Source organism: Zalophus californianus, chromosome 1 (genome assembly GCF_009762305.2).
Source record: "Zalophus californianus isolate mZalCal1 chromosome 1, mZalCal1.pri.v2, whole genome shotgun sequence".
NCBI lineage: Eukaryota > Metazoa > Chordata > Mammalia > Carnivora > Otariidae > Zalophus > Zalophus californianus.
Genome location: NC_045595.1, coordinates 96,855,731 through 96,999,909, shown reverse-complemented (window position 1 = coordinate 96,999,909; position 144,179 = coordinate 96,855,731). Strand labels below are relative to the sequence as shown.

The 144,179-nt window shown below is 48.3% G+C and overlaps 2 protein-coding genes across 2 annotated transcripts; both read right to left on the bottom strand.

Annotated features, from left to right (window-relative positions):
* Positions 1 to 8,376: 8,376 nt before the first annotated feature.
* Positions 8,377 to 9,898, bottom strand: LOC118355980 (methylsterol monooxygenase 1-like). Its single transcript, XM_035721953.1, has one exon. The coding sequence runs from the start codon at positions 9,860 to 9,862 to the stop codon at positions 8,981 to 8,983; it is 882 nt and encodes a 293-aa protein (XP_035577846.1). The 5' UTR covers positions 9,863 to 9,898; the 3' UTR covers positions 8,377 to 8,980.
* Positions 9,899 to 38,934: 29,036 nt separating this feature from the next.
* Positions 38,935 to 115,128, bottom strand: SPSB4 (splA/ryanodine receptor domain and SOCS box containing 4). The gene is made up of 3 exons (XM_027585637.2): positions 114,561 to 115,128; positions 98,945 to 99,791; positions 38,935 to 40,380 (listed from the first exon to the last, which is right to left on the bottom strand). The coding sequence occupies exons 2-3, from the start codon at positions 99,636 to 99,638 to the stop codon at positions 40,253 to 40,255; spliced, it is 822 nt and encodes a 273-aa protein (XP_027441438.2). The 5' UTR covers positions 99,639 to 99,791; positions 114,561 to 115,128; the 3' UTR covers positions 38,935 to 40,252.
* Between the last annotated feature and the right edge of the window lie 29,051 nt (positions 115,129 to 144,179).

The window sequence follows — 144,179 nt, the reverse complement described above, 5'->3', positions numbered from 1 at the left end:
AGTGAATGACAGAGAGAGAGCATGAGCAGTGGGGAAGGGAAGACTCCCCATTGAGCAGGGAGCCAGATGGGGGACTTGATCCCAGGACTCTGGGATCATGACCTGAGCCAAAGGTGGACGCTTAACCAACTGAGCCATCCAGGTACCCCCAAAAGTACGTGTTTCTTTCTAGACCCTGTTACTCTGTTCCCTCTGCCCTAAAATTTTGATGTGTTCCCCAAGGTTAACTGCTTTGCCTTCTGCTCTATGTATCCTGAGTGAGTTCAAACATTTCTTTTTACCAAATCTGAATCCTGGTCCAACAAGATCTCTTAAGCTCGTGACTTATATGTCTGTTTTCCTTCTGGACTCACATATCCCAAAGGGCATAGAAATTCAGCCTGTCCTAAATCAAACTTTAAGGCAAGTACAATAGCAAGGCCTCCAGACTTTAAGATCTGATGAACGAAATCTCAGGGGATGTATCCTGGGCTAAGCAGAGTAGTCCAGAGAGACTACCCCTAATTTAGGGACATGAACCCACCTCAAGAAGCACGCAGCAGAGAAATTCTGGGGTTCAGAGAGAAAACTATGTTACTGTCCAAGGAGGAGAGTCCCTGGATAGAGGAGTTCTAGTAGCAGTCCTGCTACTAGAGAGGTACCTTAGTCCTGGAGTAGGAGACTGTTTTAGGATGTTCTGGTTCAGGGTCCATGGCTCCTAAACAGCTGAATGATTAAGACCTTCCCATCTTAGCATATTGACACATTCAGAACTTTCCTGACTCCAGATCAGGATCCCAGGGCTGTGAATATATGAATATACACCTTTTGGGAGAGGAGGTACATCAGCCTCCTATAAGTATGGTTAGTGTGAGCCGAACACTAAAAGACATCATTCTGAGTGGCCTGTGAGCCCCAGCTCAGGCCTGGATTCCCCAGGTTCTGAGGGCCCAGAGAAGCACTGTCCATTTTGTGTGGCATTAATGCCATCCAGTTGATCCATATTTGCACCAATTGTGCATGACCACTTTTGTGCTGTGATTTCTAGGACTTTTGGGTCTGGCATTTCCCTTATTTACTCACTGACACCAGAAAGTTCACTTTTAGGAGCCATCACTCCAATAGCTAAGGCTTTCTTGCTATTTAAATGCAGTCTGTAGATCAGTATACACTGATTCAATTTTGGAAAACTGTCTGGGAATACTTACCAAAGATGAACACCTACTCCATGATCCAGAAATTCCATTCCTAGGCATATACTCAAGAGAAATGAATGCGTACATCTGGCAAATAAATATATATGAATGTTCATCACCTTTTCCGTTATAGCCCCAAACTGAAAAAAAAAAAAAAGACAACTGTGCATCAATAGAAGAATGGATTTAAAAAACTGTGGAGAGAATGGCTAAAATTAACAATAGGGGAAACAACAGGTGTTGGTGAGGATGTGGAGAAAGGGGAACCCTCTTTACACTGCTGGTGGGAATGCCAACTGATACAGCCACTCTGGAAAACAATATGGCGTTTCCTCAGAAAGTTAAAAATAGAGCTACCATACAACCCAGCAATTGTACTACTAGGAATTTACCCAAAGGATACAAAAATACAGATTCAAAGGGGCACCTGCACTTCAGTGTTTATAGCAGCATTATCAACAATAGCCAAATTATGGATAGAGCCTGTGTCCATCGACTGATGAATGGATAAGGAAGATGTGGTGTGCATGTGTACACACACACACACACACACACACACACACACAGGAATATTACTCAGCCATCAAAAAGAATGAAATCTTGCCTTTTGCAGCAACGTGCGTGGTGCTAGAGGGTATTATGCTAAGCAAAATAAGTCAATCAGAGAAAGACAAATACCATACGATTTCACTCATTTGTGCAATTTAAGAAAGAAAACAGATGAACATATGGGAAGGGGGGAAAGGGAAAAAAGGAGAGAGAAACAAGCCACAAGAGACTCTTAACTGTAGAGAACAAACTGAGGGTTGACAGATGGAGGTGAGTGGGGGATGGGCTAGATGGGTGATGGGGATTAAAGAGGGCACTTGTTGTGATGAGCATCATGTGTTGTGTGTAAGTGATGAATCACTGAATTCTACTCTGAAACCAATATACATTATATGTTAACTAACTAGAATTTAAATAGAAATTTGGAAGAAAAAAATTCTGTAGGTAGAAAAAAAGTGGAAAAAAAAAAAGACAAAAAAGAACAAAGAGCCTCCCAAAAACCTGTGGATAGCCACACAATGGAATATTACACAGCAGTAAAGAGAAATAAAGTGCTGATGCAGGCAGCAACGTGGATGAATCTCACAGACACGCACTGAATTAAAGAAGTCAGGCACAAAAGGCTACATGCTGTATCATTCCATTCATATGAAGTTTAAGAACAGGCAAAACTAACAGCGATAGGGGTCACAGGAGAGGTGACCTCAGTGTAGAGATATCGACTGAGAAGGGGCACAAAGGAACCTTCTGGGGGCCAGATATAACTTTATCATGATCTGGTGGTGGCTACATGAGTATATTAGTGTGTAAAAATTCATTGGCTTGTACACTGAAAAGTAGTGCACTTTTGGCAATTTATTACAAGTCTCAATTTTTCAACATCGAAAAAGAAAAAAAAACAGGGAAAAATATAAAGAACATAGTCTTGAGCAGGGAGAGCAAGTGTGTTTAATATCTCACCTAGACTCTAATTGAGCTACATTTTTTGTATGGGGCCTGACAGTAAACACTTTGGGCTTTCTGGGCTGTACCATCTGTCGCAACTACGTCGCTTTGCCCTGGTAGCATGAAAGCAGTCACAGACAATAAATAAATGAATGGGGTGGTTGTGTTCTAATAAAACCTCATTTACAAAAGCAGGCAGTGGGTCGGATTTGGCCTGGTGGCCTGTGGTGTGTCCACCCCCGATCTAATCCACTGGTGGCGACTTCCCAGAGAAACTTTTGAGCAGTTGGAGGCCCCTTTGGAGGTCCCCGGGGAGACTGTAGCGATCCCTAGCTACGTCTGTCCTAAGAGAGGGACAGAGCAGTTACACAGCAGGGAGCAGTAGCCAGTCCCCCCGAATGAGCCCTTGCGAGGCCTCGTTTCATTGGGAAAAGAAACCCTTTGTCCTTCACCCTCTTACCAAAGGCCTCCTCCGCCATCTGCCTTCACGGTCTGGCCCCCGAGGCACTGCTCAGTGCCGCTGATGCTTCCCCCTCCATGCCTTCTAGCCCAGGTCTCCCTCTTCCCCATGCCACTCCCAACCACCTGTCATGAAATCCTCCCCTCCCCTGGGGGTTCTGCCGTGTAACCATGTCCTCCTCTCTCCCTGCTCAGAGCTGACTTGTGTTACCCTCCCAGGCACCTCCCTCTCATGGCCTTCCTCCTCATCCCAGGGATTCTGGTGCCTACGGGGCTGCCCGTCCATGCCCTAACCTCTAGGACCCTAGACAGCCATGCTTCCAGAATCTTCACCCGCCTTCTCCCTGAGCTGCTGGTTCCCATAGCTGCAGTGCACACCTCTCCATCACAGAGCCACAGGGGCCCTGGCCATTTGCATCTTAAATCCACACGTTGCCCACTCTAGACACAGCCCTTGCCGGTCTTGGCTCTCCCTCCCTCATTCTCACTGCGCCTCCTCATGAGATCGGGAAGCCTTTGTGTGACTTGGGCTTCTCCCTGTTAACCCCTCCAGGCTCCACTGCTCTTCATGCCAAGCTTTCCACCCTCTTGCGGTCACTTCAACCTCCTCGCCCCTCTGTCAAGCTCTCTTATCCAGCCCCTAAGCACCCCAGTTCCTAAGGAATCCTGTTGTCTGCCCCTCTGTGCCTGCCTCTGCGTGGCCTAGAGCTGTTGGAGAACATCTTACAGGCTCAGGCTGGGCAGAATATAACCTCGTGGACCTCAGCTCAGCTGGGTCCTCAATGCCACCGGGATTTCTTTCCCCAAAGTGCTACAGCAGATCTTTGCAAACCTGTCTGCGGGCTCCATCCTGTACCCCTCACTCCGCGGGTGACTTTGCCCCCACTGCTCAGAGGGGGCTCTTTCACTTCTCAAGTGTCCAAGGGAGATCCAGGTTCAGCTTAACCCCCTCCCCACATTCTCCCTAACAGTCAGTGCACATTTTTGGGGGCTCATATCCTCAGATCACTCTGGTCCTGAGTTCCTGCCTCAGGGGGCCTCCTCCCTGCCGTTGGCTCCAGGCCTACCCACATAAAACCACCCTTGGGAGCAAAACCCTTCCTCTTCCAGCTTGTGTCCAGTGCTTGGGGGCCTGCAAATTAACAGGAGAAAAGACAATGTTCATTTTCACACACGAAAGTGGAGTTCCCAATAATGGGAAAAACACAGAATAGCCTGAAGCAAAGGTTTATATATATCAACTTAACAAAAGAGGGGTTTTTAGGGCTTCGATGGGAGAGTTTGGGAGGTTATTGATGCTATTGGGAATGGGCAGTCTGTCTTTTTGGCAGCTGAATTTGCAGTAGACTCCCTCATAGGAAGATTAAGGACACCTGTATTTTGGGAGGCCCTGCTTTAGTCATAAGATTTCTTTCTGCATCTTCTGTACTCAAATGTTTTTACTGTATGTATGTATATATGTATGTATGTATGTATGTATGTATGTATGTATGTAGGCTCCACGCCCAGCCTGGAGCCCATGACGCAGGGCTTGAACTCACGACCCTGAGATCGAGATCTGAGCTGAGATCAAGCGTCGAATGCTTAACCAACTGAGCCGCCCAGGCACCTCTCAAATGTTTTTACTTTAAGATTTTATTTATTTATTTGACGGAGAGAGAGAGACAGCGAAAGAGGGAACACAAACAGGGGGAGTGGGAGAGGGAGAAGCAGGCTTCCTGCCGAGCAGGGAGCCCCATGTGGGGCTCGATCCCAGGACCCTGGGATCATGACCTGAGCCGAAGGCAGACGCTTAACGACCGAGCCACCCAGGCGCCCCTCAAATGTTTTTACTTTAAAATAATCTTTATACCAACTCTGGGAACCCCAGAGGGTCGCCACAGCACTCGGACAAAGCATTTGCAGGTATGGCAGATTTTACCAGCCATTTTGAGGACCAGTGGAATTTACGTCATAGAAAAGCAAACAGCCTAAGATTGCACATTGGAATTTCCTGCTGGGAAAAAGTCCCTCAGCGGCTTTTGCCAATTGGAAACCCACTCCCACGTGCAGCTCTTCCTGGCCCTGTTTTGCTCTATTCGCAGCCCAGCAACCATAACCTCCGCCTCACCTTCTCATTCAGAGCAAGGTAGCCCTCTCCTGCCCCTACACCTAGATTGCCCCAGGCCTCCCTTTACATTGCCGAAGGCTTGATCTATTCAGCTGAACAATGGGCACATCCCCTGAGCCCCTCAAGTCTCAATCACCCTCTTACCCACCAGTCTCTGCCAGGAGGAGGGGAAGTAGCGAAAATTACTTTCCCCTCTGATCTGAGAGTCTGGTGGTGGGAAGGAACCACCGTCTGCTTTTATTTAGAAAACCATTCTATTCCCTGTCACATCTGTGTTCCGTGTCCCCCAGTCCCCCAGCCCCCCGTGGGGAGGGGCCCTCCTTCCTAACAGCAAACCACTGAGTCTGGAATTCTCCCCTCCCGCCTTCTTGGGGCCTCACTCCTACTTTTCTCCTCTTTCTCGAGGTTTTAACTGCTTTCTCCACTGGCTTCTTCTTCCCATCTGCATTTAAATACTCTCAATTCTCTTTTAATCCTTGGGGGGAGGAGAAAAAAAAAACCCAAATCCTCTTTAAGTCTTTTCCTCCGTCTGCAACTGCTGCCCTGCCTTTTTCCTCTCATTCACCCCCACGATCTGGAAAAGTGATCCCTGCTCACAGTTCCAGCTCTTCCTGCCGGCTTCCTCCGGTGTCACCTCACTGAAACCTGCTCCGGTGCCATGTTGGGTCACCGCTTTGTAGTGAAATCCAGCTTCCGCTCCGAAGCCGCTGCGTCTCTAGGTCTGCATTGCATTTCATGCTGTGAGCCTGCCGTTCCCCTCCAGACCCTGCTCCTACTCGGGCCCCTCTAGCTCTGCTGACGTCCCTCCTGCCTCTTCAGCTGCTCCTCCTCAGGCTCTTCCTCACGCTCTGCCGCCCATCCCTGAACCAGTCCTTCTGCAGGACTCTGTCTGCAGGCACCTTCTCACTCTGTGTGCTGGGCCTGAGCAAGGTTGCAGTCAGTTACCACTGTTTCTTAAGCGACACCTCTCCCTGGAAAGTTCTGCACATCTTTGGGGTGATGATTATAGCAGGGACTGTCAATTTGCCTCCTTGAATCTGTTCTCCCCTTTTTACATGGTAGCAGATCCCTGTTATTTATTTATTTAGTAAAGATTTTATTTAATAATTTGACAGAGAGAGAGACAGCAAGAGAGGGAACCCAAGCAGGGGGAGTGGGAGAGGGAGAAGGAGGCTTCCCGCTGAGCAGGGAGCCCAATGCTGGGCTCGATCCCAGGACCCCGGGATCATGACCTGAGCCGAAGGCAGACGCTTAACGACTGAGCCACCCAGGTGCCCGCAGATCCCTGATATTTAGCTGGGTACATGGCTGTTCACCATAAAGAAGGTATCTTCCCGCCTCCGTTGCAGGTGGGTGTGGCCATGTGACTTGGTTCTGGCCAGTAGGCGTGAACATGTCATGGAGAACTTCTGAGAAGACTATTTAGAAGAAGCTCACTGAACTTGGGGTCACATCCTGTGTTCTTTTTCCCCCTTCCTCCTGTCCACTGACTGGAAGGAGCTGTAATGGCTGACTCCCCTGCCATCTTGGATCATGAGGCAATTTTAAGGATGGCAGTCCCATGTAGTGGGGCAAAAAGATGGGAGCAGTCTGGGTCCTGGAGAGCTTGGTAGAGCCTCAACGCCTGCCCTCGGTGCCCCCCTGGACTTCTTCTGGGGGAAGAAAAACATAAAAACATAAAACATACAAAACAGAGCACTGCTGTGTGTCTAAGCCACTGTTGAGTCTGTTGAGTCTGGGAGCTGAAATAAGCCCCAATACATCTCTTGACCTCCCAACGGATGTAGGAAATGTTGCAGTTTGGAGCCGACGGCCAAAAAAGAATTCTTGAGACGTCTTCGGTGCCAAAAGGTGGTTTTATTAAAGCCCAGGGACAGGACCCGTGGGCAGAAACAGCTGCACTGGCGTGGTGCTGGGTGACTGGTTGTATACTTTCAAGTTGGGAGAGGTCTAGGGATAGCATGAGTCTCTAAGGAATTTTGGAAGCAAGATTTCCAGGACCTTGAAGGGGCTAGCCATTATTAGGAAAATGTCATTTTTTTTTTAAAGATTTTATTTATTTATTCATGAGAGACAGAGGGGGAGAGGGGGAGAGGGAGGGAGAGAGAGAGAGAGAGAGAGAGAAGCAGAGGGAGAAGCAGGCTCCCAAGGAGCAGGGAGCCCGATGCGGGACTCGATCCCAGGACCCCGGGATCATGACCTGAGCCAAAGGCAGACGCTTAACCATCTGAGCCACCCAGGCGCCCAGGAAAATGTCATTTTTTAAAAAAGATTTTATTTATTTATTTGACAGAGAGAGAGACAGAGTGAGACAGGGAACACAAGCAGGGGGAGTGGGAGAGGGAGAAGCAGGCTTCCCGCGGAGCAGGGAGCCCGATGCGGGGCTCGATCCCAGGACCCTGGGATCACGACCTGAGCTGAAGGCAGACGCTCAACGACTGAGCCACCCAGGCGCCCTAGGAAAAGGCCATTTATTACTGTCTAGTAAAACCGTAGTCACGAGACTCTTCAGCTGTATATCAGTGGGCCATATGCTTGGGGGATGACTGCCAACATGTATCTTGGGGGGTAGAGATAAAGGAAGTTTCCAAAGGAACTTTTATTTGTTAAAGAAGACTTAGAGGATCCTGAAGGTCAGGATAATGTTGAGCTGAGATGGCCTTTTGCCCTCAGCAAAGTATTAACATCGAGGTCGCTGAGTCCCTAGAGGAATGTCACTCTGCCTGTTTCCAGGACTTGTCAATGGGCTGTAAGTAGAAAGGAAATTAAATTTTTTTCTTTGGCCTCTGTATCCCACATCACTGACCATTAAGAAGTTGGTGATCTTCTCCTGCCCACCTGCTCCTCCCCCTGAGTGTCCAACCACAGGTAAAGATGCACGCCTCCCTCCTGGTTTCTCCAGACCGGAAACCAGGGAGTCACTTTTTTTTTTTTTTTAATCAGACAAAAAAAATCACATTTATTTCAATAGTCCAAAGTGTAAATACAGCAAGTCAGTTCACGTTTCAAGATACAGCTTTAAGTATAATGAAAACTTGAAATACAAAAATGAAAGGGTAAATAGAAATAAAGCTCAATTTTTTAAAAAATTCAAGTAACCTGAAAACCTTTAGACTAAAATATTCCACTTATAACAATTCAGAAATGCCTTAATTTATACATACTAGTACAGTGCAATCCCAAAAGACTTCTCAAAGAAAGAGAATCACCCCAAACCGGTCAACTCAGGACAAGAGTGAAGTTCTTGGTACTGGCTATTCCTGATTCGGCAGCCTCACTCACTGTCAACTGATATGGCTCAACCCATGATACTTTGATGTTTAAGCAAATTCGAAAAAATGTTTAAAGTTCAATATGAGGCCAACACCCTACTAAGAGTTTCTGAAATGGCCACTATATATTTAAAAGATTTTAAAGACCAATTTCAACTTCAGGCCTATGGTATTACTAGGCGAAAGACAGAAATTAATACTTTTTCCATTACTTAAAACCTTTCTGTAAGGTTAGCAACATGGCCTTTACAACTTCCTCATGAAAATCGTACTTAAATATATACTTATTTCTACACATACAGAACTTTTATATAAAGTAGAAAAAGTTCCCACTAGGAAGATAATTAAAGGTTGTTAATGTTCTTTGTATCACTTAGCAGCCAAGACACGTTTATTTCTGCTCTGCAGAAGAAATGTTAGCTACTCGCTTCAATTCAGGAAAGTGTGTATGTTCAGGAAGGTTTAGATATTTATTCAGTCTTTTTCTCAATCTTCTTCATCTTTTCAATGTAGGCAATAAATTGAGAGTCTGTTCCAAAAATTCTATCCCACCATGTAAATGTTGAAGCATAGTTTCCGATGAAGTTCATGTGGTGGAAATCATGATGCCGAGAACCAGCATAGAAAGGGATCAGATTTAAAGGGTTGAGAGGAATGTCATAACCACTATGGACATCAATAGTTTCTATCAAACGAATAGTCACCCATGCCCAAAGGAGAATGACATGATCACATAAAAGCATGATTCCAATGAAAAATCCAGTTCCAAGAATCAGAGTTTCTAAGGGATGTGCATATTCAGCTTCCATTCCAAATGGAGCCTGAAACTCATGAAGAACTTTATGAATATATTTATATATTCTTTTGTGATGTAAGAGCCTATGCAGGAAATAGTGCCAGGTATCCTCAATCACTGCACAGCCGAAGCATCTTGCCAAAAGCAGATACCATCTTGGCATTCTTTCCCAATCATAAGGTATATTAAAATACTCTGTAAAATAATAAGTTCCACAGATCAAAGGAAGCTGGATACAAAAGTGATTAAAGAGAAGTACTTTAAAACATTTCCATTGGTTTTCCCATGTTTCTGGTTTATCCTTTTGAATTTTGTACTTTTTCATGTAAGGTATAAACTGAAACAAAAATCCAGGTAAACAGAACAAGAAATAAAGGACCTCATGAACTATCAAGGATCCCCATGTTGCAATCTGGAACTTTGTATAATTATTCAACATATAGTTCCAAGCATTTTTAAATGTTTCTTGTAGAGGGTTTTCAGGTAAAAGTGAATCTACATACTCCACAGCCAAGGATGCTGAACTAAAGATGCCGATACTTTCATTTGTTGCCATTTCTCAAATCTCTGCTGAAAGCCTTAGAATTCTGGACGACCCTGAGGGAACTGCGGGCCCCCGTCACCCAGACTCGGCCGGGTGCTGCAGCCTCGGAACCTCCAGGGAGTCACTTTTGACTGCCGAGTATCTCTGGGCACACACCCAGTGATGGAATCCTGTCATCCCTATCTCTTCACTGCATCTCAGGATCCATGCTCTGCCTCTAGGCCAGCATAAACCATCACCTCACAACCACCCACAGACCTGGGAGTCCCAGGGGGCTGGGAAACCGCCTAATGCCCCCAGTGAGGATCCTGGAGGCTAGGCCTCGCTTGCCTGAGACAAAGGGGAAATGGGGAGGTGAGGGTGCCTGGGGGCTGGATGGAAGGAAGAAGAGACTTGAAGGGACTCGAGGCCCCAGGGACAAGCCTTGGATGCCCCACTGTTTCCTCCAAGGCCAGCCAACTGGGATGGTGTCCTGGGCAAGGGAAGATCTGGGCCAGATCTCAACATTTGCTTTTTGGAACTGCTGCAGCCGTGCCTTCCCGGGGACTTCCCTTTTCCCCCAAAGCCATTTCCAGCCACTTCTTGGCGAGGCTTAGTTATCAACTCACAGTCTGTGTGTATGGAGCTCAGGTAAGTACAACCAGGGCCCCCAGGCATCCCTGGGCTTAGTCTTCCTTCCATTAAACTCCTGCTGTGGGCTTGGCATTGTGCTAGGAGCCTCCACCATCCTTTGGGGAGAGTTTTCATGCCTATTTTCTAGGCCGGACTCTGGAACTCAAAGAGGTAAAGTGATTGGCCCAGGGCTGCACAGATGAAAAAGAACGGGCCTGGGATTTGCCCTGGGTCTGACTCTGAATCCCTGCTCTTTCCTGCTCACCAGTACCCTTAAGCCTGGATAAATATCTCCATCACCTGCAGAGCTATTAAAAAGTCTGATTCTAGGGGCGCCTGGGTGGCTCAGTCGGCTAGTGTCCGACCCTTGATTTCCGCCCGGGGCATGGTCTTGGGGTCATGGGATCAAGCCCGAGTTGGGCTCCGAGCTCAGCACGGAGTCTGCTTGTCCCTCTCCCTCTGCTCCTCCCTCCCACTTGAGTTCTTGCTCTCTCTAAAATAAATACATTAAGAAAATCCTAAAAAGAAATAAAAGTTCTGATTCTAGGGTCAAACCGCAAAGATTCTCCCTCAGCTGTTCTGGGCTAGAGCGGGGGAGTTTGTTTTCCACAGGTGCCCCAAATTCCCAGATAATTCTGATGCTCAAGCAGGTCTAAGATTGGAGCTGCTTCAAGTCCTGCTGCCTCTGGGAGCCTGGAGCGGCAGCTCCCCGCCCCTGCCCACCCCCCCCCCCCCCCCCCCCCGCCCCTGCCCCGCTCCCGCCCTGTACAGCATGGAGGAGGGGCCGCTAGATGAGGCAGCTGCAGCCCTGCACAGGGGTCTGGCCGAGCATGAAAGAATCGCACCTGCAGTAGGCCCAGCAGAGCCTGCTGAGAAGTGCTGGTGCCAGGAGACAGCTGTTTCCACCTAATAATACCAGTTTCAGGGACTGTTGCTTTGACTTCTTTGTGCCTTTGACCAACCTAATTGTTCTCGCCCTTCACCTTGCACAGAGATGCCAAGTTTGGGCACAGCATCTGCCTATGTCAGTCTGTGTTCGAATATCTTCATGGGCTCCTCCCATTCCACGGAGTCCAGGTGAAGCTCCTGGCCCCAGGGTGGTCTAGCCTGACTTCTTGTTCCGGCTTCTCTCTGGCTGGTCTCCTTCACAGAGCCCCTGGACCCTTTGCTCGTGCTTCTCCTTTCTCCCCTTCCCTGATCTAGAACCAGCACCTCCATCCCCAAACTCTTCCTCACTCTCCAGATCCTATTCTAACTAAATATCCTTTCCTCCAGGGAGCCCCCCTTGATAGACCTGGTCCATAGTCTTCCTGGCCCCGCTAGAACATTTGCTGTTGCTCATGTCTTCTGCTCTGCTGTGTCCTGTGACCTCCACACATCTGTGTCCTAAGGACACAGCACAGGCTGCTTCTCAAGGTCATCGGCTGGGTCTTGAATGTCTTCTTGACTCCACATCTGCACTCCTGAGTCATGGCCCAAGCCCGGCATTGTCCTAACAAGTCCCTTTGCCCTTTCCTCCCCGCCCTCAGAACTGATCTGCCTTATGACCCTTTACTCCGCTAAGAAACCAATGACCCAGTTTGTAATAATCTAATCATGTGACTTCATTTTTCATTTTGTTAGGAGAGGAGCTAAATTTTATGCAGCATTGTCCCTGGCTAGGTGTCTTACCCCAGTTATCTCATTTATTACAAAAACCCCTTGAGGTAGGTGCATTAGTCATTTTACCATCGCGGAAACTAACGTTCAGGGAAGTTAAGCGATATGCTCAAGATCGCGCGGTGGGTGGGTGATGGAGCAGGACAGTGAGGTTCAGCCGGTGCGTTTTCAATCATTCCCTCAGCTCCTGGTAATCCCTTTCTTACTCTGCAGTGTTAACAATAGTCACCAGATGGTGTCTCGAGGCAGCTGCGGAGCCGGGCTCCCTTGTATGGACCCTTGACGGGAGGCCGAGACTGTGGTGCCCACCTTCACCACCAGGGGGCAGTCGGGGGAAAGAAATGGCACACAAGAGGCGACATAGCTCTAAATGGCTAGGGCACCCCGTTACCTTAGGGCTGTGGAAGGCCACCGCAGTGCACTGATTATTTTAGTTACGCTAAACATTACGGGTTCCAAAATATGTTATTGAAATCTTCCTTGCATATATCAAAGCACCCTAGATGAAGCAGAACTTTAATCTTTTTTGTTCACTTGAAGTCATCAGCATGATTGATAGAATGAACAGCATCCCCTCTGCAACCTCCAGGCTTGAGCAACAAAGAGAATCACCACCAAGTACCTCGTGCATGCAGATGCTTTACATGCTTTATCACGTTTTATCTTTACGTCTTTGAGAGGTTCTGAGAAAGGAAGTGATTTGCCCAAGTTTACAAGACTGCAATCCCAATCAAACCAACCTCAAAGTTTCTTAGCCTCTCTGAGCCTCAGTAGCCTCATCTGCTAAATGGACATAATGATAACAAGACTTATGACAGTGCCAAAAAGGATCATGCCCATGGAGTGGCACAGGTGGGAGCACTCAAGTATGTGAAGTACTAGATGCTAGGTACCCGCAGTCTGTCAGGGTGAAATCTAAAACTCATCCCCGAGGCCAGTCTCCCTGTGCAGCACCAACAGCATTATACATTCTGGTGGTGGGTATTTTCATATTTGACTTACGTGGAAAGACTGAGGCCCCCAAAGGGAAAAAGTCTTAGCTGAGCTTTCTGAACTGGCTGGTGTCCGTTGATTTTCATTGATTCACATACTTGACAAACATTTATCGAATACCTACTGTGATCAGGCCTCTGTCAGGCACAGGAAAACAGGGGTAACTCAGATATTTTCCCCTTATTTCAGGTGTTCACAGTCGAGGGAAAGGATGAGTGCCCCGATCAGGACTGTGTTCTCATTCCCCACTGCCTTCTGTGATGTCACCTCACCCATACATCCACTCACAGACCCACCTACCAACGCCCCCATTCATCTGCTCATCCATCCAACCATCCACCCACCTATCTACCCACATATTCATCCCCTCATCCATCCGCCCCTGTCTGCTCATCCGTCCATTATCCACCCACCCATCCTCCCCCTTATCAGTACATCCATCTAAAGAGTTGTTTAACCATCTTTCCTCTGGGTGAAGTCCCTTCCCTGTGTCCCCACAGTCATTCATGTTCCCTCTGTCACATCGCCTATCAGTCTGGTTGTAATGGTCTCTTCTCTTACCTGTATTCCCTTCTCAACGATGAGATCCCTGAGAACAGGAGACTGGCGTGTAAGAGACACTCAGCAAATGCTTGTTCAATAAAGCAGTGATGCCCAAAGTGGGAGATGGGCACCTCAGGGTTTGTGCAAGATGATCCACTGGAATGCAGGAGGACAATTTTAGAACTTCCATTTGCATTTATTTTTAAATTAAATAGGAACGTAGTTAATTATCTCTACATTGATCCTGATGCAGCTGGTGTATTAGACAATCCTGCATTGCTCCTAGCACAGGAGGCATCCGGAGAGGAGAACAGGAGCCCCCCATTGTGAATGGACTCCAGAGGCCCCCTCCCTCGTTTGCTGGCTTTCAAGCAATTGCAGATGTAGTACTTGAACTATAGGATATCCCCTGTTGCTAATTTTACAAAAGTGAGATTTTCAAATATCAGAGTCTTTGGTGTGACTTTGTAACAGGATGTCAAGTGACTAAAACTTTTGAATTCGTTGATGGTTAAATATGGTTAATACCATCCCCTGAATTTAAGATCAAATGGCAAAACTGGGTATTATATTTAGCAAAACAAGGGGATAAAACAAGAAAGAACACATGGGATCTAAGACCCAGGGGACCCCACAGCACAGCAGGGTGGAGGAGGTCCGGAACAGTTGATGGGCAGCAGGTCCAGAAAGCAGGCAGGTCAGATGAAGCTGATGGCTGAATGACTCAGAGGAAAACTACTTGTTAGCAGGCCTGATGTTTAGCCAAGATGTGCCAGTTGTAGTACTTCTGAATTGCTTGTTAAATAGCAACTAACATGAGCCACCCTTCTTCCACTGCCCGGTCGGAATCCAGAGTTGATGCTTGGCACGGGGCGGGGCTTCCAGTACCTGCCCTGTCCTTTGATGGCTAGTGCTTTGTCCATTTTGATTGCTCTCTGCTATGAATCATCCCCACATATTGAATTAAATTAGGTTGGTTTTTGATTAAATATTTTTAGTATAATTCTCTGCTTATTAGAATATCTGATATGATGGAAAGTTTGAAAGAAAACTAGGGTATGATATAGGCAAATGGGACAAAGAAAAGAAAGGCAAATAGAAACTCCTGAACAAACAAGACTTCCAAGAAAGCGTGCTTATAGTATGTTACCGTAATTGGCTGAGCCACCATCAATATTTGCCTAGTCATAATCGTGTAAACTCTGTTGCCTGATTTTCAATTTTTAGATTCAGCCTGTAAACAACAGAAACCCTACGTGTAGCTGTGAAATGGAACACCAGTCCTGAAAACATAAAGTAAAGCTGACCAGCATTAGGAGGAAGGAATAGGGAGAGAAATTAATATCTTCAACCGACTAACGGAGAGTCAGAATACACCGTGGAGGGCTGGTGGGCCTAAGAGTAGACATATAAAGGTAGCATTTATGCTTACGAAGACATCCAAATGAGGAATGCATATGATAATCTAAATTCAGGTTAACTAGGAAGGTCACAGATAATGCCTAAAATCGATAAGTCTAGAAAGTATATTAAAGTCATACTGTCTCGAAGAGGTTTGGGAAGATGGCAGAGTAAGCTCACATCTTCCCACGTTTACAACTAGATATCACTCATATCTGAGTAAATAAACTGGAGAGCAATCTAAAGACTGGCGGACAAACTCCACAACTAAATGTAGAGAAGAGAATCATACTTTCTGGAGATATGGAATGAATGCCCAGCAAAAGTACCTGACAGAGATCAGAATGGCCCCACTGGGAACAGGTGGGAGGGGTGGCTGGGCTTCCCTTCCAAGCTCTTCTGTGCTCCTTGACATTTTATCAACCATGTGCATCTGCTAAAAACTTAAAACCAGCAAAAGGAGCTTTTTTGTGATTAAAGTGGATGAAGTGGGAACAACTTGAAAGCAGTCCCTTAAGTGGTGGTTCTTGAAATTTAAAATTTGTTGACAGACATGCTTTTCTTAGAAATCTGTTGTGATTCAGACTCTAAAAAACCTCCCCTCTCTCCCCTGTTGGATCTCATCAGGTGAGGTCTGAGAAAGGTGACCAGGTGTGGTCCCAAAGCCGGAAAGCTGCTGCTGAGTTCAGAAGGGGATCGAGGCTCCTTCTCTGGATGGGGCATGTGTGCTGACGTGGGGGCGGCAGGTCAGGAACCAGACCACATCCCAGACAGGAGCTCAGCAATCCGGGGGCCCCACAGCTCCCGCACAGCCCTAGCTGGGATGTAGGCCTGGGGAACCCTGGGGAACCCTGGGGAAGGGTCATTCTTGCTCCATGAGTAAGAACCCAGGGCTACCTGTGTGCTAGATGAGCTGCCCCCAGCCCCTGGGCCATTCTGAAGTCCTAGCATCCCTCCCTGAGGACAGATGGAGACAGCAGTTGGCAGGCAGACACGCACACAGGTGGACAAAGACTGTCCATCGGTTGGCGGGTGGGCAGGGCCCAGGAAGGGAAGCCCGACCCTTTTCTCCTCCCTTCTGCCCCAATCTGAAGAGCTGAGGATACCAGTCTGCAGGGTCCCCTCCTGCCCCTCCTCCTACTCCCCTTCCTGCCCACTGCAGACCCCACACAGATCCCCAGATTCTTCCCACTTTGAGCAGGGCCCCTAATTCCAAAATAATACACCACTACTCCTCAGTCAAACCCAAACTCTCAAGGTCTTGCTCCTCCCTGACCTGGACCCTTGCTGCTCAAAGGGTGGTTCTTGGGCCAGCAGTAACACGCATCACCAGGGAGCTTACTGGAAATGCAGAATCTTGGGTTCCACTCCAGACTCCCTGCATCAGAACCTGCATTTTTAAGAAAACCCCGAAGAGGGGGCACCTGGGTGGCTCAGTCAGTTGAGGGTCCAACTCTTGGTTTCAGCTCAGGTCATGAACTCATGGGTGGCAAGATCAAGCCCCACATCAGGCTGTGTTCAGCAGGGAGTCTGCTTGAGGAATCTCTCCCTCTGCCCCTCCCCCCAACTCACACACGCTTGCTCGCTTTCTCTATCTAAAATAAATATATCTTAAAAGAAAAGAAAGAAAGAAAACCCCCAAGTGATTCACATGCACATTAACATTGAGAAGCCGAGAGTTAGAATACACTATCTGATAAGTCAACTGACCCTATTACTACTAGCTGACATTTAAAAAATCCTTCCTATGATGCAGGCTGCGTGCTAAGACTTCACATGTCTTGCCTTATTTAACTTTCACACAACTTGACAAGGTAGGGACTCAATTGAGCCCATTTTACAGATGAAGAAGCTAAAGTACAGAGAGATCAATCGACTTGCCCAAGATTACTGGGACTGACCTGGGATTGGAAGCCAGGCAATCCAACTCCAGAAAACTCTTAGGTCTCAAGACTGAGGTTAATAATGATGTTATCCGTCTGGGGAGGGTTTGTGCTTATTCTAAAAGGTCTTAGAAAAACATTCAAGCAGGAGAAGCTGTCCAGGAGCTGGGCAGGGCTGAGGACAGGGTGGGAAGGGATGTGGATTCAAGAACCACTGTTTCAGAGGGTGACTTGGAGCAAGTCACTTAGCCTCATCTGTGGAATGAGAATGAGAATGATGGTTTCTGCCACTCAGGGTTAGTCGATTATTCAATGAGAAGGTATGCACATCCTTTTACTAACAGTGAGCATTGGACATTAGTTGCTCCTCGAGTTCGAGGCCAGTACCAGATGCTGGGATGTAGAAATCGGGAGATGACGCTCCACCCTCTGAGAGTTCAGAGCCCAGGGGGAAATGGATTTACAACAATACAGCATGTCTGTTACTCCAGGGAAGCATGGGGGTTATGGGAGCCACAGGAGAGATGTACAATCCCCTCTGTGCAAAAGGAAATGCTTCCCTAGAGGAGGTGACCCCTGGGTTGAGTTCTGAAGTTAGGCCGGTGGAGGAGCATGATCTAGATGAAGGGAGAGGCATACTGCCAAGGCTGGAATGGCAGTTGGCACACAACACCATCCAGCAGCCGGAGGGCGAGGGGCGTGGGGAAGGCAGTCCACAGCCCACAGCGCAGGGCAGGCCAAGGCCAGGGCATAGGTCAGAGAGCAAAGGTGCCTTACTTGCCCCTCCCAGATGGTTTGCTCCAGGCCTTCCCCCACCACCTGCTTCCTCTGAATTCTCATTGTCTCTCTTGGCGTCCAGGCTCTTTCTGACTGAGGCTTTACTGTCTTCACTGACACACAATTGCTCTCTCCTCTCCCTGCTGCTGGGTTTGGAGACCCAGTTTTTGGGCTAACACCTCAGACCCCCACAATTCTGCTTCCCAGCTTCCTCCTCAGACCTGACCCAGGTCTTGGGAAAATGGCACCCTCCTGGTTGCCACCAGTACGCATACTGGCTTTGTGCCTCTGCCTCTGGGCAGACACAGCCCTGTGCTGGGGTCACAGATAAGCAAGGGGAGTGCTGACAGCCTTCAGCCTCACTCACCTCTCAGGTACCTTTGTGCAGTGCTCAACCTGCACAACCATATGGTTGATGCTTAAGAACTCGCCCTGTTCTCTGCTCAGGCTGGGGGTGCCTTGGGAGCAAAGATACTATCATACTCATCTCTGATACCCAGTGTCCAGGAACAGGGCTTGCCACTCAGTGGGATGAATGGATGGCCTCACACTCATATCTTCCAGCTCAACTGCCAGGGTTAGGGAAAAGAGATGCACTGCATAACCTACCTGGTGGGACAAGGCTAAACTTGTTTCAGTCTCTAGCTCCCTCCCGCTTGGGCTCAGAGCAACTTGACTACGCCATTTCTGTTGTCCAGTGGGACCCAGTCTCAGCAAAGTACCTGAGGGCAGAGGTAGGAGTGGGGCCTTCTAGGCTCTTCTACCCAATGGAAGATCTGCTCCCCACAGCCAAGGAGGGATAAGGGACAGGCATGGCCATCGGGGAGTGATAGCCAGGGTGGGGAGATATTAGATTCATCATGAGAACATATAATGAATAATTCAAACCTGCTGATCATTTCAAGCTATGTTCAAGCTTCCCAGACTCCACCAGTGAGTGTGTCCACTGAGCTCCCGCCGGGGGCCCCTGGGAGTCTGGGGTGAGCCTGAGCCACCTGCTACAAGCTCGAAGTCTCTTTGAAATTACCTGTTTCATCTTAAAAATTCATGAGAATTTTGCACTCTAGTTCTGGGCTTGTTTTAATGTAACATCGTGTGTGAAATTACTTTCTGTGGGTAAAACAGAAGTTGCAGAGAGATGCCTGAGTTTCTCTGTGACTTTGCATTCTGTTGGCGCCGTCTTGGTCTTGGTGAGGAGACAGCTCTTCTGTTGTTTTTCCTGCCCTGCCTCCATTCCTTTCTGCCTCCAGTGGCTCAGTTTCCCTTTGGGGGAACCACCCTGCTCATCCTCCCTCTACAGTCAGACTCTGCCCTCTGTCACAGGGGTGGGCCCATAACTTAGGTTACATTCTTCTGAGCACAGTGAGTGCTTTGGGAGTGGATGTGTGGCCCAGGGTGCACCAATGAGCATCACCCTGGGGACTTCGGCTGCTGCTGTTGGGACAGAGAAGGCCTATTTCAGTTGGGATGGCTAAATTGCTGTGAGACAGCCTGGAAGCTTCGAGCCACCTAGTAGAGAAAAGCTGCCTGGGAAGGAACCAACCCAAAGGAAAGCAGAACTGAAACATGGAAAGAGGCCAGATCTCAGTGGGCCATGTAAGTCCCTGGATCTAGCTATACCTGAAGCCATGTCATTTTTTGGTGAAACTGGTTTGCATTAGGGTTCTTTCACTTGTAAATAAGAGTTCTGAGTAATTCAACCAGTGGGAACATGCTTCAGTTTAGAGGCCAGGCCTATTGGAAAGAATCTCAGAGCTTTGGCATGGGAGCCAGAAGACTGGATTTGGGTCCTAGCTTTCCCACAAACTTGCTAAGTGATTTTAAGGGTTGAATTAGATCATCTCCAGGGGTTCTTCCAACTCTAAGATCCTCTGCCTAAAAAATTTTGTAGAGATTTAATGAAAGGCAAATTTACCAGAGGCTTGGGGTAGGATTCATGGGCTGTGTATCTGGAGATTCTGACTCTGTCAGGGTGGGGCTTACAAGTCTGTATTTTTAATGCAATGTCCAGGTGGTTTTGATACACAGCCAGGTTTGGAAACCACTCAGATTCTTGAATTCTTTTTCCTGAGGCAGCCATTTAAAGATTTGTCCAACAAGGACTTATCGAGCACCTACTATGCACCAGTGACACCTTCTTCTGACAATGACCTTCTTGTTGGGCAGGGAGGGTGACCTCGGTCCTCATGCCGACTTTCTGTAAAATCCCAGAGCTGGCTCTGAGAAGGAACATACATTACTGGCAACACACTTCCTCCAGTCATTCAATTGCTTCAAAAATAGCATTTAAAACTTTTATTGATGAATAAGCTATTCACTGTCCAGTTGGTTCATTTATAAACAGCAAGTAGGTGAACGTGTGCATTTATGTAGCTGTTGCTGTTGACGTCTCATTTAAAAACTTAACAAGACCATGCCATGGCAACCGTAACTCCCACATTACTAGAATTTAAATGGCTTATTATCAAGATAAACATTTATTATATTAAGGTATGCAATATTAGTGTCATATTTTATACATGGTTACTTGTAGCATAGTTCAGCTTGGGGCCAACACCATATTGAATTATTTAAAGCCATTTCTCCCTGGGTTATTAAAAAGTTCAGTAAAATATATATTAGTGTATAAAATTTTAATGCATCATTCACATTGCAGTGTTTGCAAGCTCTTGGCCTTTAGAAGAGGAAAGCCAGGAACACCGAGCCCTAAACAGACTGTGTCTTTGAGAAGGTGCCCACCGGGCAAACATACACAGCTTGCACTTTGTCTCAACAATGACTTCCAACCACACCAGGCTCTCTTATGCAAGCTACGGGCGGGGAGGCCAGGATAAGATGACAGCGACCAATCAGGGCTTTGGGAGGCCTTTGGGTCCTTAAATGCAGTGATTTTTGACCCTATTGACTTAAATACAGAGAGAGTGGCCACCAATTCTCTCTGCTCTGTGTGACCCCTAGTAACCCCTGGGTTGCTCAGGTGGGGAATGAACCAGGTGTTCCCCACACTGTTGTTCACCCATTTCCCGAGTGTTCATTCTAGCTTCCCTGCGCCACGCCTTCCCTCCTGGCTGGAGTAGGTGGGGCTGGAGTACAAGGTTTTAAAAAAGCTCGGTCAAGGCAGAGAAGCCCTGTCAAATGAAGGGCCTACTATTGCCGACGTCCCCTCCTACTGGCCCAGATCCCCTGTATCGGGGCAGGAGGCTCTGCTGGCCAATGTCTTATCACACCAAGGTTGGACCACGTGACCTTCAGCTTGAGCAAATTACTGCATTCCTCTGAACCCCAATTTCCCCAATAAATACCTGTGTCTGTGAGCATGAGACACATGACACAAACCAGGTATGTTCCCACTCCTTGAATGTTGATTTTCTGCTCCTGAGATCTGGGTTATCAGCACCTTCTAATTTTTCTTCTTTCTCTACCCCAAGTCCATGGCCATAGATAAGGCTGGGCATGTGGTAGATGTTCAGTATGTGATTGTTCTATGGCAGGAAAATGTATTACAGCGTTCATTTCTCATATTCTCTTTGTGGTAGGAGACTCTCCCAAGGAAGAAGAGGTAATTTTTCTCTCTTATCTTGCCTCTCTTAACAGATAAGGGCGGACTGGGTCTGGACTCCTTTATCTCTGGAGGTATTGAGAGCTTTTGGGTTTTAGAGCCCAGAAACAGAAGCTACCAGGAGCCTTAGGCTGGGTTCCCCAGAAGCAATCCCCAAGCCAAGGATCTGCAAGCACTCTGGGAGGTGATCCCAGGAGTCACAAGTAAGGGAGTGGAGGGAAAGGGAGCGAAAGTTGGTGTGCTAACAAGCACTGGGGCTCCATCCTACTTGGACATCTGGGAGATTGTGGGAAACACAGACGTGCACTGTCCCGCCCTAGGCGCCCAGAGCTGGCATATTTATCCACCAAGTGCTATTCATCACCGGTTGAAGTTGCTCCCAGGGCATTAGCTTCTGGGTACTTCTGGCCTTCATCCTGGGCCAAGCATAGTCCTGCAGCTGGAGAAGTCCTCAAGCAGAGTGTCAAGGGCCTGCAGGAAGATGCTCTTGGCTTCCCCAGAAAGGTGAGCTCGGGGTTAGGGGCAGTGTACCTACAGTGACAGCGACATCTAACACCTAGAAGACAGCTCTTCCACACTGAGGGGGTTAAGTTTGGTTCTCCCTGAGGGGAAGGAATGGAGGCTAGAGCCTGGGGCTTTGGGTGACGTCTGGGGATGGAGGGGAAGAAGGTGAGTCCATGCAAGGTGAGAATGACACCTCACTTTCATAACAGGGCCTCCGAGGGATGGCATACAGACGTCTGGTACTGGATCCTAAGGAGTCTGACTCCAGGGAACAGCAGTGAAAAAACACTGTGCCCAAGCTGGAGAGGAGGTAACACCACCCATTTTAAATGGGCGACATGGGGGGAGCCTGGGTGGCTCAGTTGGTTGAGCATCTGACTTTTGGTTTTGGCTCATGTCCTGATCTCGTGGCTCCTGAGATCGAGCCCTGCCTCCGGGTTCTTGCTCAGGGGGAGTCTGCTTGGATATTCTCTCCCTCTGCCCCCTCCCCTGCTCACTCACTCTCTCTCTCTCTCAAATAAATAAACAAATTTTTTTAAAAAAAACAAACAAATAAATGGGCAACATAGGTGAGGAGAATCTCATTGGTGGCTGTGATGGCCTGAAGACCAGAGATGCTTCCTCAAGTTTTCAGGAGTCTGCAAGTTCCACTGGCATCTTGGATGACCCTTGGGAAAAGAGAGAATATCCCCAATAAATGGGTTGTACTGAGCATCTTACTGCCCTGGTAAGTGGAGGCTGAGATTCTGATGGAAATAGAATTAGGAAAAGAGAAGTACTATGATGCTTCTTGCTCTTGAGTGTTGTGGAGCAAATGCAAACCTATTTCAGCGGTTGCAGTGAATAAAGTTTTGAAATCAGGTGGGAGAGAAGCCTGAATTGTGGGGCCGTAACCCCAAGGGCGAGCAATTGTACTTAAATGCTGTGTGTCCAGCACAGGCACACAAAAAGAAGTGTCCCCTCTGCAGCAAGTGAAATAGCATCCTGAGGCCAGAACACACAGCAAAGTGATTTTTAAGTGACAGAGACCAAAAAAAAAAAAAAAAAAAGTGCCTCTTTCTCCTTAAAGACTCACGAAGTGTGTGAAGTCATGGAGAAGATGAAGAATAGGACTTGAATCTTATGACAAAGTCTAGACACCCAGAGGAACTTTAAAACACAGAGCAGGACATCCTAAGGGCAGCCTGTCACTTTGAGAGATGGCCCAGGCTGGAAATGGAGACAGGTTCCAGAAAGCCTAGAGGAATTTACAAAATTGACAAAGGCAGGCATGTTCCTTGAGGAATTCAAAGCTTAGGGTAACTGGGCCTGATTGAAGGACATTCCTGACCTTCACAAACCCCCTGCAGCCCACAGAACCATAAGGAAGGGTAGGCCGGTGGGCCCTGGGTACCAGTCTGTAGAGATATCACTCCAGAGCTATGCTAAGATGTCGGTGGGATAATTGAAAACATGATACCAGTAACTCAGATGTCCCCACTTGGCCAAATGTACTGCGGTCCTACTTTTGCTGAGGCCCACAGCACACTGGAGGGGAAATTAAAAATACCCATAGAGTGTATCCACCTACTATATGTGAAACAAATACTGTGAAAATATCAAAGCAGCCCCTATTTATCAGCCTGTCTGAGACACACATGTCTCAGGCCAGCCCTGAGATAGTAATTCTAACCCCTGGATGATGTAGGTGTCGCTATGGAAGCAGGATCTGAAAGGCACCCAGGCTTCCAGCAGAGGCACAGGGGAGCAGGGCAGACCTCTAGGAGCAGGTGGGGCCTGCTAGGGGAGCCTGGGGGAACACAAGCAGTTCTATGTGGCGGGAAGGACAAGTTGGAAGTTTCAGGATATGAAGTTGGAGACATAAAACAAAGGTCAGATCACAGTGGGCCCTGTAGTATGATAATCATATACTATTCTTTCGATTGGGATGCTTTTTAAAAATTAAATTTTTAATTTTGAAGTAATTATAGATTTGTATGGCAGTTGTAAGAGATACTACAGGGAAGTTCTGTGTACCCTTTATCCAGTTTCCCCCAATGGTAATGTTTTGCAAAACTATAGTACACATCACAAACAGAATATAGACACTGAGACAGTGAAGCTCAGAGCGTTCCCATCCCCACAAGGATCCCCAATATTGCCTTTTTTTTAGCTACAGCTGGTTCCCTTCCATGTACTGTCTCTTTCACTTCTGACAGCCATTAGTCTGTTCTCTATTTCTATAAGTTTGTCATTTTAAGACTGTTACATAATTGGAGTCATACAGTGTGTAACTTTGGAATTGGCTCTTTGCGCTCAGCGTCGTTCTCTGGCAATTCATCCAGGATGTCACACGAATCAACTGTTCATCCTTATTTATTGCTGCATAGTATTCCATCGGGTGGAAGTGCCAGATTGTTTACCCATTCACCTGTTGAAAAACGTCTGGATTGTTTCCAAGTTTTGACTCTTTTGACCACAGCTGCCATAAATACTCGTGTACTCGTAAATACTATATGAACATGAGTCTTTATTTCTCTGGAATATACCCAGGAGTGCAACTACCAAATCTTATGGATGTTGCATGTCTAGTGTTTGGAGAAACTGCCTAAACTGTTTTCCAGAGTTCAAGGAACTCTGTACTATTTTACATTCCCAATAGCATGTGAGTGATCAAGTCCTTCTGCATCCTCACCAGTATTTGGTGTTGTCCCTATTTTTTTTTATTGAGAAATAATTGACATATAGCATTGTGTAAGTCTAAGGTGTGAAACACATTGATTTGGTACATTAATATTGTAATATGATTACCATCGTAGTGTTATCTAACACCTCTATGAGGTCACATAATTATAATTTCTTCTAGCGGTGATAACTAAGTGAACAATTAAGATGAGATTTAGGTAAATGGATTGGCAGGGTCAAACCCAGAGGAGTGACCCCCTTAAGTGGAGAGCAGGGTGCTTCTAAAACTCAAAGAACCACAGGATATCAGGGTGGGAAGAAGCCTCAGAAATCACGGAGTCCAACCTTCTTGATATATGGGTGAGTATACTGGGTCACAGAGATGTGCCCCATCAGCAGATTCTTAAAAAAAAATTATTTACTTATTTATTTGAGAGAGAGGGAAAGAGAGAGAGAGAGAGCACGAGTGGGGGGAAGGGCAGAGGGAGAGGGAGAAGCAGACTCCCTGCTGAGCAGGGAGCCTGATGTGGGGCTCAATCCCAGGACCCTGGGATCATGACCTGAGTGGAAGGTAGATGCTTAACTAACTAAGCCACCCAGGTGCCCCTCACCAGAAGATTCTTATCACAAATGATGGAAAATTTCTATGGATAGTTGAGAAATCTGTTAGTGCTTCATAACTTTAGTCCAAATTCAGGCCACTGGAGATCTTGTTAAAATACACATTCTGTCTCAGTAGGTCAGGGGTAGGGCCCAAGAGTCTGCATTTTTAATAAGTTCCCAGGTGATGCCTGTTCTGCTGGTCCATGGATCACACAGAGAGGAGCAAAACTTAGAAAACATTAAATAGCTCACAGAATTTACAGGTGAGCCAGAAAACCAGGCAAGGTGGCTTCATGATCAGGTGGAATCACACTGGGGAGCAGGCACAGGAGCTATGGGGACCCTTCTAGGAACCCTGGCACCGAGTGGATTCCATGGAGGTCTGTTTCTTCACATCATGAACTTCAGTTTCACAATCTGGCATGGAGCTTCTGACTGGCAGAGTGGGGATCAGCCTGGTCCCTTGTTTCAAGGGAAGCTGGGAATGAGAGCTCCCCTAGCTCTCCTAGTCAGGAAGCCCTGACCCACACAGTGGAGGATCTCCTAAACTCAACTCAAAGGGGCTGGATGGCCAGAAAGAATGACATCCCCCTCTTGGGTACAAAGTATAATTTCCCCTAACAACCAATAAGATTAAAAACGCTGAAACTTCTAGGAGGAGGCACACATTAACTCATATTTGTGAGGGCCAATGGTAATTTTTTATTCCTTCATTAAAGAAGCATGTGGATATTTACTGAATATCTACTATAAGCAAATCACTGAGGTGGGTAGTATCCTGTGTTCATCTTACCATCTAGTCAGGAACTAGGCTCCAAATATCTCTCTATAATTTTCTCCAGGCTTATGATTTTTCTCTGACCTCAAAAATCATGGGAATGGTCTCTCTTTAGGAAATCCCTGGCATCCATGATCCCTTTGAACTTCTTTCAGATGTCAATTCATTGGCACCAAATTGTTAAACTCCATTTATTCATTTAATCAGCAGGAGGCTCCTGGCACATTCTCCTTCATACAGAGGGTAGAATGGGCTATCTTTCTAAAACATTCCAAAACATACTTGAATAAAATGGTGTTCTTATAGAAATCAGAGAGGGACATGACACACCACAGATGGAAGGAGCCTCAAGATGTTCAATGCTTGCAAAGTAACAAACAATAGAAAGGGTGAAAGATGGAAATGGGATTTGCTAACAGATGGTCAGTATGAAAATATGCAATCCTAATTCAGATATGCAGATCTGTACCTTTATGAAGAAAATTGGAAATGTTAACTAAAAGGGTAAATACATAAGATTTTTTCTTCTTATTTAAATCTCATTGAAAAGATAATTATCTAAACAACAACAACAACCACCAAATACAATGGTTTGTGGGGTGTATAATATGTGTATAAATAAAATATATGACAACAAGAGCATAAAGGTTAGGATGGGTGAAATGAGAGCATATGATTGCAAGGTTCTCATACAATATAAGTAGTGGTAAAATATCCCTTGGAGGTACAACATAAGTTAAAAATGTATAAACCTGGGGCGCTTGGGTGGCTCAGTTGGCTGAGCGACTGCCTTTGGCTTGGGTCATGATCCCAGGGTCCTGGGATCGAGCCCCACATCGGGCTCCTTGCTCCGCAGGAAGTCTGCTTCTCCCTCTCCCACTCCCCCTGCTTGTGTTCCCTCTCTTGATGTCTCTCTCTCTGTCAAATAAATAAATAAAATATCTTTAAAAAAATGTATAAACCTTAGAGCAACCACTAACATAACAAAACAAAAAGCTATAGTTTATAAGCCAAAAAAATGAGATAAAATGAAGCATAAACAATGCTCAAGTCATCCAAAAGAAGGCAGATAAACGAAAAAAAAGAGAATAAAGAACAGATGGAACATGAACTCCCTTAAAAAAAAAGCAACACATATTTCTTGTAGGCAGTATAATGTTTAAAGTTGGATTTGCTTTTTTACCCACAAAGAAGAATCCAGGCACAGACAAATTCACTGATAAATTTTATGAAACATTTAAGGAAGAAATAATATCAATTCTACAGAAATTTTTCAAGAAAAGTGAAAAGGAGAGAATCTTTTCCAACTTAGTATTATCCTGAGACCAAAACAAGAGAAAAGACATTACAAGGAAAAAAAAAAAAAGGGCACAGACTATACCCCTCACAAAACGAATGCAAAAATTTAAAGCAAAAATGTTAGTAAATCAAATTCAAAAATAACTAAAGGGATAATATATCATTGGTGAGTTTATCCCAGGAATGCATGTGTCAAATGATCAATGCAATTAACCTTATTAATAAACTAAAAAAGAAAAACCATATAATCATCTCACTACATGTGGAAAGACATTTGACAAAATCTAACATCCATTCCACATAAAAACTCATAGCAAATAGCAATTCTTTCCGAGGGAAATTTTTCTTTTTTCTTTTTTTTAATTTTAATTTTAATTTTAGTTTTTATTTTATTTATCTATTTACTTATTTTTATTTATTTTTTAAAAATATTTTATTTATTTATTTGACAGAGAGAGACACAGCGAGAGAGAGGGAACACAAGCAGGGGGAGTGGGAGAGGGAGAAGCAGGCTTCCCACTGAGCAGGGAGCCCAATGCGGGGCTCGATCCCAGGACTCTGGGATCATGACCCGAGCCGAAGGCAGATGCTTAACAACTGAGCCACCCAAGCACCCCCTATTTATTTATTTTTTTATGTTATGTTAGTCACCATACATTTTATCATTAGTTTTGATGTGGTGTTCCATGATTCCTTGTTTGTGTATAACACCAAGTGCTCCATTTGGTATGTGCCCTCTTTAATACCCATCACCAGGCTAACCCATCCCTCCACCCCCCTCCCCTCTAGAACCCTCAGTTTGTTTCTCAGAGTCCATAGTCTCTCATGGTTCGTCTCCCCCTCCGATTTCCCCCCCTTCATTTTTCCCTTCCTACTATCTTCTTTTTTTTTTTTTAACATATAATGTATTATTTGTTTCAGAGGTACAGGTCTGTGATTCAACAGTCTTATACAATTCACAGCGCTCACCATAGCACATACCCTCCCCAGTGTCTATCACCCAGCCACCCCATCCCTCCCACCCCCCTCCACTCCAGCAACCCTCAGTTTGTTTCCTGAGATTAAGAATTCCTCATATCAGTGAGATCATATGATACTTGTCTTTCTCTGATTGACTTATTTTGTTTAGCATAATACCGAGGGAACTTTTTCAACATGTTAAAGAACATTTATGAAAAGCTTATAGCTAACATCTTGATTAAAGGTGAAAAACTGAATACTTATGCCCTAAGATCAGGAACAAAACAAAAATTTCTGTTCTCACTGCTTCTATTCAACCTTGTATTGGAGGGTCTAGCCAGTACAATAAGACAAGAAATAAAAATAAAAGGCATCCAGATTAGTAATTAAGAAGTAGAACTCTCTTTATTTGCAGACAGCATGATCCATTTTGTAGAAAATCCAGTGAAATTTACAGAAGATCCTGGAACCAATATGTGAGTGTAGCAATGTTGCAGGATACAAGATCTATATACAAAAATAAATTATATTTCTTTTTTTTTAAGATTTTATTTATTTATTTGACAGAGAGAGACAAAGTGAGAGCGGGAACACAAGCAGGGGGAGTGGGAAAGGGAGAAACAGGCTTCCCGCTGAGCAGGGAGCCCGATGTGGGGCTCGATCCCAGGACCCTGGGATCATGACCCGAAGTGAAGGCAGACACTTAATGAATGAGCCACCCAGGTGCCCCAATAATTGTATTTCTATAAGTAGGTACCAATGATCTGAAGCAGAAATGTTTTTAAACATTTTAACACATCAACAAATATTAAATACTGAGGGGGTGAATCTCAAAAAAGATGTGCAAGACTTATCCACTAAAAGTATCAAACACTTTTGAGAGAAATTAAAGAGGACCTAAACAAATGGACAGATATATGTTTCTCATGAGTTGGAAGACTCAACATTGTTAAGATGTCATTTATTCCCAAAATGGTCTATAGATTCAGTGCAATCCCTATTGAAACCAAGCAAATTTTCTTTTTGGGAGAAATTAATAAGGCGATTCTAAAACTTATATGGAAGTACAAAAAACCTTAGGATAGCCAAAATGAATTTCATAAAGAACAAAGTTGGGGGACTAATACTAACTGATTGCAAGACTTATTATAAAGCTATAGTAGTCAAGACAGCATAGTATTGGCATCAAGACAAATGGATCAATGGAACAGAATACAGAGTCCAGAAAAATACCACACATATATGAACAACTACACTTCTACAAAGATGCAAAGCCAATTGGGTGAAGAAAGGATAATGTTTTCAACAAATGGTGCTAAAACATTTGGATATCTATATGCAATAGCAAGACTTTGGCCAATGGCTTACCCAATATACAAAAATTAACTAAAAGTGGATCAAAACCTAAATGTAAAATCTAAAGCTATAAAACTTTTAGGCTCTTCTAGAAGAAAACATAGGAGAAAATCTTTGTGAGTGTGGTAAAGAAAGATTTTATTTTATTATGTTATGTTAATCACCATACATTACATCATTAGTTTTTGATGTAGTGTTCCAGTGTTTCATTGTTTGCATATAACACCCAGTGCTCCATGCAGTATGTGCCCTCTTTAATACCCATCATCAGGCTAACCCATCCCCTCACCCCCTCCCCTCTAGAACCCTCAGTTTGTTTCTCAGAGTCCATAGTCTCTCATGGTTCGTCTCCCCCTCTGATTCCCCCCCTTTCATTCTTCCCCTCCCGCTATCATCATCATCTTCTTCTTCTTCTTCTTTTTCTTCTTTTTTTTTTTAACATATAATGTATAATTTGTTTCAAAGGTACAGATCTGTGATTCATCAGTCTCACACAATTCACAGCACTCACCATAGCACATACCCTCCCCAATGTCGATCACCCAGCCACCCCATCCCTCCCACCCCCACCACTCCAGCAACCCTCAGTTTGTTTCCTGAGATTAAGAATTCCTCATATCAGTGAGGTCATATGATACATGTCCTTCTCTGATTGACTTATTTAAAGCAAAGATTTTTAAATAAGACACCAAAAGCACAGTGGATAAAAGAAAAAAATTAATGATTTAGACTTTGTTGAAGTTAAAAAATTCTGCTCTTAAAGGACACGGCTAAGGGAATGAAAAGACAAATGACACACTGGGAGAAAATAAAGCATACATCTGATAAAGAATGTGCATCCAGAATATGTAAAGAACTCTCAAAATTTAATAATAAAAACCAAACAACTCAATTAAGAATGTCCAAAAGATTGGAACAGATATTTTAACAAAGATATATGGATGGTAAATAAGCATATGAAAAGATGCTCCATGTCACTGGTCATTAGAAATCTGCTAATTAAAACCTTAATGAGATAGTGCTTCACACCTAAAGTTATAAAGGCTGATGTTATCAAATGTTAGCAATCATGTGAAAGAACTGGAACTCACACACTGGGAATGTGAAATGACCCAACAAACTTAGAAAACAATTTGGCAGTTTCTTTTCTTTTCTTTTTTTTCTTTTTAAGATTTTATTTATTTATTTGACAGAGAGAGACACAGCGAGAGAGGGAACACAAGCAGGGGGAGTGGGAAAGGGAGAAACAGGCTTCCCGCTGAGCAGGGAGCCCGATGTGGGGCTCGATCCCAGGACCCTGGGATCATGACCCGAAGTAAAGGCAAACACTTAATGAATGAGCCGCCCAGGAGCCCTGGCAGTTTCTTAAAAAGTCCAACATACTCCTAACATATGGTCTAGCATTCCACTCCTATGTATTTACCCAAGAGAAATGAGCATATGCCCACATATGAATATTCATGGTAGCTTTATTTGTAATTGCCCCAATCCAGAAGCAACCCAAATGTCCATCAATGGTGAGTGGATAAACAAGTTGTGGTGTATTTATCCAACGGAATGCTACTCAGCAGGAAAAAGGAATGAACTGTTGCTGCACATAAAACTATGGATGCATCTTAAAAAGAATTGCTGAATGAAAGAATCCAGATAAAAAAGAGCACGTAAAAACCAAATATATCTGAGTGATCAAAAAGGAAAGCAAGAAGGTATTCAACCCCAAGCTTAGATTCCAGTTAATGAAGGACACATTGATGATAGAAAATCATTAGTTACCTGGAGGGAAAATCAGGAAATCTTATTTGCATTTTCAAAGGTGGATGAGAAATGGCAAGTTGATTTCAACAGTCAGAATCTCCCTGATTATTAATCTGTGTGATCGGATGTAAATGCTATCCCTCCAAATCAATTCACCTGTAGAGAATCTGTTCTTTGTTATTATTATTATGACCAATTTCAAACAATAAGAGTAGAATGGACAGTATAACAAACTCTCATGTTCCCATTACTCAGCTCCAACAATTTTCAACTCGTTGCCTCTTTTGTTTCATCTCTATAACCCTGTCCACTCCCTGTGCCTCCAGCCCCAACATCATGCCATTCCATCTGGAACTATTTGTTTGTATTTCTACAAAAAAAAAAAAAAGATTATTTTCAGTCTCCGTTTTAAATTTCTAAGAATTCAGAACCAGTCCTGGCAACTTCATCTGAAAATCTTGGAGTAGTTTGGGAGGAATGTAGGACTGCCCACACACTGATAAAGGAGAAGCGATTTACCGGCCAAGACATTTTTCTCAAGAAAAGGAAAAAGGTTTGTCTTCTCTTCTCTGTTTACAAAAAAAAGCAAAGTTGATTTTTCTGTAATGAGTCGCAGTGCTATCTTCTTAGGCTCTATGTGACCGTCCCAGGGGCTGCTGTGTAACATGACCATTATCCAGGAAAGAAATGCGCATTTTTAGACGGAAACGTGAAACCTTCTCCGTGGCAATCGGGCTCGTAAGGGCATCCACACTTGCTTTATAGGAGGCCACTCGGAATGGGAAATCGTGGAACAGATGTTGCGCTCCTGGGAGTGCTTCGCGGACCTCAGCTCTCTGGAAGTGTTTTCATGAGACAATGGGATTCTTTGTTCTTTAAAATCTTCAAATCTCTCAGTTTTCTTTCCTCCTCCCCTTTCCTCCTCCTCCTCCTTCTTTGGAAGCCTCTTCCTTCTCAGATGTGATAACTACTAATTGCTGCCAAGGGTAATAATACTGCATTGCATCCAAAGAATTTCCAGTGAGAACGAAGTGACTTTTGAGGGAATATGCTCCTCTCTCTTTTTTTTTTTTTAATTTAGGTTTTTTTTTTAAATATAGGTTTATACATAAATAAAGTATGTGAATCTTAAGTATATAGTTTGGTGAATTTGTATATATATATATCCATGTAACCATCATTTAGGTGAAAATGTGGAATTTTTCCAGGACCCTAGCAAGCTCCCTCTTGCTTATCCCCAAGATCAGAGTCATGCCCCCTCCCCTCCAGAGTAACACTATACTGACGTCTACAATCAGAGATACTTTTGTCTGTTCTTGAACTCACCTACACGAAATTACGTATTCCTTTATGTCTAACTTCTTTCACTCATCATTGTCATAAGTTCCACTCAGGTCATGTGTAGCAATAGTCCATTTCTTTTATTAAAAATTATTATATAGTATTCCACTGTACGAATATGCCACAATTTATTTTTCTCTTCTGGGGATGGACATTGGGGCTATTTCCAATTTGGGCCTGTTAGGAAAGTGTCCAGTTCTCTGTGTTGCCACTAGCTTCTTCCAGACTGTGACTTGCCTTTCCATTCTCTTAACCTGTGTCCTTTGATGAAGAACAGTTAATTTTGATAAAGTACGATATATTTATCTTTTTCTTTATAGTTACTGCATTTTGTGCCTTAAGAAAGCCTTGCTTCTTTCTCTAGAAAACATATGTTGTCGTTGTTTTACTTTCACATTTAGGCCTCTATTCACTTTCACAGTAATTTTTGTCTGTGGTGTGAGGTAGGGGTGATGATTCGTGTTTTTTTCCGTATGGCTATCCGACTGAGCCAGCACCACTTTTTTTTAAATTTAATTTTATTATGTTATGTTAATCACCATACATTACATCATTAGTTTTTGATGTAGTGTTCTATGATTCATTGTTTGCATATAACACCCAGTGCTCCATTCAATACGTGCCCTCTTTAATACCCATCACCAGGCTAACCCATCCCCCCACCGCCCTCCCCTCTAGAATCCTCAGTTTGTTTCTCAGAGTCCATAGTCTCTCATGGTTCGTCTCCCCCTCCGACTTCCCCCCCTTCATTTTTCCCTTCCTACTATCTTTTTTTTTTTAACATATATTATTTGTTTCAGAGGTATAGGTCTGTGATTCAACAGTCTTAACACAATTCATAGTGCTCACCATAGCACATACCCTCCCCCATGTCCATCATCCAGCCACCCCATCCCTCCCACCCCCTCCACTCCAGCAACCCTCAGTTTGTTTCCTGAGATTAAGAATTCCTCATATCAGTGAGATCATATGATACATGTCTTTCTCTGATTGACTTATTACGCTTAGCATAATACCCTCTAGTTCCATCCACGTCATTGCAAATGCAAGATTTCGTGGGTTTTTTTTTTGATGGCTGCATAGTATTCCATTGTGTATATATACCACATCTTCTTTATCCATTCATCTGTCGATGGACATCTTGGCTCTTCCCATAGTTTGGCTATTGTGGACATTGCTGCTATAAACATTGGGGTGCACATGCCCCTTCGGATCACTATGTTTGTATCCTTTGGGTAAATACCCAGTAGTGCAACTGCTGGGTCATAGGGTAGCTCTATTTTCAACTTTTTGAGGAACCTCCATACTGTTCTCCAGAGTGGCTGCACCAGCTTGCATTACCCCCAACAGTGTAGGAGGGTTCCCCTTTCTCCGCATCCTCGCCAACATCTGTCGTTTCCTGACTTGTTCGTTTTAGCCATTCTGACTGGTGTGAGGTGGTATCTCACTGAGGTTTTGATTTGGATTTCCCTGATGCCGAGCGATGTTGAGCACTTATTCATGTGTCTGTTGGCCATTTGGATGTCTTCATGTCTTCCCAGCACCACTTATTGAAAAGACCATATTTCCTCCACTGAATTTCAGTGACACAATCATTGACATGCAAGTGTGGGTCTGTTTCTGAACTGTATTCTTGTCAGTGATCTATTTGTTCATCCTTACACAACCAGCAAACCATCTTAATTATTGTATCTTTATAGCAACTCTCAGTATCTGGTAACATAAGTCCTCCTATTTTGCTTTTCTTTTTTAAGACCATTACAGCTATTTTAGGTCCTTTGCATTTCCAGATGAATTTAGAATCAACTTGTCAATTCCCACAACAAACTCAGAATTTTTAATGTTATTGCATTGACTCTAGATCATTTTGGGCAGAATAACTTATTAACAATATTGCATCTTCTTTTTAAAAAAATTTTTGGGCGGGGGGGGGCAGAGGGAGAGAGAATCCCAAGCAGGCTCCACATTGCACAGAGCCTGACCCCAGGCTTGATCTCATGCCCCTGAGATCATGACCTGAGTCCAAATCAAGAGTCCAACGCTTAACCAACTGAGCCACCCAGGCACCCCAATGATATTTCATCTTCTGATTGACATGGTATATCTCTCCGTTTATTTAGGTCTCCTTCAGTGTCTCTTGAAAATGCTTTGTAGTTTTCAGTGTGGAGGCCCTATACATCTTTCATTAGATTTTCCTATTTTTGTTACTATAAGTGGCACTGTTTTAAATTTCATTTTCTAATAGCTGTTAATATGAAAACATGCAATTTAAAAAAATACTGACTTTGTATCCAGTTATCTTTCTAAATTCCCTTAATTTTCACAATTTTCTTTAGATTTGTTTCTATGTATACAATGATGTCATCTGCAAATAATGATGATGTTATTTCTTCCCTTCCCTTCCCTAATTTTTATACCTTTTAATTTTTTGTTCTTATCTTATTGAACTGCCTAGGATTTCCAATATGATGTTACACAGAAGTGGTGAGAGTGGGCAACCTTTCTTGTCTGTCATCTCAAGCAGGTGGGGACACTGCCACCAAGCTTGTCACTGGCTTATTTACTCCCAAGACCCATCAAAGAAGTGGAGGTCATAATTATTTTGGCCAAATGTGTCATCTCGCTTAAGGAAGCAAGGTTTGGCAATATCAGGAAGCAAAGCATTCTTATAGCCAGGTCTCACCATCTCAGTTCTTCTAATGAAACAGTAAGTTCAAGACCAAGCCACTGTTAGTCACTCTGTATTTATTATTCTGTGGTTATTTTGATTGATCATGATGATCCTCTCCGGGAAATTCTCCACACAGCATGGGCCCCACAGGTTGCGGGTGGGTGGGGCTGGAATGAATTAGTCAAAAATTGTGCACCATCAGGGCAAAGTGAATAGTTCCTCCACCCTGGTTCTGGAGAGCAACCAACTCAACATCGCTGAAGGAAGAAAGAGAGTTGGGAAGTACTCCCTGGCTTCGGACTCAATCACCTGGTGACAAGTGCCCTTCAAAATCTTCCTGCCCTGAGAATTCTGGGTGGGCTGGGACAGCTTTCTCAGTTCTGTGATACAGGTTCTCACTAATGTCAACCATACCTGCCCCGAGATGACTTAATTAAGCACGTCTTTAGGGGTGGGGGGTGGAGGGGGTTCAACCTGGCTGCATATTAGAATCACCTGGAGAGTTTGAAAAACTACCAAGGCCCAGGTCCCACGCCAGAGGTCCTGATTTAATTGGTCTGGGGAAGGACCTGGGCCCTGGGACTTTTTACAAAGTTCGTCAGGGGATTCTAATGCACATCCAAGCTTGCCTAGTCCTATCATGCAGCTCCTTAAAAAGAGGACCCAAGAATTCTTGTCCTTGTCCTCTGGGAGTTCATCTAACCAGGGACATACATGCTGTCCCTGGCATCTGGGCAGAGATCCTGGGTGTCTGTGACCTCCTTGGATATCAGTGGCTGGGGCTGTGAGACACTTCAAAGTCAAGTCTAGAACTAGCAGACTCACCTCCTGAAGCCGCCCTTGGTTGAGTGTGCCTGTGTATGAGATTGTGTTATTGTAATAGTCCAGAGAGGTGACCTGGAAGCCTTGACCCAGATCCAGACAGTGACACCCACGAGGGAGGTTGGCAGTGAGAGGTCGCGATGTTGTGCTGTGGGAAGGGTGGACCTAGGGCTGGGTCACACAACAGAGACCTCCTCTCAAGAGGCTGTCACTGCTCGGCTTCCGCCAACATCACCATAGAGGAATGTGGGCCTGGTCTTTCAGCATCTCTCTATTTTTCAAGAGAGGTCAGAAATCTGGATTTTCTGTTTACCTGATTTTTCTGAGTTGGGCTCAATTTTATTTAAACGCACACATTAAGTGGGATGACAGATGTCTGACAAAACGACCTGGCCCCCAGAACTGGAGGGAAAAGCGGACCAACTCCTTGCTCTTTGCAAGAGATTCCCGCTCTTTGCCGGGGCCCGGGGCGAGACGCTGCGTGGTCTCCTGTCGGTCCGCTGACGCGCAGACGGGTCTCCTGCTCTGAGGCTGCCGCTGGGAGCGGGGTCCTGGGGAGCAGGCACAGCTGTCCTGGCACAAATCAACCACCACTGTGTTACTTGTCACCTGCCGCCACTTCGGCCGCCGCATCGTGAGGTGAGGAAACCTTTGTTTCTTACGAAAGATGGCCCCTAAAGAAGCCAGCGGCTGGCATGAGGGTATGAGGGGGAAACAGGGGAAAGAGGGTGGCTTTTGTCCAGAAAGTGGCAATGGTAGGTGGGGGACAGCGTGAGCCAGGGAGCTCAGCAGGGCTCGGCTCTCTGCGGGGACTGTGACCCCCATGTGCTCTAGTCTCCGACAGTTAGAAAGCGGTTAGCGGGACTGTCTCAGCAAGTGCCTCGGTCAGAAACGGGTCATGGAAAGGCCAAACCTCAGAGAACGTGCGGGGATGAGAAGGGGCCGGGGCTGGGGTGTGACGGGCACTGCCTCTGGGGAGGCTCCCAGGCTGCCTGCGGGGAAGGGCCCGCGCCGGGGTGCGCGTGTGCGCGCGTGGGTGTGTGCGTGCAGGCGGTACTAACACACCGGGAGCCCTGGGACGTGGGGCGCGCACACAGGCGGACTCAACTGGGGGGGCTACAGCAGCTCCTGACCTCTCAGCCCAGCTCACCTGGACACAGAAGCTCCCGCCTAGGGAAGGTTGGGACAGCAGAAAGTTCCCCCCCCCCCCGCCCCAGGACCCTCCCTTTCCTGTGCATGGCTCCCTCTCAACTTGTTCACAGCTCTGCATCTCTGCCCTGGTTTTCCTTGATCGCCGTCAGTCCTGGGCGCCTTCCACTCCCTGCCCTCCCGCCCTGCCTGGCTCCTTTCTTCCCTCTGACACCATTCTGTGGCGTTGCTTCGCGCTACCCGTCTCCCCTTAGAATGTGAGCTCCAGCGGCGCGGGACGGCACCCCCTCCTTCGTGTTCTGGCAGGGCGGGGCGCACCCCAGTGCCCCAATATCTATGGAATGGCTAAGGGAGTGAAAGGGCCTGAGGTCCCAGAGGCCTCCTGGCCAGGGTCTCCGCTCTAACAGGAATTCCTCCCCTTTCCCCGGGGAACTTTCCTTGCAGGTTCCATGGACATCCCAGCTACAAGGGGGCATTTCCGCACACACCTCCACCTCACTGGTCTTTGCTGAAGCCGTATGTCTGGGCCAGGGCTGTGTGGAAACAGCAGGCCCGGGCTCTACCGTTACAAGACTCACAGTCCGCAGGGGCAGAGAGGGGCTCTAGCGCTGGAAGCTGAGGAGTGGACTCCCAGAGCAGGCAGACGTTAGCAGCGGGGGGGTGGGGGGGTGGGGAGAGCTAGGGAAGGTCTTCTTGGAGGAGGGTCAACCTAAGCCAGTCCTGGAGAAGGTAAAGTGAGGAGAACATTGCTGGGATGAAGGAAATTGCATAAGCAAGGTGTGAACAAGACAGATGCCTTTAAGCTGGAAAGCTCGTGCTGAAACTGGGACCCTAGGAGTTGGGGAGAGTGTCCTTGTCCACTGGTCACCTGGCCCAGCCCCTGCAGTGTGTAGAGAAGGAAGTGATATACCCAAGGTCACAACATATAAGTGACAAACCCAGGCCTCCTGACTCCAAAGCTGAGCCCAGCCTCCAGCCTTGAGATTAGAGCAAGGAAAGAATGCTGCCCCTGGTGGTAGGTTTAACATGTCTGATGCTTTTGGTCCGTCCTTACCCAGGTCGTCTTTGCTTAAAAAGCAGAGATGAAGAGTGCCTCCGCCTCCAGGAAGCCTCCCCCTCAGACCCTATCTTCCCACACCACCTCCATGATCTCCCTCTCACTTTGTTAGTCTGTAACATCCGTAAATGTCCCCTTGGAGGGACAGATCTGCCTGAGCCCTGGGTCCTCAGAGATTGGCATGGTACATGTTTGTGACCTGTCCTGCTGCGTGAATATTGTGCCAGTCCTCGCCCAGACCTTAGCCTGACTTGCTTGCATCCCCAAACCTGCCTAGGCTGCATGGTCACTCTTCAGCAACTGGCACTCCTCCTTGATGATGACATACACTTCCAAAGTTGCATCTGGCTACACCTTTGGGTCTGGTTTGCAATGATTATCCCATAGGGTTCACTCTGCTGGACCCTGTACCCCTTGCAGAGCCACCCCGAGGACACCCCCACCCAGGCATCAGGAGTTCAACCTGGTTTTCTGCCACCATGACTAGCTGGTGTGGACGCAGGACCCAGGCACGTTCGCCTTTGTAAAATGACCTCGGGTTCGGGCTCAGGTGGGAACAGCAAGACAGAAGAGGCGAGAAGAGCCTGGGGAGGGGTTCGCGTTCTTGCCTCCTGAGGGTCTGGGGACACACTGGCCAGGCTGGCGCAAGGCCCCCGCCCAACCCTCCCCACAGAACATTTAAGCAGCTGAAGGACTGAACAACAAACTTTATTAGAAACACTCCTCATTCATCAGTCAAATTCACATTGAAGTGGGGGAAGGCAGTGCCATCCGGGGCTCTGGAACCCCACTGCTGTGACAATTTCCAGTTAAAAATGGGTCTGGGCAGCGAGCTTCAGAAACACATGAGAGATGCTTAATGGTGGCGGCGGCGGCGGCAGCAGCATCTCCAGGAGGGGACCGGGCTCGGAGCGGGCAGAGAAGCTGCTGTCCACAGTCACCCTGCCAGTGACAGGGCTGCCCCTGAGGCCCCAAGCTGATAAATAAACAGCACATCACACACACACTGGAAACAAACAAACTCGTACATGTCTCCTAAAGTGAAAAAATAATTCGCTCAAATAAAGCTTTGTGGCAGCTAGGCACCTCCAGGATGGGCAGTTGCCTAGAGACCCCCAGCACCCCAGGAAGGCTCACCAGCCTGAGGACATCATCATCTACTTGGGAGGCACAATGCCCCAAATTCCCCCATTAGCACCTTTGGACTAAGTACTGCCCTCTCACCACATTCCTCTTTTAAAATGCAGCGTGACTCAAGATAATAATAATAATAGTAAGGATACACTCTGTCCCTGGGGTGAATTAGTCAGACTCAGCTTCCCTGAATAGAGGTGCCTGGGGTAGCCAGAGAACTGTGGGCCAGCGAGGGGGTGGGGGGTGGGGGGGATGGGACAGAGAGGGCGGTGAAGGGGTAAGTAAACAATGTTTGAAGAGGTAAGCAGGAAGGTGTCAAAACACGGCTTTGTCCATGTGCCAATTCTGCAGTTGGGCATCCCTGGGTAATAGTCTTGCAAAGGGGCACATAGTCCTAAAGTGTCAAGGGGTGGGGGCCCAGAGGGGCACCCGCATCAAGCTGCTCTCGTCATTCATTATTCAGAGGCAATTTCTCCCCGAGCTGGCCAATTTTCCCCTGGTCCTGTCTGCACCAGGGCAAGCAATAGAAAAGTCTCCTGCCCAAACGTTTTATTCATTCTCTTGAATAAGGAGACAGGCTTTCTGATCAATACCAGGGGCCGCTGGGTCTTGGTCGGCGGGCAGGATCTCTGCTGGGCGCAGGCTCCCGGCTCTTCACAGCTTCCAAGGAGGTGCCCGACTTAGAAGGGCTGCCTCCAAGGCAGCAAGTACTGTTGGCAAGAGACATTTCGTTTTCCGAGTTGGGAACACGTCCTGGTCCTTTCAAAGAACTGAGTGTCCTGGTGCTCTGGGGTGAGGAGGAGCACCCCTTCCTGAAGGTACTGCGTGACCATGAAAAGCCAGGCCCTGCTGTATGCGGGTACCCACTGCTGCTCCTCAGCCTCACTGGTACTGCAAATAGTTTTTGAGAGATTGAGGCAGGGGCAGGGTGCTGATGTCCCGTAGGCGCTGGCGGCCCAGGGCCAAGCGGATGGATCTCCGGCACAGGTCCATCAGCGGCAGGGGCTCGGCTGCAACGAGAGGGGAGTGGTTAGTCTTGCTGGTGCCTTGCACACCTGCTCGTCCCCGCCTACCCTCTGCCCACCACTGGCGCACCTGCTCCTCAGAGCTGAACTTCAGGGCCTGGGGCTCCTTCTCTGAGAAGCCGCCTCTAGTTATATTAGCTGAGGGCTTAGAGCAGTGTTTTTTAAACTGTGGGAAGTAACCGGTTAGACTAAAGAATGGTGAAATCAGTTCCTTGGACTGTGACCAGCAGTTGAAAAGAGAGAAAGAAAGAAGGAAAGAAAAAGAAAGAAAGAAAGAAAAGAAAAGAAAAGAAAAGAGAGAGAGAAAGAAAGAAAGAAAGAAAGAAAGAAAGAAAGAAAGAAAGAAAAAGAAAGAGAAAGAAAGAAAAAGAAAGAGAAAGAAAGAGAGAGAGAAAGAAAGAAAGAAAGAAAGAAAGAAAGAAAGAAAGAAAGAAAAAGAAAGAAAGAAAGAAAGAAAAAGAAAAGAAAGAGAAAATGAAGAGCAATGACCATAGCAAGGGTAAATATCATTCTATGAAAACTTTGTCTCTGATGTGGATGTTCAGTGTGTCTCAATGGAAAAAAATACTTCTCACTGCAGATCGTGATAAAAATGAAAGTCTCTGAACTAGGAGGGGATCTGCAGGGGGCTTCCTCCTAGAAACAGGTTAGACTTAGGGAGGCTGTTTGAAATTCCTTTGAACCCTCACACTTCTCCTGTAGTGTTTTTTGATGATCAGCAGAGGGATGCATTTTCTTCTAATATCCAGTTCTGGAAAAAATTCATGAATTAAAATCCATAAGCCATAGAACCTCTGGATGTAGGACCAAGTTTAGTTAGTTTTACTGCAGACATGTTGATTAAGCTCTTACACTCTTCCAGGCCCTCTGATTGGACCCAGGGATACAGAGATAACAAAGCCAAGGCCAGAGGCAGCCCTGGAAGTAGAGGAGGGCTCGTGGACCCAAATTAAAACAGGTGAATAATCCGAATACAGTATAATATGCGCAATAATTCTTAAATGCACAGGGGACAGAAACTGGGTGGTTCCTATGGAAGAACTGTTTGAAAGCTTCAAAGAGGATAACTGAATGAGGTTTTGAAGGGTGAATAGGAGTTTTATGTGATGTCAGGGAGGAGGGTATTCTAGGCCAAGAGAACAGGCAAAGGCAGAGAAGCGTAAGACAGGACAGGCTGGGAGGTCTAGAGAGAGAGGAGTGGTGCTGGTCTGCTGGACCAAGAATGAAGATGGTGGTGGTTACAGTTGTCTCATCTGGCTTGTACAGGCCTAGTTTCCCCAAGCCAACAGGAACATGCTAGGGGTCTGAAGCTGCATCTTCCCACTTCTTTTTTTTTTTTGATAAGAGAATAAGTGATAGTTTAAAAGCATTCTATAATGTACTAAGATGCAATCAAACTGTAAATAGCAAATACTAATGCAAGAGCTGTGAGAAGAATAATATCATAAGGGATGAGAAAGTGGTCAAGAGTGTGTTTTATGGAAATTTTCATTTACTACAGCTGCAGAGTTCATGTGGAGAGCCATTAGAACTAAGGCAGGACTTGGCTGGTGCCCTGGAAGGCTCACTCCAGAGCGTGTCCAGCTCTCCTTCACCTGAGGTGAGGCTGCACGGTCCCATATCTGCACAGGGTACTGGTGGCTTTAAACACTCTCCCCTCTGTATCCTCTTGTGACCCTCACAAGGATGGCCACTGTTGGCCAGGGAGGACTGGTCATCCTGTTTTTCAAGCCCAGAAAACAGACTGCTCATCCCCAGGCACATGGTCACAGAGTCACCATGCCTAGACCAACCCTTGACACCCCTCTTAACGTGCCCCCACCCTCCTTCAGCTATACCCCTGTACCCAGCTTTCTTTCTCCCTGTGCCCCACCTCATTCTGATTCAGGCTTTGCATTGCTCCCCAAATCATGCCTCTGTGAACAACCCCCCTCCCAAACCCAAATCCTCATCTAAGTGTAGTTACATTTTTATTTATATATTTTGTATTCGAGTATTGCTGACACACAATGTTACATTAGTTTCAGGTTAATTGTAGTTACTCTTTATTGAAGACTCATTATAGGGGCACCTGGGTGGCTCAGTCGATTAAGCGTCTGCCTTCGGCTCAGGTCATGATCCCAGGGTGTTGGGATCCAGCCCCATGGTGGGTTCTGTGATCAGCCAGGAGTCTGCTTGTCTTTCCCTCTTCTTGTGCTCTCTCTCTGTCTCTCTCTCAAATAAATAAATAAGATCTTAAAAAAAAAAGACTTATTATGTGGTCAGGTGGTGTCCTAAGCTATTTGTAGCTGCTCACATGCATGTAGGTATCAAACTCATATCACAACAACCCTTTGGGGTAGGATTATTATTACAATTATTACTATCATCCCCATTTTAAGGAGGAGGAAACTGAAACACAAAGAGGGTGAGTCACTTGCCCAAGGACACATAGCTGAGAAGGGCCCGAGCCAGGAGCTGGTCCCTACGCGTGGCATGTTGGCAGGACATGGGTGGGCGCCATGCACAAGGCGTACCGAGCGGAAGTGTGCTCTTCTTCCACTTAGACAAATGTGGCAAGGATTTTCAATCCTAGCCATTGAACAATGAATGGGTACAAGGCGTCTATAAGCTTCTTAAAGGACATGACCCTGACTCACCTGTCTTAGGACCTACAGGCCTCAGTCTGCACCCATCGCAGGGGGATGGCCCAGAAACTGTCTATTAAATGAACGAGCTGATGTTCTGCTCCTGGGCGTGTCTTCTCCAGAGGTTTTAAGCAATTGGAATAAATTAATCTTGCCTGGCAGCATTTCCGGCTTAGCTCCCCACTCTCCTATAAGTCCCCTGAGAACAGGACAGGTTTTAATTGACAAGAGGCTTGTGGTGAGGAGTCAGTGAGCTAGAAAGTGTAACGTACTTAGCACAGTGACCGGCACATAGTCGGTGCTCACCATACGCCACTTCCAGCTCTCTCCTTCCCATCCGGGCACTTGCGTGGTTGCCCTTGGGGAGGATAAGCTTGGGGATGGCTGGTAACAAGGTAGGCTCTGTCTGGGAGGCCAGCAGCAGTTCCTTCTCCAAGTGAGGGGAGATGGGCTGGCACTTGGCATCAGGAAAAGTTTGAGCTGATAATCACTGCCAGATCTTGAGAGCTTTCTTAAATATTTTAAAGCTCTAGGCACACATTAGGTCCTCAATGCCCAAAATGCCAAGCCTTTTCAGCAAACCCAATTCCCTGTGTGTTCCCTGCCTAGTTAGGAGCTGGGGAGAAGGTTAGATCTCTGTTCATGGTCACTCCTCTGCAGTCATGGAAATCAATCCAGAGCCCAATTCTATAAAGGAAGCGAGAAGGAAGGGGGGCAGATGGGGTTCAGGGCACGTCTTTAGCTCTAAGTGTGATATAAATCATCTCTTCTCATTATTTGAGAGACCTTTACACTGACAGAGGCACAGCAGTGCCAAAGCGCACAGGGCAAGTCCTCACTGCGGCTGTGAAACTTCCCAAGATCCGGGGATGCCCCGTGTCAGCTGGGCCCACCCTCTGATTCCTCTTTTGGACTCCCCTTGGCTTCGGAGCCCTTCTTCAAGCTGCCACAAGCTGAGGCTTAGAAATGATCAACCAGGTGGCAAGAGAAACAAGGGATCTTTCAGCACAGGAGCCATTTTTGGAAATGTTTGCCAACTAAAAAATGAAAAAGGAATCCTTGTTCCCCAGAAGTGAATATCCAAATGGCCAATGAGTCCATGAAAAAGTGCTCAACTTTATGAATCATCGGAGAAGTGCAAGTTAGTGCCATGAAGTGACTCTGCTACGTGCCAACCCGAATGGCCAAAATGCAAACAAGACATTAGCAAGTGCAGACAAGGATGTGGAGCAACTGGAACTCTCATAATGCTGAAAGCATGCAAGCGGGCACAACCACTCCGGGAAACTAAAGCTGAACCTCTGGCCTGCAGTTTGAGTTCGGGTGCACACAGGTGTACCAAATGCATGTGCACGCATACCCACAGTAGCATTATTTGTAAAAGCACAATCTGGAAACAACAGTTCTGCGGTCCACCAACAGTGGACTGTACACATAAATTATGTCTCTTCATATAGCGGGACACTAATCAGCCATGGGAAGGAAGGACCCACAATGACATGCAAACACGTGGACGAATTACAAACACAATCGTGAGCAAAAGAAAATTACACCTTGTGTGTCTTCACTTATCAGGTTCTGGAGCTGGGATGGTGAAGTGAGGGCAGTGCTGATACTGGGCAGGAGGTGATGAGGAGGGGCAGGAGGAAGCTCCTGGGGGGGGGTCAGACATTGTTCTGTTCTTTGAGTTCTGGCTATACTAGTGTGTTCAGTTGGTAAAAACCATCAAGCTTAGTCCCCTGAGATTTGTATACTTTCTGCCTATTTATACTTCAAAAACACATTTACAGCAAGAAAAATAAAGTCACTGGCTGGTTGGGAGGGCCTCTACCCCCTGCTGGGGGGGTGTGGATCCAACACAAGCCAGGCATCTCTCCCCACCCCCAGCCCCAATGGGGTAAAGTAGGGAGAAGAGGTTGGCGTGGAGTCCCTGCTTCTGCTCCCACCCCCAGTGGGCCAGACAGTTGGCTCACCTTCTTGGAGCCACAAATTTTCCTCCTCTGTAAATTAGGGGATAGCAACACCTCCATCTGCATGTTGTGATGGTGGTATGACACCACATGCTCTTGCCTTAGAGGCACTCTCTCCACAGTATGTCTTATTTCAGGCCACCGGCCCAAAGAGGTACCTTTAAAATAGTAATAATTTACTTATTGTGGTTCTAAAAATTGCTCAGTACATCATCCTAATTGACAACAACGCTCTGCTCTTGATGAAGATTTATTGGAGCCGGGGCTGAATGTCTGGTTCCATGCTAAAAATACTCCAAAGCAGCCATCGCCAAGGTTCTATGGTGACCCAAATTTTCCATAATTCTCCACCAGTAACCTCCGGTACAACCAACCCCAAGTAAGCCACAGGACTTCCCAGGGACTCTGTTTTGCTGTCAATAAAATGGGGGAAGTTAGCTCATCTGGCTTAGACAGTCCACGTCTGTGATGGAAATGTAGAGATTTCACACAGGGACTGGTGGCTGAAGCAGCTTTCCTGGGCCCCTTGACAGTCTCTCTCTGCGGCGGAAGATGCCAAGACGCGAGGCACCATACCCTACTCTCATCCCTACGTTTATATTTTGAGAAAAGATCAACATTTTAAGGTCAGGAGGTGAAATTCTTTTGTAATTGTTTTAGACAATGGTCAGCAGATGGGGAAGGTTTGAGTGACAACCCTGACATCTGAACTCAAGTAGACCTGGGTACCTTTTGTTTTCAGGAAAAGAAATGAGAAGACATGCATGTGGATAAGCGCACACACATTCTATATGCACCATATGCTGTGCTAATCGCTTATGCATAGACTATGGTTTTGGTGCTGGAAGACTCAAGAGAATTGCCTGCATGCCTCTGGGCCTCCCCTCATGCTGCTCCTTCAGCTGGAAGACCCTCCCCTGCACCACCTGCCAGAAACCTGCCTCCTCTATAGGGCCTCCACCAAGGGTCACCTCCTCCCCAAAGATTTGGCTTCTCTGCCCTCTGCATCCACATCTGTCAGGTGTCACCCCACTTAGTTAATTACGTCAACGGACAAATATATCATTACCCACTCATTTCCAAAATATATGACATCCCTGTACCAACTGGCCCGGTCATGGTTGACAGGGACCTCAGCTCCCATCTAGAAAGCATTGGAATCTGGGGTTTTCTCTTTGCAAGCTTCACTGTCTCCCCAGCAAAAAGGGGTGTGACTATAGCTGGGACATGGCAGCACTTTCTGGTGAACTCTGTGCCAGCAAGCGTCCCTGGCACAGATGGGCCCCACATTTTTCCCTGGGATAGAGAGTGAGCAAGTCCCTTCGTGTGCACAGGAGTGCTGCACAGCAGAACAGTCCTAAATAATGCATGGCCTTCCCTAGCAACACTGCGGAGAGAGGACGTGGGAAACCTCCAAAGGGGAGAACCCAGAACAAAGAGTGCTAGAAAATGCCATCTGAACTGCATGGGACTGTGCTCCAGGGGGCATCCATCCCAGCCCCATCTCCCCAAAAGGGCAGAAGAGATGTGCACATGTGTGCGTATATGTGTTTAAAGGATCTGACAACAATACTGGGAAGCAAGAAGGACAGTCAGCAGCCAAGATGTTCAGGTAAATTCTGGGAAGACACAGGCAGGTGGGACAGGTTGGGTGGAAAAATCAAGCAGAGAACTGGCTGCCCTGTGTGCCAGGGGTGGACGTGGCTCTCACCCGAGGAGCCCTGGAGAAGCCCCAAGCTCCAGCAACAGAGGGCAGACTGGGCATGGAGCAAACATTGGGGTACTCCCTTGAAGAACTCTGAGCTTGGCATCGGGGGCAGCTGAAGCCTGGGCCTGCGCTCTGCGTCAGGTGGACAGGGTGGGGGTAGCTCCTCAGCGCTGTGGTCGAACAGAGATGCCCCATGGGGCATGAGCCAACCTCTCTCTGCCACGGAGGGCACGGTGGCTGGTGGGAAGAGGCTTCCATCTGTATGCAGTCCCTGTGGGTCTGGCCCGCCCACCAGTTCCCTGGCCCAGTACCCGGCAGGAAGGTGTGTCCAGCAGAATGGCCTCCCCCGAAGACTCCACGGCGCTCCCAGGCACAGAGGGACTGCCCCGCACAGCCAATAGCAACTACGTTTCAGACTCTGAAAGAAGAGCCTCTGCCCACCTAGTCTGAACATTACATGGGGATGTACTCCAGCAAAATGAGAAAGGAATCCAACCAACAGGATGGCACGAGCTTCCAGGAAAAGAGGAGAAAATGGAACATGGACATGAAGGAAGGTAGAGTGATGGACATGAAGAGCCATTAGGTCTCCTGTCTATGGCCGTCACTTCTCTCAAGTGCCATCCTCCCCATCATGCTCTGTGCCTCGTCGCCTCTGACCCCAGCCCTCAGCGAATTTCCCACTGTGCTCTCTGGGACTGCAGCTTTACACACAGAAAATTGCACCCTTGACTTGTCTGAGAGATTCCCCCCACTTCCTGACTTAAGAGCACAGAGCCTTGTCTCCTCCTGGGAGGCGGTCTGTGCCTTCAGGCCCAGGAGGTGGGGCAGGACTTTTCACTCCTTCTTGCCACATTCTAAGCTCTGCACCCACCATCTGCTTGTGAGAAGTCCCAGCTCCTCCGTGGCTCACAGCGCTCGGCTCTGATCCCTGTTGCTGTCATCTATTGACTTCTTGTCAGGGCTCTGGCCTGCACCATGCCGGCCACCCCCCACTGATGGAATTCTCCCCGGGCACAGCCTCTCATCGCTCCTGAGTTGATGAGACTCCTGGTTCTGGCTCCTGGTTCTGGACTGCCTCGTGCTCGGGACGCTCTCCTCCACCCTGCTGCCCACCGCTGGGCCATGCCATGGAGCTCAGCCACCTTCCAAAAAGCTCATTCCAGCAACCCAGTCTCTGACCACTGGATCAACTACCCCCACTGTGGTCACTATTTCCTCTCAGGGAAACCTCTAGGCCCCAGGACGCTCTCCTTTAGTGCTCCACCCATCCAGATCCCTTACCTTCACCTTCCTCCTCACCCAACTGAATGACAAAGGGTGTGGAGGCAGGCCGGTGGGATGGGTAGCCAGGGAGTGGCTGGGGGCTGGGAATGCACTGGAACAGGGAGCACCTTGAGCTCAGTTCGTCTCTGTTCAGTTCCTTTGCAGGGTCTCCCTGCCTGGACCCTGCTGCACAGCTGAGTGCGAAGTGGCTGAGCAGTTGGCAGCCCTGGGCCCCAGCTGGCCTCGGCCACCAGCTGCCAGAGCGGCTCCGCCTTCCTCCTTAGGGCCTCCGCCCCCATCACTGTGGCAAGTGGTTTGGCAAAAAGGCTCGGGGTCCCTTCCACAGCTGACACTTGGCAGAACAGAAATCCGATTTAATCCTGGCAGTGGAAGGACTCTAATTGAACCCAATCAGATTAGGCTTAAATGTATGTGAACAAGTGAATGGCAAGGCCAGAGAAGCCTGTGAGATATGTTATGTTAGATGAGCCTCAGAGACCTAGAGCTGTGGCTCCCAAGCTGCGAGCACAGGCCAGGTGGGCTTCCTGGGGGAGGTGATACTGAGCCAGACCCATGGGGGCTGACTGGCCATAACCTGCCATATTTTCAAAGGCAGGGCTGGCTGCTCAGAGGCCGCACTCAGGTTTACTAAGTGAGCCTCGTTTTAGCCACAGGCTCACATTGGCACTGTCGAAGGAATGAAGAATCTGGTGACCTGAATCCTTCATCTGAGGACCTTTTATCCACGGGTATTCCCTGGCCTCTTGGCCAAGATCTCAGCAGAGTTGGCGCTGGGCTGCCTGTCTGCTCACTTTGCTGCTATGCCCTGGCCTTGCCAAAGCCAGTGGGAGGGTGTTAGCTGTTGCCCTCACCCAGCTGTGAGGAAGAATGACTGGCTCCAGGCAGGCGCTGGGCACTCGGGCCTCCCTGGGGATTTGTGGCCTCAACTCCTGTTGGGCCTCCTCAGCCTCTAAGCAGATGCAGCCTGGAGAAACCTCTTTGTGTTTAGGTTGGGGAGGACTGGGGAGATGGGAAGAGGTCCCCTCACTTGCCCAGACTCAGAGCCTGGCAGCGGCGTGGAGAGATGTACCGGAGAGAAATCCTAGCTCGGCTTCTACCCTAGTCCAAAGCCAAGACCAGTCTCTATTGACAGCAAACTTGAAATTTTTAGGGACATCAAAGCATGAGAACATCATTATTATAATCAAAGTCTTCTTTCTTTCTTTATTTTTTAAGAGTTTATTTATTTATTTGACAGAGAGAGACACAGCGAGAGAGGGAACACAAGCAGGGGGAGTGGGAGAGGGAGAAGCAGGCTTCCTGCTGAGCAGGGAGCTCTGCCTGCAGCTCCCCCTGCTTGTGTTCTCTCTCTCTCTAATAAATAAATACATAAAATCTTTAAAAAAAAGAAGGGTTTGGAGGGATACCAGAGTCCCAGTGTCATTTTGTGGACTTTGAGGATAAAGTCTTGTACCTCTGGTGCAATGATGAATCACACATGTATGCAGGCATTATACTTCTACTTACAAACGTGCTTTGCAAGACCTGAGCAGGGAGCTGGGTACCCAGGGGCTCACGGGGCTACAGATGGAACAGAGAGACTGGAATAAATGGTGGCAGCCCAGAAAGGTTTGTGTTTGCTAGCAGGAACTGCAAGGGGAGCTGTGAGAGCCAGGAAGAGGGGCGCCTAACCCAGCCTGGGGGTACCCAGGATGGCTTCCTGGAGGAGGCAGCAGGTAAGAGAAGTTTTAGATGAATAAGAGTTAGCTCTCTGTTGAGTGAGGATGTTTATTGGCTCCAAAGGCATATCTCTTAGATGTGTTCAAAGAATCTCGTTTGTGTAACAATGGGAAAAGTTGTAGTTTTCTCAAAATGACACTTTGAGGAAACAAAAATCAGTTGTGGAAGAAAGATCTAGTCTGTTAAAATAAAAAGTCAGTGTCCTCACCTCCCTGGGAGTACAGGCTGTACCCTAGATCCTAGCCAAGTGTCCATATGGGTGACCAGGTGTGTCCCAGGGATGAAAGCACACTGAAATGGTGTGTGTCTCACTCTTCTAATGAAAACATTTCCAAAAAGGCATGTGTCCCTTTCTAGTTTCATGTTCCTGAATTCTGACTGGAATGATCCGTACTGGTATTCCTGAAGCCTGAGACACTTTCAGTTTGGAGGGGAACTAAAATGACTACATGTAGACCTCAACTCAACAGGTACTGGGCACCTGCTATTACCTGAGCCAGGGAGAGTGTCCCACCACCTCTACCCAGCTCCAGGCTGGGACCCTAGAGAGCCATCCACAGACCAACAGCATCAGCTTCACCCAGGAGCCTGTTGGGAATGGGGGATCTCAAGCCCACCCAGCACAACTGCATCAAAACCAGCAATTTCACAAGATCCCCAGTGGTCCACAGGCTTGGTCCACGGAGTTGCTCCACACATATCTCAACACCCAGCAGAGAGACCAAATACTCATCCCTGCCCATCCTTCTCATCGTTGTGCTTCTCTGGTGGGACCCCTGTCCTAGGGGCCATGTCTTAGGCTCCTAAGCCCTCCTCTGCCCTCCAAATTGGCCTTACTAGCAAGCCCTTCCATGCCTACCTTCTAAACATCTCTGATCCATCCTGACTTTCTATCTTCACCACCAGCCCTCTGGTCACTTCCTGACTCCACCATGAAAAGCAGCCTCCTGAGGGTCTCCCCCCCTCTGCCCTCTCCCCATCCAGCACGGCTCCCTCTCTCTGCTGGGCGAGACTCCCTCCTGTCCCCCAAATAGCCCTCCCCAGCAGAGGCCTTTGAGTGGTTCTCATCATTATGCTGACTCACCTGAGGAGTTTATGAGACAACTGCTGTTGGAAATATTCTGTCCTACTGCCAGACATCGTTGTCTAATTTTCAGCTGGGGAAATGTGGTTTCCCTACCCCCCACCTGTGATAAATCCCGGGCCACCCTGAATTGCTCTAGAATCATTTCCTGTTGTTGTTGCTGCCTTCTGCCCCCGTAGACTGTAGGCTCCCACAGGTAGGGACCGGCTCTTGTCCCTGCTGCCCAGCCCTTATGGCTCTGCTCTGGACATCATGGGCGCTTGGTGTGGGACTGAACCGGCCGGCGTCTGGAAGAGAGGAGGCAGCTGCAATAAGCTTCATCTTTTAAAGGAAACTGCAGCCCAGCTCTTCTGGTATGAGGAACGAATTTAAAAAAGTAGCCCTTTCACATTGCCCTAAGCTGGCTAAAGAACCCTCCAGCAAGGCCCCCACAGGCAGGCAGAATTAGTAACACACTGCGCCAGTTCCTCGGTCTGGTGGAGGGACGTTCCTGACTCAGCTGAAAAATTTCCCAGAAAATCTGACTGTTTTCAACTTGGAGCTCACCCTGGGGAGCTGCATGATGGCTGGACACCCTGGCTTTGGCCGAGGATGGCCCCTGGTCATGCAGGGAGAGCATCAGGGAGGTGGGGGGCGCTCTCTGGCTGTTATCCACCCTGCACCATGGATCATCCCAATGTCCCCAGAAGTCTTCTCTGCTGCTGTAGTCCTGGGAACAACCTGGCTGCCCCTACAGATACTGGAAAAAACACATCCCACATGGGACAACCACATAAAGGAGCAGAATGGTCCTTCAGAGACAGTTGGTGCATGCCCCATCTTGGGCAGGATTGGGGCTTTCAGAGATGGGTCCCCCTCCTCATGGTGTGTCCCTTTCTTTCTTTCTTTTTTTTTTTTTTAAAGATTTTATTTATTTCTTTGACAGAGAAATAGAGCCCACACAAGCAGGGGGAGCGGCAGAAGGAGAGGGAGAAGCAGGCTCCCCACTGAGCAGGGAGCCCGACGTGGGACTCGATCCCAGGACCCTGGGACCATGACCTGAGCCGAAGGCAGACATTTAACTGCCTGAGCCACCCAGGCGCCCCAATGTGTCCCTTTCTAAAGAAGAAGAATAAGGAGTGTGGGAGCAGCAGGACTTGCCGACCAGATGGCAAGACCTACTTAAAGCCATAGCAATGAGTACAGTGTGGTAATGGACAAACTAGAAAGTTCAAGAACAGCTAAAACTAAATAAGTCATTGTTTAGACATATAAGTGAAAAATCTATAAGGAACAATAAACACAAAATCCAGAGAAGTGAAGGCTGGCAGGGCTGAAAGAGGGACGGACACAGCAGTACCCAATTATCCATGTTCCAGTCCTGGGGTTGGGGGAGGGATTCATGGTAGCATTAAATTATAAAGAAGTAAATACATAAAGAAGCAAATTAGAATGAAAGAGGGCTATGCATGTGACCAATGATGGTGTATTACAAGTAAGGATTATGTTTAATCCAATTCTGTGTATCAGAGGTCCTGTCAAAAACAAAGAGAGAGAACGAGAGCAAAAGTGAGAGAGAGAAGTCATGGATTGGCCTCTCTCTGGCCAGAAGACGAATTACAGTTGAATGCTAGCTGATGAGTAATAAAGGGGTCACTCTTGCCTGCTGAGAACTTAGCACTGCTTGGGGCACAGCTAGAAGGAGAAGCAGCCCAGGCCTGGAGCTGACTTCTGGCTTTAAATGGCAAGCTGCTTCCTCTGCAAAATGGGGACGACGCCTGCCTTGGGGGCCTGGGGGCACAAGACGAGGGCCACAGGCTCAGGCCCTCGAGTAGCTGGGCGATCACATGCAACAGCTTCTGTTGTTTCGGTTGCTCCTTTCGAACAAAGTGGAAATTGGCAGTGGGTGTGGAGAGCAGGACGGACACCCCCTGTAGGAGGCCTCCACGTCAATAACCACAGACGATTCTGACCAGAGGTCGGAGGAGGCCAGAGCCGCTGGGGCACCAGGAAGCCGGGATGCGCATCTAGCTCAGTGGAACCCCACAACTCCAGCCCTGCCCATCAGCCCCTTCTACTTTGGGGGTGTTCCTTCCGATCTTTGCATCAGAAGCCGAAGCATGAGGAAAGCCATGAGTGTTGATCTACTTATTTTCTCAAAGTCTGTCTTGGTGTTTTCCTGGGCTCTTTGGCTGGATTTTTGGGAATAATAGTAGTAAAAATGTAAACAGTCAGAGCAAGGATGCACATAGCACTTGTTAGGCCAGGAGATGGCCTAAGTCTTACCGTACTTACTCCTCACTGTGATTCAGTGAGGCAGCTGCTATTATGAATGCCCACTTACGGACTGAGCGAACTGAGGCACAGAGAGAGGTTAGGTAGCTTGCTTAGAGCCATAGTGAAGTGGTGAAATGGGGCCGGAACTTGGGCAGTATGGTTTGGGACGTGCTTTCTGTTGGCAGACTCTCTTGGGGAGGTGGGGTGACAGGCACTGGGAAAGAAACCCAGCTCTGCTGATTGTCACCTAGCCTTGCCCCTCAGCCTTACTCCATGTGGAGGGGCTAGCTCTGTCTCCGTGCATGGAGATCCCCAGATGGACTGGAGGTGAGCCCCTGGCCCAGCCTTGCCCAGCCATGGCTGGCACGCAAGCAGTGAGGTAGGGCCCAGACGAGGGATCCTGCCCAGGAGGGGACAGTTACTAACGGGTCCTCCAATCCACCTGGTACCACTTGGATTTGGCCTCAACAATTTGGAAAGAAGGGAGCCAAAGCAGACTGCACGAGGGGGCTTCTTGCCTCCAGGAACAACCACCATCCCTTCCCGCTGCAGCCCTGGGCTGTGCACCCTGCAACCATGAGGCTAACTGGCACAGCTGACTCCTCTTTTCTAGCAAAGAGCCAAGGTCAGGCAAACTTCCTTCCACTTGGGAAACGTCATCACTCCAGCCTCTTGCTAAACAGCATAAGCCCCGGGGCTTTAATATGAAGGCCTTTTAATGGATGTATTGTGTTTATTTGACCTTTCCAAGTGTGAGCTCAGAAACAGGCCCAGAGGAGGATGGTGGAAACTTGTTTTTCTTAAGTTAAGCAAAACTGATGAGTAAACTGAATTCTTGGATGGAGTCTGCTGAATTTTCTCAGCCTGGCTCCCTGCTCCTTTAGTCAGAGGATCCAAGTAGCTCAAGAGGAGCCCCGTATTTAGGGGATAGCTTGGGAAGAGAAAAAGTATCTAGTAAAAAGTGGGAAGTGATGATGTCTGTAAATGCATATTTTCTGTGTGTAAAGAGCCGTGCTGCATCACGGCAAATTTGGAAACGACTGTCCTATTTCTATCTCTCATTTCAAGGCAAATGGCTTCCTGCTTTAGGTAACTTTTTAAAAAGTTAATGATCAGTGCCTGAATGAAAACCCCTTCCAGTATGACAGATATGTTTGGATTTGGGACCAGAAGGCTGCAAACTCCCGGGCCTCGGGGCCAGGGGGAGAGGTACCCTAAGTGACCGGCAGGAGCAGTGGGCGTGGGAGAGTGCGGGGCGGGGGCCCATGGACACCAGGGGACACACACAAGCTCCGGCTCGGGCTCCAAGCAGGAAGGTGGGCCTGGTGTTTCCTCCTGCTCTTTCCAAAACACCTGAAATCCAGATTTTTATGAGACATTTTTGTGTTATTTTAATTCAGTACGGCCAAACACAACATTTCTCGGCCCAGACACAGACCCAGGCTAGCAGGGTCACCTCTCCTGCACAGGGAAGCTCCTTCACCACCTTGTCAGAATTCACCAGCTGGGGGGCAGCCCATCCTCATAAGCTGCCGGCGGGTCTGATCCAGCCACGGAGGCACAGACTCCATGGGATCCAGTGATTTGCTCACTGCTCTTCCACGGTGAGGATGACTCTAGCTACACTAGCCTTAATTACATGCAAGAAACCCGGATTGCACGAAGACCCAATTCTCTCTCCCCGCAGTCTCCCAGCAAGGATTCTAATGAGTATCCAGATTGGAAAGATCTCACTCACTTGGACTCCAAACGTATCCACTCCTTCTTCACACCCAGTTTTCCTTGTGTAGACACCAGGTGGGTAAAATGTACCATCCACTGTGAGGGGTTCGGACACCTGGGAGTCAGGGACCACCACAGAATAGCAGTAATAACACCACCACTGCTACTACCCCACCAATGATAATCATGGTTAATACAGAGCTCACCGCAAGTGCCAGACACTTGCCCTTTGGTAACTCATTCAGTTCCCACAGCATGCCTAGGAGGCACCATCCTAAAAGGTACCGTGTTTACCTTCATTTTAGAGCCGAGAAACTCAGGCATAGCGAGGTCGTGTGATTCCCAAGGTCACCCAGAAGTAAAAGGCAGAGCTGTCAGCTCCAGAATCTGTTCCTCACAAGACACTATTCAATGCCCAGAACACCGATATATTTGGTGTAAAATGCCCATATCTATTTTCCCATAAAATCAAACACCTTCTTATTTCTTATTTTACTCCAGACAAGGGGTAGCAGATGGTGGAGCTCTATGAACAAAAACATATTAGTAGAGAAAAATGACAGATAAAATTAACTTGTTTTGCTAGCGTGAGCTGGAAAAAGGCAGGAGACTATCTTAGTTCAGGCTCTGGCAAAACCAGTTTCCTAAAGGAATTCAGATTGAGAATCCTCTTGGCCAATCTTGCAAGTGGCCAAGAGAATAGATCTTCAATGTTCCCACCACCAAAGAGAACAGGTAATTAGGTGATGTGATGGAGGTGTTAGCTTACCCTGCAGAGATAATCATTTTGCCATATGTAAGTGTATCAAATCCACATGTGGTTCACCTTGAACTTACACAATGTTATATGTCAATTATATCTCAATAAAGCTGGGGGGGAGGCTTGTTTCCCAATTAAAATAATAATAATAATAATAATAACAATAATAATAATAATAAAACCACCACCACCACCACCTAAGGCGAGCAACTGCCCTCTGCTGGGCCCCACCTGCTTGAGATGCATCACCTCACTGGGCCAGCACAGCGAGTCCAGACACAGCACCATCTGCCCATGTTGTTTCTCAGTGAGCAAGACAAGCTGCCGGCACGTTACCGCAGAACTAGCGAGTGGCGGACAGCGCTGGTGTGTATTCACTATGCTTTTGTCAACTACCCCCCGGAGTCCCATGTTTCTGGAGGGTCCGCTGTGTGCAAAGCCAGGTGCTGGGGAATCGGAAATGAGTCAGACGCTCAGTTTGGGGAGCACACAGTTTCCTGGGGGTCATGGGGGATAAAGGGAGCTCCCCAGGGCCATGCTCAGGGTGAATGAGTTCCCCCTGCAAATACTTTCTGCATCAGCACAATTGCCCTGTCGACTGAAGTCTGTGGACAGCTTCCTTGCGATAAATTTATTTTTTAATTGAGGTGAGGTTTACATAACATAAAATTAACGGTTTTAACTATAATTCAATGGCATTTAATACATTCACAGAGTTGTACAGCCACTGCCTCAAGTTCCAAACCTTTTGGATCACCCCCAAGGGCATCCTGTACCCATGAAGCAGTTACCCCCCACCTCATTCCTCCTTGCTCCAGTCTCTGGCAGCCACTAACTAGCCTTCCTACCTCTATGAATTTATCTGTTTCAGATATTCCACATAAATGGAATCAGACCATATATGACCTCTTGTATCTGACTTTTTTCGCTTAGCAACAATGTCCCTGGAACTCCTCCACGTTGTAGCAGGTGTCAGATCTTCATTCCTTTTTATGGCTAAATAATATTCCGTTGTACTGATGCCCCACGTTTTGCTTATCCATCCAGTGACGGACATTTCGGGTAGTTTCTACCTTTTGGCTGTCGTGAGTAGTGTCTCTGTGTATATGTGGGGACAAGTATTTGTTTGAATACCTACTTTCATTTCTCTTGGGTATATAACGAGGAGTGGAATTGCTGGGTCATATGTTGATTCTGTGTTTAACTTTTTTTTTCAAAGATTTTATTTATTTATTTATTTGAGAGAGAGCGAATGAGAGATAGAGAGCACGAGAGGGAAGAGGGTCAGAGGGAGAAGCAGACTCCCCGCCGAGCAGGGAGCCCGATGTGGGACTCGATCCCGGGACTCCAGGATCATGAGCTGAGCCGAAGGCAGTTGCTCAACCAACTGAGCCACCCAGGCGCCCTCTATGTTTAACTTTTTGAGGAGCCACCAAACTGTCTTCCACGGCGGCTGCGTCATTTTACAATCCCACCAGCAATTTCCCCATATCCTTGTCAATACTTATTTTTAAAAAATGTGACTTGAGCTGGACAGGACTCGGGGAGTGAGAAACGGAAGACCCAGGTGTCGACTCTGCCACAAACTCTCTATGAGATCGTATGAATAGCAACCCGCATTTCTAGTGTGTGTGCGGCACCAGGCACTGTTTTAAGGCCTTTCCACAAATTAGCTCATTTAATCCTCACAACAACCATCAATATCCTCCTTTACAGGTGAGGAAAGGAAGTCACGCGAAGCTCACAACCTGTAAGATCATGCAGCTAGTGAGTGCTTGAGGAGGGCTTCCAACATTGGCAGCACTAACAGAGGGTCTAAGCACCACACACCGTGCCTCTCTGGGCTATAGTTCTCAGCCTGTGTGAGGGGAAAGGGCAGGGCTCGGGGCCAATTTCTGCCAGATGAATTTTTAGGTAGAACTCCAGTCTATTTAGTGGACAGAAGGGAAGATGATCAGAGTGAAGAGTGGGGAATCAGGTTCTGCCCTTGAGATAGGGCCTTTGAGGACTTCAGAGAAACAGGGTTTTGGAACTCCCTTCCAAGATCCATGATTCTGAGATGTGAATGATAAGACAAAACTTCAGGCTCTTGCCCAGTCGCGCTCTATTTGATATATCTTACACTTACAAAGTGTGTTTTCTCTTCGCTGAGGACCTTCACAAACACCCTATTTGCTATCGGGATGAATCATTCCAAAATCACACTCAAGGATTTATGAGGCCCTAAAGAACGTCTATTTCCTAGGATAGAATTTTCAGGAACCTGGGAGATCTGATTTCAGTTAAGTGCAAACCGGAGCATTCCCACTCTTTTCGTGCTTTGGTTTCAGCTCCTGGGGCAATCTCTCCCAAGCAGGCACCTCTTTCCTGTCTTGTCAGTTCGATCTTGGGACCTAAAATAATCACCAATTATTTGAGCACTTTTCATGCCAGGCCTAGTGCTCAGAATCTGTGACACGTCACCTTCCTTAATCCTCACTGCAACCCCTTGAGGGAAGTGCTACAGATCCATGGTCCCTTAGCCAAAACCCTGGGGCCAGACTGTTTCAGAACTGAGAGAGTTCCAGAGTTTAGTAATTAAGTCGCTTATGCCATGCATTGCATAACATCCCTGTGGTCTGGGGCAGTGCTTGCAATCAAATACATTAATATTTCTGTAGCGAAACCTATGAATATTCACACTGAGTGAAATAAGGAAGGACTATGAATAGGTTCACACCCGTTCAGATTGAGTCTGACTACAGAATGAGTTTGCCCCAAACTTAGGAATAAAGTTTTGGTTTTCAGGCCACAGTCCTGCACGAGGATCTTTATTTTACAGAGAAATGATAAGGCTCTGAGAGGCTACATGGCTTTGCTACCTAGGGTAACATATCTGGTGAATACTGGAGACAGAATTTGATCCAGAAGTCTGTCTTTAGCACCTATGTCTATAACCACGTTGCAACATGGGGAAAGAGCACAGATTTCAGGGTGGGGGGGGAACAGTTGAATGTTCAAATCCCTGCTCTGCCACTTAGGAGCTGTGGGCTCAGGTGAAATCACTCACCATTGACCCTGAGCTTCTGTGAGGTCATTAGGGCTGTTTTCAAATATTCCAGCTTTCCCCCTCCAGGCACAGGAAGAGCTAGACCCTTCCCTACTCATTTGAAGTTAGGTGTGGCCCTGCCCTGACCGTGGCTAATGAAAGGTCAGCACCAGTGCTGCGTATCACTTACAAGTGGAAACTTGAGGAGCCAGTATGTGCACTGCTGCCTTCTCTTTTCCATGAGTGACCCCTAGACGTTGTTCCTTTTGCCCTGGACCCGAAGGACACAAACCTTGCAGAATTGAGCCTCTAGGCGACCAGTGAGGGCATGTAGCAAGGGCAAAAACAAACCTCGGTTGTTCGAAGTCAGTGCAATTTGGGGTTTGTCTATTACAGCGGCGAGACCTGGCCTACCCTGACTGAAACAGGCTCCTTCTCTCTAGAAAACAAGATGTGAAGACTGAATGATGGGGCACATTGTGAAGCTCCAAGACAGTGCCTGGCAATGAACATTAGCTAATTCCTCTGCCATCCTCCGCCTGAATTCTCCAGCTGTGAGGAATGGGGCCTAATAGTTCTCCTGCTCTGTTGGAAGGAGTAAAACCGCTTGTTAATACTATGAGGTATTAATGGAAAGGATTTTGTGGGTGTGTACTTACGTATTCAGTCATACATGTCCCTCACCCCCCTCTGGCTCTGATGGAGAGGCCCGAGGAGGGGTGGGGTGGAGGGTTGGGGACAGAATCCCAGCCCAGAGACAAATAGCCACTCGAGGACTCCAGGTTCCTGATGGAAGTGACAGCCAGGGACCCAATATCCCCAAAGATGGGACTGCAAAGGGCCTGCTTGTGTCAGGAGGAGGTCAGGAGGGCCAGGCAGCCTGCTGACAGCTGCTGAGCACAGAGAAGGCACCACTTCCCCCAGGAGGGGCTGCCAGGCAAGCCCACTCAGGCCGACAGATGGAGGGAGTGAGGCCGTGGGGAGGAGATTCTCTGTGATGAAAATGTGCAGTTGCCACCGGGACTTGCATTAAGACCCCATTTAGCAACACCGATTAAGGAGCTATAAATAGCACCTGGGCTCTCTCACAGGCCATAAAACACACTTCCCTGCTCTGCTCCCAGCCTGCAGCCTGCCCTGCTTAATTGGAGCTCAAAATAAAATACCTGAAAGGCCACTTTTTGATGGAAGGCCCTTGTTGTCATAGTGACCGGTTGCTGGGCTAGGGATGGGCCAGAGGCTTGACACAGGGCTGCTCAGGCAAAGGTGGGGAGGAGAAAGCTGAGGAGGTGGGGGGGGGAGGGTAAGGGGGAGGGGAGGGCACGCTGACAAAGGTTACTGTGGAAGTCTGGAAGCACACATCAAGGGGTCAGTCGTTACATCAGCCTAGTGCTGACATGGCTATAAAAACTGGCAGGCTCACCCATCACCTCTTCCAACCAATGGCCTGACAACGAGGACCATGGAGGCAAGGAAGTGGGCCTGGCTGGCCTTGGGTAGATGTGAGAAGCAGAAGACTTGAGTTTGAGTCCTGGCTCAGTCATCCAACAGCTGGGAGACCTTGCGTGGGCTTCCTACTTATCTGGGCCTCTGGTCTTTGCCACCAGCAACAAGGGACCAGATGAGAAGGTCTCTAAGCTCTTGATGCCCAGCTGGGGCTCTATAGCTGAAATCCCACCACTGTCAAGAAGAATGAAGAAGCCCTCTATGTGCTGAGTCACCTCCAAGATATATGAAGTGGAGGGGCGCCTGGGTGGTTCAGTCGGTTAAGCGTCTGCCTTCAGCTCAGGTCATGATCCCAGGGTCCCGGGATCGAGCCACACGTCGGGCTCCCTGCTCCGTGGGGAGCCTGCTTCTCCCTCTCCCTCTGCTCCTCCCCCCACCCCCTGCTTGTGCTCTCTCTCTCTCTCTCAAATAAATAAAATCTTAAAAAAAAAAAAAAGATATATGAAGTGAAGAAAGCAAGGTGCACATCAGGGCATGAGGGGAATGCCGCTGTTTGTGTATTTGTGAAAAATATCCTGGAAGAAAATGCAAGCATCTGACAGCCGTGGTTGCCTCTGGGGAGGATGACTGGGAAAAAGGGTGGGCAGAGGACTTATCACGGTCATATTTTAATTCAACTTTATGAGTGTATTTAATATAAATAAAATCTAAATTAAAAAAAAATACTGGACTTCAGAAGGCCCAGGTTTTAATGAATGAATAAATGACCAACTAGACCAGTGGGGTCACCCTACATAACTCCTCTCTGCCTCTTGTGCTCCTTGAACTTGCAGTCTCCTGCACTTGGCTGTGTGTTTAAACGCGTTGGGGCCTTTGCCCGTGCTGTACCCACCCCTGAAATTTTCAGCCTTCCATCTAGTAACATCTTTATTTTTTTTTTAAGATTTTTTTAATTTATTTGCCAGGGAGAGAGCACAAGCAGGGGGGAGCGGCAGGCAGAGGGAGAAGCAGGCTCCCCGCTGAGCAAGAAGCCGAATGTCGGACTCAATCCCAGGACCCTGGGATCATGACCTGAGCTGAAGGTAGACGCTTAACTGACTGAGCCACCCAGGCGCCCAAAGTAACATCTTTAAATCTCAACTCCGATATCCCTCCTCTGTGAGCACTTCCTAGATGCCACGGCTTCCCCAAACACCTGTTACTCTCTCCACTGCACTTCCCAGAGCACTTGATTAACCTGATCTCACTGGATTATCATGATCTGTGTGGCTGTTCCAATAAACAAGGAGCTTTTTGAGGCTGGGCCCACGTCTGATTTCATAGTGTATCCGAGGCCCTAGCACAGAATGCTGTTCAGTACAACACTCTGCATCTCTGAGGGATCAAACACACACAGAGCATCCTTTCCAGATGATTCCCTGTGGTTTATCTGCTAAATACCAAGTCTCTGCTTTCACATCCCCTCCTCCCTTGGCCTCATTTGAATGTGCTAGGAAAGTTAATTTTTTAACATTAATCTGAGCAGAATACAATTAGGAAGGGTTGCCCTGTAGCCAGAAACAATCGCAGTAGATGCACCCAGTGACACACACAGCGAGGGGCCTGCCCAACGCTTCTGCCTGACTAAAGAGAAATGATTTTGAGGATTATTCACAGCAAAGGTGTCATCCGGGCCTTCACCTTGGCTGCCTTCCTGCCTGCCTCCTCAGGAATCCCATGGTAATGAGGCAGCCACAGGAAGGGGCTGCCAGGCACAGGATCTTGGCTCTGCAACTTAACTGGTTGAGTGGCCTTGGCAAGCCCCTGACTCTCCCTGGTCCCCATCCACAGCACGGGGACTTGGACCAGGGTCCGTAAGGCCCTGCCCATTTGAAATCTCTATCTGGAATTTTAAACATCGGTCCAGGCAGGGCAGCACGGTGAGTGAAATCTACTCAATACAGACAAATAAAATCTCTGCGTGAACACCAGAGACCAGAGGAGGGGATGTTAGGATGTCGCAGTAGTTACAGGATGATATCACATGCAAGACACACTCCCATGGGTAAACCCAGAAACCTAAAGAAATACCTCCCTTTTGCCAGGTCTCTGAATTGAACTCATCATTGAAATGTGCCTTCACCCAGACTGCCCCCTGTGGAGGGCAGTGTGGGGAGGACGGAATCCAGCGGCTATTGAATGAATAAACAGGGGCAACCAAGTGAGGTTCTCAGAAGGATAGCCCTGATTATCACCCTGATTTGTCCAAAAGATCATTTATAAACTTTCATTCCATTAACCCTTATGTTAGCTACTAATGGATTTTTGGTAGTTTTGCCTCCAGCATCTTTTCTCTCCTCTTCGGATTCCCTTGAGGACCCTCCCAAGACTGCCCCATCCCTGCTCCATGGGTGGGAGACTGTAACTGCGGCTCAGCCAATCAGCGCATTCCAACCCAGTGACCACAGTGATTGGCTGGGGAGTGGGCATGTGACCCGAGCAGGGCCAATTAGAATGCATTCTAGGGCTTGCGCTAGGCAAGGGGGATACAAACGGGGCGCTGGCTCCTGCAAGATAAGGAGGAAAGCGGTGGCCGCAGGGCCTCCTTGCTGTCATTCTGGGACTTGAGAAAGAAGACCCCAACCACGGGGAATGTGTGTGTAGAAGGGGTCGTAAGGGTGGTGCTCTGTGGGATAGGAGATCTAGGGATCAGTGGGGAATCGCTGTCCTTATTTAGATTGTATCATTTCGTGTAGCTTGAGAGTATGAGAACCTAAAGCCCCATGAAATACCCTAAGGCGCCACTAGACACAAAGGTAGAAGAGCTGAGAAATGGATAGAGAGAAACTTGATTCTGGCAATGGTGTTTGAACCCTGGATGTAGGTGAGGATGAAGCCTGATTTACCCAAGTACTAGTCAGTGATAAAAGCGCACACATTCCCTTTATTAATATAAGGTACTTTGGGTCAGGTTTGCTGTACCTTACAAGAGAATACAACTAATAAAGCACCGCTCCTGGGTTAGGCCTTCTCTAACACTGGACTTGAGTTCTTGGACTATCATCTGAAGTAATCCCTGATGGAGACACCACAGTGGGTGGCAGAGGATCTCTGGCCCAGTGAAGAAAGGCAGGGGTAAGAAACTCATGGCGGGCCAAGCCACACACTTGCAGGAGGAGGGCTCCGGAAAGTCCTGCTTGCCCAACACCAGCCCGACACCAGTTTTTCCGCCGGTGCCTCAAAATCCACCTGAGCATTTCTCGTTCGAGTTCAATGCAACCTAAGACACAAGAGTCAGGCAATGTACAAGTTAGAAGAGATTTCCAGGGATACCAGTCCACCAGGCACTGCACAATCAAGGATCTGCTGTCCAGAGAGCTGAAGTGGCTGACTCGGTGCCCAAGTAGCCAGTCCAGGGCAGATCACAGGCCAGGACCCCTGAGACATGGTGTCCCTTCCACTGACCCATAGCTGTTGTCTAGTTAAGTCTTGGCGCTTCTGTTTTTTTAAAATCTCTCCCCCCTGCTATGTGACAGCTCTGCCACCAGGTGGCGATGCGGAGTCACCGCATGCCTTGCGGAATTGAGGTCAGCGGCCATCATGGATTTGCTTTTAAAGAAAATGTATCTTTATTCATCCCAAAAGATAATTAGCATACAAAATCATGATTAATTTGAATATAACTTCGAAGGCAAACCAAAGAATTACAACTGGGGCTACATACATTGTCTCTTCTTTACTAATTATTTGCCTTTTCTAACCTGGCCAGTGAGGGAGTAGAGAGAAGCCAGGCCTTGAGGTCAGACAGGCCTGGCTTTCAAATGCAGCTCTGCCATGGAGTAGCTGCATGTCTTTGGCAAGTCATTTCTCTATGAGCTCAACATTCATCTGTAACAATGGGTTCACTGCTACTATAAATAGGGCTCTTGTAAAGGAAAATTTCATCACTGCATTCTCAGGGGCCTATATATAGTAGCTTTCCAATAAACCTCAGTTGAAGTAAAGGACATGGTACCTAATGAAGTGCTTGGCATGGAATAGCAAGTACCCAATGACTCTTATTATTAGAGGCAAAAGGGAAGTAGGTCTATGAATGAAATTATAGGCCATGGTCATTAAGAAAGGGGGCTTTGTAGGGGACATAAGACCTCACTGGGAAGCTAGAAATCACAGCGTGTTGGTGGCTGCCCACTCGCTAGCCACTTAAGGCTGATGCTTTTCAACCTCACTGTAAAACATCCCTTCCCACCAGGTACCTCAGCTCTGAAACCCTTCTAGAAATCTCTGTGCCTTGTGGGCAAGTTCTTCAGGAGAATTCCCATCTACCCTTCTCTGTATCTTCCCTGGCCTGACCTGTGAATAAGAGGCTAAACAGTCCCTAAAAGCCCAGTGCTAAAGAAGATTCTCAGGAAACTGGCTCTCCTCATCTAACACCATCTCCTGGGCTGACTTTCCAGGCTTATGGCCTCATTCTCTCCATCTGCAAAACCTGCAGCTGGCTTGGATGGTGCCCACATCCCCTCCAGAGGTGGGATCCTGGGAACACCCCTCCCCCTCAGGCTGACAGGGGTGCAGAATTCCCTTAACTTCAAACTTCCTCAACTCTAACGGAGCAAATTATGTGACGCTTTATTTTTCCCAGCTTGAATGGGCAGAGCTAGCACCTCATAAAGTGACAGGGAAAATATTTGGCTGGTTTCGTAAACCAGGGCCACAAAGGCTCACTTGTGATGGGCGGCTGTGCCCATCTGGGCAGTGAGGTCCGCAGACACCACTGCCCACCCGACACCGGCCACCTGTGTGCAGACCATGAGGCCTGGCAGCCTCTCAGCCCCGCCAGGCCATCTCCTCCCACGCACTTCCCGACCCTGAGCTGCCAAAAACAACCCCGGCCATTAGCCCTACACAGGGCATTCTCAGCGGCATGCCTGGGAGGCCCTCAAAGAAGCTTCTGTGGACCGGTCAGCAGCAGCCACCGGGAGATGTCTGCGGCGCGTCCGGGTCACAGTCTGGCCCCAGCAGGCTCCCCTCAAGGAACCCACCCACAAACTTCCCTCCTGCAGACTCAAGCGCTTTGCAGCCTCCCTGCCTCTGCTCCTGCCATTCCGCCTGCCTGGAGCACCTCTCCCGCCCTCTCCCTCCAGGCCGTTCCTACTATGTCCCGGCCCTGAACAAGGTCCTCCTCTCGGCCCATCCCTCTGTAACACAAGCTGACAGCACTCCTTGCTGGTGCCCTCATTAGAGAATTAATCACACCCTTCCGGGGGGCCTTTATTATTTAATGCTGGCATTATTTCACTGACGCCTCATTGATTTGAAACAGGGAAAGAGCTTTTTCAACATCGGTGCCTTTTTCTGATAAATTATCCTTTTGAGTACCGACCTACTTTTAGTTTGATCTCTTTGGGTGGGAATTTTTCTAAAACGCGTTACGCCTTCATCTTGAAAAATTGTTTTCCAGTTTTCCTGAGATATAATTAACATATGACGCTGTACAGGTTTAAGGTGAACCACCATGATTTAAAATACGCACATAGTGTGAAACGATAGTATGCTCTGCCCCCCCATCTAAAACCAGCCATCGTAAACATAATGGAATCCATTTTTTGAGGATTCCGTTGGAAAAGAAAACGCCACTTTCCGACCCCTGGCTGCGGGTCTGCTCGGCTGGGCCGCCGGGGTGGGGCCTGCACGCCCCCTCGGGGCGCTCGGAGAGCCCCTGCTTGCGCCTGCGCGCTTGCCTCTGGCCTCACTGCGCACTCTCGCGGCTGCCTCTTCCGGGACGGGAGCGGGAGCCGATGACCGGGCGATGTATATGCTTAGTAAGGTGTAGGTGAACAGAAAATAGTGTCTAAGATCTTTTTCTGAACTCCAGAGGAGAAACTGGGTTCCTTTTAAGGCCCTGAGTCTTTCCGTTCATTCTCGGGGACGAGGTTGTGTGGAACTGAGGACGCCAAACAAGCATGCTTGTTCCTATGTTGATATGTCCTGCGGGTGATGCGTCGGCTCTGCGGTGCCCACACGGTGCTTGGCCCCGAGTGGCTGGGTAATAAGACCCAGCTGACTTGCTCTGGGCAATGTGTGACCAGGATGTGGCTCACCCCACAGCAGCGTGCTCAGCTCTCACTGGAATTAACTGCATCTTGAAAGGGCAGGCTGGCTCAGCCTCATCAGTGCCTCAGAGGGGCCATGGCTCCAGGTCGCTGGTGGCTGCTGGCTCCAGGGGAGGCACATTTGGGATTGGGCGGGGGTGGGGGGCGAAATTTCTAAATCTTGCTGGAGCTAGTTGTTGTGTCTGGTCTCTGGTTCTTGGAAAACAGAGATGTCAGACAACTTTATGCCGCATACCGGACAGGCATGGCCACTTAGGGGCCATCTCGTTTCTTCCAAGCTACCACAGCGGGTTGAGGCTGCAGTAAATCCTTTTTTAAGGCCTGCGAATGGAGGGGCTGGACAAAGAGCAGGCTGGGCATGGCAGTGACTACACAGCCAGGGATCATGGACAGTAGGAAGAAAGGGCCTGGGAGGCCCTTGGAGCCCAGGTAGGAGGTGGAGGCAGAGGCGCAGCCTCTTACCCACAAGCAGATGCCTGGCTGCCCCGAGGCTTGGTGAGTTCTGTCAAGCAGTGTTCTCCTCCCTGGCCATGTTCCCTCAGGCAGCCACTTGGACCAAGAGGCATCTCCAAGATGCTGCTTGACCACCTGGGCTTGGGCACTGTTTGTGAGTTTGTGATCTCATCACACCCCAAATTATCCATACTCAAAAGTCTTATAGGCACAAAGCTTTACTTCCTGCTTGCTCCCTTTAATCTTCATGAGACCCTGCCTGCCCCTCCAGCCTTGTTTCCTGCCCTGCTCCATGCATGCCTCTTGCCATCTCAGTTCCTAAATTATACCAACCTCCTCCTTCTCTCCTCGGGGCCTTTGCATATGCTGCTCCTTCTGCCTGGAATACCTTTTTCTTCACTCCCACCCTGCAACAGACACCTTGTTAGTTAATTCCTCCTCGAAACTTAGAGGTCCCCAAGATTGGCCTTTTCTGACTCCCAAGACACACCAGAGCCCCCTCATGCACTCTCCCAGCACCCTCTGCTTGCCCTGTGTGCCACCCAACACCACAGTAACCACAGGAAAATTTCTGTCATTGGATGTGACATGGCTCCCTGATGATTTCTCGGAAGTTCCAGTTCCCTGGCTGCCCTGCCTTATCAGCACCTAGCACAGGACCTGGCACATAGAACATGGTCAGGAAATATTTAATCAATCACTACACCCTCCACTCCATCCCCAGCCAAGCCGAGCTGCCCCAGACCCAGAGCCCCTTCATGACTGTGACTTCTTGCTCTTTCTTCCTGGATACACCTTTCTCGCCCAAGTAATTCCCACTCTTTGATGAAGGAAGGAGTGAATCAAGGAACGCATGAACAAACGGACTAACTATTAGGATGTCGTTAATTTATATGGGAATCATGAGGTCCTCCACTGCACTGGAAAAGCTCTGAATGTGTGGCTGGAGAAGTATTCACAGAGGAAAGAGCCTGGAGTGGGAGAATTGCCTGTAACAAAGCAGAATGAATTTACAAGCATCCCTGAAAATGCTTTCGGGAAATCCAGAAAGTCTCCGGTGAGCAAGGCTTTGTGAGTGGAACTGAATAGTGCAGAACCTGTTACGATTAATTTAAGACGAGCATGCATCCTTGATGCCTCTCATGTTTAGCGAGCCATCTGCTGTTCAGCTTAAGGGAAAGGAAACATATTCGTAAGGTGGACAGAACCTAGGTGTCCATCATTTGGGGAATATTATGCGGGTAATGATAAGACTTCCCTGGCGGTGATGACTTCCATGTGCCAGTGCCGTGCTGGGCAGTTTATATCCATTATATTATTTAATCCTCAGGAGAACTTTGACAGGGGAGATTTATCTCCATTTTACAGATGAGAAGATGGAGCCTCAGAGAGGTTGAGTAGCTTAGCCACGGTTACAGAACTAGCTGTGGCAGTGTTGGGCTCTACCCCAGGCAGCTGGACTCCAAAGTCTCTCTGCCCGGCTGCAGAGTGAGGCTCTAGGCAGGGCTCTCTGGGCCGCATCCCCCAAGCTGAAGAGGCAGTGCTGCCATGGAAACGAGGTTCCCAGCCTCTGGTCCAGCTGGGTCTGTTTCACCAAGTCTTTAGTCAGGTCTCCCCCAGTGACATAGTCTGGGTGTCTGCGGCGGCGAGGGAGGAAGGGAAGGGCGGACCACATCAAACGGCACTTGGGCCAGCCTGCGGGGGCGGGGGGTGTGTGGCAGCCTCGGAGGGTGACAGCACTTGGGCTCTGAGGGCCCCCACCCTTCTCCACAGGGACCTCTTCCACTGCAGCCTTGGAAGGTCGGGAGAGCATGTTTTAGGACCAGTGTCATTGACCTAGGACAACTTCTACCTGTTGGTCTACCCGATGCAGAGCTGCAGGCTTCATGAGAAGCCAGTCCCCCGCCTCCTTGAAGTGACATTCCTTCCCTGTGTGGTCATCGTGTATCTCCAACACTAGTGGAGTAGCTACAGGGCTTGGGCTTGGAAAGCGGAGCCCTCTGATGCCTTCACAGGGACTCTGTTGGGTTGATGCAGCAAACATTCCCCAGAAAGCTACCATGTGGTTAGCTCCCTGGGCACCAAGGGCACCCTCACCTTCTGTCTCTAGGCTCCAGGCCCACCTCAGGGCTGCTGAGTCCGGGGATCCAGCATGCTCACTCTGCAGGCTGTGCTACTCCCATGCCCCTCCTCACTCTTGGCCTCGCCTATTGAAGCCATCGTGACACATCTTTCTGAGCACATGGAGGCCTTTGCTTCACGTTGGTTGAGCAGAGGAGCCTTTTACCCTATGCATTCGTTTGCTCAGTCTGCCCGAACACAGTGCCATGGACTGGGGGGCTGAAGCCACAGAAATTTATTGCCGCACAGTTCTGGAGACCACGAATTCAAGATCAGGGCATCAGCAGGGAGGGTTCCCTCAGGGGCTGTGGGGACAATCTGTTCTCCGCCTCTCCCCTAGCTTCTGGTGGTTTGCTGGCAATCTTTGGTGGCTCTTGGCTTGTAGACATGCGCCCTGATATCCGTCTTCTTGTTCACATGGCCTTCTCCCAGTGTCCATGTCTCTGTCTGAATTTCCCTTTTTATAAGGATACCAGGCATATTAGATTAGAGCCCACTCTAGTGACCTCAATTTACTACATCTTATTGTATCTTATTTCTAAATAAGCTCATATTCTGAGATTCTGGGGGTTAGGGCTTCAACATGAGAATTTTAGGGGAACACAATTAAGCCCATACCACTCTGCTTACTTTCTGCAAGGACAGCTGAGGGCTACTCCGGAAGAACAAGACCGGCCCAGCAGCTGGCACCTCTGCAGAGCCAGGAGAGAAAGAGGGAGACATATGTACAAAAGGCAGCACAGAGGAGCAGAGCCACACACCTGCTGTGTGGCTGACAATGACCCAGGCCACAGACTTGGGGCTTCTGGGGCCTGGGCAGGACCAGTTAGGACAGTACTGGACACATGCCCAATGCTAGTGTAGTTTACAACAGTCCCCAGCTGAGGGGATTCTCAGAAGGTAAACCTAGGCTCTGCTGCGCTGCAGCTCAGGGGGCCCCCAAGAGGCCACACTTGGCCTCAGCACTAGCCCATTCTGATGCCACAATCTCTTGTTCTGAACTAAGACTGAGTTGACTATAAAACACCTTCCCGACAGGCTGAACAACCAAGCTCACTTAATATACATCCCCTCTAAGGAAATGGCCCACCAGTTCTGAGATTCTGCAAGGCACTAGCCAGTGTTCAAAGCTTTCACGTATACATGTTTAATTAATTAGAGAAACCCTTTTCTGGAAAATCAGTTGGCACTCAGTATCCACAATCTCAGAAACAGTTCATACTCCTTGACCTGTTATTTTTACTCCTAACGGTCTACCACGTTGATATAAATAAAAAGGACAGCAGGTGTTAAGCAGATGCATTCACTGCAATGTTACTTATAAGAGGGAAAAGTTGGAAACAAATGTATACAATAGAGGACAGTTAATTAAATTATGATATAATTAAATGGTGACCTACGATTTATTAAAAATTATATCATCCCAACAACACCACCACTACTTAGCACTGTTCTGGAAGGACTAGCCAAACAATTAGAGAAGTGAAAGAAGGCAAAGTTTTCATTTTCTGCAGATGGTTTGCTTGTACAACTATAACACCCAAGAGAACCAAAAGAGAAACTTTGAGAGAAATAAGAATTCAGTGAGGCAGAAAATCACTGGTCATCAAAAATCAACAGCTTCCCTGTAGACATATAACAAGTTGGGAAATACAATGGAAGGTAGGGTTCCTTTCATAATAACAACAAAAAAGATAAAATACTTAGGGATAAACACAACAAGAAATGTGAGGCTTGTAAGGGTAAAAATGTGAATCACACTAAAGGACAGTAACAGAAAACTTGAATAAATGGAGAGACGTTATTTTATGTGTGGACCACAGTCCTCAATAACTCAAAGATGTCAACTGTCCCCTAAAATAATCCATAAATGTAGTATGATCTCAATTAAAATACCTATGGGATTTTGGGGGGACTTTACCAAAATGATTAACTAAAGTTTATCTGGAAAAGCAAACACAAATGAAGAAAGAGAAAAATACTAAAAGAATAATGAGGTGGGATGCTGTCCCATGGGTTATTAAAACAGATTTTTAATCACTGCATTACAGTAATGAAAACCATTTGGCACTGGTGAAGGTCTAGGCAGACCGATGGTGAGTGAATACCTGCTGCGGGGTGAGGAAGTGGCTATGGGAAACAAGGACAGGGGTCTGATACACAGACAGACCCGGGCTGTCCTCCCAGCCTGTGTGGCCTTGGTCGTCTGCGGTACCTGCTCTGACCCTCTTGTTTCATGCGAGTATGGGGAGAATTCCAGGTAATGTGAACTCCGAGTAGGGGCTCAAATGTCACGGGACTCACTGAAGGGCCACTATTATTACCAGTTATTTATTCTTTTTTATTTTAAAATTATTTTAATGATTGGGGGTGCCTGGGTGGCTCAGTTAAGCGGCCGGCTCTTGATTTTTGGCTCAGGTTATGATCTCAGCATCCTGGGATGGAGCCCCACGTCAGGCTCTGTGCTTAGAGGGGAGTCTGTTTGAGATTCTCTCTCTCCCTCTGCCCCCCCGCCACTCGCATGCCCTCTCTTTCTCTCTAAAATAAATAAATAAATCTTTAAAAAATACAATTATTTTAATGATTAGATTATTTTAATTATTTTCAGTTATTGAATTTAACTTTTGGATAGGACCACATCGCCACCCAATCAGAGGCTCACCAGCCACATCCCAGCGCCATCTAGATCTCCCTTTCGGGTATGGCTACCTGCACATCCCTGAGCCCATCCCTCCACCTTTCACAGCGATGAGGCCAGTCTCTCTCTCCCATGGGAGACAAGCAGAAAGTCAAAGTGGAGGCCTTAGGAGATATTCTCAAGAAAAGAGCAAGACTACAGGAAATGTGAGTCTTTGGAGAGAAAAGTGAGCAGCCTCAGAAACAGTCTCTGTTGTTGGAAAGCCTCTGTTACGGGCCTGAGATGGTATTATTGAAGACCGTCCCATTCCCAGGCTGAGAGAGACCAGGGGCAATGGTGGGCGTGGAGGAAGCAGCATGGTGAGTCCAAGGGCCAACAGAGGCCCTGGCCTGACTTCAGGGATGACCTTGGGTCACGGTGGGGCTGGGAGCTAGTGATGGAAAGGCCCCATGCAGGCCGAGTAGCCTAGCCTGGTTCCAGCTCCAACCCAGACTGTCAAGAAAGGTTGGAACAAGAAGAAATGGTATTTCAGGAAGCCATGTATAGAAGACACCAGGTGGAGGACCGGGAACTGAGAGACAGGAAGTTCAGCTAGGATGCTGATGCAGCTGACCTGGAAAGGGGGCGTGGAATGACAGGCCCATTTCAACCAGGCAGCACTCCAGGCTCTCTATTACAAATCTCCCCAGATCCTTAAGATATGTTTGAGATTGGGGTAAATTTATTGGGTCATTTATTGGTAAACTTATTTCTTGAAAGAAGGCTGCAAAATTAGTTAATAAGTTAATACATTTAATTAAATATCTACCCTAGAAAAAGAGCATTGTGTCAGGAAGTCAAGTGCAGTACAACACAACTCAACTCACCATTACACCTTCTTTATGTTTAATGAAAGAGGTTGTATATTTTAACATGTCTGTTGTGATGTTACCAAATATGTAAGAAGCACAAGCTGGAAATGATAGATGACATCCAGTATGGAATTAGAAATCCAAACGATCTGTACACTCTAGGAAATTTGGCATAGTGCAGTAAGATGGAACCCATCAGGGTTTCCTATAAAGTCCTGCTTTTAAGCCTTGGAAATAAACCCAGCTGACGGGACAGGGATGTCCCTGAAACAGAGTCATAAGCTCCCTGAGACTGGCCAATGTGAGCTGGCTGCTTAGTTAACTGAGACTAACAGAGGCTGCATCAAAGAAGTATGAGGTCCAGATGAGAGGAGGTGAGGTCCCACTATAACCTGTGTTGGAAAGGCCGACTATCTACCATACCATCTACCTGCTTTGGTCACTAAACTCATTTGCTGTCTGATGAACCTATTTAGCTGCTTCTACCTACAGCCCTAGAGGGTCATCACCTCCAGGTTTGGCTCCTCTTCCAGAGGAAAGCATAGATGGTGCCTCCACTTCTGTCTTAGGTGTTATTTCTATTTCTCTGCTCTTCTTATGGTTTTTCCAAATCCAGGCCCAGACTCAGTCACAGGGGTCTCATGGCTGTCTGCCAGTTTGGACCCAAGATCTCCGTCATCTAGGGAGAGTCCCTTTGCCCCCAGTCCCAGCTCCACCCCGGTTAGCCCCCGGCCCAGCCTCCAAAGCAGAAGGCACTGGAGCAGATGACCTGCAATGTTCCAGGAGGACAGCGCACAAAGGATCCCTAGCCATCCCTGTGTTCCAGGCCCCAGCTGCTTCCCAGGAAGTCTGGGTGGACACGGGCCCTCCCCTTCGTTTCCCCTCATTTATGGAGAAAAGTGAAAATTCCCTCTTTCCCCCTGATGTCTGGGGCCTTGCCGACAACAGAGCCAGATGACACTGGGATTTATATGAGTTTTGACAACATCAAGTCCCAGAGAAGTCTCGGGGGAGCCGGGCAGGGAGCAGGTGGGGGAGCGAGGGATGAATAAGTCTGTTCTGAGCCCCAGGACAGCCTCTTCCATTATGCATTTGTATTCATCCCGTAGCCATGGCGCTCCAGGCAGCGGCCCAAACAGTCCAGAGCGCACAGCTGTTGAGGAGCTTACAGTCTCAAATTTTCCGCCTCAGAGTAGCCGGAAATCCCTTCCTGAACATGCCCTCCACAGTCTCGCCCGGAGCACTTCTCCCCCGGGATGCCGCAGGCCTGCCTCCTCACCCTCACCCCCGCAGCAGGCCCCCCAGCCCCTGCTCCCTCGAAGCAGGCCCGAGAGGGGCCGGGCACATTCTCCAAAGGGGAGCACTACACATGAGTTTTGCCCCGTTGGGGAGCAGGGTACACGGTTAGATAGTCAGGACTTGCCTCAACACCTTTCCTCATTAGGGCTTCCTTGGTGGCCCCTGAGGCGCTTCTAAATCCCCCCCTCCATGTTCTCTGAGGCGGAAGGTGCAGCCGCAGAGAGCACGTGTAGCGTGGGGGACAAGTAATCACGGGCAGGAGGGCAGGGAAGGGACACTTGGGCAGGCTGTGCTCTTCAGCTGGCTCGCCGTGAGAGACGGGGTGTAACCCAAGGGGCCACAAGGCACGCTCGGGGTGAGCCTACCCGAGGACAGGGAAGCTGGGGAGTCTATACAGCAATGGCCAGAGGGAGGGCTGCTCCCAGGAGCAATCGGGTGGCCCAGTCGTCGGCTCCCACAGCGGGAGGACGCCTTCGGTGCCGGTGGGGACACGCAGCAGATACGGGCCACTCAGCTCAGGCCCCAGGAGTGGCGACGGGTCCTCAGCTAGAGTCTCAGTCCTAGCCCGGGACAGCTTCCTCCTCAGGCTGCGGTAAAGTGGTTTTGGCTTGAAAGCCTTTTGTTACAGGACTTTTGGGGTCGGCCAAAAAAAAGAAAAAAGGCCAGGAGCAAGCGTAAGATGGATGCGTGTTCTCTTCAGGCCAGCTCAAAAATTGCCTCCTCTGAGAGGCCCTCCCTGTTCAGGGCACAGAGGTGTGTGGAAGGAACAGCCGCCCAGCTCGGCTCCTGCTGAGGTGGGCGTGCAGGCGAGGAGCCACCCCAAGGGTGACACTGGCGGAGTCGCTCCTTGGGATGCCTGTGGTAGTCAGCACAGATCTGCATAGAGTTGGAGCCCAAATTCGCCCACTCATCAAGTTCCCAAGCACCTACTGTGTGCCGTGCCTTGGAGGAGGGAGGAGGCGTGGACGATGCCCGGTCAGGTGGAGACAGCTGAGGCAGGAGAACAGGGGCTGCCAGGGGAGCCACAGGAGGAAGATGGACACGAGCTCCCTCTGCAGAGGGAGACCACTGTACTCCAACTGGCCCCGGGCAGCAAGACTGCTGCAAAAATTGTTCTAGAAACAGAAGGAGCGTGCCCAGCTACCAATCACTAAAGAGAACCAGGCCAGGCCTGGGTGGCATTTGTTAAAATGTCGACTGGGTGCTGGGCACCTGGCTGACTTTTTTATAGATGCCACCACACTAAAGCATCCCTGCCACCCCAGAGGGAGTTGCTGTTAGCCCCTATTTCCCAGAAGAGGAAACTGAGGCTCAGAAGGTGGCAATGACTTACCCAAGGTCATATAGAACGCTTATGTAGTGTTAGAGGAGGAAGCCATTTGGCCGGAGTTCAGGGAGCGGGCACATGGCTCTTCATACCCAGCTGGTAAGGAAGACCCTTGGTTTCCAGTTTGAGTCTCTTGCAGAGGTTTGAGATGCTCATAAAAATATATGTGAGTGTGATAAATATGCATGTGGAAGGAGGGAAGTGGGGGGCCCAGGTGGGCCCTGGAAACTGGCACACAGCCCTTCTCCATCAGTGCATGGTGGTAAGGTGGCTCTGGAGATTCAGAAGCTTCCCCAGCTGTGACTAATCCACGGTGGGCCTCATGCCCAGCTTAACCTCTCTGGGCCTCCTCTTTGTCACTGAAGATCCAAACATTCTGATGAATTAAATTATACCCCAGTTAGTACAACAGAAGGAGCATGTTTTTGAAATGAGACAGACCGGGTTTGGATCCTGGCTCTGCCACTTATCAGCTGAGTGACCTCGGGCAAATTAAGTGACCTCTCTGAGCTCCAACGACCTCATCTACAAAGTAGAAAAGGAAGTAGCATCTCCTCGGCAGATTTGCTGGGAAGATTTACAATATGAAAAGTGCCTACCACGATATATGGTATTACTACAAAGTTTATTATTGTTGTCATTACGGCCAGCTAACATTTTTAGGTTTAGTTTCCAAGAAGCCTTGATTTCTCCCTACAGACTCTATTATGAGGAAGAATGCTTTATCTCCCTGCATGACCTCTGCTAGCGTTCCCACATCACCAGGGCTGCCCTACCTTCTGCCTCCTCCTCTCTGTTCTGAGTAGGGTTCCCGGCACTTTTCATTTCCAGGCAGGTCAGGCTCAGCCCCACCACTGCCCCCTGCCCAGAGCCCATCACTGAAACCTGCCCTGCAGGCTGGCAGCCACAGCGTGGCCCACAGCCCGCTCTGAGGGCAGATGGAGGGAGGCAGAAGAGAAAGAGCAGGAGCCCAAGCATCAGACTGGCCTTGAAACAACTCTGTGATCATGGGCAAGTTGCTTCACCTCTCTGAGCCTCTTAAAATGGGGAGAGCAGCCCCTCCCTACAGTGGAGGGAGGCATTGCCTCCTCTCTCTCCTTGCCTTGAGACCTTGCCCAGGCTGCATACCCATCCTTAGCTTCCCTCCCTGCTCTCCCCGTAGCAGGGTGCTGAAGGCTGGAGGCCCACTCCAATGCGATCAGCAGGCTTGGGAGGCCCTTGGAGCCGGAGACTGAGCTCCCATGCCGGTCATTCCCCCAGAGGGCCCACTCATGGGCAGGACGGCGGCAAAGCCAGCGGCTGCCTGAGCCTGGCTGCCCTGAGTTGCTCAGGTAGAATCTGGCTCCCTCCCTGTTTCAAGCTCCACTCCTGGGGCACAGGGGCACACAGAGGTGCTGGCCGTGTCAATGATGGAGACTTTGATTGTCGTGGATTCTAATCAGTATCTCTTGATGGACTCCCTGTCAATGGCAGAGAATGGTAGACGTGGTTAGTGAAGGAGAAGGGCTTCGGTTGAACATAAGTTGATTTCAACCTGAAAGTTTTCATTTTGTTGGCTGATAATGTCAATGCTAATAATAATAATCATACCATCACCTCCTATTTATCAAGCCCTATTGTGTGCCCCTCACTCTACATGTTATTTCTAGTCCATAAACATGCTGGGAACCAAGGGTGACCCCCCCGACCCCCTTACAGAAGAGAGTGCTGAAGCTCAAAGAGGTCAAATCACTTGCACCAGGTCCCCGGCTGGGGATCAAGGAAGTTGAGATTTGAACCCAGCTCAGCTCTACTCAAGGCCAACCCAGGCCTCCCCACAAACCTCCCATGCTGCGAAGTCTGGGTTCACAGCTTCTTCGAGTTTGTCGGCTGCTGTGTCGGGCGATGCACTGACTGCTAAGAAAAGCCACTTCCGGGGCTGGGCAGGCTCTAGTTCACACAGGTTTTGCTGACTAGAGCTAGGATGGGAATGAGCTCTACCGCCTCGGCTGCTTCAAAAAAGGAACTTGTCCGACAAAAGGAAGTCATCCTGCCCTGTCACCATATCCGTAGGTTTCAGCCTGTGTCCCTGGCCATGAAGCATGAACCTGGGCCACTGGTACCGCCACGGGGAGCCCTGCCATTGGGGCTGGTCCTGAGTAAAGCTGCCATCCACACTGTCACTGGCAAGCAGCATCTGTGCTACTTAATCGAGTCATTTGTCAGCCTGAACAGGCTGTGGCAGGAAGACCAGAGAAGCGGGAGTCGGGGGCGGGGGTGGGCGGGGTGTGGTCCACACAAGCCCTGGCTCTGTCACTGGTGGGGTAAAAAGCTGCATACCTCCCTTAACCTCTCTGAACCCCAGGTTTCTCACTTGCCACATGGGGGCAAATGTGTCCTGTCTCATTGCTCGGGACACTTTTGATGGTCAAGAATAACAAAGTGGATTTAAAAGTTAAACAGCAATGATAATAAGTAAGAGGCATTATGCTTGCTAAGACCATAATTCCTCATTGGTAACAACTATTTTTGTCTGCTTTGCCTCTGCCGTTTGTATCCCTAGTGCCTACTAGTGACTGTCACATAGTAGGTGCTCAATTGATATGTGCAGAATGAATGAATTTTTAAGAAATGACTTCCCCAGGGTCACATGGTGGTAGAGATAGGATTTAAAATCTGGGCTGACCCTAATGTATATTCCCAATCTGGGGGGCAGGGGGAAAGAGAGAAAAAGAGAGAGAATTCTTCCGCTTATCCCTTAATTCATAAGCAGTCTGGAGGGGGAGCAGGAGCTGAAACAAGGGGTGGGTGGCCAGCACCACCTCAGACGAGTATTCATGAATGTCCCCACCCCACCGCCCAACACACAAATGGATACACTCAGATTTGGTCAGGTGCCTTTGAAAAAGCAAAAAGAGCAATTCCAAAGCAGGCTCTAAAGTGACTTTCCCAAGGTCATCCAGCTGATGAGTGGCAGAGCTGTCAACACTCACAAATACTGGAATGATTTCTATGAAATCCCTGAAAACTGGTTTTTCAAAGATAACTGGCTTTTGACAAATTCCCCAAAGAATGAAGCAAGGGGTTCTGTCCATCTCCTCTGTTCCTGACCCTAAGGCTGCTGGTGGACACAGGCCTGCTTGTGAAAGTCATGATAAAAGAATCCATTGCAGTTGAGGAAAAGGGTAGGCTGAGTCATGAGAAACACCACATCTGCTCCCTGTCCTGCCTCCGCCGCACCCTCTCTCTGGCCTCCACACCTTGGCCTGCCTCCCTCCTTCGGGCTCTACTGCACTCCACGGATGCCCAGGTTTCAGGACTCAGAGGTCCCTTCCTCTGCAGAGCTCTCCTTTATCTGCCATCTGTGCCCCCGTGGTGCCCTTGCCCCACTGCCTGAGGTCTCTGGGAACCTGCGGCTCCTGCTGGACTGTTCTGCTTCTGCTGGACAAATGGGCTGGACCGTGTGGGCCTGTCTTTGCAGCTGCAAAGCCCAGCCCAGATCTGGCCTGGGGGCAGGGGAGAAGGCTCAGCCAGGGTTTGCACAGTGAATACTGACCTGCTGGATGGGGACGAAGCTGTGTCACACAACCCCCTTCCTTGAGGACCCGTAACCTCTAGCTGGGATCGGTCCCATCCTTGGGGGATGTGGGTGCCCACAGTGAGCAGGGTCAAGGCCGCCCAGAAGGGCTGCTAGGTGCGTCAACCAACACCTGAAATCCCATTGCGATGTGGCACTGAGTCACCAAGGAAGCAAGTAGCAGAATGGTAAGGACAGTCTGGTCCCATTTGTGCTTTGTGAAAGAGCAGGTGCACACATTCGTATTTAGATATGGATACAGATGTGCTTGTATCTACCTAGAGCGTATGTGAGGAGCTCCGTAAGACATTGGTCAGAGTGGGCTTGGCTTAGCTGGGGCGCTCCTGAGACAAGCTTCAGGAGCAGACAGTTGGGGGGGGGGGAGATGATCTCTGGAAATACGAGGGAGAGGGCAGAGTGCACCAGAGACGGGAGGAAGACAAGCGAGAGAACGTTAACGAGCTGACACAGATGGGGGCAACTGGGCTCATTCTCTCAGGACCCTCTGAGCAAGTGTGTAAAATGCACCTCAGAACTGTCCTGGAGGCTGGGGAGCCGGGGTCCTTTAGCCACTGACCCTCTCCCCATAATGGTTGAGGGGTACCCCCAAGTTGTAGCTGCATCCCGCTGAGTGGCTGCCTGCAGCCCAGGACAGAGCGGCATGGACAGGTGCCACCACAGTGCCAAAACAGCTGGTCCGGTGACTGCTCGCCACCATGGCTCAGGGGTGCAGTGTGGGCACCCCAAGAATCTGCTAGGAAGCGGGGATGGATGGGGAGCACTTTTATATCCCTGTGGACGTGTTGAAGTGCAAAGTACATTAAGCACAAAGAAGCAGGAAACTCACCTCTCCTCCTGCCACCTAGAAGGAACCTTTGATAACCTGTTTGGAGAATAGCCCTCTAGCATTATTTTTTATAATCTGGCCTTACACATACTTGTTTTGTACTTGTGGATCTATGTATGTATAACCTCGTGCCCCTTCTGTGTTCCCCATGTAATAACGCTGGCAACACCTTCCTTTGAAGCCGGTGCTAACAACCCCTGTAGTCCAGGGGAGTGGGGTGACCAGCTGCCCCGTCCACTTCCAAGATGGGCTGGCAGGGGGTTGGGGTCCCCATGGAACGCAGAGAGCAGGGGGACCCTCGGAGGCCAGCTCCCCACGTCGCGGCGCAGAGTAGATTTACCACTCTGACGCTGGGGTCCCAAGCTATTCAACACGGTGCTGCCTAAATGGCCAACAGGGCTTTAAATCTCTGCTCCAGGGTCACTTCCATTTTCCTGCTCACTGAGCACAACCAAACTTTTGCTTCCTTAAGGTTGTAAACACAGAAGCGTCCCCCTGCCCCCCTCCCACCACAGACAAGGCAGCAACCCCTCACCTGGCACGCCCCATCCCACTCTGCCTCTCCCCCCCTCCCTGCCCCCGCGGCGGCCTGGGTGGGCAAGGGGGAGTGCAGGGCCTGACCAGGCCCAAGGAGTTCGTCCTCTGAGCTAGCGCCAAGGTTCTGCATGCAAATCTGACTACAACAGCTCAGGAGCCCCGGTCCTCTGCTGTGTGTCTGCAGCTGTCCCTGCAGCTTTGGGCCCCCTCCACCCCAGCCCTTCCCCCTCTTAAACCCAGAGCGGCTGCTCTTTATGTTTCCAAGCAGGACAGTATAGGCTCTGGATCAGTTCACCCAGGAAGTCAAAGCTCAACTTCGTTTCTCACCAGTTGTGAGAGTGAGTGAGCGAGTCCTTAGACCCCAGGTGCCCCAGGAGTAATGTTAAGAGCAGCGTACTTCTCAAGTGTTTTTAGGCAAAGGAGCCTGGGACACGGTATCATTATTATGATCTTCTCCAGAGTTCTGACTTGTCAGCTGTTGTGTGTGTTGTTTACAGCTATTTTGTCATTAACCCTTAGGCTGCAAGGTAGGCCATGTTATTCTTGCTTTACAAATGAGGAAAGAGCAAAGAGGGGTAGTTTACCCAGAATCAAAGCCCAGGCCTGCCTGGTCCCAAAGTTGGTGCTCTTCAGAGCTATAACCTCTTATACGCACGTACCGTGTGCTGGGCTGTAAACCCTTTGTGTGTATTATCATATGTATGAGCCTTACAACAGCTCTGCAAGGTAGGTGCTATTATTAGCATCCCCGTTTTAACATAAGGAAACCAAGGCACAGAGAAGTTAAGTCACATAGGCAAGGTCACCCAGTAACCAGCAGCAGAGCCAGGATCGGAACCCAGGCAGTTGGAGGCCAGAGCTCCTAACTTCTATCCTCTGTGTCTCTTCCCTGCTTTGCCCCTTCTTAGTCCATGTGATTCTCCCAACAACCCCTCAAGGTAGGTGGTATTAGCCCCATTTCACAGCTAAGGAGAGTGGGGCTCTGACACACAGCAGGTGTGAAATTAAACCAGGAGACAAGGCATTTCCAGCTGTGAAAATAAAACGGCTTAAAACTTCCCTCAGATTCCTTCTGTATTATTACATTCTGGAAGACCTCTCACTGAGGGATGAGGCTGCAGCGATTTAGCGACGTTGTATTTCTTTCTTGTCCTCCTAGTCCATGCTCTAACTGTACAGACCATTTTGCACGGCGTCGAGGCTTGCAGAAGGGCAATGGGTGCTTTCAGGAGGTGATAGATCAGAAACAAAGTCAGACTGCAGAATACCGAGAAACCCTTTGCCTAGAATTCTGCTGAGCTTTGGGGCTTTGGAGAAGCACTGACCATGTGCCTGGCTCTGTTTGCAAGAACCGCACCAAACACCTTGGGGATCCTTGGGGAGAGTACCTTCTGGCAGTAGACCAGCAGGATAAGCACAGGATGCGTGCTGTTGGCTCCATGCCCATAGTCAAGTGAGGCACTGCTAACTGAGCAGTGTTCTTTGCCACAGAGGCAAGGTAGGGCCTCAGGATCCTTTGCAGAAGAATAGCGTTAGAGGCAGCACCTACTGATAAGAACTACAGTTCGCATCTTCCTTGCAGCTAAGAACGGTATGTGATCACATTTTGGCCATTGAGCTCTAAAGAGGAGGCATGGTGTGGTATTTCTGAGACATCTTTTTAAAGAAAACAGTATGCCCTCCATCTTTTCTTCTGTCCTACTGCCTGAAGTATGGGTGCAAAAGCTGGAGCTCTGGCAGCCATCCTGGACCATGAGGTACCTTTGGGAATGGAAGTCACAAGATGGGAAGGTAGAATAGCAGGCAGAAGGAATCCGGAGCACCGATCACCTCATGGAGCCTCAAAGCATCCTTGGACTGACTGCTTCTTGACTTCTCTTAAATGAGAGAGAAATGAACCTCTATTCTTGTTGAAGCCTAGATTATGGGGAATTTTTGGTCCCAGACAACAAGTAATGCATACTGATACACATCTAGCCTCCAATCACTCCCCCAGGTGTACTTCCAGCAGGCTCTCCAATTTGTCGGCCCCTGAATCTATCAAGCTGCTTCACACCCTGTGCCTGCCCCTGCCACGTGCTGGTCCACCTCTGTCTGAAACACACTCCCTTTCATTGGGCAAATACAAACTCATCCTTCAAACCCAGCTTGAGCGCTCCTCCCTGGGAAGCTGTCCTAGATTCCACCTTTGGAGTTCTCCCAGTGCTCTGGGTCTCATGCTCAACTGCAGCCCCTAAGACCCTGTCCTGTAAGGGTATTCATAGCTATCTCTGGGTGCTCCTGATGGTAAGAGCAATGTCCACGCTTCCCAGTGGGCTGAGGCAGAGGAAGCATGGTAAATGTCAAAGGAATGAGCAATATATGAATGAGTGCCTGGGGCTGGGGGTAGGGGGGAGTCAGACATTTTATGCCATCCAAGCTGCAGTAGCTGCTGCAGCCAGGGAAGGCTTCCCGGAGGAGGGGCAGACAATGGCACAGAGCATACCAGCTCTGGCTACTGGGTCAAGCTACTGCCTGCGGCACAGAAAGTAGGCACCATGAGCCCTCCAGAGATCTTTATACGGCTTAGTGGAATGTCTCTAAGATAGTCCGTAAGTGTCTCTGTGAGGTCACGGCCCCCAGCTAGAGCCCAGATCACGGATTGGGAGTGATTGACAGAGCAGCTGCGTAAAGGAGCTCCAGGGCCCTGGGTCAGGCAGGGGAGGGGTCAGGCATTGTTGGAAGCTGAGCTTACTCTGTGCTGGCGTTGTATGGCCATCTGGTTTGGGTCAGAGGTCTCCAGGGACAGGTTTGATTTATAGGCCAGCGCAGTGGCCCAGGCGGCATGGAGGGGAGGGCACAGAGAGGCCAGGGAAGGGGTTTGGGGGAGGAGGAGGGAAGGGCCAGGCAGAGGCCCCCTCCAAGGCTGAGCAAGCACGGGGCTTCTGCTCTGGGCCTTGGAGGGCCTGGGGTTGCCTTTAACAGAGAAACATTACAAAATAAAGTATTGAAAAAACCAAGAAGTCTTTATTGTGTGCCCACTATCTACCTGGGACCATATCACATGCTGTTACCGTCTGGGGGAAGGAAGAAATCCCCACGAGCTCCATCCAGTGATGCCAGGCCTTGGACGCTGTGCTAGGCGTTTCACATCTGCTGGCTCACTGACCGCTCTCTGCCACCCCCCCCCGCCAGAGCCGTGATTAGCCACATTTTACAGACGGTGACAACCAAGCAAAAGTGCAGAGTCCCACAGTCTGGGATGGCCTAGGCAGGATTCAGCTTGGGCTTTCTGCCCAATTCAGAGCCTTTCTCCTCTGCCCCAAAGGGCCTCCGGAGGCTCTGGAGTTAGTGGAGCGAGAGGTAACAGGGGTCAGAGTCCAGCAAGGAGGAGCCACAGAGAAAGCCATCTGAAGATTAGTCACTAAGAAGGTGGTGGCGCCTTCCTCTTTCCTGGGTTACAAACCCCTGCAGACTCCCTCTGTCCACCCAACATGTGCTCCAATAGCACAGAATGGGGTTGTTACTATGGACTGATATCACCAAAGAGGACTTTAAAAACGAAGCCGGCATCTCTCTGAGCCTCGAGAAAGGCTAGCTTAGGCGGATGGAGAAGTGGGGCCAGCACCCAGGCAGGGGCACAGCAGAGACAAACGTGTGGGGCCGAGATGTGCCTGGTGAGGTGTGGATGCCGGTCTGAGGACTGGGGGCCATACTCCTGTGCTGGAGGTTTGAGGGGCCCCGCTGAGGGAGGCCACGCCCAGGGCACAGCTCCTTGGGCTGGCCTAGAGAAAGGGGCACACCTAAGACCCCCTCTCCCCAGGGCAGAGCCAGCTGGAGCTTCCCTCCTGCCAGGAAACTGAGAACATGGGGCCCATGCCTGTCCCATGTCCTCTGCAGGACATGTCCTGAATGAAGAGGGGCACCACCCAGGGTTCTATCTGGGGTGTGGGGGGTTGGGTAGCATGGGGACAACAGAGAAACCACAGAGCACAGTTCCCATGGGCCCCCCAAACCAGCTGGGGGAAGCCACAGACCTAGCACACCACCCCTCTAGCTCCTTGGATATGCATGGTGTCCCCCCTGTCCAGTGAGGACACCTGAAGCTCAGGGCGGCGGGGGTGGGGGGGGCAGGTGTTGTCCCTGTGGCTGGCCGAGGTGACACAGCTCTGCAAAACAGCCTTAAACACGCATCTAAACAAGTTCAGATCATCAAGCTGAGGCTAAGCAAGGAAAACAGGGATGCCACAGGGCCTATCAGCCAGTTTAAAAACCCTGCTACAGCTCATCGTGATCAAAGGAAAGATACTAGGAGCAAGAAAGGAGGCCTTTGGGACATCCTGAAAGGGAGGCTTCAAACTTGGATTCAGACAGAGAAGGCTCCAATTCCAGTTCTAGCCCTGTGACCTTTTAGCTTCTCACAGCCTCAGTTTTCTCACCCATGAAATGGGGATGTTACTATGACCCACACAGGGCCAAAAGGATTAAATGCATACACACACACACACACACACACATAACACCCTTTGGGGCAGGGAGATGTTTATCAAATATTTCTCTGACATCTTCACTGCCACTTTTGTTGGGCAGCACCCCAGTTCTATGGCAGGAAACGTGGCTCTGGTGGGACTCGGGCTCGCCTCTCTGTGTTCCGCACGTCCGTAGAGCAGACTTCATGAAAAGCCAGAGGCAGCCTGAGCAATGAACCTCCCCAGGGCTGGTGTGTAGCAGGCCATCTGTCATCAACAAGCCAGCCAGAAGGGTCACCTCCTAGCTAGGAATGCAGATGAAAAGCTGATTTCTGCGTGGGGAGGGGGCCTGCATGATGAAACCAGACACCAGGCTACTTCCTGCCAAGAGTGCTTTGTGAGGTGCCTGCAAAGCCCAGCTCTGGCCTTTGACCTCTGCCCTTGGTTTGTTTACACACCGTGGGGCTGGGGTCAGAGCCTGAGATATGCTGTGGGTTCGGAAAATGACAACCAGACCTAGCCAGATGTGCGTATGTGTCAGGGACAAGGAAAGTGTTCAACAACTCTCGAAGCATGACTGCTGGTGAGAGGCCACCGGGTCAGGAGCAAGGAGGACAAGCCCGCACGGCCCCTTGTATGGTGGCCACCGGCACTGTTCTGTTCCACCGTGTGAAGGGAAGGCGCCGGTGTGTGAGGGGCTGAGGGCACGCATGGAGCGTGTGCTGGTCCTTTTCTCCAAAGAGCCCACCGTCCAGTTGGAAAGGCAGGACAGACACCCCAGAACCTTAAAATCACAATTCAGGCCAGTCTACGATTACAAGTCAACATGAGTAGCCAACAGTGCTCTGTCTGGGAAGCAGTCTCCGACACGGCCTTACGATTTACAGTGTGTTTTCGAGAGTCTGATGCTATTTCATCTCCATAAAAACCTTTTTTTATTTCTCCCCTTTCATCCATGAGGAGGTGGAGGCTCCGTGGGCTCAGGAACTTGTCCAAGGATGCAGACCTAGCAAGGGGCGCAGCTGCTCCCCAATCCTGAACCGGGGCGGAGGGGCGCACTGGGCTTTGGCCTTCTTGCAGCAGCTGCCCCTCCCCAGATGGGGCTCCTGGCCCCTGCTGTCCCCAGCATTCCTGGCATACCTCCCGTCACTGCCCTGCCTCCTGGCTCTCCCCACCCAGGACCTGTGACATTCTCTAAGGTTTCCTTGTTGTGCCCAACGCTCTCTGGATGGACATCTGTGCTGAATCCTCTTCCCACGCCCACCCTGCTCAAGCCAGGCCCAGAGAGCTGACCCTCCTCCTGGCACTGCCTCCAGAATAGTCCCATGATGGAAACAGGGGCCTGCACCCTGCCATTATGTTCCCCAGTCCTCCCCAGGGGCCCCACAGCAGCGCTGACCACTAGAACTTTGTGCAATGATGGAAATGCTCTGCATCTGCATGTCCAACATGGTAGCCACCAGCCGCATGGTGCTACGGGGCACTTGAATGTGGCTAGTGCAACTGAGGAACTGAAATTTTCACTGAACTTTAATTCATTTAAACTTAAATGTAAGTAGCAGCATATGGCTAGCGGCTGCTATACTGGACAGCACGGCAGTGTAAAATGTTTGTCATCCAAAAAATCAGATGTGCAGATAGCCTCTGAATATTAGATAACACAGAATAATGGAGCTCCTTTGAGGTCATCTTGTCTAAACCCCTCCTTCCTGCAGTGGAGAAATAAAGGCACAGAGAGGGGAGGTGACTTGCCCAAGGTCACACATAGCCGGTGGCCAAGCTGGAATGGGCTGAGGCAGCTTTCCTGGCTCTAAGTCTAGCATTTTTTCCAGGACCTGACCCCTTCTTCCCTATTTTCCACCCAACACCAGACTCTGGGTAAATCAAGTCAGTTCAGTTCGAGAATGCTTTTTCAACTCTCACATATCTGACAATCCTCTTTTGCTACAATACCCTGAATAACTGAGAGAAGCTGATGGTGTCCGCCAAATAGGAAACAGAGTCCTCTACCTTCGGTGTGCCTCCTGGATGGCTCACCCAGCCTGAAGTGACAAGCGCCCAAGCCAACAGACACCTGTCAGAACCCTGGGGCTCTACCATGCCAAGGGACAGAAGAGAAGGCAGAGTCCACCGGCCCAGAACCCACCCACATGTCCCCCTTTCCAGGATGCAGCCAAGGACATGGAGAAGCCGAAGCACAGTGGACAGTGGCTGGCCCAGACCTTGGCCATGGTGGTGGTGGGCTCCAAGCCCTGGGTCACCCACCCACCTACCACCCAGAGAGGGAAGACTGTGAACCACAAATTCCCAGCCATTGTTCACTCAACAACCTGAAGGAACAAAAGAACAGTGTGGGGAGGAGACTCGCCCAGGCCCACATGGGTTTCCCTGCTCCCTTCTCTTGGCTGGCCTGACAGATGGCTCTTAGTAGACCCATGGAGCTCTGCTGTGTTCAGACACACACACACACACACACACACACACACACACACACACACACACACACACACATACACCTAGAATCTGGAGCAGTGACAAGGTGGAGCTGTGACAAGGTGGAAAAATAACAGATGGGGTTCAAATCAGCTCCTCCACTCACAGTGCGACCCAGGCAAGGCTCCCAAACTTTCTGAGCCTCAGTCAATTCATCTGTAAAATGGAAATGGCAACACCCACCTCAATCAAAGGCTACCTTCACCAAAGTTCCAACAACGGGTCATTTGGTAGAATCAGGAGGCATGTCCCAGTGGAAAAGGAACTTTAAATATTGCTTCTTTAAAATAAGGTTTGTTTACAACTTTTTAAAAAACAGTGAATCATCTGAGTCTGTAGGTTGGAAGAAAATGCCACAGCCTGCAGGCCCCCAAGCCCAGCCTCTGCCAAACCCTATGTCCCACAGCCCTCGCTCTCCCCTGTACCGTGCCCAGCCTTGCTGGCTGCCCTGTTGGCCACACACTCACCACCTTGTACCCACCAACTCAGTGTTCCCCAGATCTTCCCAGGGCTGCTTCCACCTTACCATATAGGTCTCCAATGCCCTTCCCCGGCAGCAGCCCAGAGACACCCCTCCCTCCCTATCACGGTCTCCTGTTTTGCGCCATTTCGTCACATTTCTCTATATCTAGATTTATCATAGATGTGTCTTCTTCTGTTTCTGTCTCTCCTCCTAAGTTGTCATCACAGTTCCCCCAGTGCCTGGCACGTAGGAGATATTTAAAAAAAATAGCCATTGACCCATTGGCTGAGTGATAAAAAGCCTCTCTCGTTGTGACCACAGCTCTCCAGCGGACTGTGGCACCATGGAGAGTGGACAGTGGGCCTGCCTTGCTCACCACCGCAGCCTAGCTTCTGGCCCAGGTCAGCACAGGTCAGGCTCTTCACAAACACTGAGTGAAAGGATAAATCCCATGGGGCAGATTGGCCCACACAGGACCGTTTGTGGTTGAGGGAAGAGGAATGGCTTATTTATACCGAGATCAAATTAGTGGCTATGAGCCGAGTGCGACTAATTTCAAGGTACTATTCCTGGCTAATTGGAAACGTCTTAGGATTCCCTTCCCTGAAGTTTCAATAGGAAGCCTGTGAACTCTTTCTTTTGTACAGATCCTATAGGAAGAATGTGCTCTTTCTCTGGGCCTTGTCCTCCACCCGAACCTGCAGTGTTTTTTCACCCTGCCATGTGGGCCCTGAGTTATCCAGTCACTCATTCAGTAGATGTTCACTGAGAACCCACCCTATGCGAGACCACAAAATGCACTGATCGACCCTGATGCCCCTTGGGATACCCCGGGAGGAAACTAGGGGAATAAAGCAGCCTCTCCAAACTCAGCCACCCAACACTGACACTTCGGCCGCATGGACTAAAGATCTGTTTCCTTAATGCTGGAGCCAATAAGAATGATCTTCAGGTGCCCCATGCCCATTCCAGTTAAGACTCAGAGCCCAGCCCCTGCTTCTGTCTTGGACCACAGTTCCCAATAACCAGTTCCTGTAAGTCTGGGACATCATTACCTGCCTAGCACACTCTCCCTCTACGTGACTGGGCACCCCCCACTGCACCCCAGTAGTCTCCTGCCAGCCAGGCACCCCAAGCAGCTGACTTCTAGCTAGTGCTAGATTGATGGCATAATCAAGTGGGAAGTTTGTGACACACACACACACACACACACACACACACACACACACACACACACACACACACAATCCTGGGTCCACTGATTCTATAGATGAGAGACAGCTGAAATCTGTGTTTTTACATGCTCCCTGAGGGATGCTGATGTCCAGGCAAGTGTGCTAAATGACCAGCTCCAGGACTCTTCACAGCTAAGGGAATCAGCAGGTAGGACCTGACCCAGCAGCAGCCAATCAGGGGGTTGCTTCTGAAGAGAAGCGCTGGACCGATCAGAGACTCTCAGGATTTTAAAACAAGACCTAGGAAAATACTGTGCCAACAAAGGGCCAGAGTCAGCCAACACCAAGAGGTGCCTGAATTATGAGGAAACCAGAAAAGATACAGGAGAGGTTGGGAACAGGTGGGTGGAAGGGAGCCTAGGGCAGATGTGCAGTTGAGGCTGCAGAGGGGTGCCTGGACCTCTCAGTTCTCACACACCATTACACTAGGCCCTTTCCTGAGACACCCTGGGTCTTCTGAACTCCAGAGGAGCTGGACTAAACGTCGCACCCCCACTCGGCACCTGGCCTCCAGGTGAGCCCAAGAAGTGGCCCTCAGCTCTGCCTCTGGCCCCTCACCCCAGAGGCGGCCATGCTTAGGGAGATGAACAGGATCCCACGTGCCTCTCTGAGCCAGGCCTCGACATCAGGCAGAAAGCTGTCATCCACCTCACTGGACACCAGAAGCAAACCCACCCTCACCCTGGGATACCCTCGTGAAATGCATTTTGTGGGAGAACCATCGACAGGGCAAGATCTGGAACATGGTTGTAGCTCCAAATGGATCAGCTCAAACACTTCTACTTAAATGGCTCCAAAGCCAAGGTGACGCCATCTTTGCTAGCAGATCTGGCCCCTTGCGGCTCCCCAGCGGGGTCACCGGTCTTGGAGGTGGGAAAGATGACGGGCACCAGGTGCCTCATCCGCTGTGGTCCCACAGGGTCATGACAGGGCAGCCAGTGCCCACTGGGGCTCCCGGCAGGAGGGTCATGCAGTGGGGCTCACGGCTCTATTTATAGAAGCGGCTGCCACTGAGGATGAAGAACTGGGGAGAACCAGAGCGGCAGTATTTTCCAAGCTCACGCTGTCTCGGCTTAATTTTCATCCCAAGCAAATAAATCATTAAGGAGGCACTGAGTCTTGGAAGATCTGATGAAGAAGGGCCATTAAATAGTACAGGCTTAACTTGAATTATGGAAGGCTTCAGACAAGCAGCCTTATTAGTGTCTGGGCTGGGCTGTAACTCATGCTAACTGCCCCCGTGCCTTAACCAAGGGACACGCCTGGGAGGAGTGGCTGGCTCCCCGACCCAGCAAACAAATGCTGTTGCTAGATGGTGATCCTCTTTGCTCATTTACACCCCCTCCCACAAATTTGCTTGCCCCGTGCACTGCTAGCCCTGCAACACCCACGCCGGTCCGCGGTGCTCCCAGGGGCACAGGTGAGAATGAGCACAGCCTGGCTGTCCTGTATTTGGGGTGTGGAAATGCTGAGGCAGCCGGACTGCTGACGCCAGCTTCAGTAAGCCCTTACGCTAAGGCCCGAGACCACCAGCAAGGCCGAGGGAAGGCTCACCGCGATGCTCTGTGGCCCGGAGGTTAGAGGTGGCGGTGCTGGAGCTGGCTGCCCGGATCCCCGCACAGATTGCCGCCTCCGAGTTTGTGCCGTGAGCAGGCTCTTCATGCCCCTCGGCCTCAGGCTCCTTGTGTGGGAGGTGGGGTGACAGTACCTTCTCCTCATCCATGGGGATTAAATGAGCTGCTGTGCCTAGGGCACTCACGAGCATTTGTATGGGGCTGTGGGGGTTTAAATAAGACAACGGGAGGCATGAGCAGCGCCAAGAGGTGTTTAGTCTTTTGCAGGTGCTCAATCAATGACTGTTAAACAAAGAGCTGTTTCTATTTGCAGTAATCCTTTGACAAACAAAGTGGGCCTCACCGAAAAGTCATGGATTTCCTTGTGTATACCGTGCTGGCAACGGGGCGACGGGGCGAATTTGGGCTCCAGGACAGGTAAACTGAGTCACGCGGTGGCTGGGGAGGATAAGAACAAGAGGAAAACGGGGCTGGATAGGAAAGGGAGGAAATGCAGAAGACACAGCTAGACAGGGGAAGGGTGGGGAGCACGTGGGGGGACAAGGTGCAGGAACGACCCTCATGTCAGCCAGGCAGGAGGGCTGGTGGGCAGAGCCAGGTTTGGTCACAGTGGGCCCTGTTGGGGATGTTGGGAGGAAACAGGCCATTTCCAACGAAGAGGTCAGCACAGACCAAGCACGGAGGAGTAAGCAGACTGGCTTGGCTGCAGGATCAGAGTGGGGGCTAGGGAGGTGGACGGTGGGAGCAGGGGACAAGCCGTGCGTGGGGAAGTCTTGCCCTGTGCCCTGCCCTCAACACGCAGCAGCATGAGCCCCACCCAGGGGCTTGTCCGAAATGCAGAGTCTCGGGCCCTACCCACACCTCCTGAGTCAGAACCTCATTTAGCAAGATGCCCATTAAGGTGTGAGAAGCAATGCTGACAACAAGTCTATGGGGTGAGTCCCATCAGCAAACCCACTTTACAGACAGAAATGCTGAGGAAACTTACACCTGGCTCATCCAGGTAGTACATGGAGGGACTGGTGATCTTGACTGTGCTGGACTCCCTGCTCTGGGGTCTGAGCAGGGTGGGGACAGCAGCTCTGACATGCAGGAGGCACAGGGAAGCCACGGAGGGTCTGTCTCAACGCTGCCCAGGCTGTCAAGGCCACTTCCTAGGAAGGCATCATTCTCCTCCTAAACTCCAATGTCCTCTCCCATCTATGTCAGGCTTTTTCAACACAGGCTCACAAACTGCATCGAATCCGCACTCTCTTGTTTCTGGTGAGTGGCGTTTTCAAGGGGGATTGGAGGCCTGGGTTTTAGGTCTGGTTCTGCTGCTAATTAGCCGGTGACCTTGGGCAAACCCTCCCAGCTCTCTGGTCCATTCGGCTCCCCCCTGTAAAGTGGGGGTCTGGCCCCAGCTGCCGGAAGACATCTCTTCCGGCTCCATTGCCTGGGGCCTGCCCTCACCCTCCTGCCGGCTCCTCTCAGCCACCTCTTCCCCCTTCCCTTCCCTCCAAAGGTCCAGCAGGGGCAAGCCCACAGCCGGGCCTCGTGGCCATCTGTTCAGAGACAGATGCTGCCCCTCCAGGCCCAGCGCCTCGGCAGCTCCTCCCCACTGAATACCCGCGGGGGCCATGGTGGGCAAGGAGGCCGTGTATTTGTACAGCCTTGCTGAACACACGTCCACCGAGCAAGTCACCACCAGGAACTCCAAAACACTTCCACCAGACACTTAGCTGGAAATCCCTGAAACTGCTCACGGGGAAGGCTCAACACTCCCAGCTCATTTGTGACAAACTCACAGTGGTCTTTGAACCTCAGGTGGCATTTCCATCAAGTATCTTAAAGAGAAGAAGAGTCAACCCCCCCCAAACCAACATATTCCCTTATGTGAAAGCCCCCAGACCCAAATTTAATAACAATAATTGTTTCCACATTTAATAACACTAACAGTAATTCTACCAATCTACGGGAGCTGTGATAGTCATGAGTGGCGATTTTTAAACCTACTTTTTCCAGTATCTACTACATGCCAGGCACGCGACCAGTTACTTTCTGTATATCATCAACAATCCCAACGTCTGTGGCACGGTATGTTTCTATTACTTTTGCAGATGAAGACACGGAGGCTCCAGCATGAACTGACTTGCTCAGGGTCACAGCTCATGAGCAGCCCCGTCAGGAGTGAGCCCCAGCTCTTCCCACGAGGCCCCACGGAGGCCCTCTGAGAGGAAGAGGGCAGGTGCATTGTGTTTCCAATGCCCCTGCGTGTGACTCCACTGTGGCCCATGGCGACACTCTCCTGACTGAGCCCGCGTTTCAAAGCCCCCTTCCTGCCCTCAGGACTTCCAAGAGTGAACCTACTCACGACTGTTCAAATGTGAACACCGCCGCCCCCCCCCCCCCAACACACACACTCAGAGCGGGGCCACAAAAACCGCTTTCAGCTGAAAGTCTGTTCCTTTCTGTGGCAAACAAAGGGTAGGAGCCAGTTTCTGAATGTCAAGATTCTGAATTGAATGGCCCAGCCTGTCGCGTAGCCTGGGCCTGGCCCAAGTGCAGGGACAGATGTGCTGTGCTCCACACACAAGGAGAGGTGGGACTGGGTCCCTCTAGGGTCAGGCTTCAAGGGGGTGGCCTCTCCTAGCCAGCCTCCCTCTATTCCAGCCAACTGTGACTAGGGTCTGGCTGCAGAAGGGAACAGAAAAGCTCGGCAGGTGGTGGGAGGCCAGTATATTCATATGCGCTTACTGAGCACCTACTATGTCCTCAGTTCCAAGGGGTACCACAGAGGGAGTCCCTGCCTCAAAGAACTATCACCCTCAGCCCTGGCAAGAGCAGCAACAGAACAGCAACCCACTCCATCATGGACCTGCCCTGGGCAGGTAAGGGCAGGTGACTCAGCGTGCTCACACACACCCTACGTAAGGACTGACCAGATTATACAATTCAAATGCTCCTAGTCCAGCACTGTGCTTGAAGCCTCCTTAACAGCAAATTAATGTGGTTCTACTGTACTTTAAACTAGAAACCAAATCATTCACAAGATTCATCAAGGGGCCCAAAAGAGCTCAGCACTGGACGTGGGTAAGCGTGGTAAGACCCACAGCCCCCTCCAGCACACCCGCCCCCAACTCTGAGCCACATGCTGGACCATGTTTCATTTCTGCCTCATTTCTAATCCTCACAGCAACTACGCAAGGCACATATAATTATTCCCACTGCACAGAGGGGAAAACAAAGGCTCAGGGATGTTAATTAGCCAGAAGGGGGCAGAAATGAAATTTAAATTGGAATCAAATGTTTATTCTCAAAGATTGGAAACTGCCTAAATGTCAAAAAAGTGGGGGTCTGAATAAAATAGTGATACAACCATACCAAGAAAACTCAGGCAGCTGTTAATAAAGAATGAGGCAACTCTATAGTAATCATATTAAATAATCACCAAGATCTATGAAGGGGGAAGGGAGATGCAGAGCAATGTTTACAGCATGATCACATTCATGTAAAATTTCTCTGTCATAAATTTCTGGAAGGACACATGCAAAACTATTAATGGTGGTTGCCAGCAGGGAGAGGAGCTGGGGAGCTAATGGGTGGGGGGATGGGTATTTCATTGTAATATTTAAATTTGTTGTTATGTGCACAGTTTGCCTTTCAAAAGTAAATGCACACATATTTTTAAAAAGATTTTATCTATTTATTTGAGAGAGAAAGATAGCAAGAGAGAGCATGAGCGGGAGGCAGGGGGATGGGAAGGAGAGGCAGAGGGAGAAGCAGGCTCCCCACCGAGCAGGGAGCCTGATGCGGGGCTTGATCCCGGGACCCTGGGATCATGACCTGAGCCGAAGGCAGATGCCCAACCGACTGAGCCACCCAGGCACCCCAAATGCACATATATTTTTAAGTCCCTCCTCTATCCATTTCCCTACACATGCCTCCTGGGTCACCATCCCTTGTCCTGAGTAACTCACTTCATCTTCACTTGGGGAAAGAAGGCACACATGTGGAAAAGTAAGTGAATTGGGTGGATGGGGGAGACCCGGTGCTGAATGAGGATGCAGGGGGCAGAGCCCTGGGCTGAGGGCTAGGGTGGGCTGGGGTCAGGGCAGAATGATAAGAGGGACCAGGCCTGGGTCGGGAGGGCCGAGGAGCTGCATCTCGATGTCAGGGAGGCTGGGAGGACCACGGCACCTGGGAGACACATGCGAGTCAAGCAGGATGGCGGTGAGCTCAGTGCAGACTGGAGGATGTCTCTGGCAAGGGGACGGTGTCCTTGTACTCAGCCTGGTAGGAAACTCTCTCTGGCCTTCATCAATACCAGAAGCCCTGGCTGGCTGCCAGTGTCTTCTGCTGAGCCGCTGCGCCAATAAATACTTGTTGGCAGGTCAATTAAACCATCTAGGAACAACGGCTGGAAATACAGTTTTCCCGGCTCGATGCAGGTGGACAAGCCCTCTCTGCCAGTTAGGCCTGAGATCCTACGTTTCCCACTCTCTAACCCCCCAGAGAAGGAGCCCTGGTGCTGACACCTGCTCTGTGGAATCAGGCCCTACGTGGTGGGCAAAATGGAGTCAGGGCTGGCCCAGGCAGCAGGAGCAGGGCACAGGAGTGCTGATGGACTGGGGTGAAGCACAGCTCTCCTGCTGGCTACCTGCTTGGCCTTGAGCAAGTTCATGAGTTCTTTACCTCTCCAAGATTCCATTTTCCCATCTACAAAATGGAAATAACAGCAACACCCCCTCAAAGTTTATTGTATGGGTTAAGAAAAAAAGAGAGAGAGAGAGAAAAGAACACTTGGCCCAGAGCACAAAACATGGGTGGTATAAAAAAAAAGCATAATCGTTATGACCCCCAAATCAAAGCTGCACAGGGCTCCAAGCCCACCTTTCTCTGTCTGGGGCTCCTCTCCACTTCCTGTGTCGCCCATACACCACTCACCACCCAAGATCTCCAAGACAGGAGACAAAGCTGTTCTGTCAAGCTTCCTGGCCTCCAACACGTGGCAGGGGGAGCCAGGGAGCAGAGGAGCAATTCCGGAAACCAGCCCGGAGCCGATTCCAAAGGCCTGGCCCACCTCACAACAGCGGGGCCAAACCTCACAGCGGTTGGGACATTTTTAGTGACATTCTCCTGTTAGCGACCAAAGCATGCCTGATTCACAGACACTGCTGGGCTGTCCTGATGCAGCTAACTTTTCAGAACACCCCGTGGAGCTCTGTGCTGAGCCGAGAGCTTTGAGGGCTGGGGATGAAAGCTGGAGGGAGGAGATCGGCCAGAACAGCATCTCAGGGTCTCACCCAGATCCACTGCTGAAGGAAAGGTCCAGTTGGCTGCGTGACCACCCAGCCCAGTGGAGCAGTCTCTCCTGTTCCTTCCCTTCCTGCCCCCTCTGCAAACATCTCCACAAGGGGCCCATTGGGCCAGTGTGCCTCATTTTGAATATCCTGGTTCCCCCCATTACTAGCTGTGTGACCTCGAGGAACTGACTCAAGCTCTCTGTGCCTCAATGTCTTCACTGTAAAATGAGATAATACAGGCATTTGCTGAAAGAGTAGTTGCAAGGATTAAATGAGTGAAAATTTGTAAAATGCTTAGCACGAAGGCCAGCGCAGACTAAGCAGTACGTAGGAGGTAGGTATGGGTGGTGTGTTATTATTGCTGTTATCACTTGGGCTGTGGACCTGGTCATCCGGAGGCAGCTTGCCCGCTCGCCCAACCTCCCCCCTGGGCATCCTGCAGCTCTTTGCGGTAAACCCTGAGATGCAGACCTGCTCTACTCCATGCCATGGCTGAAGAACGCATTTGCAACAGGAAAACATGCTTCTAGGAGCTCTACCCCCAACGAACACATGTTCACAGTTAAATGCGGTTAGTCCTTTTTGAGTCTTGCTTTCATAGTCATAAAAATTCAAACACTGAGAAAAGGATATCCATCAACTTGCCTCCATCACATTAGAGGAGAAGCTTCTATTCAAGCCACTTTTGGTGTATTCTATAGGTGAAGCTCAGGACCTGGCTCAGCTCGCCTAGTTAATGAAAGCCGTGAGCACCAATGGCTGTGTGCTCTGTGCCTGGAGCTTTATCATGCCCATTCTACAAGGGAGAACACTGAGGTTCAGAGAGAGGAGGTCATCCTTGTGCCCAGCCTTCTGGTGAGCACTGGGGCCAGAGTCGAATACGGTTTGTGAGGGGCCTTGGGCATACTTCTCTCCCCAGTGATCTTCTGGGGAAGCAACCCCAGAGAGCAGCCCTGCCTTTCTGTTCCGCAGTCTGTCTCTGACGGTGCTTCCCCACATCCCTGTCAGGTCTGAGTGTGGAGACTTGACATCATGTCCACAACCAATGTTGGCTCAGAATTTTCATGTACAGAACCCCACCTTGGGTCACCTTCCCTGCCCAGGGACTCCCTAGGGCCAAATCCTTCCCGGTGCCCAGGGATGCCCCTGGTGGACATCAGCCCAGGTCACGGGCTACAGGCATCATGCAGTCCCCTCCCAACCAGCCCCGATCAGACTCCACCGTGGCACGTCCTATGGCCCACTCTGCAGTCAGGGTTTGTCCTAGGCTGACCATGGCCTTTCAAAGCCCAGAAAAGCTGAGGTCGCCCTCTCTGCCATCATATCCTGCCCATAATAGAGAACATTACTCCCATCTGGAGAATAGGCCAGTGCCACAGCAGACAAGCCAATCCTGACACGGAACGACAGATGCTACAGGCTTGCCTCACGTGACATCTTGTCCTTCCCTTGCCTCCTGACGAGCATTCCAGCTTCAGCCAAACTCAAAAATCACTGCAAGTTGGGAGGAGGGTGGAATAGGCCAAGTTTCAGCCACACCAACCTTCTCCAGCCACCTGAAGGATCCCAGAGCTCAAAATGCCCCAAGAACAGCTGTCCTTTCCCACCCAGCTCCCCACCAACATTGCACCAAGGAGGATACCATGGCTTGACTGCTCCTCAACCTAACATGCCTGGGGGAGCCACTGGCCAGCCTCTTTAGCACCTTAGCTTTGTACCTGAAAACCAAGCAACAGATAATAGCTGAGTGTGAACCAATACTCAAGAGGAAGCGCATCTTGGGGGCCCAAATGTTGGCTCAGGGAGCTCCTGCTGGCTATTAATGCCAGCCACCATATAGTTGGTACCACCATACCGATCTCACAGCAGCTATGAAAGGGACCTGATACTGTCCCATTTTACTGATAAGCAAAATGAGTTGTAAGGCATTGGAATGACTCACCAGAGACACAAAACCATTGAGCAGTGGTGATACAGTTGGCACTAAGGCGTGTCAGACTCCAAAGACTTGTATGCCAAGTCCACTCTTCTGCTGCCATGATAAATTCTGGCAAGTAAATTTTCCAATTCTGCTTGAAAAGAGTGTTTGTTGTTGCTGTTGGTTTTCTCAGTACTGGGGTTTGCCTCGCCCCCATGTCTATGAGGGTTCCAGACATTCTCCACAAGGCACTAGGATGATTAAACTAGCCCTTCTCAGGACACACTCATCTGCTCCTAGATCTAACTGGTTAATCAGAGAAAACAGAACAACACTTTGCCATGAATGGCAATCTTCATCTAACAACCATGAAAATGAAATCTGAGGAAGAACGTCGCCTGTTACACCAGAGAGATGAGCATACCATTGGGGTGCCTGAGTGGCTCAGTCAGAGAGATGAGCATACTGGCCACATTCTGCTGGCCCGCCACCCTTGAAAACAGCCAACCTGCCCTACGCTCGAGGTAAATATAAATTTTACTTGAGTAAAATCTTGTTCTTGACTTCTTTTCTGGGGTGGTACTCTCAGTCTCTCAACTGAAGCGGGGGGAGCATGGGAAAAGAATAGGCTTCGGAGGCTGACAGACCTGGGTAGGCGTTGGTTCTCAGTAGCTCTGCTCTTCTGTTTTCTCCTCTCTGAAATGGGGGCAATTATAGCTCTCATCTGACATGAATAAACTGGAATTCTGGCTGTAAGCACCTGCCTCTGTGAGCTTCATCAGGGGCGTGGCAGGAAGTGTCATGTGTGGATGAGCCCGCAAGGCTCCTCTCAGCTGGTGGCCATGCATGGCTCTGGGCAGAGGCCACCCTGCATCCCTGAGGGACTCCCTCCTGAAGCCATAACCAATTTTGTTGCCATGATTTTTAAGCTGCCTCACAGCACGATGGTGCCTGTTAAATGAGAGGAGGCCTCAAAGCTGCCAGGGATCATCCCCCAGTAGCCTGGGGGCTTGTCTACAGCCTGCAAGGGGGTTTTGTTTGCCCACATGGTGTTTTCAGCAGCTGCCAACTTCAAAAATGGGGCTCTTTCACACAAATCTAGATTCCTGGGTCCTCTTGGAAAAAAGCAAAAGATTCTACAACTTCGGGCTCTCATTCCCAGGAGGTAATAATCAGCTAGAGATGAGGGCCAGGTGACCCCTTTTAACAGACTTCACCAGGGAGAGCTGGAAATTGGGTGTTCAGTCCCTGCCTTCAGTAGGCGGTCAACAAATGATAGTTGTTATTATCATTACTTATTATTTATCAGTAACTCCGAGTACACGGCATTCAAGTGCAGGCACTATGCCTTCTACTGTCACCCTCCTCCTGCTGTGAGCTTGAGGCCTGGCACACAGGAGACATCAACTTGTATGACCCTTATGCAGACAGCAAGATTCATGATTAGTATCAACACAGGAAGCCCTTATTAGGTGCCAGTCGCTGGTCTAAGCACTTCACGTACATTATCTTAGTTGCTCCTCACAACAGCCCTGACCAAGATTACTATCCTTGTACCACTTTTGCAGGTGGGAAAACTGAGGCACAGCGCAAGACCACCAAGCCAGTAAATGAGAGATTCCCAGAGTTCACATCCTCTACCCGGCAGGGTCGACCCCGACTGACAATGGAGGGGGGGGCCTCCCCTGCTCCCCGCCGCCCTCCCCTGCTCCCCGCCGCCCTCCCCAATGCCTCCGGTGACAGGCAGCCTCTGGAACCCCTGGCCCTTCACCCCCCCCCCCCCCGCCCCCGGACTGGGCACTTACGGTCAAGGCCGTTGATGTAGCGCATGGTGACTTCGCAGTGGCCCCACACGGCACTCACCACCGGGTACAGCTTCTTACCCTTGAGGCCACGGAAGGCGACGCCCAGGTACTGGCCATCCACGACGAAACTGAGCGTGCCCTCGTCCATGTCCAGCACCACGAGCAGCGAGTCAGGCAACGCAAAGGCCTCCTCGGGCCCCAGGAAGGCGGGGTAGGCCACTCCGGGCCTGTTCTTCCCATCGTGGTAGAGGCGGCTGCGGCCCAGGTCCCAGCCCCACGACTCGGCGTCGCTGCCCACCAGTGCCGTGTAGCCCACCGAGTGCAGAGGAGCCCGAGCTGTGGCCACACCAACTACGGCGTGGGTGCCACGCTGCCGCGCCGGCCAGTTGATCTGCCAGGCGTGCAGGCCACGGGCATGGCCCACCTTGCCACGGATGCCATCCGTGCTCTGGGCCACCGGGTGCCGGTGGAAGGTGAGCCGGTCGTCATCCTTGACGAAGACATTGAGCGAGCGGTCCTCGGGGTTCCACGCGTGCCGCAGCTGCACTGCGGGCCCCGCAGCGGGCATGTCCAACAGCTGGTCCAGCCGCGCCGGCCGCCCCGGGTCCGCCCCCTGCACCTCCCGCTTGGCCGGCCGCAGCGCCGGCTCCCGCACCTCCACCGACTTGAGGCTCCCGGAGAGCTTCTGGCCCATGGTTCACTGCCGGGAGGGGGCCGTTGCAGGCCACCGCTACCTCGTGGGAGCTTCCGCTCCCCACAGCCAGGGATGGGCCGCCGGGCTGCGTACCAGACTTCTGGACCGTATACCTCCACAGCCTCTGCCGGGCTGGGGCAGGGGCCCAAGCTCCTGGAAGAAAGCAAAGGGCACCGGTTATGACAACAGCATCAATAGCCACTTATGCCCCTCTAGAGGCTGGGTCCTTTGCGTACATTAATGAGAACAATCAAGTAATATAACGATATCTGGTATTAATCTAGTACTTTCCATATGCCAGACACTGTTCCAAACAGTTTACATTATCATTTAATCCTTAAGTCCTCCCTGTAAGACATGTACATTATTATTCCCATTTTATAGTTGAGCAAACTAAAGAGAAAGGCTAAGTAATTAGCTAAAGTCCCACAGCTAATAAGGTGCTGAGCTCAGATTCACATTGAGATCATCTGGCGTCAGAGTCCATGTTCTACTCTTCCAGTAATCACAGACAATTTTATTTTAGAAATAAGGACTGAGCCTAGAGGAGTAAAGTGATTGACCCAAGACCGCAGAGACTGGAGAAGAACCCAGGTGTATTTTGTCCCAGGGACAAGGCCTGTGCCGAGGCTGAGGGGACACGGGTCCAAGGACACAGGGATGCAGAAGTATAGGGTGTGGCCCGTTGGTTCCCACCCCGGCTTCCCTGGGGAGCTTAAATAGTCTCTAAAGTGTAGCCAGCCTCAAGAAAGAGGACAGAGTGAGGAACCTGCAAAATCACCCAGGGACATGAGCATGGACACAAGACAACCACCTGAGGATGGGGTGGAGTCTCCATGGGAAGGTGAGTGGGAGGCAGGGGATAAGGGGGCTAGTGTCCAGGCTCTGGAACCAGGTAGAACTGCATCCAAATCCCTGTCTCCATCTCTAAGCTGTTTGTCCAAAGAAAGGTCTCTTAGCCTCTCTTAGACTCCGGTTTCCTCATCTGTAAAAGGGGGGTAAATGATGCCCTCTGCGTAGTGTGGTAATCTGCGAGACAATATAAAGGGCCAAGCCTGAGACTCTGTGGGCAAGGTTTTCCTCTCTGGCTCTATCCTCTGGGCATCCCACAAGTACCCCTTCCCTTTGGATGGGCCTGCTCTTTCTTTGGGCACATAAACACTGGTTAACAACACTGACCCTGGACAACCTCCTCTGAGGCAGGATCCTGGTTTCCAGGCAGGAGGATTTGGCCACCATCTCTAGGAGGCCAGCCAGAACCCAGGGTGCTTGAGCTGCTTGGAAAGCCCTGCATGTGAGGAAAGATGGAGAGGTGAGCCCTGCATCCAGTCCAGAGCACAGGCGTGTGCACTTCCCTCTGGCCTAAGAGCTGCTGGGTTCTGAACAACCTCCCCCAAGACAGACCAAAAGGCAGGCATGTTTCATGCCCTGCCCTGTCTGGCCACAACCTCCCACCCAAATAGTGGCACACTCCCAGGCACAGTCCAAGGGGGGAAGGAAAGGACCCTGCTGCCGCACAGCACACCAGGTATACCACGGATTCCTTTTTCACTCTCCTATTTTATTCTCAACTCCCATTTTCTTTCTTTTCTATTTGCAGACCCCAGCTTTAGCGCATGCCAACCCGATCCTGAGCGCCCTGGCTAATGTTTAATCTGGTGGAAACCAGAGCACGTAAAAATGTGCAACACTAGACACTCCTAAGATAGCAGGATACAGTTACTCCTTTTCGTATCCCAAATCACCTAAAATAAAGGAGAAAGAGCAAGAGAAATGTAAATGTTATCTTCAGTGAAACTAGAACACATTTGTAACCCAAACCACAACTTCTAAGGAAAGACTGCCAAGAACAGTAAAGGGCTGCCAAAAGCAGTGAAGATCCAACGGGGGCGAGAGAGCACCTGTGGCCGCAGATCTCGGATAAAGTTGGCAGAGCCCACCAGTAGCTGGCCCTCCCTGATGGAAAAAACCAACGGTTCCCAAACAGAAGAGCAGGAGCTGCCTCGGACACCTGAGGCTAAAGGAGGGCAGGGCTAGCAAAGGAAACCTCAGGCTGCCATCATGGCAGGAAGCAGTGTGTTTATGAGGCAGAGCAGGAGGAGGGGCCTGCACTGGGGGAAGCCCCTGGCTACAGATCTCTGCTGCCTGGGCAGAAGGAGGCCAAAAGAAATCACGGCCATAGTCCTGGGAACAAAATTGCCACGAACCAGGGAGCCATCATCCCGTTCTCCTAAGATACTTCCTGGCCTTTCCTCTACATAAATCCACTGCAAAATGTCGATCTAAAGAAGCTTCTCCTCTTCAAAGGGGAACAAGCACAGGATAGAGACAAAGATGCTTACAGGAGAAATAAAGGAGGAAAGGGGGGGGGGAAGGCAAACCAAGCAAATTCACCAGGAAAAAAGCTGTCACAAAGCATATAAAAATTGTGACTAAATTTGTAAACTAATTTTGTAATCACTTATTTCAGAAGGGAGACAACTAGCACAGTCTTAAAAAAAGATAAAATGCATCTTACATAGTTATAAACATCCGGAAGGACTGAAAATAAAATACAAACCTTCTAAATTGTCAGAAAGAACACAAAATAAAACAGACCACACAGTGAAAGATTTTGCTGTAAGAAGCAATAGAAACAATAACACAAAGACATAAAATATGATAGTAAACTAAGCCAGAAATACTAGCTATGTCAATGAATGGCCATGGTAAACTACACACACACACACACACACACACACACACACACACACACACACACACAAAGTCTAAGATTGGAAATCAAGATAAAACTCCCAACTGTATGCTACATATAAGAGATATCTCCAAAGCAGAGAGACTCAACAGTATTAAAGATCTAACACACCAAGTAATAGCACCAAAATTCACTGCAAAAGCTACAGCAAATACAAGGACAGACAGATACACAGTAGAGGCAGGTAACTTTAATGTACCCTTTTTAGCTTATGACAGGCCAATGAGCCAAATTAAGTAAAGACATAAACAAATCAAAATTGCATAACTAATAAGATAGGTCATTTCCCATTTATTAGGCTACAAATAAACCATACACAAAAAAAGCAGAGATAATAGAGAATCTACTAACAAAAGAAAAACTAAAACCTAATCACAAAATTATGATACAGAATCCTACCACTTGGATATTTTTTAAAACTCTCTTCTAAACAACTCAAAAAAATCTATATAGATTTTGCAGAATATAGAAAGAGTGAGAATAACAAAACACATCCCACATCTTAGAGCCTGTGGGATCCTACTAAAGTAGATCATGACTGGTGTACTTATACTAATAAGTATAAAAAAATGAAAATAATGAATTAAGTATAATAAAATAGAAAATAGAACTCATAAAAAGGTCTGAAAACTAGTTCTTTGGGAAAAAATACCACATAAACAAAACAAAACCAATAAAACATAAAAACTCTCTAATGCAATCATTTAATCTACCATATTATATTATCTATTATAATATTATTATATCATTATCATGTTGATAGTATGTCATGAAATAACATAACAGGATGTAATGAAACAGTACTTTGTCTCTATGGTCTTCTTCCACAAAAACCCATAACCCCAGTCTAATAATGACAAAGACATAGGATAATTTCCAGTGGGAGGCATCCAACAAAAAACTTGACCAATACTCCTCAACACTGTTAAGGCCATTGAAGACAAGGAACAGCTGAGAAACTGTCACAGCCAAGAGAAGCCCAATGACAACCAAATTTAATATGGTGTCCTGGAACAGAGAAACAATACTGGGTGAAAACTAAGGAAATCTGAATAAAGCCTGGCCTTCAGGTAACCATATATCAACACTGGTTCATTAGCTGCAATAAATGTACCATACTAATGGAAGATTTTAATAATAGGAAAAACTAGGTGTGAGTATATGGGAACTCTACCTACTTTCTGTGTAGTTTTTCTATAAATCTAAAAATATTCTAAAAATTAAAGTCCATTAGAAAACATTAAACCACTTTTTAAATTCTAGAAAATGTTAAAAAATGTACAAACTTAAAAATCACCACCTGACTCATTAACCAGATGTAAAACACTATTAGCATTTGGATTATTTCATTTTATCTTTTTTTTAATTTACAAAAATTAGTGAATTTTCTTTCTATTTATATGTTGGCTAACTGAATTTAAATTAAAAAAAATAAAAAAAATTAAAATTGGCGTCATGGGCCTTTATTTAGGTTATTTCACCTAAAATTAAACAATTCACATTTTTACATATTACTAAATATATTTTAAATGCAAGACTTTGATGACTAAAATAAAGAAACAATAAAACCTATCAACCATTTAATCTAATCATTTAAGGGGGAGAGAAGACCCAACCATAAGAAATAGGAAACGAAAATGGGAAACAATCAAGTTGCATAGCAAAAAGCACTCATAAAAGAGGTTAGACTAGCTTGTTGTCTTTTTTTTTTAAGATTTTATTTATTTATTTGAGAGACAGAGAATGAGAGATAGAGAGCATGAGAGGGAAGAGGGTCAGAGGGAGAAGCAGACTCCCCGCTGAGCGGGGAGCCCGATGCGGGACTTGATCCCAGGACTCCAGGATCATGACCTGAGCTGAAGGCAGTTGCTTAACCAACTGAGCCACCCAGGCGCCCTAGCTTGTTGTCTTAATATGGGGAAATACTTAAGACACAAATTACAAATATATGACAAACTACTATAAACTGAAGAGAAGACCAACCCACATACAGAATGTGAAAGATACAACAAATAGTTCACACAAAAAGAAAAACAAATGGCTCTTTTGAGAAGATGTTCTACCAAGTGCATAATAAAAGAGAAACAAGTTAGAACTACAATGAAATGCCAGTTTTGTCTATCAGATCAGCAAAGCTCAAAAAATTAGATAACACCTTCTTGGAGAAGCAGACAGGCTCATACATTGCTAACCTGAAGGTAAAATGGTGTAACCTCTGTGGACGAAGAATTAGCGCTGTCTCTCAGAATGGCAAGTGTACATTCCACTTCCAGTATTTATTCAGTATTAAATGTGCAGAGCTACATACATATGTATAATACATCATACACATATATTATGTATCATATATAAAATACATGTGTATATCAAATATTATATATATACGTAGGCAGCATTTTTTGTAATAGCAAAATATTGGAAAAAACCCAAACTAAAGCCAGGTTAAATAAATTTTGGTAAATCATGTGATGGAATACTATGCAGTTGGAGGACAGAATGTACTGACATGGAAGATTCAACAGAGAGATGAAGCTGAACAAACAAGGTGCAGAACATGCTGTGTGGTATGCTGCCATTACTGTGGAGGGAGGGGGGAGGGGGAAGAGGGCAGAGGTAGGGGAGTGAGGTGGCGGTGGGGTCTCTAACCCAAAGGGCCCAAATGGAAATGAGGACCAGTTGTGTCTACAAGAAAGCTGGACCCTGTAGTTCAGTTAACAAGACAACTTGTTTTTTCCTGTATTCACCTTGAAGCTCCATTGCAACCTTCACCCAGCCCTTGAGCCTCAACCAATTATGAAAAATAAGCATGATAACGTGTGCGTGGTACAGGGTGTGTATGGGGGATTCAATGAACAGAACCAACACTCATCCGGGGTCATCTCTGTAAGTCTGTACAGTCTGCCCTAGCGCATCAGACTGCGAGGGGGTTGGAATCTGACACTTTTATAATTCACTTAAAGGCACCTTATAGTCCCATTCTAGCAGACCAGGAAACTGAGGCGCCAAGCAGCCTGAGCAAAGTGACAGCGGGGCTGTTGCCATCCTGAACACAAAGTCCCCACTACGTGTGCTTTCTCCATCACTAACCGTAGGTATCTGCACTCTGTTCCAGGTGGCCTCACAGCTGCTTCACAGGAACTGGAAGTCACGTGCCCCTTTATCCAAAACAGGGGACAGGTGCAGAGAGGGTCCCAGCAAGTGGAAGGACTGAGATGGACCCCAGGGCCATGGGAGGGCAGGCCCATGCTCTCCCACTTTCCTCCGCACTGCTAAGGACGGGGCTTCTGCATGATGCCAAATGTGTTCAGTGCTGTGTGGCCCACAGGGGACATGTCTAAGGGCAACTGCTTTACTCTTGTACACAACCAGGCCAACTTTGGAGTTGTTGCTATTGAAGAGACACCCTCAATGTGTTTGAAAGCAACAGCCAAGCCACATCCCCAGAGGAGACCCACGCTGGGTCACTGAGGGCCTCAAGGCCTCTGCCCCATCAGTGGCAGCTGGGGATCCCAGAGGCTGCCCACACCGGGGGCGAGGCAAAGCAGACCTACAACAGACGGCCCCTTTGCTGCTCACCCCACGACAGGGCCCGATCGGAGTGCTCATGTCCACTAATGGAAAACTAGCAACCGCGCCATGTAACGAAGGGCAGAGTTTGAATGCCCGGCTGCCCACTGGGCCCCGGCAAGGACGTAAGCTCTCTGAGACTCACCTGAAAAGTGCCGCTAACTCTGCTAACCTTGCCTGCCTTTGCAAGGATGTCTGTAAAGTCTGGAATGGCACAGGGCACCGAGGAGCTGCCCGGGAAATGTGACGCGCTCCTTTAAACTGCAGATGTTCTCCGACACTGCCATTTCAGCCCCTGAACGCATCCTAAAGAAATGACCGTGGGTGTGTGCTAGGATTCAGCTACAGAGCAAAGGCCAGAGTGGTTCATAGCAGCAAAGAATGGAGGTCAGTGCACATGCTCAACAATAGGGGACTATGTCTTAGCTTCTAGCCCAGCTCCTGGTCTGGAGTCGTGGCTCTATTCTGCTCTCACCTTCCCTGTTATCTCCTCACTGCCTCTGCAGTCCTTGCCCCAGGGAAGTTCCAGCTCCTATGGTCCCCTTTAACTGGTCACTGAATAACAAATGAATAAAAGACAGGCTAAATAATTTGGTTTTAGTCCCACGGAAACTGTCAAGGGCAATGGTCAGGATCAGGATGGAGGGACAGAAGGACCAGCTGACTCCAGGCCAGAGCTGGGAGGAAGGAAGTTAGTAACACAGTCTCAAATCCTAAACCCGGGCTACAGGTCCGTCTTCATGTCTTTGTCCAGGTGGGTGGAGCTCTTAGTCCTTCCTTCTTCCTCTCCCCAATCCTGCCTGACAGCTCCACCTTCTCCAGGAAGCCTGCCCTGATCCACCAGGCCTTGAGGAACCTGCCCCACAACTCTGTCCACCCAGAGCTGGCCTGAGCTCTCTCTGGTCCTGCTGATCTGTTTTTCTTTCTACCTTGAGGGGTGTTCCTCTGAGCACAGGAAGCTTTCGCCTGGGCTTCTCTGCTCCCAGCAGCCCAGACACAGGCAGCATGTTTTAAAGACAGGGTAGAGTATATGTATGAGAGTGGGGAGGTAGCCCTGAGCTTCAGGGAGGTCTCATTTTCTGCTCTTTTTTTAGAGGATGTAGTCAGGAGATGGGAACACGGGCCCTTGTTCTGCCCCTAACAGTGTCATCTCCTCTGAGCAGCGGACTCTTGGCTGTCACCAGTCTGCCCCTTTGCTAGATACTGCCGTGCACGCTTCCTGCCTCAGTCCTCACCTATTCACTCAACAAACACTTAGAGGATGGCTGCCACGTGCCACACCCTGTGCTGCTGGGAGCTGGGGATAGAGCAGGAGCCCCGTCAGACTCAGTCCCTGCCTTCTCTTTTCAGCCAGAAGGAATGGGTCCCTGTCACGTTTCTCTTCTTTTCTCCGCCACAGGCCAGGCACAGAGGAGCTACAACAAAGTCCAAATTAAGCTATAGCAATAGTGTCATCTCTCAACCCAATAAGCAGAAGGCACACTGCACACTGCCTAATGGTGCCCCTGTCCCATTCCCCCCAAACCACACTTAATTTCTTAGTTTATGCTTGGATGGGATGCTTAATGACATTATCTGGAAGGGTCCGCCCCGGGGCTTCAATGATGGCTGAGCAAGAAAACAAAAACCCAAATTGCCAGTTGCCCTCGCGGGGACCCTGGTGGGGTGTGGCAACTCGACAGAGAAATGAGGAAACATGAAGTGTTGAAGCTGCATCGCTGAAGGAGCCTCAGCAGTCTGCAAAATGTGACGTTCAGTCTTTAGAGGCACAGGACCAGAAATCCCATTCTCAGAGGCCCGGCTGGCTGGGCTCACCCAGGCATGGGGTCGGCCTGGAGACAGACGCTGCAGGAATTGGAAATGACTGGGTGAGCTGCCCTCCCCTCAGGGTGGCCTTTGGCTTCAGACTCAGGGGTGGGTATGGATTTCACTCCTTCTTTTAACCAACAATAATGCTGCCTCCCTCGGGACCTGAGGCTATGGGAAAGTCTAAAAGCAGATCGCTTCCCTCTAGGGAGAGCTCACACCAAAGGGATCACACCCAGTGACAGGTCTGAATAATGGCAAGAACTGTAAAAAACAGTGCAGCCTGATACCATTTGAATTCCTTTAATAGACTCATATTGCTTTCAAATATATACTACAGCATTTGTAAAATGCAAAGCTAATCTAATCATACCCCGGCTTACAATCCTTCACAGCAGGATGAAGTGCAGACTCCTAACCCTAACCTCCCACAGTGCTCCCCTGGCCCACCCTCCTCCGCAAACCCCTTCACTGCATTTCCACCAAACTGCCAGAATTTTCCAACAGGCACACGTAAGCCCGCACATCCCTGTCCTAACACACTGCTGCCTTCCTCCCTTCTCTCTCCCTGCACACCCCCACATGCCCCCACATCGGGGTAATTCAGCTCGGGTATCAACACCTCTGGGGAGCCCCCTCCCCTGCTCGCAGAGCAGCCGGGCTTGTCTCCACCAGACTTATCACAGGAGGCCGTCCATCTCCTTAGCTGCCTCTCTCCCGCCAGCTAGGAGACAACTCGAGAGCAGGGCTGGGTCTCCTCACTGCAGTCCCAGGACTCCCGGATGGCACTGGCTCAGAGCAAGTGCTAGGCGAACGGCTACACGAGCGACGCACAAGCCGGAGCAAATGAGCAAAAGAAGCTCCACAGAGGCATGAGCTGGGAGTACGGAGCGCCACGAGCTCGGCCAATCCATTTACCATCTTCATTCCTTCCGTTTTTGCCTCTGTACCATGGTGCCAATGATACCTAGGGCTGAACCTGGTTTGCTGGGATGTTTTTGAGATTTTCTTCGCACAGATATTAAGTCGAGGGGCTGTTTTATTAAAAGACGCTCATTCAGCACAAAACCACCAATGACAAATGAACTAAAGAGCCTCCAAGATTTTGTCCACAGACGCCCATTATCTTTTTCCCTCTAGACACATGATTGGAGCTCACGCTACAACTGGCTGGGCAAGTCATTTCTTCCCCAGAGCTCACCAAGAGAGCCATCTGTCCAGTTCCAGGTGGGACCGTCTCCCGCCTGTCTTCCTAGAGTGCAAATCAATGAGGCTTCCCCGAGCCTCTCCTTCTTGTGGGGTTTCCATGGGAATCCTCCCACGCGCGACTGAGCCAGGAGCCCCCAAGGCAGAAGCTCAGGCTTTCAGCCAGCACGGAGAGCAGAGGATGGGATGAAGGAGGTTGCTGGGCAGAGACCAGGCCAGCATGTTCTATCTACAAGGTCATTTGAAAGAGACACACCTCCGAGGCAGCAAGGCCAGAGGCCTGGTCACCCTGCAGCTGCCCCTGCACCCAGAGGGCGGCCCCAGGCACATGTGGCTTGTTCTGGGGGGCAGCTGTGAGGCCCAGCGTGGCTCGGCCTACAGCAAAGCTGCAATACAGGCGGTGGGGGAGGGCGCTACACGTTGGGACCCTCCTGGCGAACATTCTAGGAGGGAAACACAATAATCTTCATGTCTAGCCCCTCATTTGTCTCCCATTTATTTGGTGTAACTGGTTGTGGGAAACTCAGGATGCCTGAAAGAAAAGTAAATTTATTCATGCCTCAGGCTTGATCCAGGAGATCATGATAGGCACCTGCTGGGATTTCCAATGGTCCCTCTATGAAGCCTGAGGTGACTCTGGGAGCACTTTTGAGATACCAGGGAGTGGACAAGAGGGGAAAAGGGGCTGGTGAGGAAGCGGGGAAACAGGGAGACCTGGGAGAGAGAGAGAGAGAGAGAGAAGAGAAGGAGGGCCAGGTGAAAGGGAGCCCCTGGCCGCAGGAGTCTGTGTGATTAACCTATCTCTGGCTGAGAGCAGAGCCATCGCGGAGGGCCTGGCTAACTGGAACAAGCTTGGCTCCCTCCTGGAGAAGGCAGGGCTCCAGGCTCACCATCAGTGATATTTCTCAGCACTAAGCCAGGTGGGTGACTTTGGAGCTGCTCTGGGCTTCTCCCTCTGTGCACGCATGGAGGTCCAGAGCTCACGGCAGCTTCCTGTCACCTCCTGGCTCCAGGATGCACCTTGGCTGCCCCATAAAGGGGGCGCCCCCTAAGTCACATCTTCAGGTTCTGCTCCTCTTCTCTCACTTCTGGCCTCTGCAGATTCTTCCAAACTGGGTCTCCAGCCCTGCCTTCTCTCCTCAGCACCAGAACCCTCTTTCTGGAAGCTTCTAACCACCATCAGATTAGGTGCTCCTTCAAACCACCTTGTAAAGCCAGCTGGCCTCTTTCTACCACAAGCCTCTCCCTGGGGAGTGGGGAGGAGCATGCTTACCCTCTCCAGATGTCAGACATCTGGGGACCCACTGGCCCCTCAGAATCTACATGTCCTGGGCTGAACCTCAGCTTCATCCCTCTCCAGCATACCACGTTCCTCTCTGCACACCCCTGTTTCTGCCGTGGATCTCCCCATCTCTCCATCTCTCTTACTGAGTGCCTTCAACTCCCCTTTAGCTCAGATGTTGCCTGGATTACTACAGTGGTCTCCTAACAGGGCTCCTTGATTCAGTCTGTGTCCCCTAGGGCCCCTTCCAAGCTGCCCAGGGATAAATCTGACCAAGCCACCACCCATATTCTCATTCACCTCTCCAGGTGGCTTCTCAGCGGGAAGCTGCACCTCATAGCTTGGCACAACAGTCCCCAAGACCTGCTCCTGCTTAGTTCTCCCACGCTGCCTCCCAGCATGGCCCAGCTCAGAGAAGCCAGGCCAGCCTCCCCTAAGCACTGCATCTTGTCCATACCTTGTTGTCCTGGGAGCCTTCCCACCTTCCCTCGCCCGCAGGCAGGCCGGGCACCCTCTCTGCCAGCCCGCCATCTCCCTGCATCCCCGTTCTTGTTGCCTTCCGCACTGCATGCCGCACTTCTTGCTGGGAGAGCCGGCATCCAGCTCTCCCCTACCTCCTGCCAGCATCCAGCCAGCACCTGCTACCTCTGGCTAGGTGAGAAACTACCCGTTGGGTTGAAGAAGGGGCATCTACTCCACATCTCTTGTACAATTTGCATTTTTAACAACAAGCATTTTCTCCCCCGTCACAATTAAAGTACACATATGGAATGGGGACTGAGTTCTAAACTCAGTATGTGAAGCAAAAATCACATGCGGTCAACACTGCCCCGGAAAGTTCCACAAGGCCCAGGATATCTGATTTGGGTGGGCCAACCCCTTTCCCAAAGAGTTCAGCACAGACAAGTGTTTTTTCCCACAGCCTCCGTACTTCTTGAGCGGAGCAGCAGCAGATAAACTAGCTGACTTATTTAGGAACCATGTTTTATTTAAAAATGCGTTGATATTTTATGTATTTTTTGCTGTGGGTCTTCTTTACCAAATATGTATGGTTATGTTCACATAAATTAAGTGCACACATTTATGTACTTGTTTTTTTTAAGATTCTACTTATTTGAGAGAGAGAGATTTAGAGAATGAGCAGGGGGAGGGGCAGAGAGAAAGAATCTGAAGCAGACTTTCCACGTTGCGTGCAGAGCCCAACATGGGGCTCGATTCCACAACCCAGGAGATCATGACCCGAGCCAAAAAGAAGAGACAGAGGCTGAGCCACCCAGGCACCCCTGTGTACTTATTTTTTTTAATGACTGTAAAGCAGAAACTTCTGGTCACTTCACTCCAGGTCCCACCACCCTCTGGATTTTCCACATTGAATGGCCTGTTCTAGCCAGGGAGTTGTCCGAGACCCTTTGTTCTTACACCAACAGAGAAGAGACCTTTCAAGAGCCTGGCTATGTGACAACAGGCCAGGCAACTCAGGGAGAATTGAGTAGCCCCCATATGGTGATTTAACTGGGTCTCTTCACAGAGGGATGAGGAACTCTGTACTGGCCGAGGTCATGGCCATTTCCCGGGAGAGGAGTGAAGCCCCTCCCAGGACAGGCCTGCGCAAGTGAGGAGAAGAAGTGAGTCTTAAGAAAAGGGAAGAGGGGCTGCTGGGTGGCTCAGTCGGCTAAGCAACCAACTCTTGACTTCTGCTCAGGTCGTGATCCCAGGGTTGTGAGATCAAGCCCTGCTCAGCACTTAGTCTGCCCGAGATTCTCTCTCTCCTCTGCCCCTCTAAAGAAAAGAAGAAAAGAAAAGAAAGAAAAGCGAAGAGGAAAAGTAGGGGAAACAGCAAATGAAGTCCTTTGAGTGTTGCAGCAAAACTAGAAAGGCCAGGGAATGGAAGGCAATGAGAGAAGAAAATGATGACAAAGGGAGAAGGGGGCAGTAACCAGACCTGGAAGACCCCGGGGTGTCTAGAGTTTACTGCAGGGCAGCCTTGCGGGGGTTCTAAGTTAGACAGGGCTTTGATTGATTGATTGATTTTTTTCAGGTAGGCCAGTGTTAGAGCCCAACATGGGGCTTGAACTCAACCCTGAAATCAAGACCTGACCTGGTATCAAGACTCAGATGCTTAACTGACTAAGCCACTCAGGTGCCCCAATTCACTCATATTTTTAAAAGATATTTCTGATAAATGCTTATTCCTACTATCTGCTAATCTGATTTGTGAAAAAAAATGTATCTTACTGTAGTTTTAACTTGCATTCTTCTTATTGAGGGTGGTAGAGCATCCTGTCATATGTTTAAGTATCATTTCGATTTCATTTTATGTGTGTGGACTGCTTATGGCCTTTGTCCAGTTTTGGTCTTTTGCATATTGACTTGAGAAAACTTTTATATATTAAAGAGATGAGCCCTTTGTGATAGGAGTGACAATTCTCCTCCCAGTTTGTCCTAAGTCTCTTGACTATTTATGGTGATTTCTTTTCCCTGCAGAGTTTCTTTTTACATAATTGAATTTATCAATCTTTGCAAGAAAACAGAAATACAAACTGGAGAGATATTTGAGGGAAATGGCCAGCCAGTTGAATTTTGTTGTTTGCCAAAGGTAGTTTAAATTCCTTTTATTACTGCTATTTAAGGAAGTTTTAAAAATGGACTCAATCAGAGGGTATGTGTTTCAGAGGAATATGCCCTTGTGTGAAGCAAGCTTATATCATGATATTGACACTCTGTCTTTCCACAAACTCCATTAATCTGCAGAGCTTTAGAAACAAATGAAGGTTTGGGGGGATGAGGAGGAGTCCCCCATCAGCCTGAGTGACAGAAGCAGCAGGATTTGGTTGGAGGATAGAGGTGAGAAGGTGAGTAACAGGGACAGAGAGACTGAGAGAGATTTAGTGCACTGATCTCTTCCCACCGAGCCGTGACCGGCCGGGAAGAGGGTGGGCAGATCTTGGAATCTCCTTTTAATAGCGTTTCCCTAAGGCTCAGGCATAACATTTCACGTCTTCCGGATTTAGGCTCATCAGATTGCGGGGAGGGGCAGAAGGTGGGTGGAAGGATGGGGGCTCAGATTCCTAGAGAGGAGAGAACTCCCATCTTCACCCCGCAACCACCCCCGGAGGGGAATGGGGCCGCCGAGGAAACTGAGCTGGGAGAGATCAGAGTACTGGCCCAAGGTCACACCGAGGGCTGATGGTGGAGGCGGAATTCGAACTCTAGCCTGACTCCAGAGCCCAGAGCTCTCCACCTCTTCGTGACAGCGGTACAGAAGTGCCCTCCGGTCCCTTCTAGTCCGCAATGGTCCATGCTCGGCCCTTAGGTTGGCTGGAGTGGTCACTTCCTCAGGTTATCCCACCAGGGAGAGGTCCTGGGCTCGGTGTCCCCTTCTGGCTCGGAGCCCGTGGCTACCCGGGCGGACACATTTGCCGCGCTCCAGGTTCTGCCCTCCTCCCTCCTTCCCAGACCCCATCTCCTACCCCCGCCCGTGACTTGCGGAGCTCGCGACCCCCTCCCTTCCTGAGCATCACCAAGTTTGTCTCCAAGCAAGGCCAGAAACTGGCCCCGAGCAGCGCTCGGGCTGGGCGACCAGCCTCACTACCCCAGCGTCTAGAGTAAACGATAACAACAGCCACCACTTCATCACCGCCTACTGCGTGCCAGGCCCTTGACTGCCACCTCTCCAAATCCCCTCCCCCACCCCACCCGGACGAACAGACCCCCAGAATTTATTCAGTCCCCATTATATAGACGAGGGAGCTGTTACAGCTCCAGAAAGTTGTGACACGCTTGGGCTCACACAGCTAATAATAATGCTAGCTGGCATTTGCCGGAGTACTTGCCATGTGCCAGGCACAGGTCTACATACGTTACAAGCAGCACCTCATAGATCCTGCCAATACCGCTATAAAACGGGTACCATTATCATCCCCATCCTACGGATGAGGAAACTGAGGTTTGGCGCCTTGCCCAAGGTCACCCAGCAAGTGAATGACGGATCTTGCACCCAAAGCCGGGCAGGGTGACTCGGGGTGGGGGGCAGTTATTCGTGCTGTCTCCATTACACAAAGAAGCAGTAGGCTTCGAACCTATGGCACCAGGGGCCAGCCCCAAATGACCCAAGCCTGTACGCAAACCAGCCGGTTGGGACTGCCACAGCCTGCAGAAAGGAATTCCCGGGAACCCGGACAGGACCCATGCCAGGAGCTCCCGTTGTGGTGAGTGACGGCCCGCACGAGGTCCGCGCTGCCAGACCTCGGCGCCGGACTCCCGCGCGCCCAAGGGCGCCCCTCAGCAGAAGCTGGACGATACTCACCATAAAAGAGAGGGCGAGCGCCTGCCGGGAGGAATCGCCGGGGCTGGCAGGTCCTGCACTCCGCGAAGAGCCGTCTGCCGCCGCCGCCGCCCACTCAGGGGCGCCCGAGCGACCCCGAAGATGCCGGCTGGCTCCCCAGGGCCAGGGGCGCGTCCTCACGGCTGGTGCCCAGCAGCAGCGCCCCCTCTGCCCGGCAAGGTGGCCTGGAGTTGGAGCGTTCTTGGGGAAGTTGGCGCTCGGGCACGGCGGGAGGGCGCGAGAGGTCGGGTGGGAGTGGGGCAGCGCCTTCCTGCGCGGATCCCGGGGGCGCGCCAAGGCCGGCGCTCTAGCCGTCCTGAAGCTCCGCGCCGGACCGACAGGGCGGCGAGTCCCGAGCTCAGGGCTCACGGGCCGCGCCTCGGCCGCCGGCCCCTGGCGCGCTCTGCGTCTTCCCCCGCGCCCTGGGCGCACGCAGTGGTAGTTGGAGCTGGGGTCCGGGCCCCGGTGCGCTCATCGCCCTCCCCAGGGGCTGGGCGCCTTTGTGCGCGGGGCGCGCCGGCCGCCGCGGCCAGCTCTGGATGCTGCAGCCGCCGCCGCCTCCCCCTCCTCCTCCGCCGCCGCCTGCTCCCCGCCTTCCCGGCCGGCCCGGAGGCTGCAGCTGAAAGCCGATCCGGCTGAGCTCATCCCTGAAGGCCACTAATCCAATAGCCGCGGAAGGCGCGGCCGCCGGGAACGCCCCTTCCCCCACCATCCCGCGCCCCGGCCCGTCCCAGCTCCGGCCGCTGCCGGCGCCGCCGCCTTCCCTAGGCCACCAGCTGGCGGGAGAGGGAAGTGGAGCCCGCGCCCGCGCCCCTGTGCCGAGTCGGCGCGGTCGCCATTCACCCGCCCGCTTGCCCGCGCACTCCCTCACTCCCGCACTCATTCATGTGAAAGGGTCCTCCCCCATTCATTCAAGCGCGCGGGGAGCTCCAGGGTGGGTGCCCCTGAGAGGGAGGAGACACCCACGGTCACTCGGCAGCTTTGGTGTTTCTTCCCAACGCACGTGGGAAGTAGCAGCCAGGGAAAGGGGATGGTTTAATATCCCCTTCCTTAGACACGTGTCCACACTTTATTTTTAAAGAGCAGACTTAACTCATCTTTTGAATTCCAATTTCATGCTGCACCTGCTTCACGGAGCCTTCCCCGCCCACCCGAGGCGCAGGGAGGTGAGTCTCGGCTGTGCTGGCTGCTAGAGCTGCTGGTGGGCCGCTTCACCGCCGTCCAGAGCCGAGAGATAAGGAAGAGGGCGTGGCCAGAGCGGAGGCCGAGAGGGTGCCTCGAAGCATCTGTGCTTCCTCGGGGAAATTGAAAGTTCCTGGTCTGGGTGTCCTCCTCTGTGCTCCCGGAATTGACTTCAGTTCCATTCCACAGTCATTTGGTCTGACCCCAGCCCTCTCTGTGCCGGGCACCAAAGAGCCTAAATGCAGAGCGCCCATGTCGTCAAGGACAGACCGGTGAAGACAATTCAAACCAGTGAGGGAAATGTTTTGATGGAGGTTCTGGGGCTCCTTTCCCGGACTGGGAAGGGTAGTCTGGGAATGTTTCCCGGTGAAGGTGGTTACACGGATTAGCTCCTGGAGGCGGGGAGGTGTGTGTGTGTGTGGGGGGGGGGGGAGGGTAGGATGGTCACCTGGCTAGGTACCTACCCCAGCCCAGAGCCTGTAGCATGACCGGAGTGTAGCCAAAGGTGGTAAGATGAAGCTGGCGGGACAGCCTACTTACTCCCCCTGTACTGCCAGAGCTGTCTTCATAAAGTCAGTGTCCTCGTGTCTCCCTCCCCCCCTCCCAGCCCCCCTTTCAGGGTATCCCATGGCCTACAGGATGGTTTCCCACTTCTTAGCTGACCCAAGACTCCAGCCCTCTGGTCTCACTTTTCTGCAGCGTTGCTCTGGGCCAGGACTCACCGAGATCCTCTGAGCAGCTCCAGCAAATCAAGCTCTCTCTTCCTGACACAGGCCTTTGCACCATGCTGACCTTTGTCCTTGGTACAGCCTGATCCCAGGTAACTCCAATTCACCCTTCAGCTCTCTGCCTGTATGCCTGTCATCTCCTCCAGGGAGTCTCCCAGGCACCTGCATTTATTTCTGTGTTTATTCACAATATAATAAACACCCATGATCCCACCATCCAACCCCAGGCACCTCCATCTCCCTATGTGCTCCTTTCCTAGAGCATCTTTTTGCCTCTGCTTCACATAAAACCACTATCCTGATTGTTAAGGTTTATCATTTCCTTGGAAATGATATATATACATATACAGACACTTGAAAAAAGTTATATATATATATGCCTAAACATTATCATTATTTTATTTAGTTTTATGTACTTGTTCTTGGAACTTTATTAACACTCTACTGTATCTGGTTTTCTAGGACTTGCTTTTTGGACTCAACAAGATGCATCCACTGATGCATGCATCTGTAGTTCCTTCATTTTCATGGCTTATAATAGTTCATTGGGGGAACAAACACAACGTTAAGAAAATAAACACTTGTTAAGGACGGTAAAGGAGACTTGGTTCTGGGGGGGGGCTGCTACAATGGGGTTTTGCTGTAGGGGAGAGAGATTAGGCTCAACTTTGAACACAAAGACAAGCGGGAATTTATAGCCAAGGAGCTGGGTGTGTGTGTGGGGTGAGGGGGACAGTAGAAAATCACTAAGAGCACGCATCAGGGCTGAGGAGGATTCTTGCTGGACCGACTCGACAGGGTTCTTGCTGAAGGCAGACCAGGGTGAGGGATGAGGGATTTGTTCAGACATTGAGGGTGGGCAGATACTGGAGCGGGAGATTTTCACTAACTGACTTAACAAGATTCCTTTTTCTTTCCATTTTTTTTGTTTTTAAAGGCAGATTCTACCTCAGTTGCCAAACTGTGTCAGCCCAACTATATATTTAATCATAACTCAGAGTCTGTGAAAAGAGTATCTGTTTAGAAGTTTAGCTTTACACTTGAAAACAGATGGGATTTTTTCTAATCAAATGTATTCTCAGTACCAATAATTTCTACTAGTTTCAAAGCATCTTTTTTTTTGAAAAGTATTTTTGTAATAACTCATTTAAGGGACTACACTACATCTACCACATTCCATTAAAACATTTAATTTTTTTTTCAGACTCAATAACATGATTCCTACAGAGCACAATCCAATGTATTTAGGGACGAGCCTTTTCAGGAACTCAGAAATGACCTAAAGTACTATTTTATATTGATTATCAGTCTATGGTGTACTATATGCACAAAAATATTAAAAAGTTATTCATTTTAATTACTAAATATTGAAGTTCAATTTAGACAACACGGAAAGATACATGCTCATACGCTGAGAATACAACGGTGGATTTAATGCCCAAGTAGTAAAATAGAACATGGGCACTGTCCTTGTTTATAACTATGGCTGGAGATTTACTTGTTTTTTCTCTTTTTTACCCCCTTTACCCGTTTCCTCCACGTCCGTCCATCACCTCTGGCAACCACCAGTCTGTTCTCTCTATAAGCTTGTTTTATTTTTATTCTTATTTTTTAGGTTCCACGTATAAAAAAGACAAAGAGTATTTGTCTTTCTTTGGCTCATTTCACTTAGCATAAGCCCTCTACGTCCATCCATGTGGTCATAAATGGCAAGATTTCATTTTTTATGGCTGAATACTATCCCATTTTATATATATATACCACAATTTCTTTATCCATTCATTCATCAGTGGACACTCGGGTTGTTTCCATATCTTGACTACTGCAGATAATGCTGCAGTGAACATGGGGTGCAGATACCTTTTTGAGTTAGTGTTTTCATTTTCTTCAGATAAATACCCAGAATTGGAATTCCTGGATCATGTGGTAGTCCTATTTTTAATTTTTTGAGGAACTTCCATCCTGTTTTCAATTGTGGTTGCACCAATTTATATTCCCATGAACAGTGCACAAGGGTTCCCTTTTGTCCACATCCCGACCAATACTTACTTATCTCTTACCTTTTTCATAATAGCCATTCTGACAGGAATGAGGTGACACCTCATTGTGATTTTGATTTGCATTTCCCTGATGATGAGTGATGTTGAGCATCTTCTCACATGCCTGTTGGCCATCTGTTTGTCTTCTTTGGGAAAATATCTATCCAGATCTTCTGGCTATTTTTTTTTTTAATTTTTAAGATTTTTATTTTTTTAACTTCTGCCTATCTTTAAATAGGATTATTTCTTGCTGTTGAGTTGAATGAGTTCTTTATAGATTTTGGATATTAGCCCTTTAGCAAATACAGGATTCGCCAATTTTTTTCTCCCACTCTGTAGGTTGCCTTTTCATTTTGTTGATGGTTTCTGTTGCCGTGCATCAGTTTTTTAGTATGATGTATTCCCACTTATTTATTTTACTTTTGATGTCAGATTCAGAAAATCACCACCAAGATCCATGTCAAGGGGCTTACTGCCTATATTTTCTTCTAGGAGTTTTATGGTTTCATGTCTTACATTCAAGTCATGAATCCATTTTGGGTGATTTTTTGTGTATACTGTAAGATAGTGGTCAAGTTTCATGCTTTTACATGTGGCTGTCCAGTTTTCCCAGCACCATTTATTAAAGAAACTGTCCTTTCCCCACTGTATTTTTGGCTCCTTTGTTGTAAGTTAATTGACCATATATACATGGGTTTACTTCTGGGCTCTCTATTCTGTTCCTTTAATCTAGGTGTCTGTTTTTATGCCAATACCATGCTGTTTTAATTACTGTAGCTTTGTAATATAGTTTGAAATCAGGGAGTGTGATACCTCTGGCTTTGTTCTTTCTCAAGATTGCTTTGGCTGCTTAGGGTCTTTTGTGGTTCCTTACACATTTTAGGATCATTTGTTCTATTCCTGTGAAAAATGCTACTGGAATTTTGGTAGGGATTGCATTAAATCTTCAGATTGCTTTTACCAATATTGATTTCTCCAGTCTATGAGCACAGAAGATCTTTTATTTGTTTCTTCTTCAACTTCTTTTATTAAGGTCTTATACTTTTCAATATACAGGTCTTTCATCTCTTTGGTTAAATTTACTCCTAGGTATTTTGTTCTTTTTGATGCAATTGTAAATGGGTTTTTCTTAATTTCTCTGATAGTTTCGTAGTGTATAGAAATGCAACAGATGTTTGTATATCGCTTTTGTATCCTACAACTGTACTGGGCTCACTTAATAGTTCTAACAGTTTTTTGATGGAGTCTTTAGGATTTTCTCTATAAAACATCATGTCATCTGCAAATAGTGACAGTTTTACTTCTTCCTTTCCAATTTGGATGCCTTTTTTTTTTCTTGCCTATTTGCTGTAGCTACGACTTCCAATACTATGTTGAATAAAAGTGTCAAGAGTAGGCATCCTTGTCTTTTTTCTGATCTTTGAGGAAAGGCTTTAAACTTTTCACCATTGACTGTGAAGCTGTGGGCTTCTCATATACGGCCTTTATTATGTTGAGGTATGTTCCCTTTAAACCCACTCTTGCTTGAGAATTTTTATCATAAATAGATGTTGAGGGGCACCTGGGTGGCTCAGTCAGTTAAGCTTCTGCCTTTGGCTCAGGTCATGATCTCAGGGCCCTGGGATCGGGCTGTGTTGGGCTCCCTGCTCAGCAGGGAGTCTGGTTCTCCCTCTGCTCCTCTCCCCCATTCATGCTTTCTCTCTTAAATAGATAAAATCTTAAAAAAAATAGATATTGAATTTTGTCAAATGATTTTTCTGTATCTATTGAGATGATCATATGGTTTTCATCCTTCATTTTGTTAATGTGGCGTATCACAATGACTGATTTGCAGATACTGAACCATCCTCATACCCCTGAAATAAATCCCACTTGATCATGATGTATGATCCTTTTAATGCATTGTTGAATTCAGTTTGTTAATATTTTGCTAAGGATTTTTGCATCTGTGTTCATCAGGGATATCGGCCTATAATTTTCTTTTCTTGTGGTGTCATGTCTGGTTTTGATATCAGGATAATGCTGGCCTCATAAAACAAGTTTAGAAGAATTCCCTCCTCGGGGCGCCTGGGTGGCTCAGCTGTTAAGTGTCTGCCTTCGGCTCAGGTCATGATCTCAGGGTCCTGGGATCAAGCCCTGCATTGGGCTCCCTCCTCGGCGGGAAGCCTGCTTCTCCCTCTCCCACTCCCCCTGCTTGTGTTCCCTCCCTCACTGTGTGTGTCTCTCTCTCAAATAAATAAATAAAATTGTTTTAAAAAAGTGAGTTAAGATGTTCTGTTTTCTTCTATTTTCTGGAAGAGTTTGTGTAATATTGGTATTATTTCCTCTTTATGCTTCATAGAATCTGGCAGTGAAGTAATCTGGCCCTGGAGTTTTCTTTGTGAAGAGATTTTTAAATAGAAATACAATTACTTTAATAGATACAGAGCTATTCTCTTTTTTAGTGAACTGTGGTAGTTCATATCTTTCAAGAGATTTGTCATTTCATCTAATTATTGTATATATTGGCATTAAGCTGCCTATAATATTTCTTTATTATCCTTTTAATACATGTGAACTCTGTAGCGGCCCCACCTCTCATGTTTCTGATAGTGGTAATTGGGGCCTTCTCTTTCCTTTTTGGCCTGTTCAGTCTGGCCAGCAGTTTATCAATTTCATTCATATTCTCAAAGAATCAGCCTTTGGTTTCATTTATTTTCTCTGTTTTTCTGGCTTTGATTCTATTGATCTCTGCTCTGATCCTTTACTACTTCCTTTCTTCTGCTTTCTGTGGCATCCACTTGCTCTTCTTTTTCTAGTTTCTTAAGGTGAAGGTTAAGATCATTGATGTGTGACCATTTTTCTTGTCTCACATAGACCTTTAGTACTATGAAGTTCTTTCTAAGTACTGCCATAGCTGCATCTTGCACATTTGGCAATATAGCATTTTCATTTTCAGGCAGTTCAAAATATTTTGTAACTTTAACATACTTTCTCTTTTTGACTCATAAATTACTTAGAATCATCTTATTTTGTTTCCAAATATTTGGAAATTTCCCAGTCATTATTCCATATCAAATTCTAATTTAATTCTTTTGTAGTGAGAGAACATGCTTTGCCTTCAAACCAGTTCTCACCATCCACCTGTCTCAATGGCCTTTCAGCCCATTATGAATCAGTCGACCCTCCTCCTGCAGTGACCAGAGTCCACTGCGCAATGACAAACCAAGTGGAGGACAGATATATGCCTAGGATAAAGGAAATGCTCATGAACGGGCATGTGCTCACCCCGATACTCCTAACAAAAGTATTGCTTTGAACAGAAATGTAAAGGGAAATTTGCTTATAGAAGAGGATGTTAACCCCAATCAGCTCAGGTGATGTTATTTTCCACCTGGGTCCCAGAATGAGAGAGCGTGGTACTCAAGGTAAGTCGAGCACAGCTGAGTCATGACAGACAGACGTAAGTAGGACCAACGGACAAGCAGACACATTAGTTAGAAATGGCTGTTGTTATAAGCCACTGAGATGTCGCTGTTTGTTGTCACAGCAAAATTGACTAGTACATCAACGTCAACTGAACACTTGCCCTGTGCTGGAAACCGCCCTGAGCATCTACGTGTGTTCTCCCATTGAATCCTCACACTAATCAGACAAGGTCATGTTTCAGCCAGGGTTTTCAACTGTAAACATCAGAAAGTGACTCTGTGCACAAAAGCAAGTGCAAAGGGAAAGCTTCTGCTTCTAGCCAAGATGGAACGACAGAGTCTGGATGTGCCCTGCCACCTGAAAGAATGCGTGGCATTGGGTGGATAAATGAAGGACTTTCTCTAGTCTTCAGGGTGCCACTTTTGTCTTAGGTGCCCTAGTCTTATTCCTTATCATGGGTGCAGGAAATAAGGCTCTATGATGCATCTGAGAAAATCAACCCATCTTTGGAGGATGCCAGTCCCTTTCCTTCTTCGTCCAAGAATCTACCCCACCTACCTCAGCTGGAATGGTTCTGCTCTTCAACGAACTCTAACAGCTTTTATTTCGGCGCATTTCACTTGGCAACGAATGATAGGCTATCTTGTGATACGTCTTCCGTTACATTATTTAGCTACAAGGTGCTTTGAGGAAAAAGGAACTTAGATTTTCCATGTGCCTACTCTGTGCAACTACGCATAGTAGCTATCCTAAAGCTGGGGATGACCCCGTGACGTAGGTACTGGTGGCTCTGTTTTCCAGTTGGGGAAGTAGAAGTACAAAGAGGTTAAGTGACTATACAGGGTCAGGGTCATATAGCTAATAAGTGCAGAGCTGGGACTTGAACCCAGGTCTCTCTGCTATGCATTGTGCTTATTTTGGGTCCTTAGTGGGATTTTATGATCCTGGAAAACAGGGACCACATCTTACATTTCTTTGTATCTTCACAAAATCCAAAAGAGATGCTGAGCGCTGGGTAGGTGTTGAAAAACATGAACTTTGCTTTATAAAGAGAGAAGCAGGTGACTGAGTGCTCCTGAGTCCTGAAAGAAGTACAGGGTGTGGTACCAGAAGACGCACGCATGCTCTGGGCTCTCGTTTCTCTGGTGTCTCACCCTCAGAGCCGGCTGCTGGTACACTCGGCTGAGGCCACTGTGTGGCTGAGAGGTTGTGCGGTGGATAGATCGGGGTTTGTTAGGCCACAAAAGTAAATCCATGGAAGCTGCAATGGGGGAAGGGAACTCTCACTTACTGTGTGTCTGTGTGCTTGGTTTTCATCGCTCATTATCTTATCAGAGGTGTATAATATCTTCTATGGCCAGGATTTCTTACATTTAACAGCCCAGCATTGTAGAGCCATAAACAACAGAGCCGGAACTTGAATACAGGGCTGGCTGCCTCCAAAGCCCTGATTGTTGGCACTACCCTCCACTACTGACATGGAGAACACCCATTCTGCTGAGGGGAAGCCAGGTCAGGCCATCACTGAGGATGGCTGGCCTTGGGCGCATGGGGAATTAATAACTTGGAATATATTCCGCCCATACAGCTGGAAAATCCCTACTCCGCACTACCTGATATATATTGCCACTTGAATTTTTTTTTTTTTTTGTCAGCTATTACCTGGGTGGTAGTCAAGCATTTCATCTTCCTCATTGAATTATCTTATTATGTTCTTGACATAGTCTCTCATTCCCTCTGAAAATAAAGTGGTTTAAGATGAAAACTGCAATTACAATGCCATCTATTAAAAGGATTTCGGGATTCCTATAGTGTTAAAAGGAATATGTAATTGCCAGTTAAAGAAAAGCATGCTATTGGCCAAAACCACTGATTAGAAGTAAATTTGGAAACATTCTCTGGGCGACGTCATGGACAGGCTCCCACCCTTTCTCCGAGAGACAAAGTGACCTGTGTGAGGCTCAGAGAGGTTAATAACTTGTCCAGGGTCACACGGCTAGTATTCTCTTGACACTGGAGAGTGCACATCTGAAGCGTATTATCCAGGGAGCTGGTACAGACTAGAGTATGTAAGATTCTAGAAGGTCTCAGCGGATTTCATGGGCAACATGCCCCTAGTAGGCTTCCCTGGTTCAGGCCTTTATCATCTCTCCCATGGTGGACCTTGGCAGTCCAGTCTCTTCTCCCTCACCTCACTCCCTTCCCACATTGTCCCCCAGATAGCACCCAGAGTGACTGCCAGCGATTATTATTGGTTGCCCACCAAAACACCTTCCCCGGCCTTTTCACAAGAACAGAACAGTAATTTTCATTCAGTGGCAATGTACCCACCTCAGGGACAAGTCCTGACAGGTTTCAGCCACTCCCAGCAACTGCATAAGTAAATACATACGTCTTGTATTTTACCTAATAGATTTGGTTTTCTGTAGTAGCGTGAGTGTAAGAATTCTGGAACTATTTTCTATGTTTTTAGGTCTGAACAAGTAAACGGATATACTAATGTTGGGAATCAGAGTTCCCACCCTGCAAGAAAGGAGAGACAACCATGAAATGGGGCAAAGCAGGCAAACCCTACAGAGTTAGCTTAGAATCAGAGATACCAGGATTTCTAGATTCGTCCATGGAAAGGGCCTAGAAATACCAACGCAGCTGGTAACGAGCACACTCCAGCACGTAATATTTTTGGTTCCTAAAAAGCCTTCTTTGCTAAAAGGAACCAAAGATCCTTGAAGAAATGGCTGATTCGAGGACCAGGGCAGGGCAAGTACAAGATGAGTCTGGAACATCAGGCTGTGACAGAATAAGAAATACCAGGAATATATCAAAAGTACATGGGAAACACCTGAAGGCACGAAGCACCCGAATAGATGCCAATAATGGGTTATAATCAGTTGAGTATCATGAGAATCCATAAGTCCATACAAATATATACACCCAGACCCAAAGGACAGCTCTTCCTTACTGTAGAATGCCTACATATAGCATGAATGCAGAGGCAAATCACCATCCTATAATGAAGCCAGGCAAGAGTCATCAAGGATTACAAAAACATGTGGATGAAAGTCTATTGGGGAACAAGATATTTGCAGTCTCAACGAATCTCTCCACAAAAATTATTATTAGAAAAGGAAAATAGAAACTTGGCAGGCACCATTTTAATAAACTGGTCAATGATAACGTCACCAGTGGTGGGACAAATCGATACCATCGCCTCCCGATATGTTGTACTGAGAAGAACACAACATCACTTCTGCGGCATTCTGGCCACAAGGACACAGTCTAAAGCTGATAACGAGGAGATATCCAACCCAAACTGAGGGACAGTCTACAAAACAACTGGATGACTGGACTCTTCAACATGTCAAAGTTATGAAAGACAAAGAAAGGATGAGGAATTGTCCTGGATTAAAGGAGACGAGAGAGCTACGGAGGCCTGAAAAATAAGTGTAACACAGGACCCTGGACTGGATCCTAGACCAGAAAAACATTTGCTATAAATTGTTTTATTTGGACCCTCCCTGTTTTGGGGGGTGCGGTGGGCTGGGAAAAGCAGTGGGGCACAGGCCAGGTGGGGGCACCCCGTGGTTGTGTGTCTGTGTGTGCGTGTGTGTGTGTGTGTGTGTTATGGGGCATCCGGAGCTGCGGGAAGGCCAAGATACTGAGAAAGCGTCTTTGCTGCGGTTGGCTCTTCGTCCTGTGGGTCTGTCTCCCCTTCCTCACTCAGGCCTCCTCCCTGGCTCTGCCTCAGGGTGCGCCACACCTCCCCTGCCCTTGTCTGTGGCCACCTCAGCCAATTCATCCCACCCCTTCTTCCTCCTCCTCTGCAGAGCCAGCATGGTCAGCCACCTGCTATCGTCCAGAGCGGTCGCATTTGGTCGCGTTTCTCCCCTTCTCCGTGTGGGAGATCCCGGAGCCACGGTGGGCCACGCCTAGGACGCCCGTGCGCCAATTAAAACAAGTAACAGGGCTCCCAGGCTGAGGCTAAAAAGCAGCACCTGTACAGAGACCAGCTCCTCGTTACACTTTGAGCATTTCCTCCCTAACTAGGGTCTCGCTGAAGGCTTAGGGCCACCTGTACAACGGGATGTACTCAGGCCCGGAGGGCCTTCCCCACCTCCCTTCAGTGAGCAAGAAAGACAACACCTTGCTCACAGGACACTTGATGTCTCACAGGAGACTGGTGAGTCGGCCTCTGCCACGTCCAGCTGTGTGACCTTAGTCAAATCACTTGCCTTCTCTGAGCTTCCATTTCCAGGGCCCTGCTGCGACACTGTTTCCTGCCTCACAGGGTTATTAATGATGATCAAATGCACAACAAAGGTAAATTTTCCAAGGACCTCATTTGATTTCTTTAGCTGTGAAGACAGATCTGCCTGTTGGTGATTTTTCTTTCCGAATGTCTTTCCTCACTCATTTTATTTTGAAATAGTAAAACCTAAATATTCAAAGCCTCATGTATATAAATACAAAAGGAACCATTTCTCCCCAATTATTTGAAACTATTCTCCTCCTCCATTTTCCCTGCTTCCCTTCCTCTGTGTATGATCACACACCCTCAGTCCGTGAGTTCTCCCTGTGCTTGAGTCTAACTTGGAAGAACTCCACAGAAGGGAGCCCGGGTACACTGTGGGGAATGCAAACTGGCGCAGCCAGTATGGAAAACAGCGCAGAGTTTCCTCAAAACATTAACAATAGAACTACTGTATGATCCAGCAATTCCACTTCTGGGTATTTATCCAAAGGAAAAAAAACACAATCTCAAAGATATCTGCACCCCCATGTTCATTGCAGCATTATTTACAAGATATGGAAACAACCTAAGTGTCCATCAACAGGTGAATAAAGAAAATGTGTACATACGCACAATGGAATACTATTCGGCCAAAGAAGGAAATCCTGTCATTTGCAACATGGATGAACCTTGAGATCATTATGCTGAGTATCAAGTCAGATGGAGAAAGACAAATACTGTGTGATCTCATTTCTACATGGAATGTAAAAAAGCTGAACTCGTGGGGAGGTGCCTGGGGGGGGTGGGTGAAACAGGTGAAGGGGATTAAGAGTACACTTATGGTGATGAGCACTGAGTCATGTATGGAATTGTTAAATCACTATATTGTACACCTGGAACTAATGTAACACTGTATGTTTATTATACTTCAATTAAAAAATTAAATTAAAATGAAAAAAAAATTTTTTTAAAGCCGAACTCACAAAAATATGGAATAGAATGGAAGTTACCAGGGGCCGGGGGTAGGGGAAATGCGGATGTGTTGGTCAGAGAATACCAACTCCCCGGTATAAGGTAAGTAAGCTCCGGGGATCTAACAAAGAGCATGGCGGCTGTGATTAACAGCGACACACTGTGTAATTGATAGTTGTTAAGAGGGTAGATTTTAAATGTTATCACCACCCACAAAAAATGGCAATCATGTCAAAGGATGAAGGCGTTAACTAACCTTATTGTGGTAATCATTTTGGAATATGCACGTGTATCAAATCATCACATTGTACACCTGAAACCTGAGATAGGTTTCATGTTGATATCTCAACAAAGCTGAGGAAAAAAAGGAGAAATCCACAGAGTCATTGCAAGAAAATTCTATGAGAGAGAGAACTTGGTTAATGAATGCCACCTAAGTGTATTACATAGACTGATGTCCAAAAAGGAGCAAGAAGACTAGTTCACAGAAGACAGAATTAACTTTGCATAAAGTTCTCATAAATCCTGCTGCACTTGTGCCCGTGGGCCTGGGCAGTCCGCACGCAAACTCAGAACTCTCCCTGTTGAGGAAACAGTGCCAAGGCCTGCGTGAACGGCGAGGGAGTTTAGGAGGCTGCATGTCCCTGTGGCCATCCTGTTCTGTCCCCCACAGTCCTTTCCCTACAGCCCCCCTTCAACATCCTCCGCAGGGGCCTGGCCACGGGCCCGTCTGGGCCGGGTTGGGCGGGAAAGAGGCCGCCAGGCAGACACAAAGCAGGGGCCTGACCTGGACCCCAGAAGGCGTCCCTGCATTGTTCTGAGGGAGGCCTGGGGCAGCCCCGAGGCCCGGGGGGAGGGGAGCAGGCTGGGCTCAGATGGCAGGCGGCACCCCTGGCCAGACAGATGGTGAAAAGTGGGGGGGGGGCGCAGCCATCACACAAAGGATGCAAAGGCACCAGGGCAGTCTCCACCCAGGGCCTGGACCTCAAACTGGCTTGAAACTGCAGGGAGGAGGGGGTGGGGAGTGCCTTTTGCACTTGCCTGCATGAGCTGGGAACGAACCAATTTCCTCACTGCAATTTCACAGTGAAATTCTAACTCCCATTTTATAGATGAGGAAACTGGGTCTAAAAGATGCTTGTCTGAGGTCACACACTAGGAGTTAAACCAAGCAGTCTGTTTCCAAAGCTTGTCTTTTTGATCTTCTTCACCATTTCTTTCTATATGGTAAATATTGTACTCTTGGCCTCCTGCACAGGGCTACTATCCAAGATCACAAAGACAAAACACTAAAAATTCCTTAACCTGTGTTCTCAAAACCCAGGAAACATCAGAATTCCCAATGGGGACAAATGAACCAAGCTGCCAAATGGCTTGACTGAGAGACATTCGTATCACAATAAGTGTGTGTTTTCAGATGTTTAAAACAATTGTTTTTGTAAAAGGAGAGCCTTTGGGACCACACACAGTTGCGCTGAAGCACAACCAATCTCAACAATGGAGGACTCCATTCAACAGATCTTGCAAACATCTAAAGGTGGCCCAACCCATCACCAAACGTTGCTCCTCCCCAGGGTTTTTGCAATTTCAAGGCAAAATTCGAGGGTTCCCTAGTGCCACCTAGAAGGATGGATGGGGACATGAGGTGGCTGTCATGAGGTACACACATGCTCACTCAAGGGGTGCCTGTCACTCTGTCTCCACGGAAAGGAGTAGAAATAGACCCCTCAGAGTGGGGAGAACAGTTGCATTTGTCCTATTACTGGGGATCAGGACTTTGCAGACCTCACTGACTCCTCAGATGGACATCATCGAGCTCACTTTGCAGGTGAGGAATGGAGGCTGGAGATGGGGAAGGATGCAGGCATATCTGTGTGCCTTCTCTGCCAAGGATCATGTCCCCCTTCTGGCAAGAGCAACCCAATTGCCCCTCTCCCACCTGCAGTCCACTGTGATTCGGGTGAGGCTGCTGGGCTCCCAGGAAGTGCACCTGATCTGGCCAGGCCCCTCACCGTATTTGATCCTTAGGACCCAGTGACTGGCTCAGGGGTGAGCAGGAGACCCAAGTCAGCCAAGGAGATTCAGTCCGGGGGGGTTCTGTTGGCCCTCGTGAACAAGCAGAGCCCTCTCTCCACTGGAATGGCAGACAGGATGGGTGGGTAGTAGACCTCAAGAGGCGATGGGCATCCTGTGAAGTAAGAGCTTTCCTGAGACTGAACCAGACAGAGTAGGAGCAGCAGATGAGCGAGATCCAGTCCCAGGGTCCTCTGAGTTCTTGCCTGAAGCCTTTCAGGGATGTGAGCAAAGCAATACCAATTTTGACTAAGCCCATTGGCTTTCTTTTCCTCCTTTTCTCCCTTTACTTCCTTAGCTCTCTTTCTCTTCTTTTTAACCTCAAGTACAGATGGTGGGGCTAATTATGCTCCTCAGTCATAACCCATTGTCATCCGTCACTGGACGGCCACAGGGGGCAGAGGACGGGCACTTGGGAAAACATACTTCCCAGCCTCCCTTGCGGTGAGTAGGGCATGAGACTGAGTCCTGGCCATTCCTCTTTCCTCTGTCCTATTTTATCCACTCACCTTCCCCCCGCCCATCCTTCTAAATTAAATTCTAGACATCTTATCATTTTACCCTCAGGTAAGGAGTTTTAAAAACATTACCACAATACCATTATCACACGCACAAAAATTATAGTAATTTCTTAGAATCATCTAATACCCAATCCGTGTTCCTATTTCCTCAGTTGTGGTCAAATGTCTTTTTATAGTTGGTTTGTCCGAATCACAATCCAGTTACGTTCTTTTTGCATATGGCTTATGTCTCTTAATGTCTTTTAATTTCATTTTAATCTGCAATAATATGCTCTTTCATTTTTTACCACACATCATTTACTGGAGAAACAGAGTCATTAATCCTGTAGAATTTCCAACATTCTGGGTTTGGTGGATTATATCCTCACAAGGTTTCTTTCCTTTTCTTTTTTTTTTAAGATTTTATTTATTTATTTGAGAGAGAGAGAGCACGAGCAGGGGTGAGGGGCAGAGGGAGAAGCAGCCTCCCTGCTGAGCAAGGAGCCTGACGTGGGGCTCGATCCCGGGACTCCAGGATCATGACCTGAGCCGAAGGCAGATGCTTAACCAACTGTAACCAACTGAGCCATCCAGGCACCCTCTTTTTTTTTTTTTTAAGATTTATTATTTATTTGAGAGAGAGAATGAGAGAGGACGAGGAGGGGGAGGGGCAGAGGGAGAGAGAAAATCTCAAGCAGACTCCCTGCTGAGCACCTAGCCTGATGCAGGTGGACACCGGGTGGATCCCAGGACCCTGAGATCATGACCTGAGTCAGAGTCAGATGCTTCACTGACTGAGTCCCCCAGGCACCCCTCACAGTGTTTCTTAATACGTTCCTCCAGCCGTTGTGTTTCCTGTCAAGTAGCCAGACAATCTAGAGGCATGGTTTGATTCAGGGTCAATTCTGGGGGACAAGAATACTTCAAAGAGGTGCTGTGTATTTTCTACAACACCACGCCTGGAGGCACATCACATGTGAGTACTGTACATTGGGCGATGTTAAAATTGATCTGGGTATCAACCTGATTGACCCACTTTATAGTTTTAGTAGCATTGATGACTGTGGCTTAGATCCATAATCCCAATCTGGGTTGGAAAATGGCAGTTTTCTAATTCAATCGTGTTTCTTGCTTTTGTTAGCCAAGATTCTTCCATAAAGATAAACTTTTCTCCATCAACTATACGATCACTCTGAACGATAGTCCACCCAATAAAGACAGGATCAATGGTTGTTTCTCTCCTTTTATTTACCTGTTTTCAGAATAATGACTTATTCCCTACCAAACAAACACACAAAAACCCACAATAAGTTTTTGGTGAGTTTCATTTAAAGAGGATTTAAAGTATATATGATATGTCAATGAATTGTAATCATCATTCTGTTGGATGCTCAAACTGTCTCACCTTTGACCACAGCGAGTCCACAGGACCTGGTAGCCCTGGTAGCTTCCTCGCTTTCTGGCACAAGATGTCCCAAGCTTATCTTGCCCACATCCAGAGCCACAGCCCTGCAGTCTGTCCTATCTCCAAGGCGCCTTGGTTCCTTTGGTGGTAAATGGTGCTTCAAAGGACACAATCATTTTAAAAGCCCTTCCCTGTGGAAGTGAAGCAGACAAGCAATTCCCATAATCACTGGTCAGATCTTTTCTGGACCAGCCAGGGGAGACAGATGCTGCAAAGCAACCTTGCTGCGTTCAGGATTCTGGCCTCTGGCTGGCCCTGCCAGAAAGGACCATGGAGAAAAGCCCAGAAAAACCCAGCCCAGCTGTCTTCGCGTCCTTTCCGCAGAGTGACTGGCCAAGAGCTGGCAGGTGTGAGGCGAGTGTTTTCCCGAGACCTGGGTCCTCTGCCGACCCAGCTGATGTCTGAAGCGCAGAGTGTGCCGCCTTTCTCACGGAGGCCCCCCGGTGCTACTTCTCCCTGTGTGACTGGGCATGTGTGGGAAGAGGGGGCAGTTGGATGGTCCTAAGGCCTAAGGTTCCTAAGGCCTTCACCAACAATTTAAGCCTCACAGCTACCCAAGGAGCTAAGTACCATTTGCATCCCCATTGTACAGATGAGGAAAATAAGGCTCCTAGGGGTTAAGTCACTCAGCTCAGGTCACCACACAATAAGTAAGTGGACAGGTAGCAGCATAACCCGGGTGTCTTGGACTTTGTAGTTGTGAAGCTCCCTAAGCCCGGGGAGGGAAGTACATCTCCAGTCAAAATCACTAGCAGTGGCAGCAAATGAAATTGCTAAACACCACCCTGAGGTCCATTCTCCTTTTCTTGCTACCAGAATTCTGGAGAATGATGCACACAGCTGGATGACTACATTTCCCAGCCTCCCAGGCCACAGCTGGGGGCAGCCAGTGAGATGGAAGAAGTTGTCTGATGGGCCTTCTGGGTGCTCCTTGTAAGGGGACAGGCAGCTTCGGGGTACCCCATTGCCCTCGTCTCATTCCTAGCTTCTGGCCTCCATTGTGGCCAAGATGACTGGAGCCCCAGTGTCCTCTTGGATCCTAGAACAGGTCTGAAATTGGAAGGCTGGCACCAAGGATAAGGGAACAGAAAGATAGAAGGAGACTGGGCCCGTGAGGGCTGAGAAATTGCCATGCCTGCCTGCCTGTGACCACAGTTCTCTCCTGGCTCTCACACTAATCACTAATCCCTGTGCTCTCTTTCCAATCAGGCCCTGACTTTCGAGCTCCCATATCCATCTCCGCATGGTCCAACTTTAGCAAGAATCCTGCTAAGTCCATTTAGCAGAGCCCAAACCACCCCCCATCCTCAATATCTGATCACCTCGATGTCTGATCAGCTTCCTGGTCCCCACCACCCCCGAGGGGATGTCTGGTCACCCTGGCCTGCCTTCAGCCAGAATCCCATTAGATCAGTGTAAGCAGAATCCTCCTCACCCCTGATGTGTGCTCTTAGTAACTTTCCATCCACTGACTCCCACCTTGCTCCTTGGTTGTAAAGTCCTACTTGCGGGGCGCCTGGGTGGCTCTGTCGGTTAAGCGTCTGCCTTCGGCTCAGGTCATAGTCCCAGGGTCCCGGGATCGAGCCCCTCATGGGGCTCCCTGCTCAGCGGGGAGCCTGCTTCTCCCTCTCCCTCTGATCCTCCTCCCTGCTTCTGCTCTCTCTCTCTCTCTTTCTCTCTGTCTCAAATAAATAAATAAAATCTTAAAAAAAAATAAAAAAGTAAAGTCCCACTTGTCCTCGTTGCATTTAGAGTTGAGCCTGGTCTCCCTCCCCTACAACCAAACCCCACGGCAACAGGCCCCTCCCCACCTTGAATAAAGTCTTCCTTGCCATCTTTAACTTGAGCGTCGAAAACAATTTTTTCTTTGACACGTATCTTTGGAATTCATTTAGGGGATAGACACACAGAATTCTGTCTTGCTGAAGCCATTTATTTGGGTATTTTTTTCAGGGCAGATGAGCCTCACCCCTATAGATACAAACAACAACGTCAAAAGCAGCAGTGCACAATGCTGGATCTTTAATGATGCTCCAGATCGGAGGCTCCCAGCCTTCCTGATAAAACTTTCACTTTCCATGACAAATATTTTGCAAGGTCCCCTTTATCATTTTGAAATAAAAATCACATGCAATATATCCAAATAATATAATGTTCCGATTCTAATATAAAGGAGAAATAAAAAGAAATTTGTAAAAATACGTATCTCGATATATAAATGCTTGGGTACATTTACACCAGCAGACACAATGAAGTAGTCAGATGCCAATACCTATACAGAAAAGCATGTGTGTGGCAGAGCATTTTATTAGCGACTCAAATACAGGAATGGAATTATCACCGGTGTTGTGACTTTCTGAAATGGTAAGCATCTCCGGGTAAAGTTTCAATAATAATGAAACAAAGCACAATCTTACCTTGATTTACAGAGTTAGATGCATTTCCAGAAAACACAATATTAAAACCACACAAAGTACTTTATATATAAAACCGGAGTTCTTGGGTGAGCTACTTAGGAACAGCTTTTTCATGTACATCAATTTCTGGTAGCACACTGAGAATTTGTGTGGGGTTTGGACAGCTCTGTCGTATGGGGCTGTCCCACACTTTGCAGGGGACAATGCACCTCCAGCCACACCCGCCATTACTCCTCTCCAGTCAACCTGAGCACTGAGCACTGCTCGGACGTCCTCAGCGCCCCCTAATGAGTGGGACTGTCCTGGCTGCAAAGTGCGAGCAGAATGGAGCTCTCTGAAAGGCAGACTTCAACCCCGCAGCTCCAGAATGAGAGCAAGTCGGCACAATGGGAGTAGTGTCTTCTACTTCATGGTCCTTCTGGATCCTGGGGGTGACTCTGGAGGGCGGGTATCACTGTCTCCCTTTACCAGATGAATCAGCAGAAGACACAGGGAAATGACTGGCACTAAAAGAGCTGCCTTGGGTCCCTCAATGACTTAAATTCCAAATTGTTAAGAGATCTAAGAGTAAGGAAATAGAACTATTGACACAACTCTTCCTGTTTTACAAGCGCCTAGCCAACACTGCACATTTTTCTTGTAAGACATTTGCCACTTGAACTTGGGTTGGTTAATTAATCCTTGGATGATACGAAATTATCATCTAATGACGCTCCGCTTGCATCGTAAGAAGAGTGAGAAAATGTCTTTGTGGCAGATGTCCACTAACGACCATTCAGCCTGAAAGGCAACATGGAAGAGTAGGAACTCTCTTTAGATTCAGTCTTACAGCCAGCCCTTGGCTGATAGTCAGTTGCGAGAAGGAATTTATTACAGCAGTTCCCAAAAACAATGACATGAGAAGGATCAATATGAAATACAGAAAAATTCATATTTCCTCTACAAAAAAATTGACCAACTTTTTTTCTTTTCCAGCAGCAGCTTGGCTTCAGAGAGCTTTGGGCCTGGCGAATTTGCACTGTGATTTCTCTCCTGTCCGTAGGCACTGGGTGAACGCTCAATGTACTGACATATTCCCTCTCATTGTTTTCATGTTGTTTTTTTCATTTTGAAATAAAGAAAAATTCTTCCTTCATCCAATTCTCCCCTTTGCAACATACGTTTTTGTTCTTGTTTTTTTTTCTAGAAATAGTGAAGATTTAGGCTGGCAGAAGTTTCTCGAAGCATAAGTCATACAGAGCATGGGTTTAAATGGAAGTGCAGTTGACGGCTGTCCTCTGACTGGGTAGAAGGAGGGCCTGACGGATGCGGCACAGGCTCTGGCCTTTTGTGCTGCAGGCCTTTCACAAGCATTTACCAAGGGTAACAGTGCTCAAAGCCATGTTGGGGTAGGTATCATAATTCTCATTATATAGATGGGAAAAATCAGAGAAGATGATTTGCTCAACTTCCTGGAGCAGGTGCCAGACTCGGGCTTTGAACCCAGATCCGTGTGAACCAGGAAACCATGGAGATTCTATCACACCCTTTGATCATCTCCTGTTTGAACAAATTTGCCTTCCTCCACCACCTCACACAGGCAGAGAACCGTTCACTGCCCCATCGAACATAATCATGTGGCACAGTGAGCTGGACTTTCTGCCCTTGGAATCTGTCTCAGTCCCCAAATCTGAACGTCTAGGGCTGTGACTGTAAGTGCAAATTCTACCTACAAAATCCTCTGCAAAGCAGCTCTCTGCCTCCAGTCTGTCTCTCCCATGGATAGAACTGAGCACAATTATATTGGTCTTTCACTATGAACAATGAAGAACTGTTGAAGGAAGTTCTAATTTCCAGCGAGCTCTGCCAGGATTCCTCTGTAATTCAGTAAACATTTGCTGAATATGAATAAACGAATAAACAAGAAAACTGATGAGAGTATTCTGTGCTTCCGCAGACTGAGAACACACTCTCAGCGATGGAGACAGGCGGTGGGGCTGGAACGCTCGCCTGTATCCCACCTGCTTTAAAGTGAAACCCTCTGGGAACAAAGAGGAAATTGCACCAATAAACACCATATTACTTTAAATCCTTGATTTCCTGTATGGCATAGCAAAGTATTTACTCCAATGCCCACTAAAGGCAACATGAAATCCCATCCCCAAAAAGGAGAGGGGCTAGAGGACAATAAAAGAGGGCATTTATCACAACTGCTATTAGAATCAGAGTCAGGCTGTTTTAAAGATACAATGTCAATATTTTGCGGACTATTCCCCTATGGGGCAGAGAATCTGGGAGCACCCAGGGGCCGTTTGCCACTTCATAATCTCAGTCTGGCTAAATTATCTCATTAAACCATAAGGTTATTAACATGCAGCCCACGTTTGCACATATACACCAGTACCAAATAGTATTTTAGAGGACAAGTACCTAATGGTGACTATACTTATTCAAATTACATTTAATTTGCCTTCTATCATCACAGAAGACAATAAAACCATTCTTTATTTCTCTCCATGTTTTAATGTTTGTGATTTATCAGACCCTTAGGCATCTCCCAGATTTTCCTAAATTATTAATGTAACGAACTTTCAGGGGGTACTCCTCTGTGGGTGGATGCTGTTTCCAAGTTCTGAGGGTTCTGGGCGCCAGCTCCCGGGCACCGAAGGGAAGCGCCCGCGGCGGACCGGGGAGACAGGTTGGAAGTCCCACTGCAGCTGCCGGGCGCCCCCTAGGGCTTCCGAAGGGGTAAAACGCCTTATTTCCGTGCAAGTCTTAAGCTAAAGCCAAGTCTATTCCTAAAGCCTTTCAATTAGGAAAATGTTTGGATTGAGAGGAACATTGGAGTGGATTTTTTCCTAAGCTATTTTTCACGTAAATTAAAAATTGGATTGAATTGGTAATCATTTTCTAGTTGTTTCAGGAATAGAATTATCAGATCTTTAAATGTGTACCATCTTCCTTCCCGAAGTGCATAAACTCAGTGTAATCATAAGGATAAATTAAGACGAACTCAAATTATGGGTCATCCTACAAAAGAATTTGGTATGTACTTTGAAAAGTATTGGTGTCTTGAGTGAAAATCTGAGAATTGTTTCAGAGTGAGCAAGTCTAAAGACACGTTTTTTTAAAAAAGATTTTATTTATTTGAGAGAGAGAATGAGAGAGCACGAGAGGGGGGAGGGTCAGAGGGAGAAGCAGACTCCCCGCTGAGCAGGAAGTCCGATGGAGGTCTCAGTCCTGGGACTGGGGGGATCATGACCTGAGCCGAAGGCAGACGCCTAACCAACTGAGCCACCCACGTGCCCAAGTCTAAAGAGACTTGACAGTGACATGCAATGTGTGACTCTTGAACTGGAGCTTTTTGCTATAAAGGGCACTACGGGGGCAACTAGTAATATCTGAGCATGCGCTTGTACATTAGAAAATAGTATTGTGTAAATATTACTTTTCCCAAATTTGATCGTTGTACTCCATTGTTTGAGAATGTCCTTGATCTCTGAAACTTAACTGAAAAAAAACTAAACTTAAAAAAAAATGAAATGAGACTGTGTATGTGATATACACATTAGTTTCCTATTGTTGCTTTAACAGATTACCACAAACTTAGTGGCTTTAAATAACACAAATTTATTCTCTTACAGTTCTGGAAGTCGGAAGCCTGAAATGGGTCTTACTGGGCTAAAATCAAGGTATCTGCAGGGCTGTATTACTTTCTGGAGGATGTGTTTAGGGGAGAATGTTTTCTGGCCTTTACCAGCTTCTGGAAGTTGCCCACACTCCTTGGCTCATCATGACACCCTTCCTTCTTCAAAGCCCTGGATGGCCGGTCAAGACTTTTAATCTCCATGCCATATTTTTGGTTCTGACTCTTCAGCCTTCCTTCTCCCCATTTATAAGAACTGTTGTGATTCCATTGGGCCCACCTGGATAACTCAGGCTACTCTCTTTATTGTCAAGTCAGCTGATTTGCAATTTTAATTTCATCTTCAACCTTATTCCCCCTTGCTGTGTATATATTCATAGGTTCCAGGAATTAGGATGTGGACATCTTCAAGGCCATTACTCTGCCTAACACGCACACACGCGCGCGCGCGCGCACACACACACACACACACACACACACACACAATGAGCGAGAAAGCAAATGTGTTAAGATGTTAACAAGTTAACAATGAATGAAGAGTATATGGAGGTTAATTGCAATACTCTTGCAACTTCGGGTGGGTTTGAAATTTTTTTCAAAATAAAAAGTTTAATTTAAAAAAGCACCTTCCAACAGTGCCTGATGTTTCAAGAAAACACAAATCCACAATCCCTTATCTGAAATGTAAAAGCTCCGAAAACAGTTTTTTCATAACTCGTCTGGCTTCAAAGCCTCACCTGTACTATCACGAGGCTCTTCAGAGCATCTATTAAGCTCTTCACACAACTTGCTGAGACTGCTCCTCAGTGTCCCTTCCCCTTTCCGCAGTGTTTCTCCAGGGTGGCTGGTGGGCTGGGCAGGGCCCCGAGACAGAAGCTGCTGGGAGATGGGCAGACCCCAGGCAGGGCCTGAGGGCGGGAAGAAGAGCCGGAGCAGGGATGGGTTCCGGCAGGAGGTGAGGCATGTTGGTAAAGGAGTAGAGCAGGCCCATGGGGAAAAGACACCCTACGTGGGAGAAGTGTGGGAATGCTTGGAGACCTGAGAGCTCGACGGGGGCTTGAGAAACCCAAGTCAATCATTCGTATGGAGAAACAGTGGAGGTTGGAGGGAGACAAAGCAGGTCGTGAAGGGGGCTTCTTGGCAGGGAATGACCACAGTAAGGAAACGATATGATCCTAAGTTCCCAAGGAGGCTCCAGAGGGATTTTTATTACAGAATATTTAATAGAGAACAAAGACGCACCCAACCGTATGTTGTCGGCAGCTTTTCAAAGGCTGTCAGGGACTCCTGCCTCCTGAGGTTCACGGTCTTGTGTAATGCCCTCCGAGGGTGGCTGCCTCGTGACCGGATTCACAGGTGTCCAATACAGCAATGAAGCCAACATGGTGAAAATAATGGGCTGTCACTTCTGAAACTGGGTTATAAAGACTGGCTTCCTTCTTGCTCACCTCTTTTGCCTCCACTCCCTCTGGGGAAGCCAGTTACCACGCTGTGAGCTGCCCTATGGAGAGGCCCACGTGTCAAGGAACAAGGGTGGACTTTGGCCAAGAGCTATCAAGGTTTGGAGGCCCTCTGTCCAACAACTGGTGAGAAACTGGATCTTGCCAGCTATCCTATGCATGAGCCTGGAACCAGATACTTCCCCGTGGGGCGTTGAGTGGATTGCAGCCCCAGCTGACACCTTGTGGCCTGAGATTCCCTGAGATGGGGGACTCAGCTGCACAGAAACTGAGATGATAAATATTTGTTACTTTAAGTTGTTAGATTTTGCGGTAATTTGTTATGCGCTGATAGGTCAGAAAACTTTTGAAAATCATCTAACCCACCAGGTGCTTGAAGAAGCCTTGGTTCCTTCAAAGCCTCCTGTGTGCCTTTTCCCCATTTCACACTACCCCCTTTCTCCTGCCAGAGGTAACCACGACCCAGAATTTTTGTCATTACACCGCTTTAAAAAATTTTTTTTTATTTTAACACATGTAAGGTTTGCCTAAACAAATTTTGTTGACTTTGCAGGTTTTTGAACTTTATAGAAACAGAATCACACTATATGTATGCTTCCATGATTTGCTTTTCTGACTCAAAAATTAAGTTCCTGAGATTGAGCCCTGTTGTTGGTCACGTGGTTCATTCATTTTCACTGATGTGTATTTCTCCGTTCTCCTCTCCGTGGACACTTAGAATATTTTCAGTGTTTTGCTATTGCAGCCAGGCTCCAACGAACATTCTTACACATGACTCTCGGAACACGTGAGCTAGGGTTTCTCTGGGGGAGACACTTAGGAGTGGACATTCCAGCTTATATGGTATAAGCATTTTCAACTCTATAATATAGTGCAATTTTCCCCCAAAGTGATGATACCACATTATGTCCCCAGCTGGAGTGCACAAGAATTCCTTTGTTTTACATCCACTTGAGATTATCTCATTTACTCATTTTTGCCTTTTTCATGGTTGTAAAATGACATCTCGTGATTTTAATTTGCAGTTTCTTAATTATTGATAAGTTGAACATTTTTTCACATACTTATTGCATGCTAGGTTTTATTCTCCTGTGAATTGCTTATTTGTGATTTTGTCCAGTTTTTTCTTTTTTTTGGATTAGTCTTTAACTGATTGATTCACAGGAGTTCTTTATATATTCTGATACTCTACCTTGTCAGTTATGTGTATTGCAAATTTATTCTTCTAGTTTTTGGATGATCTTTTCATTCATTTTGAAGTATTTTGAGGAAAGAAATTTGAAAGTTTATTTTATTTATTTATATTTTTTTTAAAAAGATTTTATTTATTTGTCAGAGAGTGAGCGAGCACAAGCAGGGGGAGGGGCAGGCAGAGGGAGAAGCAGGCTCCCCGCTGAGCAGGGAGCCCAATGTGGGGCTCCATCCCAGCACCCTGGGATCATGACCTGAGCTGAAGGCAGACACGTAACCGACTGAACCACCCCAGCATCCTGAAATTTAAAAGTTGAATGTAGTCTAATTTATCAATCATTTCCTGTATAATATGCACTTTTAGTGTCTTGCTTAGGAAAACATTTTACACCCACTAGTTGGCAAAAAATTTCTCCTGCATTTTCTTCTTAATGCTTTAAGAAAACTCAATTTAAGTCTACTCCATCTGAAATGAATTCTTTTAGTATGGTGTAAGGTATCCACTAATTGGATAAGAACATCCAGTTTCATAATTTTTCAAATGGATAGTCTTGAACAAGTCCCATGTTCAGTGGTCCATCCAATTCCCACTGATCTGCAATGTTATCTCTGACAAGATCAAGTTTCCATGAGGGGTGTGTCTGTGTCTGGGCTGTCTTGTGTTCCATTGTTCTAATTGTATATTACTGTACCAATAACATATATTTTAAATTACTCTGATAATAATGTCACTGCCTTCTTTAGAGGCGTCAAGTTTATTCTGGTCCTTTGTTTTACCATGTATATTTTGCAATTATTTTAATTAAATTCTAAGAAAAATGCTGCTAAGATTAAAACCATATAGAATCCATGGGTCTTTTGGAGGCAATTGGTATTATTCTACGACTAAGTTTTCCTGCCCATGCATGACATGTTGTATCTCTCCAATTATTTGGGACCTTATTGGTTTTCCAAAAGAGTTTTATCATTTTCTCCATATTTCCTGAGCTCTAGGTTTAGCACATTGTTTTTCACCGTTGCTATCGTAAAGGTATTATTTAAAATTTGTATTTCTTATTGCTACCATAAAATACAATCATTGCTACATATCCAGCAACATTATTAAACATACATTATCTCTAATAATTTACCTATAGATTGTTTTGAGTTTTGCCTGTAGACAGTCAAAATTTTCTTTTTTTCTAATCATTTCTGACTTGGATCTGAAATACGATGTTATATAAAAGTGGTAATAGCAGGCATTCTTGTTTTTGATTTTTAAAAGAGCTGTAACATTTCACTTATAAATGTGACATTCGCTCTAGGCTTATTGGAGGTATTTTTTATCAGGTTAAAAAACTTTCCTTCTGGGGCACCTGGCTGGCTCCTTCGGTAGAGTACGTGACTCTTGGTCTCCAGGTCATGAGTTAGAGTCCCACATTGGGGGTAGAGATTACTTAAAACAAAGAGGAAAACTCTCTCCTTCTATTCCTAGCTTATGAAGAGTTTCATCATGAATGAATATTAAATTTCACTGAATGCTTTTCCATATCTGTGATGATCATATGGTTTTTCTTCACTAATCTGTGATGTGGTAAAATTACATTAATAAATTCTTTAATGTTAAACTAAACTTAGATTGTTGGGATTAGTCCAGTTCGGTCATAATCTGTCTTTTTTAAAACAATAGTATCGGGGCACCTGGGTGGCTCAGTTGTTTAAGCATCTACCTTCGGCTCAGGTCATGATCCCCGGGGTCCTGGGATTGAGCCCTGCTTTGGACTCCCTGCTCAGTGGGGAGCCTGCTTCTTCCTTTTCCACTCCCCCTGTTTGTGCGTGCTCTCTCTCTCTCTGTCAAATAAATAAATAAAATCTTAAAAAAAAGAAGATTGATTTCTCTAAAAATAAAAAAATAAAATAAAACAATAGTATCGGTTAATGCAGGTTGAGTTTATGAAATCCATGAGTGAGATTGGCCTGCCATTTTTCTTACTGTGCTCTTGTTGCCTGCTTTTGCAATCAGGGTATAGTAACCCCCCCAAAAAATGAATTAGAAAGTAAACACTTGTTTTATTTTCTCTGGAAAAAATATATGTAAACTTGAAATTATCTATTAAATGATTGACAGGATTCGATGATTAAAACCTTTTAGGATTTCTGTGTGCTATGAAAAAAAGTTTTTTTTAACTTTCAATGATAGACTAAATTTATTTCCATAAGTCTGTTTTGATAGCTTTGGCAAGTGGTTTTTATTATAAATTTGTTCATTTCATTTAATTTGCAAATTTGTTAGCATAACATTTTCATCAAACGGTTATGAAAATGTTATGCTAACAAATTTGCAAATTAAATGAAATGAACAAATATATTTTTCTCATGTGATGATAAGAGCAATGGTTGGTTGTCCAGGATGGTTAATGGCTCCACAGTACCTCCTGGGACTGAGATTCCTTTGTCTTTCTGCTTAGTCACATACGGTATGCTTGTAACCGGCTTGTCCCAAGGTGGTTGCCCTCAAGCATGATGACTGCATTCCAGGCAGGATGAAGTGAAATGTAGAGGGACTACTAAGACATGGTCTACATGGAGACAGACGCCTGGCACAAGGTTTCCGTTCCACTGCAGAAACTGTGGAAGTGAATGTAGTATGTGGTGTAATATAGCATGCATTTGAAAAACATGGAGGAACTAGTAACCAAAAGGAAATGGAATTGGGTGGTTATTGCTAAGCTCTATTGCAGCTCTAGAAGAACAATTAATAAAAGGCTAAGGGTGATTAACACACAACTGAAAGCCAGTTGTGCAAGCCAGGGGGCATCCTTGAGAGCACACGAAGAAGGACTCATCTCTGCAGTGGGACGGCAGAGAGAGCTGAGGCCCAGCCCCAGGACTTCATCATCAGAGTAGTCCAGCTCCCAAGAAGATTGAATTCCCAACCAAGGCAGGTCTGCCACCCCAGGGTAGGGCTGTGACTGGGAAAAAATGAGACCTTGACAAATGTGTCTAGTGTTCTCTGGGTTGATGCCCCCGAGAATGGGCCCCTCCTTATCAAGGCTAATCTAGCTACAGCTGCCACCAAGTGCCTGGCCTTCCAGTAACAGAGACCAATGCGGAGTGACAGCATTCCTTGAGAGGACCAAACAACCACCAAGTGGGAAGTCGAATCTAGTTGGTGCCTTGCGTTTGGGGAAAGCCAGCAACTTGTTCTGACAGGACTAGATGCATATTTCAGGTGTGAGTTTGCCTTTCCTGCCTGTAAGCCTCACCAGCACCACCATCAGAGAACTTACAGTTTGATGACCCGGCACAACATGCCAGGCCAGGGGCCCCATTTTCCAGTGAAGGAGGGTGGGAGTGGGTCCATGATCATGGAGTTTCCTGGTTGTATCATGCACCGCACCACCCAAGAGCTCCCGCCTGATTGAGCATTGTGATGGCCTGCGGATGTCACCACTGAAGCTATAGTTCACAGGTAAGATTTTATTTTGATTGGGTACTAACCATCCTCATGGGTCCAGAGGGGGTGATCCCACTTAACATCACTCACAGCTAGTGAGTCTCATGTTCTCATGGGCTCGGCAAATTTAGAGGTCTTGGTCCCCAAAGGGAGGGGACTTCTGTCACTTCTGTCAGCATATACAAAACTCCATTTGAACCATAAGCTGCATCTGCCACCTGGGCACTTCAGCATCTCTGTGGCTCAGGACCACCAGGCAAAAAGAGAAGTCACCATTTTCAGTGGGAATTTTGTCAAGGGATATTGACCCTAATCTTTAGGAGAGATTTAGGGTTTCTGTTGCATGATGAAGGCAGGGAGGAATATGAGGAGGACCCAGATCTATTCAGGTGCCTCTTGGCTCTCCCTTACCCGATTTTGTGCAGCAAACCTGTCCTGAAAGGGCACGGTCACCACAGACCCAGACCATTTAGAGATGAGAGTCTGGGTCATGCCACCGTATAAGCCACTGAGACCAGCATAAGTGTGACTTGAAAGTGAGGAAAATCTACAATGGATAGAAAAATGAGTATTCGTTGCAGCTCTAGGACCAGCTGCAATGCTGGGGGCTGCAATTCACCTCACTAACCTTCCCGTTAAGTTTGCCCAAGAAGAGCAGCCCTGGTGTTCTGGAGCTGCTTTCAGAACATGGGGGAAGAAATGTATCTGAGGGCATAAAGTGTAATGGACAGAGAGATGCATCACACAGATTCTCATTTCAAAGAATGGATTCAGGTCGCCTAAGTTGTTGCATTTATTAGCATACATTTTTCATAATTTATTATTATCCTTTCAGTAGTGTAGTCCTTGTAGGATAACTCTGCTTTAGAGGCGC

What these genes read in the sequence shown, in the direction of transcription:
- LOC118355980 (XM_035721953.1), bottom strand. Translation starts at nt 9,862, where the DNA reads ATGGCAACAAATGAAAGTATCGGCATCTTTAGTTCAGCATCCTTGGCT.
- SPSB4 (XM_027585637.2), bottom strand. Translation starts at nt 99,638, where the DNA reads ATGGGCCAGAAGCTCTCCGGGAGCCTCAAGTCGGTGGAGGTGCGGGAG. An exon ending in CTACATCAACGGCCTTGACC is followed by an intron (nt 40,381 to 98,944) that starts GTAAGTGCCCAG and finishes CTCTCGTTGCAG; the next exon opens with CCGAGCCCCTGCCGCTGATG.